Source organism: Platichthys flesus, chromosome 12 (genome assembly GCF_949316205.1).
Source record: "Platichthys flesus chromosome 12, fPlaFle2.1, whole genome shotgun sequence".
NCBI lineage: Eukaryota > Metazoa > Chordata > Actinopteri > Pleuronectiformes > Pleuronectidae > Platichthys > Platichthys flesus.
The window spans coordinates 17,578,540-17,722,718 of NC_084956.1; the positions used below are offsets into that span (position 1 = coordinate 17,578,540).

The window sequence follows — 144,179 nt, forward strand, 5'->3', positions numbered from 1 at the left end:
TCTTCAATCTTTACAAAAAGACAAACTGTCTCCAGAGGACAGCTACTCCACTGTAATTGGTGTACACTGTGTTCAAAAGCTGAGGTGAGAGCTACAATGCGATTCCCGTGAAAGGAAACTCCAAAGCACATTAAAAGTGAATTACTTCTTGTTATAAGTGTGCTCGGGGTCATTCTGGTCACGACGCGCGCACCTCTCCAAAAGCGCACACGTCTCCAAAGGCGCACTCCATACTTTCTAAAAGCCAGTCACATTGTTGAGGGGTTTCACAAGAGGTGTACATATGGCATCCGGGTTGCAATTAAATGTTTTAAGATGTTTTTCCTTTCTTGAAGAAGTTTCCTTTTTCTTTTTTCTCTCCTCCCCCGGCAGCTCTTTGCCAGAAGGAACAAGAGGAGGGGGGTGCATTGAAAGGCTGCGCTGCGAGTTGGGGATGACAACAATCTGGTCAGCGAGTTGTTGGACTTTGATTGCCCCCTCAAAACGTCCTTCAAACAAAAAGCTGAAGGCGAAAATAAAGCCCCACCTGGTACTTGTGTTTGCTAAAATAATAATAAATAGATTTCGTTTAATAAATAAGCAAAGGGGACTGTAAAGTGAAGTGGTAGAGGAAGCATTAATCAGGAGAGGCGGGCAGGTATCACCTGCTCTCTGGAGCTTACTCAGTTTATTGTTAAATATTGTTAAATCACTTTTCGTAGCAAGTCTGCTCCGATATCTGTGATTTCCACAGCAACTGGGAGGCGTGTGTTTGCCTACACTTTGCATAACAAGCAGGACACTACAGCACACTGATAAAAAATCAAGGAGAGACACTGGCAACTTCAAACCCACACCTGTCCCCGATATCCCAGTATGGATTTGGCATCAATGGTTATTTGTGAAGTGGTCATATTTAGTTTACTTTAGAATGTTCCTGCCTTTTATAACAGCAAGGCACGGTCTCCTATCTCACGAGTTTATTTGTCCAGTTTATTGAAAGCATATGGTTATCAGATTGTTCCCAAAACACATATTTAGACAGAAAGTTAAGGAGAGCTTTTTGTGATCCTTTGTTGGCAAATGTAAACCATGCACGAGCTCTGTGTCACTCCCCCACCTTCCCCTCACCACAGCTCACACGTGTCTCCATGTTGCGGAAACATTTTATTCTTCTTTAACCTCCTAACTAAAGTTATATGATTAAATTGTTGTGCGCAATTCAGTTGTGCCAATTATGGACATGTTTTTGGACATGTCGTGACGCACAGATGTAGGCTCACTTTTCGAGAGAAATCGAGCTTTAATTGTCGTCACACACAACGAGACCCTTTGTACTATCAGTCCACACAACCTGTTTCACGCTGTCAAGTCCCCTTTGTTGTGTGGCTCCATGCGTAATAGTCTTGTTCCAAATAGCGCAGCTTTGCGCCCTAACGCATTGAGCAAACCTTTGTCCAAACACACGTTGCATTAAAACGAACTTTTTCTTTGATATAAATTGGATTTCATTCCCTAAAACAGAGACGATATGTCCTTTCTGCAACCCTCAAATATGAAACTTTTACAAAAGTTGAAATTGATATAATGCCAAACTCTCCAGCACGCATTATACGCACAATAAAAATACGCCACAGGAAGCTTAAACTTAAAATATTTGATTATAATCGTAGAAATACAGTTTTCTACGCATTTCCTCCGAGTTTGTTTTGAACTTGAACGTGATTTAAGGACTCAGTCCTCCAAATTGTCGTAAACCCTGTGTGCCATGCACGTCATGTGCCAATATTCTGAGTGCGTAAAATGTGCCAATTACCCATCAGGGAGTGAGATTTGATAACATCTGGAAAGCAGTAAAAGCCCCTTTTACTTCCAAATGTTTTGATATGATCAAAAATGTATATTTTGCATTAAAATGATACAGACTCAGGCTATTCAGCTTCCAGTAGAACTGGAGACGCATCATCTGCAATCTGTCTGGTTTGGATGGATCATTTCTATATTTAAAAATAACTTTTTTTTGTGTTCGTCTACATGATTAACGTCCTTTAAGCATTTGCTCGTGAACTTTTCAGAAAGTGAGTGGGATAAGTCATGATTACAATACATTACATTACATTTCATTTAGCTGACGATTTTATCCAAAGCGACTTACAATAAGTGCATTCAATCCCGAGGGTACAGACCCAGAACGACAAGAATCAAGTAAGTACGATTTCTTCAAAATAAAACAAAACTACAATGATAATAACTGAATTATATTCTCATCCTGCCTAAAAATATTGGATCAAGTATCTTACAACACATTAAGATTTCTCCAGATTTGGGTTTGATATTAAATTCCTGCAGGAAAAACAAATCAAAAATATAAATATAAGATATAATCCTATTAATCATCTTTTTAGCTAAATGTATTTAAATGAAAATGAAGGAATACACAAAGACATACAGTAGTGTGAGGAGAGCGGAGGAGAGGAGGTGGAGAGGAGGAGGAGAGGGTGCAGGACGCGCACCCTGGAAGCTGATTGGCCACTTGACAGGCGCTGTTGATTCAGGACTCCGCCGCAGAGAGATAAGATAAAGGCCATATAAAGTGACAGGGATGCGCATCCATCCCTCACCGTCAGCTGCCTCCAGCAACAGGAGAGGATTAACAAGGACGACTGGCTGCCCCTGTATCCAGGCTTCACCTGTCTGAGCACACAAGTAAGTACAAACACTAGATCCAGCTCAAGTTGGATGTTTTTAGTCTATTTGAACCGTTCCAGTATAGGATTTTCTAGCTTACAGTGCAGTTACAGGTTTAATCTGCCCTCCCTCCGTCTCTCATCACTTACAGAGATTGGAACTCGACCTGGAAACAAGTGCAATCATCTCTGCACACGTGGCTGATTTGTTATTACGTTGGAAGTTTGAGGAGAAAATGCGGCGATGTTGTTTTTCACAGTGTGAAGTTTAAAAATCAAAAAGACACAGAACATTTAACATTAGAATATTTGTCGTTTATTTTTTTTGAATTTAGAATTGTCAAATTAAAATTTGGAATGCACTGCAGTTATAATGTAGCCGGGTTTGATATAACATTTAATAATTATGCCGCTCATCTTGACAAGGACAGATATTCTAGCTCACTTGGACCTTCATAAATATATAAATTAAATTAATTATGTTGGTTTGTTTTGTACAGGATGTCTCCTACAGTCCACTGCGTCCCCGGTGATTTATGCACACCCAGAGACTCGGCCGCGCGCAGCAGGTTGTCTCCGACGCTCCGCAGCCCCGCAGATGAAGCTGCTGACGCTGCTGAAAACTCTGTGTTCCACAAACTGCCCTCAGTCTTCGGAGGAGCAGCGACCTCCAAACCCCCGCAGCACAGAACCAGACAGCGGGGCAGGCGCAGGGTGAAGGCCAACGACAGGGAGCGTCACCGCATGCACAACCTGAACTCGGCCCTGGAGGCGCTGCGGAGCATCTTACCGGCGCTGCCCGAAGACGCCAAGCTGACCAAGATCGAGACTCTGCGGTTTGCGCACAACTACATCTGGGCCCTGACTGAGACCCTGCGCATGGCGGACCAGCACGGGCACACGGCGGGCTACCTGCCGGTGGTGTCGGACCTCCGGAGCCCGTCCAGCGTCCTGTCCGCAGACTCTGGCTACACGGGTTTGGATGAGCTTGACACAAGAGGCTCTTACACATCAGTCAATGAGAGGAACTGTAGAATCTTTGCAAGAGGAGAAAACTTTTATTTCACTTCTGTATGTGGTGAAAGTTATTTGAGAAACACTTTGCACTTGCATTGATACTTTATCAGGTCCATTTTCCTGTATGGAACAGTAACTGGATAAAACACACAAGTGACATACATCCCCATTTACAGGTGTAGGTTTTTCTTTATAAGGCAGAATCAACTTCACAATCAGTTACTAAACAAAGTCTGTTCAGTTATTGTTAAAACGTATTTTCCACACTGAGCTCTAACTGTCCCCTGAGCCAGCTCCTGTGTTGGGAAGTGTTCTAATTACCCGGTTGCTCTCTTCATTCTTAAAATTATTATCACCCAACGAACATGAAGCACAATCAGTGATGGAGGAAGACAAGAGAAGTGGTTTAAGCTAAAAATATTTATTTGGCAATGATAATCTTAATGTATGTTTGAGATATTTTTCTGCATAAAAGTGGGTTTATTTATTTAATAAAAGTGTAGAAAAAGTCTCTTGTGTGAAAAATAATTTGATTTTTCATTGTTTCTACGTTTTAAAAGAACATGAAGAACGTATACAAAGACAAACATGTCCACAAGACAGTAACTGTCATTACAGATGGAGTTTTTCTGGGAGAAAAAAAAAGGAGATAATTTCATAGTATTCATTAATGTTTTTTTGTAGACGTCAAAGTTAATGTGCAAATCAACATGTTCAAACATGTACTTTCTGACTGTCCTGCCCACAAGTGACTGTTCTGAAGCAGAATGCGAGAGAAGACACTTTTAGGTCTCAGTGGAGTAGCATGAGCTAAATACTGGAATGTCTTGGATTATTTTATGTGTCCTACAGTGGTGTGCAGTCAGAGGCCGAGCTCAGCGAGCGCTCTACTTGGGGAAGACAGTGACCACGTCGTAGCCCTCTGGTGGAGTCACCCGCTCCCGTGCGTGCATCTCACAATAAATCTGCTCCTCCACAAAGAAATGTCCCTTCTGTTTTAGGTTGATGTTGCAGTCTGTGCAGGTGTAGCACTCGGGGTGACGGAACTTGTCTCTCAGCTTCACCACAAGCCCCCTGAAACGTAGATGTAGACATCATGTTAAGCTTAGTAAACAAACAATTTCCTGTTGCTCATAGGTGCAGTGTTAAAAGGTTTGGAGCTATACTCCATGGCTAAATCTACTGGACACCTCAGCATTACACCGATGAGGCATTGTTGAACATGTCTCTCTAAAAGCTTGGACATGAACCTGTTGCAACAACAGTGTCCACTCCTCTCAAAAGATTTCTGAACCTGACTGCAGAATTTGTTCTTGTTCAACCACAACTTCTTTACAAGACAAAATTTGTCAGCTCAATATCTTCTTCACTCCTCTAAGCTTCTTAAAAATGTTCTAAAGAAGTTCTAAGAAAACCCTACGTCAGATTCATGAAGCGTTCTTAGACTTTGTCCTTTGAGTTTCAGAAAATATTTCTGGTGAAAATGAACTAATTCAGAAAAACGGCTCTGGATTGAAGTTCATCTAGTGGTTGTTACAATATTCCGCCACAGGGAGGAGACAAACTCCACAAACAACACTACTCTTGGACCCTTTGTGTTGCATCGCTGCCTTTTAGTGACAATGTCTTCCAAATGTCAAAAACACAAAGCGACAACCTCCTCATGAAGGAGGAGGTAAACACAGAGCTGAGCCAATGAAATGGAAGATCTGGCTCCTGATGGAGCTATAAATGATTCATCTCGTTCCTTCGTATACTGCAATTAAAACACACCCCCAGTAACAACAGTACTGAGGAATCATAAAATACTTACACAATCCCGGATCCACATTTGTCACAGGAGGGCAACTTCTCTGCATTCCCCAGGGACGAGCCGATCTTTGTCCTCGGTGCTTTCACACTCCTGAACCCTGATGGTTTATCAGGGTCACCTACAAACATCGCAGGTTGAAATTGGTTTTGTGTGTCCGATAATGTTTTTCTTTTCACTCGTACTTTGTAATTTTAAGCAAGAAATCTATTCTTTGATTTAAAGTTACAGTTTATGGAATATTAAGCAGGTTAGGTACCTGTCTCGAGAATCTCCTGAAGCACCATGAAGGAAGCCGACTGGCGAGGAGGTTCATCAGACTCTTGGTTCTCCTGGAGCATCTTGTAGACCTCTGACTCGGCGTCCACAGGCGGCCTAATGCTGGTCTTTGACGCTTCTGAAGAAGCTCTGCAAAACAAGTCGGCTCATATCAGTATGAAGGTAGGAGTCCCAGGACTCGCATGTCAAACATTCTGAAGAGGCAAAGACTTAACATCTGCCCCCCTTACCATGATGATGAAAACATCGGAGCAAAGCTGTGACAAAACACTGTTTAGAACATCTTCTTACAGGCTGCTTTCATTTAATTTGACTACAGTTGAGTGACCTCTTCATCCTCGACCATCATATCCACTTTACTGATGATTTGTAAGGCCATGTTATAAATCCCCTAGCCTTTCGGAAACCAGCTAAAATCTTATAAACTAAATTTTTGCTGAGTAATCTTAAAGATAAATCCACTACAATTAACTTATTCCAGCAGTTAGGAGCAAAACCTTTTTCAAAAATGAAATTTGTTGGTGTGCCTTCACGGGAAACCCCACTCTTAATATTTTGGCCAATAAGGTTATGTTCGTTTGCCTTTCTGAAGTCAGCAGGTATAAGCAAAAAAGACTGGATATGAGTCAGGGAAGAATATCCCCCCTACTCGAACAATAAAGTAGTAAACTGATATAAATAACTAGGCACCAATACATTTGATTAAAAATAGCTTTATATAAAAATATAAATCATGGAAATACAAACTGGAGATCGACAGGAATAATTCAGACATGTTGTACCACTGTGAATTTAAATATACCAGGAGATTCCCTGAGACAATGCAAAGACATACAACCTAGACTTAGTCAAGATGACCCTTGACCCAATCAAAGACCTTTACAACAAATATTTGCTTTGGGGTCTTAATCTCCACCATGTCTTCACTTGGACTGGACTTGTGTGATGTCATTTCAGGTTTTTCTTACTTGTTGTCGGGCTCGTTGGCCTCAGTGGCTGTAGCCATGGCCTTCACTTCATCCACGGCGGAGTTGAAGTTCTCGATGTTCTCTGAAGAGTAAAGACCAGAGGGGCTGTTGTACTGGTTGGTCACAACCTTTGGGCCAAAACCAGCGAACGGCAGCGCACTCCGGTTGTGGGTGGAGCCTATGAGCTTCACCTCCTGTCAAAATGAAAATAAAAAAAATGTTCTGTCGATCATTTTTGTGAGTAGCAACGTAAAAGTAGTGTTGAGTATCAGTGCGGTATTTGATATTCATTAAAACATCTGAAACATGCAACACACACTGGGTGCAAACTTGAAGTGAGGGTTGTTTTAACCCCTTCAGATGAACTCTGGATGTTACACATGTACCAACGTGCAGTCTATGAAAATTGCTTCACATTTGTGAACACACAACCATCAGTTGTTTCAGCAGAACACTCAACAATGTTTAAACTTTGGAAATAGTCAACAGAAGATGTCGAACCGGTTTTATTTTCTTCTCAAACTGCTGCTTCCAACTTAACACAAAGTCCTGCATCATTAATCTGGATAATAAACGACAACAGGCTTTAATTGTAGCTAACCAGTTAATGTTCTTTTAAAGACAAACACGTCATGACACTGGTATGCTACCAAAGTGGGCACATAAATACCAACAAAAGTAGCTCATGCTTCACAGTGGAAACACGGAAAATCTCCCAATATAGCTCATGCTTCAAGTGTCTGACATCTAAATTACAGAATGCCCCAGAGTCTCTTCAAGCAAGTGAATGCAGACCAAGAAACAATGCAGTGGTTTAAAAATGTAAAAAAAAAAGTGGCATCAAAGTGACAGAATCCATACAAGCTCTTAAGACACATGTGTTATTGCCTGTGTGTGAGAAAATATGCAACATCTGTGACTTGTGAAACACAAATACACACACACACACACTGAGAGAAGTCACACCGTTTCCTACATGAATTCATGCTTTGACCTCAACTTTCCACTCAGCGGGCAGGAACTGAGGCTTGCGTCAGACCTTGGCTGATAAACTATCATCTCCTAGGAAACCGCCTGTTGGGAAGTAAACAATGACTTCATCATTGGCATCGTAAAAAAATGAAAAAAAAGCCCCACAAGGCATTGTGGGCGTGGTGGGAAAGGAATGTGCAGGCTTCCAGAAACTATATGACTACCTGTAGCTGGGAATGATCCCAGTTTGAATCTAAATGACAGAGTTGGGGGAGACATTTTAAAAGCTCTACATCCAGGTTTAATGTTGACACACACCCGCGGCTCTGATGCAAGATTCATCTTGTATGGATGTGCCTTCCCCTCCTCCGATGAAAGTGGCGACCACAGTTTAGTTTCTGACCTGAGGAGCACAGGAAGAAGAACAAGACTTGAAATATCCTATAATCACATCATAATTCTAAATTAGAGGGTTTGTACGTAACTTGCCTGAATTATTTTTGATTTAACTGTGATTTCCTTTGTACATGAATATGATGCATTTGTGTCTTTGAATGCAACACCTCTTGTACTTTTGCTAAGCAGGTAACACCACCTTACACCCAAAAGATTCCTTCTTAATGTCAACACCTTTTTCAACCTGCCGGTCAAATCCGCTTTTAACTTCTCTGTTGCTTGATCTTCCGTCACAAAGATATGATGTAATGCGCTGACCTGACACAGCATTTCAGCAGAGCTTACCGCACACAGGATTCTCAAACTAACCATTTGAGTAAAACAAAAGGCCGACTCGCCTGTTCAAGAGCATGAATAAACATCACGTCACTCTCTCTGAACACGATTGTGGCTGAGTGTCTCGTATTACTCAGGTTTTTTAGGCCCGCGGCTATGCTCATCAGACTGGGGCATGTTGCTACATCTTACCTGTCTACGGAGAGCACCATTTCCTCTATGCACCCCTTGATCTTGTTCTGAGCCTCCAAGTGAGTCATGTTCTCCGTGTGCTCGCCATCGATAGCCAAGATGATGTCTCCGATCGACAGGTTGGCCTGCGCTGCTTTACTCCCAGGGGTGACCTAAAAGACAGGAGTTGACAATAAATCAACACATTTAGGTGTTGTGTGTGACCTTTGTCTTCTTAGATTAAACTTCTGAGACACATTATGTTCTCATCAGCGTTTCTATGTTATCAGGGTTAAGCAAGAATGACCAAAGTAATTTCCATTACATTTTGTGTGGGGTGGAGCATGAACGGAGGAAGCCCATTCAAATAAGCCATTACATGTTTTTGAGCAGATCTGGATAAATTAGCAGATCCAGGAATTTTCTTTCCCACTTTCTTTAACATTGCGAGGTTGGAGCTATATTTTCACACATTTCCCATAGAATAATTCATTGATCATGAAGATCAGGCATATAGGTGTATTTGAATTTGCTGCAGAAGAGGAATGCACTCTACTGAGAGCCATTCTAGTTATGTGTTTTCATGCTCTATTTGAAATAGAATAGAATTAAAATAGAGCTTTATTGTCTCCCTTAAGTGGAAACTTCTTTTCGGGTCACAAATAAACAAGCAACTACATGAGAACAAAAAAACAAACAAACAAACAAGAAAGAATGACAAACAGAGCCATAAAAACAAGTGATCGTATAAAAAAACATTAAATCAACGACACACAATTAGTAAAACAGACATGTATACACAGGGTTGTATTGCACATAAAAGAGGTTTTGTCACAGCCGTTCTGTGGACTGGGGGTCACTTTGTGGAGTTAGGAATACTTATGGCACTTGGAATAAAGGACCTTTGGAACACACTCTTAGTTGCCAGAGGGACTTGAGGCTGAAATTGACTGAAGAGAGGATGGGAGCTATCTGCCAGGATACACATGGCTTTCTAATTATTTAATTCATCGACCAACGAAAACACTTTAAATGCAAACACCAAATCCTGAATGAAAAGGAGCAGCAAGAAGAAGAATATTAACAGAGCAAGTAATAAACTGTCTTCCTTGTCCTTACAGCAAAGAGTTGGCTCAAAGGCTTTTAGGGTTGGCTTACCATTTAGTCCTTACAAATAAACATCATGTGAGCATAACATAACTCACAAAGTTACGTTTTTGAAGATAAGAGACACAATTTTGATTTTAAGTCATATTTCCAGCCCACTTCCACAGATTCTTTCTTTCTACCACAACCTGACTCCACTGCGTTTACAGTCAACACGGTGGCAGAGAGGTGTGTTCAGTCAGCGTCTCATAGGGCGGCCTCTCTGTCCTAGACAAGCAGAGATAAGACCCTGGAAAAGTCCAAGAATTCCTCACGGCTTCGGGAGGAGTGGACCAGCCACTGCAACAGCAGCTGCCTCCACTGCGGTGTGAAGTGGCTCAGCACAGGAGTGTCACTGTGTACAGCCTGGGAACATGTAGTGATGTAGCTGTAAAGTGGCCGACCACGGGAGACGGACGAGTTCACGGACACTGAGGGGTGTCAAAATAAAGGACGTGCTTTTAATTTGAAGTTATGACTCAGAGTGTAAATTAAAGTGCAGCCATGGTATATTTCGGCTATTGTTTAACCTGTAACGTTACGTTAAAAGCTTATAAAACCCAATTCGCCATCAAAAACGTACGTAGTTCATTACCTTGTCTCGTGTAATGCAATGTAAAGCAGGTCCACACGTCACGTTACACTGGGCAGGTCATTAACACCAGTAATTAGATGCTGACGGTACAGCAGCTAACGTTAGCTAAATCAAAATGACACCAGGTTAGCTTCACTGCGAAGTAACGGTAGCTCTTTTAACCTGAGTTACATCAACCAGGCCAACTTCTGTTCTCAACCAGGCCAACTTCTGTTCTCAGTGAAACCGACAGAGGAGAAAGTTGGCCCGGGACAAGGAGCCTCAGGTGTGGTCCCACTTCAACAAAGCAGCGGCAGCAGCTAACGAGCCGCGGCAGCAACTTACCCGGGAAATAGCCAGCGGCTGCTCGAAGTCCTTTCCCCCGACCAGCCGGAACCCCCAGGGCCCGGGACCCTTCATCACAACCCGGACAGGCATCACTCTCCTTCTGGCGTGTATCTGTGGTTAAAGCGGAGCTGACTGCGGTTAGTCGGAGGTTCTACGAGCTGTCTGACTCCAGTGGTCCTCTCCGAGCAGTGAACGACATGTGCAGCGGTGTGTGAGGAGGGAGGACCCACAGGTTCGAGTCCGACACACTTTAAAACTTCCTCACTGATAACATACAGAGGGCACAGATCGTGTTCTGTGAGGATGCATCACTTCGCAGTGTTTATGTTCGCGAGGAAGCGAGAGCACAGGTGAGAAGTTTCACGTGACCACATGGTTGGTCTCAGAAGAAACCTAGATCCATGTTATTTTTTATTGTTAAAAAATCCTATGAAATGACAAAGAGCCACACTGAGCTCGAACAGATCTTACTTTCCAATGAACCTTATTCATCTACACCAAACAACTCAAAAACATTTTTAAATAGTTCATGTCTTATTTTTGTACTCTTTTCTCATCTGTACCATTTGTAAACATGTATTTGTCATATTCACAAAACATCTTTACCCTATATGTTATCACCCACTAGTTTCATATTAGGACACATGCGTGTCATTACTTATTTAAAAATACAACTCCAATCTAATTATAGTAAAAATTTTGACATTTTGTCGATGATGATATTCATAAGGGCCCTGGTTAGAATCTGGTTAAAATCAAGGTACAGAAAGTCATGTGGCACAAGTTGAATGAGAACGAAAACATATGTGCATAGTTTGTTTTAGTGTAAATCACAAATTGATTTACTTTGACAGATTATGTCATGTGAAATAGATGTAACACCCCTTTTAAAAAGTAACTTTTACCTTGTATGAGGTTAAACGTTGAACACAGTTTTACTTTTAATAGTTAAAATTCTACTGGCACTTGGGGGGTTGGTACAGCTGACTTGAGTCAATCTTCCCATGTGAATCGTCTGAAAGCCGAGCAGAGTGATCCCTCTCCGTTTTTCTGCTGCTCTCAGATGAGCTCCACTGTTTGTTTTAGGGATGTCGGCCTGGCTACGTCACCGTGTTACATGCGAGCTTACCATTTATGGTCGAGCTAAATCCCAGGATGTGGAATGTGCCGCTCCCAGACCTTGAATTCCTGCCAGAGGATCTCTGCTCAAAGTACAGAGAGAGAGAGAGAGAGAGAGCTCCTGGCAGCCAGACTCAATGAGACACGTCCTTTCTTGTGTGGGTTTACATGCAACAGGCCCTCAGACACAGTGAAGGAGTCCTTGGAGTAGTTTGTTTAACACTGAGGCCCTTACGATGTGTTTCAAAGTATCTGCTCCAGACAGTGAAAACATTTCTGTCAGCATCAGCTCCCTAATGGGATTCTACCTTTATCCATCTGACACGTATGTGAAGCTCAGAGCAGCCAGAATACAGGAACCCATGCTATCAAATGTACACACACACAAACATCCTCTGGTTTAAATGGTTTATTAAATATTGCATAATACCGAAGTCACAGCAGTGTAATAGGATCTTAATTTTAATATTGTCAATGTAACAGCACTGCAAATTGAAGCAAACAAACCAAACCTGTTGCAGGTTGTGCGTCTCATTAAACTATAATCCATCCTTATGATTATTAACCATTACGTTGAAGCATGGTGTCACACCTCTCGCTACTTGCACAGTAACCGACGAGTTCTTAGTACATGTGCTCCTGTCGCAGAGAGCAGGACTAATGGGAAACGCCAGGGTTACATTAAATATGTCATGGATACATTTCAGTGATTCTCCCAAGAAAAACAAAAACAAACCTTAAATGAAAATGAGGCACAATTTTGCATCTAGACATATAAGGCATTATGATGCTCACAAATGGCAGCGCAATGTTTGTATGAGTCAAAGCTCCTGTGCTCAGTGATGCTCCACTCTGTGCTTTGCCAGAAACCCTTCAGGTAAGTAAACCACCGCGAGTGACCCGAGAGATCGCTCCCGTCGCTCGCAGTCTATTTTCTTTATCTTACATATTTACAGTCCTACTTGTGCCGTGCTGCTCAACAGTCTGTTGTGTTCATTCAAGATGAGAAGTCCGTCATTTTTGAATTTTTTACAGATGAACGCCACATTCACATAATTATACATTCATACATCCTGCGATGTTTTTTGTGTATCACAGAGACAACCTATAGTGAGTTGTGTTGTGGTTGGACGAGTGGAAACAAAAAAAACGTTTAGCCAGCAGATGCTTTTGTGGTGTAACAAAATACCTGAACATTATATCAGTGCTGTACAAGCAAACCCACAATGCAGTGTGTCACACTATGTGTGTTATCTTGTTGAGACAATATCCCCTCTGCTATTGTTGGCAGAGTTGTCAGTGGTGATCTGCACAGGAAGACACGCCCGGTTTTGTCTCAACAGGGTGGACGAAACATCTATCGCTACTGAATTTAGTTAAATTAATCTACTTTGTCAGTTATTAGAGCTTCACTTAACACGTACGCCTCAGCCACATACAGCTACAGACCATGTTTCAGTCAGGTCACACAGGCAGGTGTGCACACAGGCAGTCACACAGAGCTTTACTGAAGCTGATCGTCTGGCACCATTCAATTAGAAATGTGTGGACTAAGAAAAGGATCCGATTGCAGCTACTTGTCTCTACTGGCATCCACTAATCTGACTTTAAAATGCTTTTATTTGGAGCAGTTGCTCTACAAGCTGCACCCATCTGCAGCTCAGAGCAGGCCCCGACAAGCACAGAGAACTACTGGGGAGAGCTGTTCTGAGCAGGATTGATGAGCAAGTCGCAGCAGCTGATGTCGAGGAATTCAGTAAAAACACGAGCCGAGAGAAACATTACCCATGCATGCAGAGGGCGTATCATTCTCACTGTGTGTGTTAGGGGATGTGATGGTGTGGCAGCTCTGTTCTCTGCAGGAGGATGTCTCTGATGCTCTGTTAGCAGAATTCAAACCAGTCTCTTCCTTCAGGGAGCTACTGAAGCTCAAAGACTCCTCACCCTGTCTGTTTTCTTTAAGCTGAATGCAAATACAGAGGCGTTAGCTGATAAGGTTTCATGCTCCGACTTGATTTGTCAGTCTCTTATTGATTTTACAGTGCATGCTGTCCTAATGCTGACCTTATTATTTGAATCATTCCTTTAACTGTAATACCCAACCTGTAGTCACGACATATGAAAATATCTAGCCACATTAGGAAGGCCTCTTAAACTTCTCTGTACACATTTACATGGCTAAAACATACAAACTTGTCAGTGAGGGCAAGGTTAGGATCTCGAAACGCATTCAAAAATCAATACGATTATTTTCTAAGACACCTCGCTGGCTTGATCAGCGGTTTTTGTTGTCCATTATCTTGTTATAGTGTGGCTTTGCCTAAACATCCAAACAGGAAGTTAAGTGCTACCACGCCTGTGCTGTGGTCGAGCTGGAGCCAGGTGTCACCCAGCAGCTACCTTACAGGTGTCAGGCATCAGCTTATACTTCAAGAGGTTTACTTTAAAATAAAACAACAAATAAATAGTTTATAGGAAGCGCATAGAGGCAGCTTCTCTTCACCGCTACGTGACATGCAGCACAACACCGGGACTCTGTGTTTGTGTTTGATGTGGGAACAGAGAAAAAGAGAAGCACGCTCGGTTGTCGTCATTCACATGAAGCCAATACTGAACCGGTATCGAACATTTTTCAGGTTGAACTGAGTTGTGAATGCTGCATTGTTCTTGAAAGAGAACCAACACTGACTTTATGGTGACTCGGAACACGTGAAAGAAAGCAGAACAGATATGTCAGACCAGTTTCTAAAAGGATTTGAGTATTTAAACTCAAGAGGATACGACACTTGCTTTCTTACAGGAATGAGTCCAAGAGTGAAGCATCACATTAAAACTCCACACACACGTGTACGATAAGATGATCCAAACACTGACGCTTTTCTTCTTGAAGTTAAATCAATTTTTTTCTTAACTAATCACACCTGTCCTGAAAGGTAGCTCATGAAAATCAGCTCTGACCCCACAACAAAACACAAAAATACATTTCGACTCCTCCAAAGTCCAGTTCAGGTAATACGATCCTCTCCTTGATCCATAAACTCTGCTCGGCTGCCTGCCTCCACGCTGAAGTGCTACGTAAACATGTATACTGTTGGGTTACAAGGACAAAATGGAAGCAGTTATCTGTCCAATGAAAGCTAGTTTGCAGGGGGGGTTTTCTTCCACATGTGGCGATGGACGTATTCTGTTTGGAGGTGTGTGAAGTGGAGGGCAGGGTGTACAACGAGCTGAGGTCTGGGCAGAGAGCCGTCTCCGTCCTCGCCTCGTGCAGTTTTGACATACCTCAGGCCGAACCGATCACTTCCTCGCAGGCAAACCGGATTTGGCTGACTAAATGACTATTCTATCCAACAGCCATGCGTGATAGTAATGACTTCCCAAGCTCGACAGGCAACCGTGTGTTACAGCCTGATTAGATATCTTTACACTTTCGCCTCCTTCACGTAATTCCCAGGGAAAGTCCCAAACTGTTTGGTCCTCTTTGAGGTACCTGTGGAGGAAGAGGAGGAGAAACACTGATCAGGAAAATACATTTAAAGGACTCTCGTAATAGCTATATTTGAAATGTATTGCAAGCCCTGAGCATGTCCCTTGCACTCAATCACCCACTGTCATGCTTTAGAAACTCTATATGGAACTATGTGACTCAGTGAAGATGACTCTACGTCTCCAGGAGACGTAGAGTCATCTTGCACATTGCATGCATGCATGTAGCCCTTTAGCTGTCATGCTGTAGAAAGCTTATTGGGATTAATGTGAGAAGGTGAGTGTGACTGCATGTCTGAGGAATCTATCCTGCTGCACATACCAACAAACCAGCCGTCGTCGCACTTTTCCATGACGCTGACGAGATCTCCTTCTCGCAGCTCCAGCTCGTCTTCGTTCTGCGGCAGGTAAGTGTACAAAGCCTGGAAACTGGATCGGGACACAAAGAGGAAATGGTCAACTTGCAATGCAGAGTAGACACATTCAAATTTTGCAGTAAAACAAAAGAAGAGATCCCACTCACACTCCACAATTAAGACGACCGGGCTCCGGACTGCTGCTGTGTGACTGGGGTTGCTGGGAAATGATGAGAAATTGTTTACTGGGGTGGGGGTACAGTCTATTGACAGAGTCATGAGGGCGGTGGGCTAGGTTGCTGCAGTACCTCACCGAGGTCTCAGCAATATTTAAGATCTCATTACACACTGCATCCTAGTAGGAGTGGGTGAAGTCGTCAGTGAAAGACAGACAGCGGGCCCCACCGAGAGTCCCGGAGGAGGCCGAGGGTGAAGTTGAGGAGGGAGATGAGGAGTTAGAGAGGGAGCAGGGGGCGAAGGGCGCGACAGGAAGTGAGGTCCAGTAAGTAGTAAGGGAGAAAAGGAAGTGATCCATTAAAAGCCGGGAGAGAAAGCGGAGGAGATGTTGGTGGAGCCCGGTAGGAGAGCCATGAAAAGGCGAGACACCAGAGTGAGAGCATGTAGACAGGAAACATGAAATATTAGTCCACTTCTTACAAGATATTTTTCAGAACATGCAGTGTTAAAGGAAGCTGACAGATTCAGCTTAAAGGAATACTTTGACATTGGGGGTCAAAACTCTTCTATTTCCTGTTGAGTGTCTCACAAGAAAAGGAATTCCTCTCTTATCACACAGGAGATTACGTTTTCACCACAGTCCGTTTGTTTGTTTCTTTTGTCAGCAGGATTACACAAAAAAACTACTGAACAGTATTCTAGGAAACATAAAGGAAGGATACAACTCAATCCCTTTAGGCCCATATCTGGACAAAGTGGTGGAGTCAGGGATAATTAGTTTCACTTTCTTTAACATTGCAAGGTTTTTTTATTCCAAGCAAGTGTGAAAATGGTGGGACAGAATGAGGGAGCATAGGGCTGGGTCGGAATCAAATCCACGACCACTGGAAGGGGACTTAAGCCTCTGAATCCAGGACACCCCCGTGTTTTGACATTTTCACAAATTTCCCAGTGAACAATTCATGGATCTTGATGAAAAAATCGTATCCATTGAACTGATATGTTTAAATGCGTTTATATCTAGTTTACGCTCGACTGCGGCCCATTGTAGTTTAACATGGAGGTGAAACCAGCAGCTGGTTGGCTCAGCTTAGCATGAATACCAGGGAAAACAATGTTAAAGCCACGATGACCAGTTGAAACAACTTCGTGACATATCGCTATACTTGGTGATTTTTAAGATAGAGTCTCCACTTAACCTAACTCCAATTTGCATGTCTTTGGACTGTGGAGGGAAGCCACAGAACCTGGAGAAAACATGCAAACTCCACACAGAGAGACCGGGATTCTAGCTGGGGATCTTCCTGCTGTGAGGCAACAGGGCTCAGCACCACCCCCAGCCTGACCACCTATTTTAAACCTTGTATATATATAAACGGTTAATCTATGATGACACACATATGCAAATTAGCACCTGACATAATTATATTTCCCCAAAATGTCAAAGTATTCCTTTAATGAAAAGATTGTCCTAATATTTCACATGAGGCACAAATGCAGAAGACATAATGAGGGTTAAAGATGATGTGAGTCACATGGACCTTTGAAGGAGAGGATGTTATGAAGTTAAACATAAAATGAGGCCACTAAACAACCTTCACATTTTTTTCAGTCAAGCTCCAAAGGAAACTCTCGACCGTCTTACCGCGAATGAGTTCACGTTGTTGTTGTCCTGGACGTCGAACAGCATCACAGGGCTTCTGGAGCTCCGCCCGTGATGGTCGGCCTCGTTCTTCATGAACTGCAACACAACAATGTCACGTCAGCGCAGATCCTTCAAAATAAAAGCCCCAGGCAATCGCACCTCGTATCCACCTGCTGTAAATGATTGTCATACTTCAGAGGCAGTCAGGTTTCACTTCCTTATAGGAATTTAGGAAATTTCAACCTTGCAGCCGGTTTTGAAACAGAGGCCAACACGTGAAAGCTATATATAATCACTAGTAAATACTGCATGTCACTGTAACAAATACACCTCCAACCTCCAGTGGCATCCAGGTTATGACACCTCTGAATAGAACAACAACATGCAACCATATGCTGAACTTTGTGCGGACAAGGTAACTCTCAAATCCATCCTCATATCGTTCTTAACAGTTAGGAAATCTGAAACTGAACTCCATTCCCACACACTGTGAGCGGTTTGCGTGTTAGTAGAGCACAACAACATGCAGACTTGCAGCTGTAGGTATAATGAGGTCAGTGTGATGAGGTTTAACTTACTCTGCCTTAACTAAACCAACAGATTAACCTATTAAAAGGCTAAAATCAACCTCAGGTCAAATCAACAAGTTAGTCACGTCTCCAGTGCTTCATCACACTTTGTTTTAGGGAATCAAACGGAGGCCAAAAGCCTGTTTTCAGGAGTGAGCCTGAGATGCAACACCGCACACCATGCTGAAGATACCTCTGCAGGGCTATTTTGCCTGCTGCCCGGGGCTGCGAGGCCCCTGTCCCCCTCTGTGCCTTCCCCCTCTGTCAAATCCTTATCCCCCCTCAGCCAGCCCTCCAGCACTGGCCCGCCGCCGCAGGGACTCATGCTTCGTGACAGATTTGGGGAAGGAGGGAAGAGCAGGAAGTCCTCCCCGGTAGGTGGGGTGAACATGAGGAAGGGCGTAGTGGAGTTGGGTCTGGGCGGGTACGGTGGGGGCAGGGGTGAGGCAGATGGGGAGGCTGTGGGGGAGACGTAGTATGGACTGCCGGTTATGAGGGGCACGGGGCTGACGGAGAAGGGTGGGGGCAGGTACTCGCCACAGCGGTAGGACACAGAGGGCAGTGGCGGCAGGGGAGGGGTAGGGGCGGCGGGAGGGCTCCCTCCTCCCACAGTCAGGGAGATCCACTCGGAGGAGATAGCGTGGACCTCGGGGGACACGGAGCGGCAGGGGGGGCGAGGGAGGGGCAGGGGGGAGGTGGTCAGGCGGTTACGATACAGCTTTTTTTTTTTTGTTTACAATAGGATGAAGAAGAGGGGATGAGAGAAAGAAAAGGAAATGAGAAATAAAACAATATCATGTGACAAATAAATTAAAAGTGGGTATTTTTTTTCTGGATTCAGAGACAAAGCATTGATGGAAAACAAATCTGGGTCGGCGCCATGGATGAATCCCAGGATGGACCCAGAGGTTTGGCTCAGAGTCCTCACCTGAGGAGAAGCGTTGGTGCTGCGCTGTGGCGACTGGCTGATGGGAGGGTCTTGATACTCCAACCCATTTTTGACACGGGGTCTTCTGTGCACTTCCACGTAGGTGACGGGGAAGATGCCTTGGCGGTTGGTCCCTGCGATTTTGCCTTCGTACCAGTTCTCGTCAACTCTGCGAATAAGTGTGATCCTCTCTGCCTGCACCCGAACAGAACACAATAATACATATTGTTAAAAGTGTCTTCTTTTGGAAAAACAATTGAAGGGAAGTATCACTATTTAGAAATACAAGTGGTACAAAATGTTCTTCACACCTTCCTGAAGGACATCTCCACCACTGTGTCCCCGTTGAAGTTGAAGCGGGCGACTGCCTCTCCGTATTCCAGCACCTGTACTGGGGCACTTTTCTTTGGCTGGGCTTTCTCTGTGGGGGGAAGGAGCTGCACAACAAAGGCAAATAACAAAACTGAGTGATGAAAGACAACAAGAATGGGACTCAAATTGAATGTACTGTTAAAATATAACAATATACTGAAAATAGCCTAAACTGTTTCTGCTGCAAGAATATTTATTTGGGGTAAAGAAAGGCAGAGAGCACCCATGTACCTCGACGTAACTTCGGGGAAAAATGCCAACTCTTCCGTGGTGCTCTCCTTCGAACCAGTTTTGATCCACCTGTCGAATGATGTACACGATGTCTCCCTTTTGAAACGGCAGTTCCCTGGAAAAGTTTCAAACAGACAGATGCTCACAATAAATGGAGGAAAAAACTGTTTTACAATATGACATTTAAGCAGACCATGGTCCAGTGGCACAGTTTTATCTGCTTCATGTGGTCACACTCTGGTAGCAGTTAAGTTGTAAATGTTTTACGGTTATTCAACTGCACTGTTTCAACATCAACCCCACCTATCAGATACTCATAGGTCAGAGTTGGTCAAATCAATGTCTACCCTGCTTAAGTAAAAAAAACGCAGGGTCGTAGCAGTTACACATTAACACTGTTGTATTGAATTGATTAAAATTGTCAGGTCAAAGTTAATATATAGCCATATTATATGTAATATGTGACAAAAGTGCTAAAAAACAAATGAAAATACATAAAATAGCATGAAATACTTTTGCTAAGACTGGGGGATAAAGAGTTTTTCTTCTTCAAACATCTGGACATACAGATTCTGGTCCTTAACTTACTTTAGAGTTTCTGCTCTGAAGTCAAAGCGAGCCATGGCTGGAGTCCTCTGTAGAGATAAACAAAGAAACTTGGGTGACTCATATCTATATAAATATAATTCTTCATATTATTGATAATGAAAGTTTTCATAAAGACTAAAAATACTCCTATGCATGTCATTGTTTGGCTACGGCCATTCTCTCTGTCTGCTTTGTCATTCATGTATATAAAGAAAGGACCTCTGTGATTTCTGTGAACTGTAAATCTGCCTGAGTTGTCTTCCTCTGCACGTAAATAATCTAGCAATGACATGAATGATGTGCTTGGGACTGACTGGGTTACTTGTCCTCTGGAGCATGCTCAGTTAGAAACCTCTGTGTGTTGTTTGCAGTCACACGGGCCTGCCAGAGGAGCAGGGACAACTAATAGCCGTGTCATTACAGCTAGATATACATTACAGTGTGTGTTGTGGGAGTGAATGCTTAATGGAAATATTCAGTCATAAACTCCACGACTCATTCTCTCCACTCTACTGCTGCTCTCCCCCTCTCTCCTTCGGGGGAGACAGCCATCTGTGTGTACAGAAATCCTGCTGACAGGCCCCTCACCTCCCCGACAGCCTGAGTCAAACACAAACTGACGAAGCATCTGTCGTCTTTTTTCCTGCTTACACAAGGATAAGACGCAGCCCTGCATTGTACCTCTACGCCCGATTTCCTCTTCTCTGTGTTATCTGTGACGTTGAGCAGGTCCCCGAAGCGCTCGTTGGTGATGAACTGGTGGCGCGTCGGGACAATGCCCGTGTGTCGCCTCGACGCCGTGTCAGCCTCTTCCTGTTCCCGCTTCAGCCGCCGCTGCTCCTCCAAGATTTTCTGCCAGGAAACCAGATGGATATGTTTGTCCCCTCCAGATATGGGTCTCTTCTACTCCTTTATTCATGCGACACATTGTTTTTGTTGCAATGCATAATATATGGTTTCCTCATTCATAACACAGCTCTCTTTACTTAAGCACTATCACGACTCACGGAGATGTGAAATATGAAAGTTTGGTGTAACTGAGGAGTAAATTCACCTCCTTGTCCCCGTGGCGCCTTCGCAACACTTCATCCTGGTTCTCCCCGTGAGCTGGGGATGAGTCTGGAACAGAGACAGAGGGAGCGTTACGCCATGAAGCAATTTTATTGCCAACCTCAAGCCACATCATTTTATAGAAACTAAACTTTTAAATAATAAGATGATGACATTACAGTGAACTCCTCCTCCTCCTTCAAGTAAACAGAATCATCAAAATATACAATAACTACTGTACAAACATGCAATGCTTTGTATCTCTCCAGCACTAAAGACACACAAACAATCATCAAAAAAAGCCAAATGTAATCCTGCATGCACAGAGGAATGAACACAGAATGACCGTATGTGTTTTCATGAAGAATCAAATAAACACAGGAGGGAAAATATGAAACCTGCTGGATCTTTGCCAAAGGAAAATAAACATGAAGTCATGGTTTTAACTAATCAACCAACCAGCATCCATTAGTTTAGTAAAGTTTCTTATTAACTATTACTTTATGTACTTCTCACAGTACCATAGAGGTTAAATTGTTTTCCAGTGAGGGACACGGGAAACAACTATCTAGTTTGAGTACCGGGTTATGTCAAAGAAATCAAAAGAGTTAACTTCCTGTCTGGATTAAACAAACCTTCACGATGGGGGAATGAAAGACGGCTGATGTGTGATGTGAACACTTCCCAAAAAGCAGAAACAAATAAATAGATATATAAAATAAAATAAAACAGATATACAGACATGGTGAGGCATCAATTTGAGAGAGTGTATGCAATGTTATACCACAATATCCAGCATAAACATTACAGATGAATGCTGGGATTGTAGTTTCAGTGAAGTCATCGCCAATGCAAGAGTTTATATCTCATTATGAATATAACAAAAGTTAAAGTTATCTTTCCGAATTTATTCTGGGCTGTATTTAAGACAGAGCACAATCTGATTCAATGTTATGCTTATGCAGACTCCAGCACTATTGCATACACATCAAATATGATGTCACAGGGAGTTATATACATTACCAAAAGCAGCTTGAACCTCCTACAGTGAAGTGTTTTGGATGCATTTGTGGGACGATACATATTCACAGGGAAAATGGAGGAGCACCAAACAGCACACTCAGAATGAAATGGAAGGCGTCCCTGTCACTTTGTAAACACAGCACACAGACTAGAGATGGAGGGTGGCGGCGTCGCTTTGTGGTGAGAGAGGGACACGGGGTGAAGAAAGAGTCGAGATAAATGAGTGACCACAGAGGGAGGGGAGAGGAGGAGGTGACAGTGGTGAGGGGGATGGAGATAGCCACCTCTGAGGTGAGCTGCCAGCGGCTGCAGTAGGTTCCCGTTGGCGTCCAGGCCCTGCCCGTTACTCAGGTGGTCATTGTCGCCCCCGTCTCCGTTACTCAGCCTCTCCAAGACCTCCAGGGAGGAGAGGCGCTGAGGGATCAGAGGTCTGGGCTCAGGGGACAGGCTGCAGGGCCTCTGGGTAACCTTGGTGGCTAACAGGGTTCTCCGAGTCTGGTTGGACGGCAGGTTCCTCCGGGGTCTGAAGGGAGCAGGGCCCATGAGGAAGAGATTCCCAGGCAGCGTGGTCTTCTTCTCCGCAGGTGGCGGCCTCTCCTGTTGGGTTGTGGCCTGCTGCCTCTCATGTCGGAGGATTGTGGTGAAGCGTGTGTAGGATGCTGGGCAGGAGCCTTTGCATTTGCTGGGCTTGAGGTGGAGCTGGTGGTTCAGGTGGTGCAGGAGGTGGTGGTGGTGGTGCAGATGGTTGTGTTGAGGAGGGGATGCTGTAAGCAGCTGTAAGGGACTCTTTGAGGCATTGGCCGTTTGGTGGTTCAGATCTGTTGAACTCTTACTGAAGATCTGCTCTACCTCCGCCTCAGTGCTACAAGGGGACTCAGTCCTGTTGTTGTGTCCATTATCTGAGAAGGAGTCAGCCTCCTCTACCGTCACACCGTTGGGCGGCAAGGCCTCCTGCTCAGAACTCTTGCCCTCTGGCTCCACAGGGGAGCAGGCGTCCGTCTGGGTGGTGTCAGCCACCAAAAGGGACTCCGCTGACACCGCAGACGTCATGTAGAGGTGGGAGGGGATGTGGTCGGGGCTTTGGCTATGGCTAGAGTGCAGGGTGGGCATGGAGGAGCAGCGGCTGGGCGCTGGAGTGGACCGCTGGATGATCATTTCAAACTCGCTGACCCGTGACGACACCGCATCCCGAGGAATGTTACCCCCGTCATCTGCTTCTGACCTTTCACCCCCGTCGGCCCTAGCCTTCTCAAAGAGGGAGGCCAGGCTCCGGACGCTGCCATTGGGGCTGCAGCCGGCTGAGCTGGGCCGCTGGATGTGATGCATGGTCCTGTACAGGCTGGAAAACTCATTTGCGCTCCTCCTAATTGCAGGGGAACCATTTCCGAGGCCATCCGTGCACTCGCTGCCACAGCTGTACTTAGAGTCCGAATATTGCCCAGTCTTTCTTTCCCCTGCTCCAGCAAAGTCTGTGTCACATGGCCCCGTGTACAGATCCTCACAGCTGTGGGCCTTTGGGTGCCTGAAAGTTTTAGTCCTGCTCTCCTGACTGTCACCACTGGGCGGCAGCAGCTTGGGCTTGAACTTAGAAGGCAGGATTTGAGGTATGCAGGCTTTGGCAGCAGAAAGAGGCATCTTACTCTTACACTGGTTCCCTATTGCATTACTGGCAAGAACCGATCGACTATTTACAGAGGAGCAGGGTGAAATTATATAGCCATTCCCACCTTTATAATCCACTGGTAAGCATGCAGGACAACAGAATAAACAACATATTAGATTACAATGATTCACAGGTTCACACACATACACACTAAAACAGAGTCAGGCACATTTCTACAGTAAAGAGTCCAAATTCCATCAAAAGGAGATGAATTTGTAAAATGGAAAAAGGGGGAATTTACTGTCTAACAGATGCCTGCATTAGTATCACTGTAAACAGCAACATAACAAGTGAAACATAAAGTATTAACACAGTAATATGCCATGAAATGTTATGTGATGTTTGACATATTATTGGAATTCTGAGCACTGACTGAAGTAGATATTCAAATTTAGAGGAGAGGAAAAATATAAATGTATTTTTTCTGTGTCTCCCACATAACTGCAGCACAGCTTGAACCTCCGCCTCTACTTTTAGCAGTTTGACAGGCAGCTGCAGTGATGAATGGCCCTTAGCACTGCTGTTAATCCACACACTGCTCCCCTACAGAGTTGTAAATATACAAATGCATCCTGACCCAACCTGACCAGTAAAACCTCTTAGAGATACTCGTGGTCCTTTCCTGGCCGTGTAGTGTGTTTGTGATAGCACTACAGATGGGAGGGCGGGAAATGACTTTCACATGCTGCGAAACACTGTAGCATCTGTCACTTTCGTGTCTGCCAGAAAAACAGACACTGAAGAAATCAACTCGATATTTTAGCCAAGTTGCGAGTAAGGAGTTATCAATCTGGCCACTGAACAGCCCCCACGGAGGCTTGATTCTTTTTAAAGGCACAAAGATTAATACAATTATTGTTTCATTTCATGAGCACAAGACAGAAACACATGATGAAGTGTTTGGTTTCCGCACTTGGTTGTTTCTCTGCGCTTTTCCACACTTCATCTTGTGTGTGGTGAACAGTGAGCGACTCTAATGATCACGATGGTGCCTCTGGCAGGAAGCTAATGAAAGAGCGTGCTAGTCAGTTGACTGGAGACTGGAGAGTAACATCCATTTGATGCATCCATCCACACTGCGACTGGGTCAAATTCTACACATTTGTCTTGATATACTGTCTTTTCAGGTGTAATGTAAGAGGTCACACTGTCCCTTCCTTTCTCTTTCTTACATCCCTTCCTCTCCTCCTCCAGTGTTCCTCTCCAGGGCCATGTGCTCAGACATTCCATCCCCTGACCTCACACTGACAGCTGACTTCCTCATGCCAGCCCACCCTCTGTGTCCCCTCTTGTTTATCTCACCCTTGTGTGGCCGCGTTGTGAAGAGCCGAGCACACTTTATCTCGCTCGTCCCCTCTCATCCCTCCCCGTTCTGGCCCTCTCCGCTCCCTGGCGCTGGAGCGCTCTGGAGACCTGCCCTAAGCCTGCCTAGTGACTGGTGGCTCACAACTGGAGCAAGAGGGGGAAAATCCCCAAGGTTAGCTTCCATAGACTTAGCAAGACAACCTCACTCCCTCCATGAGTTTTCCAAAGCAGATGGCCAGTACACGTTCGGTGAATAACACCAATGGCATCAATAATAAATCAAAAGCTGTTGAAGGAATGAATGCTGCGAGGTGATTGGCCAATACTGTGAAGTCTGGGATAAAATAAAATGTGTGGATTCCAACAGAAATGTAAACGGAAACACATGTAGCCCTGTCTGACACCTTGAGCGGTCCAATACCAGTGTCTGTAACGTATTGGTTCTGTCTCAGCAGGAGAGACCTTTAATGGCCTCCTGTCTATCCCCACATACACAAGCATACACACACCTTCCTTTTTACAGGGCCATATACGTACAGTGGCTGCTACCTACCTTTAGAGGAGGAAGTGCTGCCCTGGCGCTTGTTTAGGGCCCGTAGACCCTGTAAGGGAATATCGCCGCCCTCCAGGACACTCTTGTAAACATGGCGGTCGCATTCTGGAGCCCCAGGCTCGCTTGTGGATGATCCACCGTCCGTCTCCACCTCGCTGTGTCCAGACTTGCTCGAGCAGCTAGACAAGGGGTGAGAGGAACGCAGACAGTTAATTAAACACAGTTGGATTCAGTTAGTGGAGTTGCGTTACAAGTTTTTTTTATGATAAACAGAGGCTCCCAAAATTGGGTAATGAGCTGTCATATGGTTCTTATTTAGCATATCTCGAGGTAATTCCTGTCTTCTCAGACTTGTGGGATACAAAATAATGAGAGACAGAAAAAAGCCAAACAGCAGAATTTGGGGGATGATGTTGGGAGAAGGCTCGGACTTCCACACATATCTTCACCTCAGAGAGAGGACAACAGGACTTATCTCTATAAATATTCTCTGAACAATTCCACATGGTGCATCAGCCCCTGCCATGCACCTGTACAACTTTCAGGTTCACTCTCTGTCACCCTGCTCATGTGCTACTCACGCTGCTCCTTCTGTTTCCACAGGCAAACTTGGTCATTAAACTGACAGAGGCTCCTATATCATATAAGGGGAAATGTAACCCCACACAAACCTGTTTCACTATGATAGGAGTAAAAGAAATGTATTTTCCAAAATGTGTTCTACATCTGCAGCGTGTTTTACAAGCTGGCACAAATCTATGTATACATTAGTCGTCTTGTTACCCTTCCTCAACAAGAAGCTCTTTCATTGCTGTAACAAAAACAACATGTGCACTCCTGATTACAGCGAACCATTAAAATCATGTTGATTCAGGGTTTCTTAGGAGAATTCACATTAAATTTTCCAGGAAATTCACAGTACAGGAGCGATTCAAGATTTAAGACAGTCCCTTGTGGAAGTTTTGGCTGAAATTAGGGGTCAGGATGCTGCATGATAGAGAGTCAGTGACAGTAACGTGCTTATAGCAGGTTAACTATAAGGCTGATTATCAGGGACGATGATCCGTTCTTTAAACAGCTTCTATTGAGAGGCTAAATATCCATTTTCCTCCATATACTTTAGCTTTTCTGGTATTTTTCTATGAGAATCACTTTCATGCACAAGCAGTGGGTGTATACCCCACATGTACTTCATTCATTCATCTACTGACACGACACAAGCACATATGGTTTTGCATTTTAAAAATATTGTCCGTCCTTCAAAATGTCTCCAATTTCCAACAGACCCCAGAGAAAAACAACATCCTGCCCTCAACATATGGGCTTCTGAAGGAAGTCAGGGAAAGACAGACTGAGGGAGTGAACTTCCACCAGGAACCTTTCTCCTTTCAAAATTAACAGCAAATCAAGTGTGTGTGTGTGTGTGTGGGGGGGGGGGGGGACTGGATTAGAAGCCGCTTTTCAAATCCTTGGCCATGGTGACATAACGATTGCAGCAGATGGAAAAGTCGGAGCAGAAGTGGAGGGAGAACTTTATTTTCTCTGGATCGTGGCGCGAAACAGTTTTGGCTCGGTCCTAAATTCCTTAAATTTTACTGCGCAAACAAAAATAGAAGATGTGAATCTCAGCAGACAAACACAAACGTGATCAAGAGCTTGGTACGCTTTGTCTTTGTCTTAAGCATGATCCGTCATAATCCAGCTGCTGGTCATAGTTCTTTACACACCCATTCAGAAGGAGATAACGGTTTTTGAGTTATGCAGCAGCTGGGCGAGTTCCCTCTATCCCGGTGACATCCAGGTTGCTGTCTTTAAATAAATCCCCACATAGCAGCCATGTGTCCACACTACAACCACCCGAGCCCCTAAAAAGCACCATCAACCAACCAGACACAGAGGACACACAGCTCCGGTAGCTTTTCGCCTTATTAACAGGATCTCCTCAGGAAGAAGGAGTCCCCATGCTGTAGGCGGGCAAGCTCCACGGGGTGGTGACATCTCTCACTGACATGTCTCCTCATAACCAGCATTAAATAATCATCCACATTGTAGAAGAAGGAGGCAAAGGTTTAAAGCACAATTATCAAAATAAGAGGAAGGAAAGACTTACTATTGCTGCAGGTCGGAGGCTGTTTCCAGGGGGCTGAAAGAGGGGGCACTCTGCAACAAACCAAACAAAGAAGTCATTGATAGATCCACAGGGAGGTCTCCTCCAGCTAGAACAGAGGCATTAGCTATGGCCAGATTCTCTCCTCTCTTCCTCTCTATCTTTCACCCGCTGCTCTGGGTTTCTGTCTCGAGCACCCGGGGTTCTTAGAGTCTCTGGACTGGGCTTGGCATGGAGGAGTAAAGCGTGTGTTTTGGCCTGCATGCAAGTTGGAGAAAACAAGCGGCAGTGAGGAGAGTGGCGGGGGTGGGTGGGGGAGTGGGCGTGCATCGGTCAGGGGGCGCCCATGCGGGGAGGGGGCTGTCACGGAGGCAGCCAATGGGCTGCGGTCTCCCACTGAAGCCGTCTCTTTTGTCTGGTATTGAGTCACTCTCATTACCACTGGACCAGACCGGGGGACAATTAACCAGCTGGTGGTGCAGGCAGGCCAAATTACACACACATGTACACACACTTACACACACACATGTACACACGCACACACACACACACACACACACACACACACACACACACACACACACACACACACATACTCTCTCTCTCTCTCTCTCTATCTCACACACTTAAGAGAGTCAAAAAGAGACACAAATGGTAAAAGTAAAGAGAAACATTTAAAACAATGTTATAAAGAAACAGATAGAAATAAATGAACTGTGAGCACCAAGTGAGTGAACAGACATTTAAAGGTATAGGAGTAAAAGTAGTTATTCAGTTATTAAGGTGCAGATATTATCTTCAAAACACAGGGGTGGTCCGTCCCACTAGCATTTTGAATGGTTTCGAGCCGACTAAATTTAGCACACTGTTTCTGTTGCTTCCCTGTGTTCGGACGTCACAGCAGGTAAAAATAACAGACGTGACACCGGCACTATGAATAAGAGAGCAAGTGTTGTTTGCAAATACGATTGCACAATCCTCGCCCAGCCAGGCCGGCCCTGCAGTTAATACCACATCCACTCCCCCCCCCCCCCCCCCCCCCCCCCAAAGCCTCCGCTTCCCACACCAGTGACCAGACAAGGAGCATTCTCAACAGTTCATCGGCCACAACATGCTTTTCCACTTAGTTGCTGGGGCAGGACTATCATTAATAACCTTTCAGAATAAATGCCAATCTTTATAAGAGCAGTACATCAGGCTCGCAAGTCTGAGCTATTTATAAAGGTGAATGTTCCATGTCAACTCAGAGAACACGCCAGTGTCAGTGAATAATCTGCAGCTCTTCCTTGGGCTCTATAGGTCCTGTATCCTGATGTCAGGGGGTAGAGGATATTGTCCTCTGGCAACCCTGGGGAACTGGGCTTACACACAGACACAAACAGAGCAGGGTGCAAAGTAAACAGGAAACAGCCATGGGAGGCTTATCTGAAGAAAAGAAAAGGAATTCAAATCTGGTTATTTACAAGATGCCTAATTAGTGTCAGTTTATGTGACAGAGTCTTTATGTAAAAGGGTCAGGCTTGTGACTTTCACACGCTGACATCACTTAACATCACAGTGCTCTGAGATGGTCGCATAACTTTCTTTTATCCATTTAATGAATTTGAAGGGTCAAACTGAAGATAGAGGCAGGGAGATGCTGTAACAGATTTGACTGATAAGGACACACTTGGAGCATGAATCTGCTTCCTCGAGGCAGTGACAGTGGGAATGGCTGAATATGGCCCTGAGCGGAGGCCTCGGTGAGTCAGTGGAACACCGATGACAACGTTTCTGCAGAATTTCATGTGCGTGTTTCCTAACAGGTGTCCCCGGGCCAGTCAGAGCTCCGGCTCCTGTGCGCCGCTTTCATATTCAAAATAGCGATCATGAGTAGGTCATGGTAACACGATTCCCATTCTTTCCAGCACCTTATTTGTGTTGATATGTTCTCATGAAAACAAACAGCTAGCCTGGTGTGAAGGGCCGGTTATAGCCGCGGGCGCCCCTCATCTCAGCCCTGCTAAATGCTTAAAGGTAAAGGTTAAGTGTATAACAGAGGTTAAATATGAAAGCACAATGAGCTGCTGGGCTTACAGAGTTTCCTCCTTTAGAATATGTCAGGTGGTAGGGGGCCGGCTCTATGTAACTCAGCGCTGAGACAGTGTGGCAGCAGCCCTCTTGTCAGCATATGCTCAACAGATGGAGTCACTCTGTCGGTCGCAGGGGGCCAAAGCGCTCTTCCTGACCATAGCTATGTGAGGAATTCCGGCTCCAGCTCGCCGTGTATATCGATGAGCCGGCGTTCTGACCGTAACTGTCACTGGATGTGTTTTCAGACTCCCCCTGAAGGGAGAACTTGTTAATATTAATCGAGAGGAGCATTATTGTGATTGCACAGAGGTGTCACTCCTACTCAGGGGCTATTAGGTGACTATCCGGGGATGAGTCATGATGATTTGACAGGACACCGTAAAGAAGAAGAAGGAGAAAAACTGCCGTGCAGGATTAACAAATGGATTATTTAAAGTAAGCCTGCTCTTTAGAGGTATTTGCTTGACAACTGGCTAATTTGCAGTGGGAACCACAAGATGACTGTGGTTCAAATACACTTTCTATACTGTCAAGACGTTCCCTCTCATTACAACACTAGTTCATTAGAAGAAGTGGATCTCCTCAGCACCGCTCCGGTTATAAATAAGAACCAGAGCGAACTGGACGAGAGCCAGAGAGGCCAAGCTCCTCACTTAACTCCTAAACACTGTCATTTTTGTAGACGTCCAGCCATATCTCATCTTCCGGTAACACAGAGTGAGTAGCTGATATGTCAATCAAACCCCAATGAGCCAGTGTGTCTGGCCGAGCCTTGAGGTCAAATACTGCACATACCAGGTGCAGCTTTAGAAGTGACTTTGACATTAAACAGGAGCCAGTCATCGGTTCCAGCTCATCTGGCAAACATCCAGGCTTCCGTGAGACAGAGTCGGGCCGCCTTCGCAGCTAAACCTCCTCCACATATACACTACCCTGCATCGGGAGACTCGGCCCCTGTGTCTGGCCGCTGCTGCTAAGACATGATCTCATGTTGTAGTCAGCGTTGCCACCTCGAATGATCCTGGGTGTGGCTCTGACCTGACAGGGTGCGCGCTGGGGGAAACCAACATCTGTTTGCGGGCAGCCAGTGCCACAGTTTGTCTGGTGCCACCTAAGACCCGAGGCACGGATTTGTCATGACACCGTATACTGCTTCGACATGCCAGCACCACTTTGGATATTTCGGTAAATCTATTAGATAGCAGACGGGCAGCAATCATTATTTCAAGGGCCTGGGATTATCCTGGAGCCCAGGACTCGCCCATGACTGCAGGCTCTCCAAGTGAGGAGTGACTTCTGGATGAATCACCCGGTCTAGGCCTCCAGCTTATGGTATGAATTCTCGTCGGCAGGGTGCATATCAAAAAGAACAAAACAAAGTGTTGCTCTTGGGTGTTGAGTTGACCGCATGGAAGAACAGGGTTGATGCCAGGGCTGGTAAGGGTTTCTGTTTCCCAAGCTGATTGTGCTCAGGCTCACAGATACAAATACATGCTTGATACTTTTAAAAGATGAATATTTGAGTAACTACCCAGGGACAAAACCGTTTCAAATGTATAAAGCAGTGATGCGGAGTGACATCAGCCTTATCAAGTGCTTTGAAAAACGTTTTCTGTAGATGCGATCTGATAAACATCCAGAAAAATGATACAAATTATAAAAGATGATGAAAAAATAGGGAATGTAAAGATTGATCAGCAGGTGGCCTCATCAAGCCAAGTGGAATGAGACACATGGTAGTAAATTAAGTTCAAGAAGAAATAAAGTTTCTTCTTACACATGCTGTCACATACATTTTATGTTCAGAATCAATTAAAAGAAAATTATTCAGGGTAATATTGCAAGTGATAGTGTAGGAAACTGGAGTAGACCTTATAGACAGGCACGGTTTGTTTAGGGCATTATTTGAACATGGATGTTATCACATGCAATGAAATACAATATACTGTCACTTTAAAGACAGTGACCACTTACCGCTTTGTCAAACTCCATCTCTGAAAAGAATTTATACCAAGGTTCATTCTCTAAATCTACATCTTCTGGACTTACATCCTGAGTCTATGGGGGCATGGCAACGAGAAGAGGAGGAGAAAGACAAAGAGAAGACAGTTCAGACAGCACAGAAAATACACAGCCCAGCAAATGAGCCAAGCAGACATTGTTGAATGAGCCAATGTGTCTGTCCAACTCCACAAACTAACTGTGAGAACACAGTGGGCGTCTTTGTAAAAGACGATACCTGCTGATTTCTTTAAAACGAGTAAATTAAAGGGTAGGTCTCACTACCTCTGCCAAGGAGGTTATGTTTCACCCCTGTTTCTTTGTTTGATTGAAATCAAGATCAAACCAAAACTACAGGACAGAGCACAGCCAAAGTGGATGGAAGGATGTGGTATGGGTCAGGGAAGAACCCATCAAATTGTGGTGCAGATCTGAATTTTCCTCAAACATGGTGAGACCGGGCGTTTTTACGATATTATAGAGAATAATTAATGAATCATCTTCAAGGGGTTGATATTTATGAGTGTGAACAAGTCAGTGCAGAAGCAAATAAAAATCGGGATGTAGTGAAATTAAAGAAAGGGACGGATGGGCCTTGGCAGAGGTATGCACTCAATTCTAGTGCCATTCTAGTTTTTAAAGGTGTGGTTTGACTTGTTTTCTTGCAGAGAGTAAGATGAGAAGTTTGGTTCTACTGTTGTATCAATAATCAATATGGAGCTACAGACAGCAGCTAGTTAGCTAGTTAACTGGGAAAAAGGGGAAACAGTTAGCCTGGCTCTGTCAAACCAAATCCACCAACAAGCACATCAAAAGCTAACATGCATCATCTTGTAGGTTTAATCTATAGGAAAACCTCAAGAGCTCGTCCCTGCACCTACATAATAGCCTATGTGCACATAACTCAAACTGCTCTTTTTACACTTCCGTTTATGTTTGAAACAAAATGAAACGTGTCAGTTATTGAGTTTTAGAGGCTCTGGCACTCGGATGTTGTTTCCCCCTGTTCCCAATCAAGTGCCAAGCTATGCCAAGTGGCTGCTGGCTCTAGCTCCTGTGTATGAGGGTGGTTTCAATCCCCTCATCCAACTTTCCACAAGAAAACAAACATTCTCCCCTAAATGCTATTCTTTTTATACTTTACTACTTTTAGGCAATACTCACAGACATGAATGTACATACAAAACCTATAAAGCGCTGTAATTGTTTCTCCTACTCATACCGTTAATATCCCAGCAATGTGCGACGAAATACAAACTTGGGTTTTTAAAGCTATGAAGATTTTTACTTTGAAAGATACACAATTGATTTGACCGCTAAAGCTTTAAAATTAACTTCAGCCTAACAGTTAAAAACAAATTTGTCTCTATGGTCAGCATGAAGAGGAAGAGCAATTACAGCCACCGGAAACTCCTTTAGTGTACACATGGGCATGAGCAATGCAAAATACACTTGAGAATCCTTTAACCAACTCCTTTAAATAGGAAAACATTTAAGTTATATATTATATTATATTTTATTCTGTCTAATCAACAGACAAATTATGACAATGACCGAAAATATATGCCAATTCATTTTGTAGGACAGATATTTTTGATGATCTAAAGTAGGTGACGGACGACACAACTTCATTCACCAAGAGAGAAAACATAAAGGACCTGAAATGACCAGCGACCGCCACAAGGGGACTGACCTATAATAACTGAGCTTGTAATTGAAAAACAACAGTTCATTATATGACAGTGGTCCCAGGATGAACTGGGACCAACTGTAATGAGTGCGTTTGCTGCCGCTGGGATCAACGTCTACGAGCTGAATGGAACTGAGTATCTGAGAAACATTGATTACACCATGAACAAACTACTAAATCACAATACTGATTATCCCCATGTCCTCCAATTTGTAAGAGACAATAAAAAACAACAACTATGAAATCTCAATGCAAAGTATATGTGCTCCGGTTTTTTAGGTAAATGTTAAGCTGTACATCTAGGCAGCAGCTTCCAGTTCTCCAGTATATCCTCAATAGACAGCCCTCAAGGACATTGAATAATGCTGCAGCATGTGATTCACAAAGTGTGAAGGCCGGAGACAAAAGTAAGAATACACACATGATCCCTGTTTTGTGTCTGCGGCGGGATCCCCTCACACCCAGCCGATTCAGCCCAATAACCTTAAATTGAAAATGGGAAGACAATGGCTATCCTTGCAAGCGATACTCCCCCACTGCCAAACAGGATCATCTGTCGCCGCAACAGGACACCCTTCAGGAATGTGTTGCACATGGCGAAGCAGGATACACATACATACATACGTCGCCTCTGTTGGTGAAACTGCCACCCGGGAGCTTGGATACAGAGGTGGGTGGGTGAGAGGGTGGGAGGGTGTGTGGAGTCAGGGGGGACAGCTCACACGACATGCACGCAGAAAGAGGGGGGGAGAGAGAGAGAGAGAGAGAGAGAGAAGGGAACAGGCGGGTAGCATACCGTTCTCTCCAGCTTCAGCACCGACGATTTCCCCGGCTCGTACTCAAAGATGCTCTTCGGCTCTGCGCGGTACTTCCTGGTGTCTACCTTTTTATCCGGGGGCTCCCACTCGTTCCTGTGGCGAGGCGGGTGACGGGGAGGGGTGGGGTGTGGGATGGGAGAGAGCCAATCCTTATCACGTAGTCTCCATGGCAACCAGTATAGGCTAAGATGTGTTTTTTTTATTTTTTTATTATTTAAACATGACGTCTGTCCTCATTATTAGACGCCGGTGCGTCTCCTCCTCTAATGATGATATGACAGAAAATCCAATTCGCCGCTGAGCCAAATCAGTAATTAGATCAGGTAAACTAGATTGAAGCCAGTGACAAAAGACAGAGCACGTCATCATTTCCTGAGAGGATTTCTCGGCGTGCACAGACAGCACTAAAATCACTGTTCCTGAAAGGAGGGAAATTAGACTCTTGGATAAGAAGTCTATAACCTTTCACTTATTCCCACTATATAAATAAAACCTTTTAATAAACAAAATTCTTTGTGGCTGTGGAGAACATTCAGCAGCATCACACCATGACACACATAACCACTGAGGAAAGAGAAAGGTCAGTCATTGTACTGTCATTTACCGCTCTAATGGGAAACAGCTTATCCTCCATCACCTGTCCTCCTTCATCACGCTATCACTCAGAGCAGAGCTTACTGTCTCAGTGCTGAGATACTGTATGTCTGTGTGTGTGTGTGTATGTGTGTATGTCTGTGTCTGTGTTCGTGTAGGACAGTAGCCACTGGGGATACAATAAGCTCAGATCGGCAGAGTCAGGAATAAGGAATATGTTTTTATGCTTTCCTGGGAGTGACGTTGAAGTCGTACTGAGGGAACACATTATGAACACTGATCTACCATTACAGCAACGATATCATGGGAACTCTGCTTGTAAAATAAACAGGATAAAAAATGTATTTCGATCCTGCCGTTAGATGTATTCTGAATTGTAAACAGCTCCTCATCCGAGTGAGCATCATAGGTAGGGTTGAAGCAGATGGACGTCACTGACCTTTTGGCTGAGGGTTTGAGCGAAGAGGAGCGTGTTGGCACCGGCATCGACCGGCCTCTGGAATCGAACTCGGCGTCGCTTTTTGAGCGTGGGACCCCTCTCACTGAAAACAGGCAGATAAATATTGACAGGATGAATCCTCGGATGCATTAATGAACCCGCAGACATGTTACCTGTGTTGAAGTGTGAGAAAAGGCTGCTTAGGGGTGAACGTTATCTTAGTAATACTGACAATGGATTTTCTGGCTTTAAAATCCATTTCCACAACTCACCATCTTCCAAGTAACCCAGTGGACTGGGGCCATCTTCTGAAGGAGGGGCCGGAAACAATAAAAAGTTATTTATTATCATTTTCACTATGCCTACTTCTGTTGCTTGAAAAGAAATGAATATAGCACAATAATAAATTATTCAAAACCCTCTTTCCCTGCCTCACACCTTCCATTATGCCACAAAAATCAAAGTGTGTCAAATCAAAGCATTCTACAGGAAGCATTACTGAGCTAAAAAGGGACGTGAGCATCGACCAGCATCAAGGCTCTGAATAAGTAATGCACTGTGAAGCAAGAACACTGTTGTCACCACATGCACAGTGATCTCAGTATACTTTATGTGTTATAAACTGTGATAATAATAACAGAGTTGTTTACAGACATGTGGACGTTGTGTAGAGCTAGGACTGAGAAATAAGATTTATAAAAGCTGCGTCTGATATTAAAATACAAATCACGCCTCCTCTCGCTGAAATTAGAAGATCCCAAACCATAAACCAAACCACATCCCAACCAAAACCATACCCAAACCCATCCAGAAATTCAAACACTAATTGGTGAAACTGATTATGAACAACAAACCCAGGGAAGGTTATGTTCAGTCTGCACAGGCCAAAGCCTCAATGCAGGACTGCAGCAGCACCTAGTGGCGTTAATCCTACACTACATCCCAGGTTCACAAGGCTGCGTCATGAAATTGACTCAACACAGTCTGAAATATTTGAGAGTAACTAAACTGACAGACTAATAATAGATGGTTAACAGGAGAAATGGAAAGGTCATTAATAAGCTGTTATAATTGAGTACAATTAGAACTACAAGGCTTTGTGCATCTTCTTTGTAAACACAATAACATTCAAATACTTTCAATCTGTGTGTCCTGTGAGGACAATAGTTATAAAATACAGAATATACATAACATATTTCCATACAGACGAAGAGTTGTATTTGAATAAAAACTAATCTGTGCGCATATTTAGGTTTGGTCTTGATCATTATATCACAAGTCTGTAACTCCACTTAAAGGTAGAGTTGGTCATTTGTTTCTTAAACACTTAGAATTGTTGAATTCCTCTTCATGCCCTGATAGCCATCAATAAAAAAAATTGTCTGGGAAAAAAAAAAAAAAAAAAAAAAAAAAAAAAGTCGCTGTCTGTGGCTCTTGCAGGACTGTGATAAAAACGACCAATCATCTCGTTCGGATAGAGAATGACCCGTCTGGCAGTAACTGACCTGCCAGCCTGCGCACACCCTGCTCATGTTCTCACTGCTTATGACCAGAGTCTTCAAACATAAACCGCTGAAGCAGAGACCATGGCCAGAAGCTAGTGAGTAACAGCGAAGTTGACTTAGCAGTTGTTAGTGCACGTTCATGTGTTTTAGGAAGTAGTTTAAACGAGAGAGCCGATGGGAGGGGGCAGGGCTGATTGGTTGCATTTTTTCAGCCTGCTCTTGCTAGCTCTTCCTAAATTACCAACCCTAGTTTCAAGAGGGACTGCTGTGTAATGCTATGTCTAAATAGAAAACGACACTATAACTACCTTAAACTGTATTTGTGAAATCCATACAACAGCTGCATCTTTAAAAATGTGCCGGACATGTTAAAGACCAACTAGGTTAGATTCAAAGTTTTAGGTCACAACAGGATGAGCACACAACTTGTAATGTACTTGAAACTGATGGGAGTGGTTGCTCCCTGCGAGGAGTGAAAAGGAAAAAAGATTAGTTAATACTTTCAAATACTTTGGACATCCTCCAGGTGTGTGTTTTTTTACTTTACGTGTAAGCTTTGTGAAAGATTAGACACAGCTGAAGTATTTGAAAGGGCCCAGGATGGCAGTAGATTAGTAAATCTGACAAGAGCGGAGTTACTGCCGTCGGATACCTTTTGATCTCATGTGAATATCAAAGTTCTCAGGGAAAATATAGGTGGGGCGGTAAGGGTTTTCCTCGATAGGCTCTGAGCACGGTGGTGGAGAGACAGAACACAGTGTGACCTCACACACAAAACAAGCTGTGCACAGCAACAAAGAAACATGACAGAACTGATCAAACACACAAGGAGTGGAGAGGATGGTGATGACAAACTCTCTTACCTGGTATTCTGTGTATCTGTTTGAACATTGTCTTATACCAGTCTTTGGATTTTTCAGTGTTCTGAAAGAATGATGTAAAAATCAGAAAAAATATTTCGATTTCAAGCAGCAGTAAAGCCACACAAATGTTCAGGTTCATGATTTGATCAAAACATTTTGAATTATCATAATGTGCAAGTATTTACTTTAACATTGGCTGCAGTCCATTAAGAATAAGTCCTAATTAATGTTATCAGTTACACACATGGTTTTCATATTATGATTTATAAAATACAATTACAAAAATTACTCTCAAATCTACTAGTCATAATATTAATATAAATTTTTTTCTTTATTAACAGCAAGGAGAGCCTGTGCTGGTTGGAGTTCCATTTCTTCTGGAACCAACATTTTGAACAATTGCGAAATTATGAAACTTCCTTCAATATTAAATATTAACTAACTAGTCGATCAATATCAAACATTTCCTCCACCACAAAAGAGACAATTCTTCAGCATGGCATGAATGCATAAATGAACGTCATAATACAATAATGATGCTAATATTATATGTACTAGCTTGTTTACTGTGACATCAGAGACCTTTGTATAGCATGAACACCCATTAAACTTGTACAGTCACATGGTGAAGTCTTTATCTGACAGTAGACTGTGTCTCTCACCCGTACAGGCAGAGTGGGATTGTTGAGAGGACTGAAGAGCGGGGAGTTCAGTGACAGTCGCAGCCTCTTCCCGTCCATATCAGGGAGCGGACTGACTGACTCTCTGCCAGGGTCGGGACTTTTGTCCCTCTCTGGGGTTGGGTCTGTAAAAAAACAGTAAGTTAATGTGTGAGCCAGACAAAACATTCACACATTTTTGTCAAATCTTTTTCTCTTGGGTACTGTCGACAATACTGCTCATGGTGGAAATAGATAATAATAATATTAACAATAATAATACAGTTTTTTGTATAAATATAGCACTTTTAACAATGCTCAAATACACTTTACATAAATTCAATAAAAGAAAATTGAAATATAAAATACACATTGTAATAACACAACTCACTACTCTTTGGTGCTTCTTTAAGACAACTGACTTGACCCTTTTTTAGCTACTTTCCATTAAAAGTAGTTCAAAATTACAATACTTACACTCAGGTTTTTACCACATCTTTGTTTCAGTTTTTGTTAAAAAGGAAGCTTGTTTACTTTGGTGGTGGGTTTCAGATAGTTTAGAAAGTGTTGTTTAAAAAAAGGGAGAGGAAAAGTAGAGTAGGAGGATGAGTCATCTACTACTAATAAACTGACACAAACAAAAACTCCTCTAGGGTTAGAACACTAATTAGAAATATCTGTTAGTCGTCACCGTGACCCCAGTGCAGAGTGCATACCTTCCAAATGAGAAAGATGCTTTTGCTGCTCTGTTGTGAGAGAAACAAAGACAAGGACAGGACAGTGCAATGTGACTAAGCAGTGAAGCAAACTTGTGACAGCACTGACTACGTGATACAAAGAGCAAGACCAGGCTAATGGATCACAGACAAGACACAGTAACAGTAGGACGTACAGTACACTCAAGCATATGACACACGCAGTATAACATTTTGTTCATGACACACTTGCAAGCTTTAGAAAAACTCTTGTTTACAACCTACAGACTGTTGTGCTCACCTCTGTTGTGTTGCAGCAGGACGATGGTGGGGTTAACTATGCTAGTGCAGGGATAAACAGAGCTGGAAGACGGCGTGATACAGTTGTGAATGTCAGTGGAGGATGGAGTCGGATTTTCAATTATGCGTTCTGTTGAATTGGCCTGAATGTGAAAAAAAAAAAAAAACAGTGTAAAGAAAAGTTCAAATTTACCCCGGAATGTTCCTAAAATCAAAATACAGAGATGGCATAGTTCTCATAATTGCAAGAAGCACAAAGTACCAAACAAAGATCGTGTGTTAAATGGGGTGGAAGTGAACGTACCTGGCACCGAGTGTTGTTTACAGGAGGTAAATCAGCTGTGATGTTGCTGCCTCCCTCGGCCAGTCCCGCTTTAGAGCTGTCTCCATTAATCTGGTTTGTCCAGCCACCTAAAAACAGTCCAGAACTCTTTCAGTTAAGCAGTGAAGGCAGCCAGAATGAAAACACTGAATGCATTCAAGAAGTACAGTATTTCAATAACGGTAAACCAGAAAACCATGAGAGATAATTGCTGATCAAATAAATCTCCATTACAAATTCTGCAGCGTGTGAACGTTTTCTGTGGTTTTCAAGCACAGAGTTGTTAATATCCCCCAGGAAAGGAAAAAAAAAAATAGATTCTCCCACAATCTTTGAACTTTGTCATCAGAACAAAGCGTCTATTCAGTCGACTGCAGAGGCCGTTTGTTCCACTGGCCTTTATATCCAGGCTCTACAACAATTAAAGCATCTCCCAACAAGCCTTGGCCAGCCTCCAGTCTGTTTCCAATGTGCTCTATACGCAACAAACAAGCCCACAGTCCAGGCCCCCTGTTCCAAAGTGCGGTGTGGGCAGGACGCAACAAAAGACCTCTTTGACGCCACAGTGAAAATCGGCGCAATCGCCCTTTAATCACGACGGGGACGTGTGTGCGCCCTGTGACTGAGCAGAGATTTCAAAACGTGATGAGTTACATAATCCTCACTTGAAAAACAGATCTGTGAAAGGCATGTGAGGAATTTCTCATAACAAAAAAAGAGATGATGAAATGTTCTTTTAAAGTCCTGCAACATTCACATGCACTGTATACATTCTCCAGTGATGAGTCCTTTTTTCACACGGCTACGCAGCTATTGCCGTCCTCTACGCATGTTTTCATCAGCTGTGGCATTCGCTCGGACTTACTTGGCGCCGTGATGACATTGGGCTCCTCACTGATGCAGCCTTCATCATCGATGTGGACGAGGGTGGCCCTGAGAGTCACGACCCCTTTCCCTTTGCACACTCTGCTCGGGTCCAGGTCTGAAAACGTTCAAATAATTAAGAGTCTCACTTCCACAGCTCCTCATTGTTCAAGACATAGGAGTCTTATGCGGTGTTATAACACTCGTGTGCACTCCTGCTTCTGGGGAGCAGCTGGGAATCCAAGTCATCACCACCTCGTGGCCCAAATTACTAAAATAGAACAGTAACATAAAAATCAGGACATCAAATTAATATCCGGTAGGGCCGTGAAACTAATTATCTGTGATCACACTGTCGGGGCTGGAAGTAGAGCAGCTGAAGCTCGTCCTGTATATCATTTTTCATCAACCTGCAAGTTGTTAACCTGACACCACATTGTGGACAAATGAGCTTTAAAAGCCTCCTTCTAAGTTTTCTTAGAGAGTATGAGGTGTCCCACGGCTGTAGGTGCTGAAAGATTCATGAGGCGGAGGGACACGTCACCTGCGGCAGGAATCAGGTCAGGAGAGCCTTTCATGGTTGTCAGAGGCGTGATCCTAACAGCGCAGACTGTACGAGGACCTGACGGGGCTAAACGCACACACACACACACGCACACACAAACACACACACACATACACACGCACAAATTTCATAATTAGAATTTAATATTGTATGCATATATCTGTTTTCTTCTTCTTTTCAAATGGTGTACATGTATAGGGTGCAGTAAGGTTATAAGCAAATGAGGAATTACCTATTTTAGTCTAGTTTTTAATTTATTCTTTTTTATGTTTACATTGTATTTGTATTTTTTTTACTTGGGCACTGCTCATCTCTTACTCCTGCTTACTGTCTTGACATTTATACTTTACACTTTTATAATATTTCTTTGTCCATGTAAGTTTGGAGCGAAGATCTGGCACAAGAGTTTCCTTTGGGATTAATGAAGTTCTGTCTTGTGTTATCTAAGCGTACTTACTGGGAGATGCTCTCGGTCTTACACTGCCCTCTGCTGGACAGCTCTGGGGAAGAAACACAAGGAAGACATGACAATTTAAAACATTGAAGGAGGAAAGGAATAAACTGGATATCTGCAAGATGAATGTAGATTGGTGTGAGTCATCATTAAAATCAGCCTGCAGACATACAAAAATGCTGATATGCACTGCAGTGAAATGCAGCAAAGAGAATCCCAAATTAAAATAATTTTGTATTTTTTCTTACACTTCAGGGATTAACCGAATGGAAAAAAAAAGATGGGAATGAACTATTTAAACCTGAAATTTAATAAAAAAGCTATAACCTCTATAGTGTTTCATATAACAAAATCTGATATCTATTATGATGTTTTCTTGGTTCAGTGTTACAAAATAAATATAGTTTGACTGATATTAAAAGTCGCAGCAGTGGTTGGATCAGATGCCTGGTTCAGAATGATTAGCTGTCCTGAAAATCCAATATCACTGTTATTCATGTGGAATATGAAAGGTGGGAATATGAAGCCAACAGCTGCAACATGTCAAATGACTCAAAACACATAAAGAGGGTGATACTAGTTAGTTAAAGTTAAGCTAGCACTCAGTTAACCCTGCAGGTTAAGTGGTAATCCCACTCATTAAGATATTACTCTGATGATGTCACTTTGGTCTTAGCAGGAAGTTTGGTCTTCACTGGACCATCCAAATGAATTGAACCTGTTTTCTGTGTTCTCCCTTAAGGACGAGAGGGGAGAACCAACGTGTTAATCTGGGCTGCATCAGCGGAGCATGCAGAGGCGACACCAGGACCACCAGAAGAGTAGCTGTAAAACACTTCCCACTGCTCCGCTGGGCCTCCCATTGTGCCCGGCCTGCACGACTAATTTAGGAGACATCCCCATTTAAAATGCCAAGAGAGGGGCTGATTGAGTCAGGACACAAACACACACACACACACATACACACAAACACACACACACACACACACACACACACACACACACACACACACACACACACACACACACACAAAAGCTCTCCAACAGTCACTCATGCCTGCACACAAACACATTTCGTAGTTTCCTTTGTAGGCTTTGGGGGATTGTAATAGAAATCCATTTATAATTTACGTTACGAAGTCAATCTAAAGCCATAGCAGAGTTTGTGTGGAACTTTGTCGGCACTGTGTTTACGCATAGCAGTAAATAAGCCAACTTACGGACACGCAAGGGAATGATGTTCCAGCTGGAAACCTCCACAAACAGGCCTAAATGGATGAGGGAAAATGGGAGCTATTCCAAACAGGTCCCGTGGGGACACGCAGCAAAAAAACTTTTAAAACCTCTACTGGGCTCGGCGCTGAGCTGTCCCACAGCTCCAGAAACTGGGTATTTATTTGCCTTCTCTCATCAGCAACATCCGCTCGCCTCCTGACCCCCAACACGATGAATCCATGATCTAATTTCCAAAACCATTAAAGGACATGCCTGTGAGGAGTTCACTTGCCTCTGTATCCTCAGATGAACCCCAACATGGTGAATATACGGTAGAAAGGGTGACGTGGGAGTATTTGAGCCTCTCACATATAATGGATAATGTGAAGATGACAACTTGCAGTGTTCAGTTCGCTGTATAAACACAGGAGAGCTGAGATCACCCACTGGCCTTTTTAGGAAGAGATGCCACGGAGCAGAGCCGGGCAAAGAACACCATCCATCCAGTGTGTGACAAAGCAGTGAGGGGCTCTGTGGCAGCCCGCAGTTTTCATGCCAAGAAAATAGGGGACATTAGAAGAAACATTATCAGCCAAACTCCTGTAACACTGCAATTTACCTAAATGCACCATTAGTCCTTATTATCTGGGGACATGTCAGATGTCTATGTCTTTCATTTAGCTGACACTTTTATCCAAAGCGATTACAATAAATGCATTATACCATGAGGGTAAAACAAGAATAAAGTAAGTACAATTTTCTTCAAGGAAGCCAAACTACAAAGTGCTATATGTAAGTGCCATATAAGTGCTACTTAATATACACAGTTTTTTTTTTTTTTTATCCAAGGTATAGTCTGAAGAGATGTGTCTTGAGTTTGCCACGGAAGAGGTTTTGACTTTCTGTTGTCCTGATGTCACTGGGGAGCTTGTTCCACCATTTAGGAACCAGGACAACAAGAGTCGTGATTTTGTTAGTTGAGTGGTTAGCTCGCAGTGAGGGAGCAGCAAGCCGATTGGCAGAGACAGAGCGGGGTGGACGGGCCGTGGTGTAACGTTTGACCATGTCCTGGATGTAGACTGGACGCGATCCATTTTTAGCACGGTAAACAAGTACTACTGTTTTAAAAAAGGAGCAGCCACTGGTAACCAGTGAAGGGAGCGGAGGAGCGGAGTGGTGTGAGAGCACTTAGGTAGGTTAAAGACCAGTCGAGCTGCTGCAGAGGTTGGATGGCACTAGCAGGTAGACTAGCCAGGAGGGAGTTACATTAGTCCTGAGATGACCAGAGCCTGGACCAGAACCTGCGATACGATCTACAGGAGCGGCTTGTTGCAGTAATGAGAGTTGACTGCCGAGTGTCTCTTATATATAAACTCATCCGCAGAAAGCAAATGAACATGAAGCTGAAGTGGGGGGGGGGTTAAAAAGTTCAGGTGGTAGTGAGATGAAGTCAGAGGCTTTCAGCTCACATTCTCCACCAGCGTCCCTCAACAGAGATCCAACTGTGCTAGTTTCGAGCAGCAGTTTCTTATCATCAAGAATATTTGGATGTTTCTTTAAAAGTGAAGAAGAGCAGTCCTGACTGTCCTCCTGAGCGCGGACGTCTTCTGATCATCTGTAGAGGCAGCGAATCCTCAGAGCTGACAGGCCTTGAAACAGCGCAGGTGTTATTTATGCATTAAAATCATCAGTCAAGGCAACGGCCATAAAACAGGCTGTCAGCTCAGACCTGTGCGATGAGCTAAAAGCAGGAACACGCAGCAAAGGCCAGACGATTCATCTCATTTTTATAACACACATAAATCTTCAAATAAATTATCTTGGGGGGGTTGTAGCAAAAATATATCTTTCCAAAACAATCAACTCCCAAAAAGACTCTGATCGTCTGCGAGCATCACAGTGGATCTAGAGAGATGCATAACCTACTCGATGATGTGTGCATCGTCGGTCCTAAAGTCCTGGTCCCTCTGAAGCCCCCTGAGACGTCTGGCTGAGCTTTCAGGGTCTCATCTGGGAGGGACGGTCCTAGCTCTGACCCTGATCCTCGCTATGTAGGGGGTCTGTTTGTTTCTGACAACAGGCGTGCCCCGATGGACCTGTCACCACATGCCACCTGGGAATGTGGCACCCACTCAACAACTGTACAGGCTACCATATAAAATCCTCCCCCCCCTTCCAAATGCCCCCGGCGGAGCCAGGAGACGAGGACCAGACGGACCAGTGGAGGACGGCTGGAATTCGCTACTGGATGACTTAGCGGCCCAAAAGGTTTTAATACCTCAGTCCACACGATGGCTGCATGCTAATGTGTGATAACATATATGGGGCTGTCACTTAAGGTTCCATACATGATTAATCAATTTTTCCCTTTGTGGAAAAATAAAACTTTAAACTAGCTTTTTGCAGAACAATCAGTTTATAAGCCAGATGATACAATGATTACAATGACATATCACATTATAAGATTCATTTTTGGAGTTAAGTTAAGTTAAGTTAAGTTTTGTAAAATATGTTTATTGGATTTTGTGGAGGATCAGTTTTGTTTCCAAACTTATTGCAAATATATCTCGCACTGTTGTCATGTCATAAACATTTTATGGATCCGCCCTGTTATCTGGATCCACACCAAAAATGCCATTGATTCTTCCCTGACCTATACCGCATCCTTACATAAGCTTTCTTGGAATTCTGTTCAGTTGCTTTTGTGTGATCTTGCTTGAAAACAAACAAACCAACAAAAAAACAGGTGAAAATCTCCATATTAACACATGCAGGGACAATTAACTGGATGGTCTCCGAAAAAACTCCTCTAACTGTTCTAGATAGAGTATTTTTGTGGGAATAGAATTTTCCCTGACTTGATTTATAAGTTCAATATCTTACCCGGTGAACCACAGTATTCTCTGCTGGCAGCAACGGTCACTTTATCTGAATCAGGCCCCAGATTCTCTCTGTCTGTCCCATCTGAACTCTAAACAAAGCCGGGGAGGGGGGCACCAAGTTGAACTATGATGTGCTCCACGCAGGGGGGTCTCTGCCATGTTAACACAAAAGCGCTCTCACCACACGCTCAGCTGTACTGTGGCTGCAGAGAAAGGGCCGTTACATAACAGCGTTTGACTTCTGCTTTGTCAACAAATGGCAGAGAGAGGAGAAGCCTGTCCAGCGCCGCGCGTGAATCCCACCAAACAGCTCCAAACATGGCTCGAAAGGGCCGCTCCGGAGCAGCGGCTTATCCCCCTAATTGAGAAGAGACCCCCACCTACCCCTGCACCCTCCCGACTCTCTTCCATAAACAGCTTCCACACCGGACTGCGGCCTGGAATTCTACACATTCCTCGGCCCAGCTATTTGAAGTTCATTTCAAAAACAACTGCAGCATAAAAGGAAATGTATGTAACTTACACACCGCGGCCATTATGGGCCTTGGAGCAGGATTAGGCATTCATGTTGATAATGGATGGAGCTTAAGCCGAAACTATACACTGCTTCTATGCCTTTGAATTCTTAAAGCCTGGCCTAATGAAAAGACTGAGACCTGACGAGTTTGTAGTTATCTTACAGTGATGCTGTCACTGTGAGGGATTGTTTCTACCGTAGGAATAGAACTCGAATAAGGAATAAAACGATTTTAAGGGTGAAACAAAAAGCCGGATTAACACCAAGCCACCGAAAGATGTGTCCCTGCTTGGAGAGGCCTTCAGCCTGCCAGCGTGTCCTTGAGAAGCCCTGACAGTTGCTGGACGTGAGCATGGCCAGATCCCTGCGCCGCGACACTTGGCCGGCACATGTGAAGGTCCTGAGGAAGGCAGCGGCGCCTGTTACCGACACTGGGTTGGAGAGCCAGGCTGCTCACAACGTGCCTGCTAGGCTTCTAGAGCCAGTGTAATAAGAATGTCAGTGAGCCGACAGTTTACCCAGGGTGCTACATCTTCACAGCGAGGGCTTCGGGCTTCACTCCAGGAGTGAGTGCGCTTGGCTCACAGGGCCCGGGTAAGGATAAACATTAAACTGAATATTGAAGCAGCTCTGCGGCATCTCTCCGGGGTGACTCTCACTGAGTCACCCCGTGTATTTTAGTGTATTTTAGTAAGCTGTGAGAAAAGTTAAAAGTGAGAAAAGCTTATGGGCAAACAAGGACATAATAACAACTAACAGCAATAACAGAAATATCCCCAACAACCACATTGTTGAGATGATATAGTGCCATTTAATTTGGGAATATGAATATGACACACACATGACCTGCATTTAATGTCACTAGATAATGAGCTCAGCTGTGCTCCCGAGATTCCTCCTGGCTTAGATGACAGGGTGCTCCACACAAGAGGTGAGCTGCAGGGATGATTCAGATCATTGTCTGAGAGGGTGCTGAAAGTGATTCCACATCTCTACTGGATATGTTGACCCCCAACGTGGATTGGAGGCTCTGAGTGTGTTCCCTAATATAACTCAGCGAGCGCCTGGATGACACGACTACTTGATAATTGAGTCATAGGATATGGCGGCTAAACGTGAATATAAACGGCGATGTGATAATCCAGCAATTTTAAGTGCTATGAAGGTATCCTCGTGTGAAATGAGCGTGCAGCGGGTCTCCAGCGACTCACCCCATCATGTGTCTACTTCAGAAATGCCGTGCCCAGTCTGACTCGCCCCGTCACACCCAGACACAAACACAACAGGCATCGATAACCGCCTGACTGCACAGGCGACAAAAACGCATTTCATATTTTCGTGGCTGTTTCTTACATATTGCAGTAATTATATAAACATGCAAAGCGCGAGTGTCACTTGGTAAATCCTGTTTTGGTTTGATGTATACGAACATGCTGATTCTTATTTAATCATCTGCCTACGACGGCCATTATGCTGTTGTTTTCCATCATCTGTCTCTGACATGCAACGGAGGGGAGAGAGGTGGAGCTGTGCTGCTGGTGGTGGAGGGTCGGGGGGGGGAGTGCTGCTTAAATCCATCGCCAAAGCATAAATTGTCTTTTCACTGCCTTGTTTACATGCGTCCATGATCAGGGGACTTCTTTGTGTCACGGACCCTGACAAGCCAAAGCATAACACTTCACTTCACCAGCCACTTCAGCCAATGGCGGCAGATGGAGAAAGTCGACCGAGGGGAGAGTGGAGGGGGTTGCTAAGCAACCTGTTGTAACATTAACATGGAGTGAAAACAGAAACCTGGTGTCTGGCGGAAGCATCCGGCCCGATCCGAAGCTATGTGTTATTCAGTAAAGACAAGGCTGCGTGTCACTACAAAGGTTTTTGTCATTGCTAATATCCAACTTCACGACCCACTTCAGACCAATGAATGAAGTAGATTTGAAAAATAAGGTGTATATCTCAGGAAAGAGAGGAATTAATTTATATTACATGCGGCTGATGTCAAGGCTAATTCTGTATTAAATCTAATGAGACTGATAATGCAGTATTTTTATTTCCCCAGAAAAAAACACATATCTCAAGCAGTCCATTGTTTTGGATTTATGAGTCATATTTCCAACCTTCTTTTTCAGACTTGAAACTTCATTTTCTGTTTTCAAATTATCTCAAAATTAACTTTTACTGAGTAGCTTTTACTGAATGATTTTAGCTATTAATTGCTTCCGTTGTCATATTATTTGCCACTACTTTTAAAAGATGTATTATTTGAAATGTATTTATTGTCTTATATAATTTGCTGCCTTCGATTTGAAATGTTATTGTTTTGTTTCGCTTGTAGCCTCTGATGTCTTGTATTCTTGATTTCATTAATCCCTCTTTTTGAAAAGTGCAATATAAATAAAAGATATGAAACAAAACTGAGATCATCTTCTAAAAAATGACGACTAGGTGATCTGGAGAACATCTGTCTTTGGCAAATCTTTGAAATGTCGTTGTGAGATTTATGTTTCTGAGGGTCAGTCCTCTCAAATCTGGGGGACCTGTGTAACGTGACTCTGATCAGTCCTTATAAAATATTAACCATGCTGGGTCCGTACCAACAGGTCACGTTATCAGTCTTAAAATGCAACACTTTGACCATGATCTGTTCTGTCTATGAAAAATAAAGCTGTCAATGTTACAGGGCCTATAAAAGCTAGAGACATGTAGTGTTGTTGTCGTTGTTATGGAAAAGTGTTATAGTTCAGAAAGAAAACCGCCCTTGAAAACGTCATATTCTTTCCAGATGATTTCATCTGAAATAAAGAAGTTCTCCAAAAAAATCAACTGTGCTACTGGAACCTTACATTAATGTTACATATAATTACTTCTTACTTAAGTTCATATGCAGTTCTTTATTTGACTTTAATCAACAATATGAGGGAAAAGGTCACAAGAGTTTGACTGCTCTGTGAGTGACTGAGTGAGGAAATGGCTCACGGCTGAGCTGCCGGGTTGACCGATGGATCCGTTCCATTTACACATCATGCACACCTATCACTATCTCTGTGTAAACACCTACAACTCCTCTGCTCACAAGCGGTAAACCAGGAGGCCGCTGCACGTAATGCTCCACTACAGCTGAGTCAATACCCCTGTGAGCCTGAAAAACTTGTCTTCCACAGGGAGATGGAAATATCTCGGTGACAAAACTCTTCAAAGAAACACACAACAGAAACTCTCTGAGGCTTGTTCAAACACACACAAAGTCCTTTGACATGTAGTGAGCCAATGGATGTCCTCTGTTCTTTCTGAGCAAACACCAGATACAGTATCTCGAAACAACTGCGTCCAGAACGAAAACATGATTAGAGTACGATACTCTGTGTCGTCCCTGTGACAAAACACTTAGAAACAAGTAGTTCTGAGAAAATCAGTCCGACTGCCTTGACTCTGTCCTCGAAGCTGTTTGATAAATTATTTGTGTTGGGGTTAATATTTTATCGAGCTGGATTAGCGTCATGTTACACAGATCCTTTGGAGTAGGAAAAAAAAGAAATGATCATTGAAGTGAAATTGGGAAGGAAAACCCAGGCAGAGATGAATGCATCTGCAGACCAATTAAAGGAGAATGACACAGCAGAGTAAGGAGAGTGTTGATTTAAATGGACAATATGTAACTTTGGGTGCTGGGGGTCTCTCAGTCCAAACAGCAAAAGACCTAAGGTGTGTCTCAATTCACGGGCTGCATCCTTCGGGGTTGCATTGGAACACAGATTGCGTCACAGCTGCAAAAACAAGGTTGTCCCATTTCGAACGTGCTGGCTCCAACAAGTGGATCCATCGCGGCCCAACCGGTCCCAGGATTCACTGATTAAAAGAGGTAATGACGCCAGGAAGTGACCAGAGGTCCGACGCTTGAGTATCACACTTCAGCTCAATCGAACAGCAAATGTTATGGGGCATTAAAACTTTCTACTCGGGTAAACTTCAGTTCGGCAACAGCCATCAGTACGGGACAAGCTGGCCATGCCAATCAAAAAACGTTTCAGTAGACCAGACTCATTTTGCTTTGGCCTTCGTGGTCTATGCTGCCCACTCACGAGCTGTGTGGACCACGTCCTCCGGCTTGATGACATCTTGACGTACCATGAAATTCATGGATGAGGTAATGCAAGTGTTATTCATGTAACACACCAAACGGCAATGAATAACTGTGATCCACTACCAGTGACCAATATAAAATATGGATGGAAAAAACTGTCTAACAGGTTAGCACAGTCTTTTTCCATCATGTTGTTTGCCCCAAGCAGACATGATGCAATTAAATGGGAATCAAATTGGCGTTTTCTCTGGTTTTGAACATTGTTGGAAACCTTTTGGATCATGTAAATACACAATATATAACATAGGTCTAGTAATTTTTTAAACCTTCAAATGAAGAACTGTTACATATTATATCTTTTGAATTCCCTTTTTCTTTTACTGGGAATTAATAGCGATAATAAACGGACAGAGTTAAAGTTAAAGGAGAGATTCTGACAAAGGGATATGTTAGGATATGAAAACATGGAACTTCAGAGAACAGCTCTCACTTCGAGTGTTTTATCTTGGTGGCAATTTATCTTGTTTGGTTTTAGTATTTATCTGTTACTCATATCTCATATAACTGTGTAAAATACGTCACTTGTTACATATAACTTTGAACATTGTTAAACAATCTATACTGACCTCTTAGAAGAACCCAAATATATGAACTAGAGGCAAGTATGTATATTTTGTGTGTGTCTGTTTGACTCCACACTCGTGCTGTGAGCCAGTTGTTCATGTCACATGCTGTTCATTATTTGGACTCAGCCAGTCCTGTTTGTCAGACTCGAACAAAAAGTTTAACATTCACGTCCACGACTTCTACTGCAGTTACACAACACAGCTGCTCCCTCAGTCACGCACACACACAATACGCCACTGGGATGAATAGGAAATCAGATATATCCCTCAGAATAAAACATCACAACTTGTTTTATTACTTCATAACAATGAATCCCTGTTTGTTTTTTTCTTGAACTGCAGCTTTAATTACTTCTACATTAACTGCATTTTCACTGTCTGGATGCATCTGTCAAATAAATGCTACACTGTAACGTGACAACACAGTGATACAATGACAGTGAAACACTATTCAATCAACTCTTCCCAGCACCTCCATGCCGCATAACATGCATTCCATTAAGAGCGTGGTGTTGATGTCACAGGCTTATTGTATGCATGTGGAGTAGCTCTGCTCTCTGTGACTCACAACGACGACCGCTCACAGTGACACAGCCGACGGCGCCTGACAAGTTAAAACAGACAACCCCACCAGGAATGATCCTTTTTTTGAAATGATAGCAGGCAGTGGGTAAAGTGAGGCAGCTTTTAATTCCCTGACTTGAGTGTGTGGGGGGTTTTCTCCTGGGTATTCAGGACCTCGGAGTGCGGCGCCCATGGCGGGTCGCATTCCCACTGTATCTATGGATCTGTGTTTGCTGCAGTAAGTGTCCCAAAGCCAGAGCCAGGGAGCCGGAGCCCAACTGCTCAGATGCCAAATCACAAAAATACAAAAAATCGACCGATTCATAAAGAGGCACTTTATATTGGATGGTAGCTGCTGACTTGATACAACAGGACTGGATGATTGATGAGAAATGTATTAAGTGCTGCTGCTGCTAAAATAATAACAAAGTCAGCTGGAAAGGGGAAATAAAGAAATAGGGATGGGATAACATGACTAATGATGATACAATAAGAAACTCCTTGAAAAGGCAGGGCAGGAGCCGCATGCTGCAGTGATGGGGCGCATGCTTACCTCGGTGTGATGGTAATCCAGTGTCGCTGCTGCAGAGCTGCACACCTCACTGAGCCGTGTGCGCGCTCAGCTCCTCTCCAGCGGCAGCAGCAGCGTCCTGTCACAGCTCCACACGCACCAGCCTCCACGGCCCCGGCTGCGTCAACCCCGCCGAGCACTTTCACAATAAAATCACAAGAAAATGGAACCCGTTGACTCCAGCGGCAGTTGTCGTGGCTACATTTACATATTCTGACTTAAAGCAAGAGACTGTTAATATATAACCGGGCACTTGGGGCAACTAGGCAGGTCGTAAACACAACTCAGGCATATCATTACCTTGTGAAGGTAATGGCTAATGTTTTAGTTCACTTTGGACAAACAGGGGTCAGAGGTATCGTAAACATTTAGACTCTAAGAAGTCATGGTCCGGTCAACTTGGTGCAGTAAAAGGGATAGTTCACCCAGAAATGAAAATCCCCTTATTATCTACTCACCACTTGCAGATGGTGGGGGTGGGTGAAGTGTTTGAGTCCAGAAGTGTTTTGTGGACTGAAACATTTCACCCATTCCCTCCATCGGCATTGTGGTAAATAGATAGAATAAAATATAGAGTACATTTTCATTTTTGGGTGAACTATCCCTTTAAATCCAATGTTCACTCTCCTTTTAGCTCCAGTTCAGTCTCCACCAACTGCTGTGAATAGCCTGAAATCTGGCTTTTAAGCAGATATATGTTCTGTGTTCACTTGTTTGTTAATAACGTTGAGTTTAGTTTGGACCTAAGGAGGGGGCGTGGCCAACAGTGGGTTTTAATCTATGTTTATTTTTGTTTAAATCTGACAGGAATAGTGATAATGACCAAAGTCAGTAAAGTTGTGTCCTTATAATTAATATAATGAGCTGAAACATGTCCAAATGCTCCATAAGTGAAACTGTATTGAAATGTCTACCATGACAATTCTGACATTTTGGAGGATCCATAACTAAAACATTGCAATTTAGTCTAACTAATAAATCTAAATGTAATTTAATTCAGTGCATGTCTTACATATTTTTTCTCTCATGATTATAATATTTAAGATTTATACAGTAAATTACACACCCTCACGGACTCACAGACAACAATAAACACAAGAATAAAAGTATTCAAATATTTATATTCTTTAATAACTTTGACGTTTAGGGCCTGACAGTATTGATTTTACTTTGAAGGTTTTTAACCAGAAGTTGTAGCTGGCAACACTCTGTCACACTCTGTACACGACTTTCTTCAGAGGACTTATAGACAGTGGACAGTTTTACACTCATTCATTTTTATCAATAAAATAAAAAGTAATTTGCTATTTAATAAAAAAACTGCTGCAAACCTAATGAGATAAAAACACTGGGAAGCGTTTTCACATACATGGAAGAATATGTCAGTCCACCTATACAGGACAGACAATGGCGAGCACCACCAAGTGGCCAAACTTCATATTGCACGACAAAGAAATCAATACTGGTAAGAAAGGAGCCACTTAAAATAGTGATGAATTCAAGACTACATGAGGAATATACAATATCATATTTCATTGTTAAATTCAGTACTTACAAGAAGACACAACTAAACAGACCTCCTACAAGAACTTCTTAAAAGTTGTCATGTTGAATGTAAGTGCTACCATACAAAATATACATTTTTTTTTTTCAAAACGAACTACATCAACATCCCTGGCCATGATTAAATACAAATAATACTTCAAATACAACTAGTGATTTGTATTTCATTAAAATCCACATCCCCAAAACGTCCATCAGTTTTATTATATCACACCGATGAAGACAAAAACAAAACACAAGATTTACATGATAAGTATCACTCACATCTCCATAGTAATTATGGGATTTGAATACTTTTATTAGGTAAACTGATACATCAAATGAATAAAAGAAAAAGCAATCAAACAACTGGGTCTGTTTGGATTCTTCTCATTGAATTGTGGTTATAAACAGAAGAAATATCTGTTCAACACATATTTCCTTCTTGCGAGAAAACAACCTGCAGCAATAAAGACAAAAACCAGGACAAATCAGTATTAGTCGACCAATCACCGCAGGCGACGAGGTACAGGAGGTGCTATCATTTCTCTAGGAGGCGGTCTTTGAGGAAGTGCTCGAGTAGGGCAGCTTATGTAGCGCTCATGCAACATGTTCTCTGGAACTCTGCGACAAAGAAAACACTGTGAGGCCGCTTCAATGATGACATTTAAAACCCCAGACTCTGAAAGTTGGGTTTAAAATGATACACCTAATAGCCTACGATCTATTTCTCATAGATGTTCAAACTTACCAGTTGGGTAGCCTACACTTAATACTAGATAACAATAATAATAGTAATATAAAGAATTATATTTGTGGAAGACCCTTTTATAGTGAGATTGCTTTTCTTACAGAGAACAGCAGGGAGAAGTTACTACAGAAGAGGTGATGTTAAGATCAGACGTTTTGGGGCAGGAAAGCAAACTGTGCAGCGGATAAAAGCTTGTGATGTTTTTTCATACTTTTCTCAGCTGATGATCTTATGCACAGAAATCACTTTTTCCGAAACACGGAACCTTCAAACACATATAGCCCTTTGGGTGTGGACATTCATGGTATGAAAGAAAGAACAAACAGTTTCTATAAAAACGAAATGTGGTCTCTCTGCTCTCCTTCAGATAAGAATGCTGTTTCAGCTTTCTTATCCCACACAATTGTTTATATAACATTTGTACTGACATAAATGTAACAAATTAAATTACATTTGAATATCCGATTAGGTAGGAAAAGGTAATTTAACTACAACAATATAAACACTTTGCATTAGAGTCAAAAGCTATAGTTATAGATATAGTGGTCCCTGCTGCTCTGCTCAACCAGTTAGATATAGATTCATATATTAAACCTAAAGTTCTGATGTTCACTGCAAGCTGCTTTTCTGAAACATATTTGTTGTTGCTGTTATATCTTAATTATAATTTAACATGGTTTACTTTTAAAACATGAAGAAATAATTATATCTGTAGTTCTGACAGCTTGAAACACTATCATTAACGATGATCAGATTGCCGAGCTTCTCAAAGTTACAGGAATTGGTCAAGACCATTTCCAGAGTCACTTTAATTTGGACTTTTATTGTAAAGTATATTTAATATGTACATTGTCAGATCTGTGTAAGGGAGGTGTTTATTGTTTACACACTGCATAAACATTAATGCCTTCACGACTTCGGCTTCCTTCCTATAGCACAGCTGTGAACCACTGGTGTGTGAACATTTCCTCTTTCTCATCTGGTCACACTCATGACAACCTGCAGAATCTCTATTGGTCTCACCATCTTATGATCGCGATTATAATTGATATAGGATATACACTAAATTGTCAGTTAAGCTGGTACATCTCACTAAATCTAAGGAAACCTAATACAAAAGCCCTGCAGTAAATCCCCCCCCCCCCCCCCCCCCCCCTCATGAAGATCATCATTATTGGTCTTCACTGAAACCCTGTACGCTGTGTTGATTCAACTGTATCATAGTTCTTTGGAAGATATCTTGTATGGTGCTGTTGAACTGCATTTCATTATGTTCTTTCATATGTTTTCCATCTGAATCCATAACGTTATTATCAGTTTGTGATGGGATCTCTCCTGCGTGACGCCTGTCAACAGGGTTCTGACCATTACGACCGTTCGTTTGGATCTCAAGTGCACACCTAAACAAGTTCTGTGACTGTTTCTTGAACAGTTGCGATTCTATTGCAGTGACAGACACCTGCCGAAGCAGTAGTAGAACCTCCTACTGTAGTTGTTCTGATTGGTGGCCAGTGGCCGGTGGCCTCAGACTGACCTTTCTGGGATCCGCGGAGGAATCCTGGGTGGAGGCATGATGGGTGCAGCGTCAGATGGCCTCAGAGGTCGTGTTAAAGGAGGAGGGAGATTTTCGATTGTGTCCTTTAACAAAAAAGATTAAACATCTACTGTGACTGCTTGTAAAACTGGCAAATAAAACATTATGACAAATCCAACAATAATCTGCTGTAACTTTACAGATCAAATTGATTAGGGGATCAAAACAAATTAAACTACAACATTATGATGATTAATTAACGGTTTAAGGCAATTTTAAAACAGAAAATACACAATCTCTTCACTCCCTCATCCTCTTGTTTTGAAAATGTAGGACAGTACATTGGAAAGTCTTTGGGTATGACACTGCTGTAAATCCAAAACAAGTAATCTCAAGACATTACCTTAATCAATTAAAAAAGGCAGATTTATCAATATGGAAAGTAATTGGTTAAAGATCCATCTGCCTTTGCTTTTTATAGATATACAGTAACACCCTTTTAATAGTCACTTCGGATTATAGTCTGACAAGTAAATTCTGCGAAAGTATTGAGCAGTGTATGCCAAGATTCAAATACTTCGCAAGAGCAAATTGTGAGTCTTGTCGCAGGATATATGTTCTTCTGTACTATCAGTATTTTAAGTGTTTCAGGATCTGAAGAACTGAAGAATCCAGTGACATCTTCTCAGCTGCACATGTAGTTACGTGCAGAACAAAAGGCCAGATGTGGCCCCACCAGAAAAGTGAAAGTGCAGTTTGGTTTGGCTGTAGCACTTTCTATTTTAAAAGGATGTAAGTTTGAACTGACGACTCAAAGACTTCTTATGTTTATTGTGGACTCACCTCAACCTCAGGCTCTGTGCTACCACTGCTGCAACTTTGAATGCTGAGTCTGTTGCTTTCATTGCCTGAGGTAAAGAGAAAACAGGTTAATGTGGCGAGAAAACACGTGATTTCAAGAGGGTGAGTTTAGAGCATGTGGTGAGATCAGTTGTGAGACGTTATGGTTGTCTACACGTCTGCAGGAGGGATTAGACAGAGATAAACCAAAAAAACAATGCTCCTTGTATTCTAAGCCAGCTAGCTTAAAAACAACATAAATATAAAATATGTAGAGCAATGAACCCTGACAAAACAAATAATATAACTTAAACAAACAGCGTTGAAGTCTCTGACAAAACCCTTTTAGTTATTATCAAAAGTCTTGAACAAAGAACCTGTAATTTGTGGGAAATTCAGGTTCTGCTGGAAATTAGATCATTTTTCTTTTAGCTTAACTGTAATGAAAGTAATTCACACACATTTTAATATCTCAGACCAGTTTTCTAAGGGCAAAGAACTGAATCAGTTTTACTTACTGAAGAGCTCTAAAGAAATCTGTTGTGTCATTGAATAACTTGTCCAGAATCAACAGAACAAGTATGAATCTCCTCAAAACCCCAAAGATCCCTGCTCGTTCTTTAAATTCATAGGGAGGGCTAAAGTAGTGTTCAAATCAGAAGGGGAAGTCTGTTTTCGACAATGACTTGTGTGGGTTAAGTTGTGTGCTAACAGGAAATTCAAAACATTACGGTTGATCAAAATGATCAACACTGGGAGAAATCACAAGCAAATCAGGTTGGTTGTCATAAGGCATTTTCAAGCAATTTATGGAAGAAATGACAGAGTTCCGTTGCCTTCTGTAAAATTTAAGTTTGTTTCTATCTACCTGATGTATTCAGCATCTTACAGTAATTGAACAGAATGAAGAAGCTATGGTAACCGGAGGGGCTAACAGTTATATTTGAATAAAACAGAAGAAATGTTTCTATTAAGGCAGATTGAAGAAGAAGCTGGAAGTTGAATATGCACCCCTCCTCTCACATTGGCAAATACTGGTGCTTCTTATGTCACCACTGCCTCCAAGTGCCACTATAACATGTGAGTATCTGCCCCCTGTTCCAGATCTGCACCTTAATGTAATGGTCTTTTCCCTGACCCATGCCACACTCTTTCAAGTTCTGTGGAAATCCATCCAGTAGTTTTCATGCAATCTTGGTTACAAAGAAACAAACAGGGGTGAAAACTGAACCTTCTCTGTGGAGGTAACAACTGGAACTGTTGTTACCTCCACTGAATCATGAAGAAGGAGAAGGATTAAGACTTACTTGATGTGCTGGACGTGCTACCTGTCTTCCAGCTTCCTCTCTGGATAGTATTAGGAGCAGGAGGGGGCGGGGCCTCCATTCTGGGCACAGGCTCATACACTGCACACTCTAATGCCGCACTGGAGCCCCAGAATAGGTTCCTCTGCAGTGGAGCGCTTATTTCGTAATCTAAGGGAAGAGAGACCTCGTCAAACATGAGCTTCTCTTAAAAATGAAATAACAGTTACACCCCATTGTTAAGATATATGTATCCCAAATAATAACATTTAGATCCAAAATATAAATTACCAAGGTCTTTTCCTGTCTTCTCTCTCTCTTTGTGACGCCTGGTGATGCTGTCGCGCAATTTCTTCAGATTTTCCTTTGAAAAATAAAACACCACACACACACAACACACATTAGATCTTTTTCGTTGACGACACCAAACAGACCATAAAGTTGTATAGTCAACACACCTGCTGGTAGCGTATGGAATTCGCCCTCCGCTCATGGTCAACCTGCCAGGACTTGAACTCCTGGACGGCCTCATCCACAGTAATTTGTCCCACTTTCACCCTCTCCTGCAGAGATATGAGCTGCCTCTGTCCAGGGGTCTTCATCCCAGCGTAGGGGTCATACACTGGTAATGGGGCCTCCGTCACAGGCCGAACTGCACAGATGGAGAAATCAAACTTACATTTTACAACTGTTATTTTCCAGAATGCATTATTTCCTGCCCAAAGAGAACATAGGATGGCAATGCATTGGTTTTTCTAGTGTGTTGGTAAGGAGGCTGTCTCTCGTTTAGATTTTTGTGCAGAGAGGGGCAAGTTATCTTTGTATTTAGTAGTAGTTACAGGAACAGCTGATCCGCCTATAGGGACTTTTCATCCAACTCCTTGAAAAGACTAAATGAAAATGTACAACTGCTTTGTACTCAGAAACTGAAACAACAGAAGGCTGCCACAGGTTCTCTTTCATGTCTCGAAGGGAGGGGTGAGGTGAGGGGTATTCAACTGTAACATGCAAATTCACCACTAGATGTCACTAAATTCTACACACTGAAACTTTAAAGCCCGTGTCTCTGTCATCACTGAGGTTGTTTATCTGATTGGTCTTATAAACTGTAAAATACATACGATGCAATACGATGCAATACGTTTTCAACTGTGTTATACCTGCAGAATATCCCATGTCCAGTGTTTTACTCTGGGATGTCCCTTTATCTGAAAACACTGTCAAAAAATATCAATGTCATCATTTTTGCCAGGTGAGCAGTTTTAAGAATTCTGATGTGTAAAAAGAACATTGTGGGTGACATGAAAATAAAAAAATACCTCTAGTGATGTAGTTCATGGTTTCTTCAGGCTCAGGCTCGGCCTCTGATCTAGGGACGGGTGCTGGTGGACGGTTCTGGATTAATGGGATAAGGGTGCTATTTGAATCCACAATATCGTAGATGTCCTCTGGGAAAAGGTTGTAGGGATCCTCCTCTTCTTCTTCAGTTAGTTCTAAGTCATACGGATTGTCTTTTGGCTCATCTTCAGATTGAGGCTGCTCTTTGTCGTCCTGGCTTACAATGTCTTGAGGTTTTGCTGGAGGATAAAGTGTCATCACATGAGTCAAACTATATTCTATATTCACAATATTTCTATTTAATATCATTACTTTGAAAGTTGTTTAAACGTCTACCTTGGAAAAACTTCCTAAGCATAGCTTCTTCAGGGCTCTCATTGGCTACAGACATGTCCTCATCTGATGAAAACAGCAAAGTGATCATCAGTAGCATTTTAACCCACAACATTTACATTTCAATAAAAAAAAATCACTAAAATCATGTTCATCTTACATAGGTCATCTGCACATTCAGGGTCGATCCCCAGCATTGACTCATAAATGTCTTCTGAACAACCTGAAAACTTCATCATGATTTCCCGAGATGTAGTTGTCATGGGTTCATACACATCTGCAGCCTCCTCCTGGTCCTCAAAGTGCGACTTGACCATATCGGCTGTCACCTATGTTTGTTTGAACAGAAGAAACAGGCAGACAATCACTAAATAGATATGAAAACCTGAGGATGAATCCTAATTTCTCTGCAGTCACAGACTTAAGGGGAGGCAAATATTGTATTTTTATGAACATTTTATACCTTTATTTGACAGGGACATTGGAGACAGACAGGAAATGGCGGGTGTGAGAAAAGAGGATTCAAATGCAGCAAACAGTCCTGCTTGACTCGCTGCTCAAATTATATATTATTAGAATAAAAATACATTGAACTGAGTTAAAGTGTCACAAATGTCAGTTCATGGCCACAAAAGAGAATTAGGCCATATATTCCCGTATCACAGAGCATTTCTTGCCTTGGCCGTGCAGCATCCTTGCACTTTGCAAGTCAGTAAGATGCACATTTGGATTCATTGTGACCGTCGGAGGAAAATATCCGAAACATTGTTCGATACTACATAGAAAAGACGAAAAGGCTTCCATCGTCTGACTTACAACAAATTCGTCCATGAACTGTCTGAGATCCAGGAAGCCACTCTTCTCTGCCAGTTTGTTCGGGTAGTCTCCGTGCTTGTTCATCACGCTGTAAGCCTGCAGCGCCCCGGGACACTGAAGGAGAAGGGTGGTCAGCTTCTTCAGGCCGTACTTGGCAGCAAAGTGGAGCAGCGTGGGAAGCTCCTCATTACGCTGATCTGTGGAAAAAGCAACAAAAAGCAATCGGATATAAGGTAGGACTTTTTGTTGGATCCTAAAAGATGCTTTTACTTTCTGTGTCTTCATTTTAAAGATCAAACTGCAGCAATGCAACATCTTATAGTTGTCGTGCAACAACAGCAGATCTGTTGCTAACTAACAGGACCAATTTAGAGTGCTGTGCTCACATGCCGCCATATTGTCTACTTCAATCTGTCGGATTCCAAAGAGCTGAAAACCCGTTGCAGGCATTCTGGATTTGAATGAGTCAGTCAGCATGTCATCCAGTGACTGTGTTGCATTCGACGTCAAGTTGAAGGCCTGAAAGTGATACAAAAAAAAAGAAAAGGTGACACAACTACATGAGATACTAAACTAACAAAATTATCCTGTCAAATACGGTGCTCCATGTCTCACCTGGCAGATGAAGCTAACAGGATCAACAGCCTTTTCAAGAAACCGACTGACCTCTCCCATACTGGTGTAATAAGTAACAGGCTTCAAGCTGACGCGAGCACCGTCGATGTACATGGCGAGTGAGACCACTCCAGCAGCCATAGCTGGTGAAAAGAAGACAACAAAGAGATTCACATTTTGCTTTTCGTAAACATGAATTGAATGTGTGATCACAGTTTACGGTCACATGACTTCCTGTAAATACTTGCCAGGTGCAGCAACACTTATGGTGTATTCATTCTCCACTAAACCCTTGAGGCTATTTGCAGCTTCACTTTCAGATGAGAACTCAACCACTGGTGTCAACTGGGGATCTAGTTTCTGCGAGAAAATGATGAACAGCATCTCCTGTTGCTTAAACGAGAAGGGAAATCAGAATGAACAAAGCTCCCATGTCATTATTTTACAAAAGGACTTTATAAGTTCTCATCTAGAAAACAAGTATTAGTATAGGTACTGTCTTTGTCACAGTATTAAATTAAGAAAAAGTTGAAATTAATGTATGTTACAAAAGGTATCACCTGCTTTTAATAGTCTTACCCCACAGAGAACTCTGCTTGGTTGAACGGTGACACAGGTGAGCTGCGACGGTGCACTAACTTCCTCACTGGGTGAATTCCCGGTGCTTGCAGGTTCTTCTTCATCAGGATCAGCATCATTCAGGACAGTTTCTTTTCGCTCCTCTGACACCACTTCCTCCTTTTCGATGGGAATTTCAGACGACGGAGCTGCTGCGACGTGCAACTCTGGTGCAGCTGCAGTTTCGCTCTCATGCGCAGCCTCCACATGTCTGCCTAAGAATAAGAAGATTGTTATAAAACATCTATAGGTATAGGTATTTAAATATTCAAAATAAAATAAAACTGTTTTTATTTAGCCTTTAATTATCCAGCAAGGGCTTAAGGCCACATTGTCACACATCCCTGAAGATAGTTTTGGTTTCACCAAGTAGGTTATGTTTTCACCCCTGTGCATTTGTTTTGTTGGTTGGTTGGTTGGTTTGTTAGTTAGCAGGATTAAATCTACTGGAGAGATTACCATGAAACTTGGTGGAATGATGTCTAAGTGGCAGGGAAGATCCCATTCAATTTGACAAGTTTATGTCTTTTTCAATTTGGCTGAAATTCCCCTTTAAGAGATTAATCTATATATATATATTAATACCATTAATATTAAATGGTTTAAATCAGCTAAGATCTGCTTCAGATATATAATTATACTGATAAAATAAAAAAAGAATGAAGCGTTATTATATGTTGCGTACTGTCAGCGACGGCCTCCAAAATGGTGGAGACGTAGACATCAGAGTCATCTTCAGAACTGATTTTTCTCCAGCTGTGCCAGCCGTCAAATCTCTCTGTCTCTATGTGTTCCTCTTCGATGCCGCACAGCAGCACGACCACTCTGTGTGGTGGGTGAAGGAGTCGGTGAAGGGCAACCTGCAGGTCGGCTTCACAGAGCATGGCCAGGAACTCCATCGTGAGGAGCAGCACGATGGACTTGCAACTGCCGAAGTGTTCAAAGTCATATCCGTGGAGCTGATCTGTCGGGCCGACCGCGTGCAGCAAAATAGACCTTTTGCTGAGTTTTCCAGAAGATTTCAAGATCTGCCGCAAATACGCCGCCCATTCCTGAGCTTCAGCTGTGTGCAGGATCACCACCTCGTATGCTGAGGGGGAATTGGAATTTGCTGAAAAAGCAAACAAACCAAGAAAAATCAGTTTGTGTCCAGTAAATACATTCAAACAGCCTCATTTCCAAAACATTAATTTGAAAAATATTGGGCATTAACTACTCTAAATGACTCACTGATCACCAACATGAAGCATGAATCACAATCCTGTAATCAGTTCCAACATTACACTAATGACTGGTGAAATTATGTGTTGGTTTCCACGTCGCAGCAGGTAAGTGGTTGCCGTGGAAAGGCTCCACAACACGGCAGCTGTCCGGCTGTGGAATGTCAAGGTGACTGTGGTTGGAGAATGAATGTCCGATTTGTTTGATATTCCAGCGCAGAGTCAACAAGTTGCTGTGCAAATATGGCGCTTTGTCAACACCGGTCAGAGTAATTTAGTTTGACTCATTACAGTGTTTAATCAGGTCAAGTTCACCTCTGTACTGGCTAACTGGGGGAGAAACCCAACGCCAGTATTCACCTTCATCACAGTTCCCACTGACAGCGTGGCACAGGGACTTGCCATCTGTTTATTAATGGTTCAATAGCATGACTGACTTAAATTCAGACATAGAGGAAAACACAAAATAACTTATGAATGTAACAGAACAGCAAAGCTAAGCTGCTAGCTTCCTCTTTTTTTTTAAGCTCGAGGAATAATGTTTAATTCAAGTTTTGGTTAAAAATGTTTTTCAAAAGAGATTATATAAATGACTAAATAAAAGCAATAACTTTAAAGTGCTGCCTTTATGTTGTTACAGCTTGTATGTTTGTTATATACACCAACTGATTATAAAAGGATAAGGCATATTTACCTAATTCAATACATGAGACGGTTTCTTCCATGGCCGTGAAGGAGTCGTTAAGTGCCCAGAGTCACCGAACCAGAAGCATCATTCGCCCAAATATGTCCTTTCAGCTTGTCAAGTTTACTGGAACTCCTTTCCTCTTCAACCGAGACTACAACAGCTTTCACCAGCAGTACGCTTTTTTTCTCAGCTGTATTAATAGCAACAACTCAGTTTCCTGATTTTGGTGACACTGGCCCACTTCCTGAAACAGATGAAGAAGTGAGAAAAATGCACCACTGTCGTGTCAGAATGTGCAACATCTCTGCGTTTACACTGGCGGCAGTTGTTGATTAGTGAGGGCTACAAGAGCGTTCAGTTCAGAGAGACATGCGTGTATGGACAAATAATTCATAATGATAACAATTGAGTATAAGTATTTATGTATTTTTTTTATATAAAAAATACATTTGATGCCCTTTTGCTATGTTCTCAAAATAACTGCAACAAACACACACACACAGGCATCATCAATTCACCTGTTGCTTGAGTGACTTGCCTCTTCTTGTTTTCACTTCCGTAACAAAGTGTTTCCCAGTAAGGATACTGATACTGTGAGACTAACTATACCTCAAATCAATAAAATACAAACGTTAATGTCGAAACAGTCCAACAATGATAACTTTAAACCAAATGTAACACTATAGTACGTGCTGATGTCAGAGTTAATTCTAAACTAGACTATCTGGTGCACTATTCATGAAAATACAAGACTGATCATGGGCCAGGATCTTCCCCACAACACTTGTTTTATATGTTCTTACGGATCCATCCTGGATTTCAAAAGCACCATTATGTTGGGTTGGAAGATTATTGTTAGAGAGTGGAAATCTGTTGATTTACCTTCAAGACATTCTGGGTTCTCTCAGCTGGGAGCCGTCACAGCCTATGAGAAACTGTCTTTTAGAATTAGTTATCATGTGGATAGATATAGTTTGAAATGGAACAAGTACCTAAGTCACCATAAAAAGCCTTTGAAACGTGTCACAATCTGGTAACAGACCTTATGTAAGTAAATAACCTGTAATTGTAATGTATCAAATATGCTCCATACTGCTGTGACTCTGAACCCCTTTGCTGACATTGTAATTTAGATTAATTATAATGCTTTTATTATTTTTAACCATGATGTATTTTAATTGGCGAGTATACATGAATGTTTGTGTGTATATATATATATATATATATATATATATATATATATATATATATATGTATACACATTGTGGGTGTTATTGTTTGAAAACCGAATAAAGCGTTCACAATATGCATCAGCATAAAAGAATGAAACTTGTAATGTGATGTAATAATGTCAGTTCATTATTATGATTATATTTTTAATCAAGTGTAGTTACTTGCGTGCTCAAATACTGACGGAAGATTACACATATGTACACAACGTACGCCCACATGGACACACAAGCGATTTCTGACGAACTGCATGAATGAGCATGTGAGCTGAATGAATCATCTGAGTGTGGAAACTGTTTCTCAGTTTGTGAACTTCCAGAATCCATACAACTCAAAACAGCTGATTGCAACAACGCTAGGCACCACACTCTAATGTCCACTAGAGGGCAGCAGACAATCACTTACATTGACGAACACAGAGTCCCCATCACTGGGGACAGAGCAGACAACAAACAGAAGAAGTTGGCGGTCAGTACAGCAGAGGGACTCACTAACCGTTATACAGTTGTGGTAAGACATTTAAACATAACTTTTCCACGTTACATTGGGTTTTATTGAACTTTTTTGGGCCACAGCGGCTGAAGAACACACCGCAGTTTATATAACCACAGGGAGCTGGCTTGTTTGTCTGTACGTGGAAGTAACACAACTGGAAAAAAAAGCTATTTCTAACACCACCTCTCTCTCATTAGTGTAAGATAATATTAGTGTGGAAGACTCAACCAAAGAAAACAGGACCATGCCACATCACAGGAGGGGAACTGTTTGTGCTACGGCAGGCCGGCAGGATGACTGCACCCTTCTAGAAGGACACACACATGTGTTATGTGGTAATGTGGACGCACTGTGCCTTACTTTGAAAAGATTGACTTACATTGACGTGGAAAGATGACAACTTCACGACATTTATGGAGTTTTGACCTTTGGATTCAGGAGGGGTTTGGATTTTTGTGCTTGAAATGTGTAATGCACTGTACCATATTTACCAACTGACAATTTATTTAATTCAATCATGCTGCATTTCGAAAAGTATTGAAGGCAAAACTTGAGCTGCATTTCCCGGACACAGCTCAAAATAATAACAATTAATAAATGTCCGATTATTTAAGTTTAATGACAGATGTTTGCTGCTTAGCGAAGGTTGAGGTTTTTAAAAAATGTTTGGGCAGCACAAACTTATACAAATCTGAGATTAATCAATTAAGTGTTAATCCTCCTCACTGTGCTTACACGTTGCATAAGCATTAAATTGAAATTTATTAGAATTTTGTTATATTGCTATTGATGAAAATTATATGGCTGTAAGTATTGATTTAGTTTTATTCCACAGCCCTAGCTGAGACCCATTGAGCCAATTATAGGTAGTGTGATAAATACAAATAAACACTCAAGCAATCATGAGGGATCATTTTATCATCATCATCATCATCATCATCATTATTGTATGAGAACTGATGAACCTGATCTCAGCATCTGCAACCGATTTTTCACACTGCCGTCAACAGAGCACCAGAGCATCACATGTCTTACATTCCAAACTCTAGTTGAATCAGTCGAGAAGCTGTTCTTGGTGGTTTCGTTTTTGTTGGGTTTTGTTTTGTTTTGGCAACAACAGTGTGTAGGTTTGTCCTGCCCTCAGTCCTCAGGCTCTGTAAACACAGTTAGAAAATCACCAAGCGTATAGTTGCTTGTCCAACCACTAATTTCAGCCCCAAAATCAATTTGTACAGCTTTGCTTTTCTCCAATAATACAATTTGTTTTGTTTCTGCTCTGACCTCTTTCAACAATGTGGACCTTTTTAATGGCAGCAGCAAAAGTTCACCCTCTGACTTCTGAAGCTGCCTGTGAAGAGCAGGGTGATCCATGACCCGTCTTTAAGTACAATTTCCTGTAGAAAGAGAATCCCCTAATTTCTCCTAACTCTGCCATTAGCTACCATAAGCATGACCGGCCCGTTACCTTTTGTTTGGGATCCCTTGAAACCACTATCTTTTAGGTGGCTCAGATCAAATCCCTGCAGCCTGAGTTTAATAAGAGAATATTTTTGCCCCTATATTTTAACCTTGTTATCCAATATCCTGTCTTTTTAGTCCGCAGTGTGTTTCAGCACACAGAGCATCGGTGCCAGAGAGTGTGCGTCAGTTCACAACAGAGGCCTTACATCCTGTCTGCTGGAGCACAAGAGTTCACGTGTGGACTAACAGATTTGGGAGAATCTGCTCTACTGGCATTGGATTAGTCAAATTAAAAGTTTACGGTCAACTGAGCCTTTATTTTTAGTTTGACTCTACCTGAGCCATGGATAGATTTTTGTTGCTTTGGTCGATGGATAGACTCAATATGAGATTATTCAATTATTGTCTGATTGATTTTACGAGGAAATGCACTTTTAATGCTTTAAGATAAACAATTAAACCTGAGTAGAAAGGATTGTGCGACTTCTCTGAACTAACTCATTGTTACTCAGAGTCCTGAAATCTCTTTTGTAGCTGTCAGACACATGATTGCTGTAACACGGGGACTGCATTTGTCCACATAATGTGCCTCCCAGGTGAAAACTCTGTGTTTCCACAAAGGTCATTTCAGAGGAACAGAAGAAACACGGGCATGTTTGAAATGGATGGCAGCGGATTTTTGCACATTGAAACACTTTCATGAGCTCATGAAATTCTCTGAGTTCACAATGAAGCGTGTAATTCCACAATGACAGAGGAAGATTGAAAATATCAAAAGTGAAGTTGCTAAGCACCGAGCACTCCAAGGCAGGAGGCTGCGACAGAGGGGGGGAGGGGGGGGGGGGCAGAGTTCTGTACATCTAATATTGCAGACATAATGGTCATGTTACCGTCTCATTTACTGTACTTCCCCATGCTGGAGAAAGCTCTACCTTATATCTGCACTGCCTCTGAGGCTGTTTTTGGAGACTTAAAGTGGAGGAAACCAGAAACAAAGCCGCAATCCGAGGACATGGAGTGCAATCTTGAAATGGAAAACTGAAATGGGGAAACGGTCTCTCGCTGAAATGTTATTTGGACGGCAGCCTGCATAAGAAAGGAACTGTGTTTGGTTTCTCATTGAGAGTCACCAGCAGGGCTCATTGTGATAAGAAAATAAGTCTAATGTTACCTGATCTGGTATAATGTGGACCAATTACCACTCCATTGCACTTCATTACAGGACTGTAATAGGGCCGGGGGTCAGTGCTCGAGATGGAGTAGCAGAGTGAGTCGTCATTGATAATATGATAAAAACTGACAGTGAGAGGCCCCTCCGACAAATTATTGAAATTTACAGTTGATAGGGAAACACTATAACCTCATTTGGTAAGCAGCCGGCAAGCAGTTGCACAAAGCAGGTCTTCCAACACAATGAGAGGCTTATGGAGAGAGGGAAATCCAAAACCATCACAGAATAGTTTTAGACTCCCGCTCATTGGCTTCTGGCACTCAGTGTATGTATTCGCTTTTTAGAAATATCTAAAGTCACACAGATCACTCCAGTGGACGGTTTGTTTCCCTCCTGCAGGTGGATTGTGGAGTCATTCTGTGGAACGGCAAAACCCATCATTATACGACGCAACAAAAATACGCTGACATTTTTTTTATATGCTGGAACAGACAAATCAAATCCGAGTACCGTTATTTTATTCCTAGTGTGTCTCCAGAGTGCGACAGAAAGAGGCGAATAAAATATAAACTAACCACTGCGCTGCTGGAAAATGGTATAGCAACCATTTGTTTGCCTCGGTTAAAGTGCCTCCATTTGAGGCGCCTTGAATGAATACATCAAATAAACTGCCATCAGACATACATTTTCAATCCATCAAGGTAATCAGATTCTGTTTACCTGAATGGGAACTATTGTAAAATGTTATTAAAAAACTTAAATGGAGTTTAGGTGTAGAATAGCCAGGCAGAGGAAATGAAGAGCAAACAGCGGGATAAGATTCCAATTATTATTAAACAAGCATTGCATTGACTAGTAAAGAGGAAAATAGCTTTGACATTTTCCACAGCTGGAACTCCCACCTGACGGGCTTTGTCGTACGAGAGCAGGGCAAATTCAATTCAGAGGCTTTTAGACATAAGGTTGTCAAAGCATTTGTCTGAAATACACTGCTGTATTTTCAATTATTCAACTTGCGGTAAACATCTCTATGGGTGGTTCAAAAATATGTTATTGTGTAATTCTATTTATAAACAATGAATCTTACATAGTTTGATTAAATAACTGGAATAAATATATTAATCAAATATGTTATCATGTATGAAAAACTGAATCCAATAGAAAAGACATAAGGCACTACATGTTCAAAATGTGTCTCTTCCTTGTCTTACCACTGTAACTGAAGCACATCCCAGTATTAAGAATTCAACAAGGCCATGAAGTCATTACCTTGTACTGAGGGAAATATAATTTATGAATCATTTGGAAGCCCAGTTAAGTTTATCTCATATATCTAAATAGGCAATATATTGAATGCATGCTTCATTGATCAAAACTGTTGTGGAACAACTTATCAAGCAGCCATCTTTAACTACTATTTAAAGATCATTTTTTTCCTTTCATCTACCGTCTTCACTCGGCTGGAATCACTTCGACATGATAAGACAGTCAATTTGGATGTCAGCTCTGGCTACAGTAATCACACTGGCCACTAGATAAGTGCAACTTTATTTATTTATATTGAGCCCCGTGCGTGTCTAGTTGAAGATAATAGTTTCATTTTCCAGAGAAAGTTTGCCAGCTGCCCTCATTGTGGAGTAAATGTGACAGATTCCTGCTTCATTAGGATTCATTGGGCTGACAGAGATGGATTCACGCGATGAATGAACAATAGGAAACGCAATACGCAGGATTCCATAAATCTCCCTATTTACGTAGCACTGGCTTGAATACGTGCTTTACTTCGTCTAGATTTACAGATCGCATGTGACAGCAAGAGGCTGAAGATGAAGGTTCACACTCTAAAAAGTATTTGTTGAAGAGAAGCACCGCCAACGTATCAAATGGGCCAACGACTTCAAATTCAGGAAATGTTCTTTGATTTTCTTTCTGTAATTTTAGGATAATGGAAAAGTCTTGTAGTTAAACTTCCTAGTTTGAATAAAACACTGCATTTAAAATGTCTAAAGAAAAAGTGTCTGTGGAATTCTTTGGTTTCAATTTGATAGTATTAATTACTAGTATGATAATAATATTCATAACATCGCAAGCTTCTTTAATGTCAACAAAAATGGGCTTTTATGTCCATTTACAAATGTTTGAGTAAATTATTTGAAGGTCCAGTGTGAAGGATTTAAAGGCATGTAGTGGTGAGGTTGCGGATTGCAACGCACTTCACATCCCTCCCCACAGCCCTCTCTTTCCAAATGTGTAGGAGGAACTTTGGCGGCCTTCAGAAAGTAAAAAAGCAGAAGGCCCTCTCTAGAGGCGAAACATGCCGGGTTCTATGAAAGAGGGGCTGGCTACTCCCTCAATATAGATTCATTCAAAGGTGAAAGTTTAAAGTGACGACAAACTTACAAAAATGTAGTTAAGAATACTATGGGCCTATTCCACTTCTGCTAATCTAAACCCCTGAATCCTACACACGAGTCCTTTGACATTACATAGCAATGATTGCTAAAGACTCACACTCATTAGACTGTGTTGCTGCTATTATATAGAATTAACTTCAAGTCTTATATTATATTTATGTATTTTTTTGATTCCTTATGGATACTTTGTATTAAATGGAAAGACTTTGCAAACTTTAGCAAGCTATGTTTTTTGCAGAAACACATAAAGGACCCACAGTGCTGTGGCTGTTTGTAGCGAAACATTGACAGTAAAGTATCAATAACACTGGTCAGCTGATTGTGGTCAATGTCATGTAAAGTATACCAGCTTCATTTTCCACATGAGCTTGAAATTAAATAAAGCTCCATTAAACAGATTTCTTGAGTTTCATCAGTTATCAACAGATGCTAGGGTCAGCTGACAGTCTCCTTGTGGTCTGAGGGTAACACCCCTGTGCATTAGGGCCTCAGCTTATCTTCTACTACATTTGTAATCTTGAAGCATGCCGGAGTGGATTTTCGATGAAGTGGTTTGTTTCCAAAAGTTATCTATATGGCCTCTGAGAGACTATCAGTAACAGACTCCCATTGTTTTGCAAGTCGGCACGATGCCAGGAGGTATTGCTTGTCGGAGTCAGCAACACTGAGGAGTGGAACTTAGCAAATGGTCACTTATCCTGCTGCTTCACTACTTATGACGTGAGTTTAAGCAGTGATGCTGAAGGATTATGAAATAGATAATGGCATTTCTGTTTTAACTGTCAGAAATGACAAGAAAAAGACAGGGAGGTTTAACAGCAAAGAGCCAGGGGGAAAAATAGGCAACATTAGACATACAGTAATCAAAAGCAGCTCTGATGATGTCATTGACTCATTGACGGAATTTGTTCTATTACAATAGAAGTCTGGATCAACCAGCTCTTGTGTCTCCTTTCAGAAACCATTAAGGGTTCCTTCACATTTCCAGTTTGTAGAATCAATAAATGGATCCTTGTAGAACATTTCTTGATCTGGAAAATCGCCCTAGGGGTTTATTAAGTATTACATAAGGTGGATCAATAAAAGAGGCCTGTAAGAAGGTTTACTATTTCAAATGAAAGGGCATACTTACACTGATAGATATTACAGAGCTTATTACCACCACCAGTGTAGCAGGAGGATTTTGCACTTCCACAATAAGGCACAAGAGGTCAGAGCTTCACTACAAATAGTCTGAACACCCTTGGTGTCTGGTCCTGTGTGTGTGCGCCAGGCATGCCATATTCATCATTATCATTAAGGGCAATGCCTGAAAGATGTCTATTGAAATAAGTTTGCTTAAAACATCATTACAAATCCAATTAATAGTGTCATTAGCACTGTTATGTTACATTTACTGTTGAAAAAAATTAGCATTAGTTTATCAAGCTGGGTTCTGTTGCCAAAATTTGTTTGTACAATTTATCAATTCTATTAACTATAAATATTGCATTTTAGAAGTAAGCTGATTTTATTGAAGGCTGTTTGATACACTTTCCCCACAATCCATGTCATGCACTGTATGTATATATATATTAGTAACCTATTCTATTTCTAGTCTCTTTCTACTAACAATCCATTTCTTGCACATACAGATAACAAACCATCATTCTTACCATGAGAGGATGAACTGTGCCAAACTAACTGGCTAAATGGAATTTACCAGCTGATCAGTAAAATGTTGTTTGTAAAAGGCTCCTGTTAATGTTTCTTTCAGTATAGTTCAAGTTAATGATGAAACTGGATTAAAGGTAAAGACCGTATCTAATACACAGGTTTAGAAACTAATTGTAGCAAGTAGTGACAATTGTTTTTTTTATATGTAGCATTTTGCTGTATTTACTTGTAATTATTTAGTTTATATATTTCATGTAAAATATCTCAAAATTTCCATGAAATGTCATATTCTGTTTAGTGTGTAACATAATACTTATTTGTTGCAACCTTTTTAATTTATGTTTCCTTTGACATGATATGAACAATTTACCACAACGTGTTAAGGTTAAATAAAACAGACCTAGAGACTATTGTGTGAAAGTACTTCTGCATATGTTGGGGGGGGGGGGGGGGGGGGGGGGGGGGGGGCTAGCTACGTAGGAAGACAAAGCAGATGTGAAATCCTGTCTGAGACAAAGTCGTGTAAATTCATAAAATGTAGTTTCCGTCTCGTGAAACGTTTAAAACCCAAGATAGAAAACCTCATGCACAGACAACGGAGCAAAATTATGATTTCTTGAATTAGCAAAGAGAGCTGCTTCACTCTGAAGCTTGTAAGCTAATTCTCTTTGTTAGCTAAAACACCTCAAAGGTCAGCTGAACAAATCCTGTTCATTCCATTGGAAAACAAATGAGGTTACATTGTCATGTTGTAACAATTTAACTGGTTTTACTGGAGGCGTGATGTGCATGACAGAATTCTGTGTACCAACACTTTAAAACAGCTTCTCCATCAGCTGATCCATCGACATTTTAAAAAGCGCTTGCAAGGAAATGATTCGGGTCTACTTGTAGATTGAATGCCACATGCTCAAACCCCAAAGGAGTGCATGAATATCCCATTAAAGCTAATCTGTTGTCTCGCTTTGCCGTCAGAAAACGTCCTCCACCCGGCACACCGATCCCATTTTCTCCTCCACCGTTGACGACATTGACACTGAGAGGATTACAAGAAAAATCAATAAACATCGGCAACTTCATGAATGAGCACCAGTCTCTCAGAGCTGATACCCTCACACCAGGTTAGGTCTATTTACCTGCGATACCAATCCACAGTGGGATTCTCTGTAGTTAAGATGATAAGATGTCAGATCATGTCCCCATGCTTAACAATGAGAAGACACCTCACTGCTCTACAGCGCAAATCCACATGGTGTTGGTCCATCATGACGTTCACACCAGCCCAGTGCTGAAGCAGAGGGGAAATATGGAACTACCCAGACATCAATGTTAACGTTAAATAACACCAAGCTCTAGGTTATCCACTTCACCCTTTCTCTCTTTAATACGCTCAGTATCTTCACATGTATCTTAGTTAGGAGACACAAAGTTCTCATAGACTATAAATAAACGTCTTCAGCAAGATATTCTCCGCTTCCTGTAACTTTAGCAACTTCGTATTTCCATTTGCAGCTGGAAAGTAGATCTGTAACTTTCAGCAAATGGCATGGGAAAAGAAGAGGCAAGACTGCCGACCAGACAGACGAGCGTTCCACTCTCCAGCTCTTAACAAGCATAGTAATACATCAGTCAAAAGCAATAATTTTACCATTAATGAAATTCCAATTTGCCTTCAGTGCATTTCACGTTGACATTTTCCACATTGCAACAGTGCTTTGATAAAGTTTTTAAAATGCAAAAACGCATCTAAGAGGCTAAAGACCAGCCCGGGTGTCAGCGTGCCTGGCAGAGGACTATGGTACTTAATTTTTATCGCCGCGCGCCCGGGGCATTGGAAGCCTGAATGTTAACATTGGCTCCATTTTCATTATCATCGTATGATTATGGATTTTACTGCATTTAGCTGATAATACAACTAGGAGCTCACCTTAAAAGAAGTTGCTCGAAGGTTTCATTTCTGCCCAAATGAAATTTTCATTTGACAAACAAGTATAATTAGGCTGCACTTCTTGTTCAGTGTCAGTCTGTTTTCTGATTGAACTTAGACCAATTTACTGCCACTAAATGAGTTTGAATAATTTCCATTCTGAATGTCTTGGGGACATTAGCTTTAGGAGTGCTAAGTGGCAGCATGCTTTTTGAAGTTGCTGATTATTCGATGCCACCCCTGTCTACCTATACATTTTCCAGCTTACTTCAAAGTTAACAAGGCGGGGGGGGGGGGGGGGGGGGAACTGCACATCACCTACCTCGGAGAACAATGAGAATTTGAAAGTGTTTTTTTGGCCAGGTCTGGGAGGCAAAGTGAAAATTACTTTAATAAGTGTGTAATAAACTTCGTTAGCTTCAATGCTCTTTGCTTCCCCACTTTATTTCTTTCATGTGGCCACTTTTATTGTACTGAATGAGTGGATTTGTTTCTCTTGAAACTGTACACCTAATAACTAATATTGCAGTATCAGTTTCATTAAAACCGCTAATTACAAATTAATACATTATGGATTATGAGAACGGCTGTTATTAAAGTAATATAACACAGTCATGTTTAGTATCTATCAGGGAACAAGCAGAGAAGCTGGCCACTGACTTGTAGGCAGTTATAGCATAGCCTTTATCCACATGAAGTGTTTATTTTCCATAACACAATAACTTTAAATATATAAGCAAATAAAATTGTTGCAGATTACCTACTATTAATAGCACGGTAAGCCTCTGCAGCCACAAGCTGAGCCACAGCAGACCACTGTGAATGGCAGAGGAAAGTGGGGTTATTTGTATATTCTCCCCTAATGGATTTGGTAGATAACCTAAAATCGGAGTAACAGCTATTTCAGTAGGGGTAATCCAGTCATCCTTAAAAAAAAGAAAAAAAAAGGAAATAAATAAATAATAAATAAACACCAATGTGGAGCGAAACAGAACGGGAGAAATGGAGTGAATAAAATTGGTGAGGGCAGAAGAAAGAGAGGATCACAAATAAAGCTCAATGTGGGATTGATGAGAGGAAATGGGGATTTTGACAATGTGATTAAGTAATGGTCTGAAAATATGGAGGCAATGGCAAAAAAGAGAATAATTTACTCAAATGTAAGAGAACTGCATGTCAATGAAGGGCGGAATTACATTTCATTAACATAAATAAGGAAAACCAAACTGTGGCTTAGTTATGAGTTTAGAAGCTGGTGAGCAAAAGACTCAACCTCAGATCCTCTAACACAGCTCTGAATGTCTCCTCCAGATTTTTTTCCTTTCTTGGTAGATTTTGGTTATTAACACTAAACTGTTTAACAATAACAAACATTTAAAATCATTTTGGGCTTCTTGAATATGTAATCATATATCTAGATTGAACATGGTATTTTCAAAACAAAACAAAACGAATCTGAACCTGAATTTCCAATGCTCTGTGCACAAAAACCCAAGCCCTGTCCCGTTTCCCAAAGTGGCACGAAAGCTACACACAGAGCAACGGTGGTCTGCAGTGCAGAGGTCTATTGAGCTGACATGACAAAGGGCTCAGAGACCACTACAAAGTGGAGATAATGCTGTGGGATCGACTCAAAAGACAGAATTACTATGGATGCAAAAGGATTGCAGCACATCTGCAAACCGTTTGCATTGTGCTCATTTTTCCAAGAAATGAAACGACTCCAAACGAGCACAACAAGCTGACTCACAAATAGATGTCAGTCCTCAAATCAATTGTTAAGAAATTCATGAGGGTCAAAATATCTTAAATGAAATGTAAACAACAACTAATAGTTTATCTGGATTGGACTTTGAATAACATCAGAGTTTTTCTTATGTTGAGTTTAAACACAGTTTGAAAACTGAAAGACATTGGAAATCTACTTGCACAATTCGTTTTAGAGGGATTTTGTACTTTACTTTCTGTTTTAACAAGATTTAAATGAATCGTGTGAAACTGTATAAGATAAGTGCTTGTGGGTATTTGGTTTCTGTCAAACTTCTTCATTTGCATTTACATCTTAATAACATATTTATTGAGTCATTGATAATGTTAAAGCACTAAATATATGTTAGGTAAGAATGTGCCATAAATGTGCCATATTGCTAAAGGGACATTTCTTTGCTGTTAATGAAGCGACAAACTAGTATTCAGGTATATATTTTACAATATTGTTGCTCTGTTTTTTGTATGTCCATTCATTAGCTTAATTCCTACAAACTGAGACAGGATGGGATGATAATTATAAATTCTAAGTCAAAAGCTGTGGAAAACACCTGACAGCACAGATTATTAAGTGACATGTTGATATTGCATGCATGATTCTCTGTCTCATATAGTACTTTGTCAGAAAATGTTGACTTTTGCTGCTTTTACATCTGCCATAATAATTACCAAGAGCCTCAGTGCATTGTGGAGACAGGCAGATTGCTGCCGTGTGTTCACTACCTGGTCTTGAGATGATGATGTGTGCCATGAGAATAAATTTAAAAAAAGGGTAAAATATACTTGAATGCCATCTCTGACAAATCACTGAAGTGAAATTATACATTCAGTAAATATTAAAACTCTTTAAATAATGACAGGTGCCCCATTCGCCAAGTGGGCGATCATCATTATAAAGCTTCCACTACATTTTACTGTGTAAATAGTGTGTGCTTTGGAAGAAAAGCATGTGAACATTAGAAATGTTGCTTGTTACTTAACTAACATCAAACAGATGCTCTGGTTTTACTCTTACGGGGTCATGTTATTTAAAGGGCACCTATCACGCTCATTTACAGCTCTATGCTTTTATTTTGGGACTCCACTGGAGAAGCTTTGCAGTTAAAAAAAAGAAGGAATTATTTACCTCAAACTGCCTGCTATGCATCCACTCAGTAGAGTCTCCTAGAAACCGGCCTCCTCAAAAGCCCCTTCAGAAGAAAGACTGCAACATCTAGCAGTCAGTCAGGGGCATCACAACAAGTGTGGTTCACAAAGCAAATGCTAAAAAGCATCTTTTCAAATCCAGCCTGATTTTAATTTGGGGGTATGAGAGTGAACGGCACGACCATACGCAGAAACGAAGTTCACAGAAGGACGTCTCATTTGGTAAATATTAGATCCATTAGCAGCATGTGTGACATAAAGGTGGATTTAGTCTTTCGTTCTCAATCCACATATAAACATGTTTCTGTTAATAGTTACATACGTGTAGAATACACATTGGAAATAGGCTCAACATACAAAAGCTAACACTACTAGTGAAATGTTATTCTGCTTTTGCCAAACAACTGTATGCTAAACGTGCACCATCAGTAATTTGTGTGCTTGCAAAAAAGCCACTACATAATGCCACTCATGTAGACTGTTTGGGATAAATTAAATGTGCTTGGCATGGATGATGACCAAATAAATAAATCTGAGAAGAGCAGACTCCACCTTTAGAGCAGTTTGACATGATATCTCATCTCATAAGGGATTACTTTTACAATTTGGCCACCTTTAATATGGATATCCAACAATATAACATATATATATATATGTGATAGGATCAGCAGAAAAATGTATTTGTGAATATGTATCACATATTTCACATTTGCGACATTCATATACCGACATACAGATGACTTGACAGGGACTGTTGGGCATGTGTCTGGCAATTAAACTGTCCATGGCACGCCCAGGTATAAGGACTACATTACACATCATCTCACCTCAGTTTGCTGATTGCGCATCCAAAAAGTTTTAGAATTAATTAGAACAAGTCTAAAATGGTTTGTCATCTCCCCTGGTAAGGATTTCCGAAGACTAAATCTCTCTTAACCCGGTCCACAAACAGCGATAAAGCCTAAATCTGATTTCAGTATCTTCGGCCCACAGTTTGCATCCCCATCCATAAGAAAGCTGCTTAGCCTTGGCAGCTAGCACATATGTGAATTGATCCAGTGGTAACAGAGAGTGCAAGGAATCTCTGAACCGAGCCGTTAAGAGCCCAACGATTAAATGGAAACAAACAATGCAAATAATTGACTGAGCGCCTCAGGTTCCAATAGTTTAAGTGGCCTTCTTATCATTAAACACAGAGTCGAGGACGTTGATCACATGCTGCTGCTGGTGGGAGTTTACCCAGCTTCAATAACCACCAGCACTCTCCCTCTATTCAGATCTATGGCTAAATCCCAGGTGAGTGGCAGGTGCCAGCTACAGGGCTGTTAGGAGAGAGCGTTTGTTGATATAACCATGTTTTCCTCTCTTTGAGCGACTGATCTGCAAAGGTACACATAAAGGCCCTCCTTCAACAATGTACACAGAGAGCACTTCGAAAGGAGTACATAAAAATGCATCTCCCCTCTCCCAGCGACATTAAACAGCATGTGAGGGTTGGGGGTGGCGGCTGGGGGGGATGCGGGGGGAGGCATTTGTTGGGGTGCAGGGACTGGGGTGGGGGGATTGGCTGAGGGACTCAAACAAACGCCGGAGAGTGGCAAGTTTGCATTTGCCCATACCAACAAGCTCCTATCTCATTAACAAACCGCTGAAATAAAAGAGTGCTTTTTTGGCTCACAGCTATAAAAAAAATTATCATAGTGATGATGTTCCTCAGCCGTCAACAGAGCTGTGATAACGTTGTTTGATGATGACTTTCCCATGAATGTTAAGCAGCCGCCGCGGCAGAGGAAAGGAGCTTATCAGCGCCTAATGCCCATCTCTAATTCCTGCCCTTCTTGAACTAGCCATTTTCTAACAGCGTTAACTGTCAAATTTACATCCCGTCTTAATGCCACTAAAGAGTACGGGGGATGAAGAGTAAATGACAGCAGTGTAATGAGGAAGGCAAGGCATTCCTTCTCCCACTTTCTCTCCCCCTCTCTTTCTCTCAGGAGAAGGAGATTTCCGTTATATGGGGGCTTTTTTTCCTCCTCCGGTGCCATGATGCCGTGATGGAGAGCTTACCTTTGAACCTACTGTGCTGAAGGTGCACATGAGCTTAATTAGCACCAGATTCTATTGTGAAGTAGGTAAAATAGATTTTTTTTTTCTTGAACCACTGCAAATAAATACAAAGTATAAAAAAAAAAAATCCCCACAATGAGGCACACAGGGAGACATTTAAGAAAGGAGCATTGTGATCTATCTACAGGTAACAAGCGTTTGCTGCAGAAAATGATGGCAAAGGGATCAACCTGAGTTGCTGACATAGCCATCATTTTATAATAATAAATAGACGTCAGGGTGGTGCATTTAAAGTACAGCATGGCGAGCAATCTCTAGACATGTTTATGCTTCTGCATGTTTTTGTTTAACTAAGTAAAAATTGATGGCTTTCCATTATTTTTAGCATATTCCTTTTTAATCATGAAAAGATAAAACTGTATAAAACACTGTAATCTGTTCACATGTCATCTAGCATGCCTCTTTCATGTGTATTCATATTCACTGTACGCTGGTGCTCATTATAAAAGCAATGATTCGGTACAACTAAACGTTTGTCATTTGGGAACTAACCATTTAAATCTACTGCTTTTAATTTGGCATTTTGTGCATTAAAACAATTAAAATGAACAACTGAACTACTGCAGGAGACAATCACAAAGTAAAAATAACCAGAGGTTCACAGGTTTACCGTGAAAACAAATTCAGTTGATAGGATATTGATATTGTTTTATATATATACAAACAATATCAATAATTATTTAATAATCTCTAGCAATATACCAAAGATTCAAAATATTGAATCATACAGTGGAGGCATAATATAAACATGTTTTTACTCGCATATGTAAAATGTTTTGATGTTTATCAAGTGTTTGCCTGTCTTTGCTCATAATGAAGAATTGAAATTCCCAACCAGGACTGAGGAGCAAAAATGTGTCTTAACACTTAATTAAAAAAACATTTTACAAAAATACTTTGCACATAAGGCCTTTGTATTCATGCAGACTTCTGCTCCTTTTATGCAAATGAAACAAGTTGAAAGTTTTGCATGTAATTTAAGATGGCATTTAAGCCGACTACCCTAGATACTATCATCATAATTAATTCATCAGGTAATATTTCTCATTATTCTAAGGCATATTATGCCATGCTAGGTAATGAATAGCTACGAGGGCACAAGCGCTAGTTAGCCACAAAATACACCACAGTCTTCAGTATTAATTATATTTTGTAGTAATAAAAGTAGACTGCGTAAAATTATAGAAAAGGGAATATTTCGAATTAAGCAATCACCTGATGGTTAAAATATGGAATAAGTTGTTTAAAAGCATATTTGATTTCCTAATAGTTTCACTTGCCCTTCTGAAAAATGAGCACCAAATCATTTGTGGATATCTAGGTTTTGACTCAATCATTGGTGGGGGTTCATTTTCAATGTTCATTTTCTTACAGAGAAATTAGAATGAAGATAAACAGAAGAAAGGTTTTACCTTCCATCTATGCTGGCATAATCAAGCATGCAACTGAACCTATGAATATGTAGTCCATTTCATCTTAGGGGTCGGACTCTGGTAGGGCAGGCCAGCCAAGATTATATCTCAGCTCATCTGATTGGACTATATAAAGATTCAAACAGAGCTAATTTCATGGTGATCTGGTTGCCTCCAGTGAAACTATCCAAAAGGCAAGAGACTGTAATGATTTGGAAAGGAAGGAGACAACAGATAAATGGAGAAATGAAGTTGAAGGGCCTTCTTACCTTTGAGAAGAAATATTTCAATTTAAATGTATTACTTTATCAGGATAAGGTCCTCGAGCTCGGGAGCTCTAAGATTACACCAATTAAACATCAAATATCATGAACTAACTGCAAATGAACAAATGCCATGTGTGCCCCTATTTGAAGGCTGGTATTCCACTATTGTTCAGAGATACCAAGTTACAACTCCACTCAGTTAAACACCAGCAATAAACACATATATAGCCCCTGAAATAATTAGTTTAGTGAATGGATAAACCAGCGAGGATAAAATTATTTGATTCGCTCTCTGTGAAGTAACATTTTCAATAATAACAATTGTCACCGTCAAATCCAAGAATAAAGTATATATATTTATATTCATGAAAAGCCATTTCTTTATTGTATGCAGACTTACATGTAAAACATTAACTTCAAAGTTCACTGTAACAACATTGTAACAACACTGTAACAGCCGCACATGGACAGTTTTTTATCCAGCTCTTACCAATACTATGTGTATAAAATCCATACCTTTGTTTATATCTTTCTTTTATATATTTTTTGCTGTATGACTCTTTGTTATCTGTGCCCTGTCCGCTGTCTTTCCTTTGTGTGTTGTGTGTTTTGTATCCATGTCTTTGTATAGTATGTCCAGGTACACAGGGTCAGGAGGAGAACGGGTAAGAATGTGAGGGCTGCTATGCCTACTGTGGTTTGTGATAACATAAGGTCACAGCTGTGACCCAACTCTCCTGTACCTTAATAGAAAAACAATAAATCAATTGTTCATGAAAAGGAAATTGATAACTAATTTAGCAATTCTTCATATTATTAACACATTATATAGTCCGTAATAATGAAAATGTTATTAAGGCCAGTTTGACATGCTCTTCCAAAGGAAAAAGGGTAAATCGACATAAACCTACAATGTTCAGCTACAAGATTACCTGACTCCATCTGCGTAAACCAGGAAACATCCAGAAGACATGGTGTGTCTCCAACCCTTCCCTCGCTCTGCACTTCGCGGCTGCTGAGCTCTGCCTGTGGGCACAACAGATTTGACACAAGAGTGCTGATGAATCTCATCAGTTTAATGTGTTTATGCTTGCTAAGCCCTAAAAGCTTATTGCTGTTCAATGGAGTGCTACAAAGTTACCTAATTTCCCCCCTGGTCGTCTCACTACACGCAGCCTCTCTCCCCGGGTCTACACTGGCAACGCAGAATCCCAACAACACGATGTACTGGGCAACCTGTGGAAGACAGAATCCACGCTGTGTCTCAATGATTTGTGTTATCAAACGGAAGAAAAGACCTTGACAGAAATACAGTGAGAAAAGATATTACTGTTTTTTTCCACCTTAAATGAAAGCCATGACTGTCTCTCTCCCCCCGCATTGATCCCTTTTACCGCCTTTTCACACAGCAAGTGCTTTAGTCTTATCTCCGCTACCCCCACCTCGCCTGTCTCATATTCCAACCAATGAGGCAGGCTGCCTATATGACAGCTAACACCCAGTATTAATTAAAATGTCATGCCTCCAAATCAATATTGTAAAACAGTTCAAACACAACCCCATCGCCACTGCTGTGATAAGTGCTTTTGGGTGACAGGTGAGTCCAGGGAAAGTGATGCAGGAGAATGGTATGACGGAATTATCCGGTGAGAACATGCAACATTAAAATTTATGACCCCCCTATGTGTTACTTCATTGCTCACAATTGCAAATTATCCACACTGTCACGAAGTGTGCTGCACTAAACTGACAGATCCATAAGTCAGCAGCAACAGGCCAGGAGGCGAGAACTCTTTAGCTTTAAACGTCTGACTGCAATGCGTTAAAAGTGACTAATGTGGGAACGAGGCTCTGAGAGGGGGATTTATCAGTGCGACTAAAATAGCTGCAATCCATCTGATCGCGTTTATGTTGACTCCGACAAGAAATAATGTAGATTAGTACTCAACTACTTTAAATGGACTACTGTTACACAAGGTATAAGTAAAGTTTCCATGAATAAAGTCAATAAAACCGAGAACTCCTGACAGTTTTTCACAATATTCCAACTATTGTGAGTGACAAATGGGTTTGATTCAAAACTTTGGCTGAGACCGTGCGCGTTCACACACACTCAGGGAAAGATACCGTTCAAAAGGGATACGGATAGAATGTGACAAATTCTGTCAGAGTAAATATAGTTTAATAAATGAATTAGCTTCATAAATAATGGCTGTAATGACATTTTAGGGGACAATAAGCCTAAGCGTTGTCAGGAAATAGTTGATGTATGAGTTTCATGCCTCAGCGGTTCCTCAAAATGAATAGGCTTGGGAAGATAGCAGGGGCCTGCAACCAGCCTATTTCCTCGAATTATCTACTTGTTGTCAATTTGCACAGTGGAATTACACATGCAAATTGAACTGCCTGCACAAACACCACTTGGAGATGATAAAAACAAATTAACAAAGGCTATAGAAGGAGGATTTATTTCACTGGCTAACCCAGGTCAAGCAATACATGTATTTTACGATTGTGTGTACCCAATTTTGGTGTAATTATATCTGCAAATTATTCTTTGTAATCTTATTATTTTTTTCCTCAACCTTCTCCTTACACACATAATTAACTTCGTTCACGTCCTCACACACAGGGAAGAACCCAGCTTGCCTCTGTATCAGAGTAGCACAGTTCAATCTGATGTGGGCGTTCGCTCTTGTCACCTTCCTGCAGCTTAAATCCCAAGGAAGGTGAGAGGTCGACAGTTTAGTGACACAGTTTAATGTAAGTGTTCGGTAACGCGGTAGACAAATCTACGTAGCCAAAGTCACAATGTTAAAATATATATAATCACCTCTTAACATCATCCCTCATATTGGGAAGGAAATTAAGTGTCCCCGGACCTCCACGTTTGCTATTAGATATCTCATTTACTTTGTACACACAGTGCTAATCTGCACTAATGAATTCTGCCACACCAAGCCAGATCGAGATGACTTAAAATTATTACCACTTGCAAGATATGCCTTTCCTCATTTGAGGCTCAATTTGGCTGGCTCGCAAAAACAGTCTGTCACAGTAAGATACTAATAATTAGGGTTTTAAGATGATTAGTTTATCGCTGTGCTCCTACAGTCCTGCCTCTTATCCACCATGGCCAAAACTTAATAAGAGGCTCTAAGTTTTAAACAGCCAACTCCAAATTACCAAGAAATGACAGAAATAATGAACTGGAGCGCATTCCAGGGAGAGAGACAGAGAGAGAGAGAGAGAGAGAGAGAGAGAGAGAGAGAGAGAGAGAGAAAGAGAGAGAGGGACAGAGAGAGAAAGAGATGGATGGTGGGAAAGCTGAGAGACATTAATTCAAGTGTGAAATAGAACACAAAGTCTGGTAATCAATAAGGAAATGATTCAGACCTGTAATGCCAAAATTGTTTAGTATTAACAGGACTTTGTGACTCTCATTTACCTTCAGACGCCGCCGTGCTCAACTTGTCACACATGTAATTAAAGTCGCGATTATGCTGAGTGAGTGATACCAGTTAATGGTTGCATATTTTTGAGGATGAGATCGTGATTTTACATGTTCCAGATGACATTCAATATAGCATAAGCCTTATCAGCCCAGTTTAATATGCAGAGCATTTTGCAAAGCTGGACAGAGTAAATCCCTCATCCTAGGGTACAGGAAGTTCAAGGGGAGTGCAAGGTCTCCAGGTTTCATTTGTTTTACATTTGTGTCACGAGACAGGACAGGCTATGGAATCTCAATACTTTGTTATAAAGCTGGCACCACTTGTCTGATGGACTTGTCTGATGCTGGCTCCATTCTGGGCGGCTATTTGTTAAACCTATTTATATACAGTATCTCTAAGAAATATATACAAGCAGTACCAGAAATAGCAATATATGGGTAAGGACCTAGGGAAGCTTTACTCTCTCTTGCTCAAGCTGATGCAATTGCCTTTTCCTCACTAACAGCAAGCAGGCTTATATTGTTTAATCTAATAAAACTCCAACACGTTCCAATGGGGTAGAGAGTGTTATGGCATAACTTAAGCAGGAAAAATAGAAACAGGCTACAAGAGGAAGGAAGTATGACTCTCTGAGTACGCCCCTCTAGTTTTTATATATATATATATATATATATATATATATATGCATTTGTTTTAACATTTTCTTTGTTATTATTATAATGAATGTCATTCTTCCTATGTTATCATCTACATATTTGTATGAGGTGTTGTATATATTATGTTGTGTGCATTGTCTGTGTGTTCAGAATGTCTTTTGGTATGCCACCACCATGTCTGTAGTTTTGAGCTTTCAGACAAAGATTTTAATAATAAAAAGAGTATATGGAATATCGATTAACATACTTCATTAAAATATCTATATTGGCTCAAGCAACAGTCGGAAACTCAAAATAAATTGGATTTAAAATGAATTACGGTTAAAAAAATAATTTACGTGAAAAGCAGAGGAGTAAAGGTTCAAACTGAAGAATATGTTATTCATTAAATGGAATCCTTAAGTGATTACTCAATTATCAAAATTGGTTCAATAATTATGAGTGATTATCAATCCATGGATCAATTAATCTGACAGTCATTCCAGGATTGTCCAATTAATTTAGCCTAGTTTAGACTGTAGTTTTATTAAGGGACACTTAAATAAGTAAGATACCAAAAATATAAAGGAACTGGATTGTTCTGTGATTATCAAGGACTTGCAGACAGCTGCCAGCCCTGTACAGCACAACACCGCTGGTTTACCTAAAACACTGTCCCTCTCTCACACAGTGTTCAGCCAATCTAAACCTATCGACCTTTAATATGTACATTGGTGTTACAGGTCTCAGTCGACATTCACATGGCAGACAAAATACAGGCCATAATTTATGTAGATTGTTGGGCTTTGCAATAAGATGCAACCGAATGAAAGCCTGATGTGAATGAGTGTGAAAGAGCAATTTAAGGGTAGATGTTCCTGTGCCAGTGCCAGCGGCTATACAAGATTTGCATGCTAATCATTCTGATAATAATGTAATGCCCACAGCACTTTGAGCAAATTGCGAATCATTGGTCATAGAGGGAAGCTTATCTCGCCTCAAATTCAGGCTAACATTTGAATGAATCCTGGTCATTCTGGGACCTGTCAGTTGCCTGGCTCACCTCAATTAGAAATGCTCTTCACTGGACCTCACTGCGGAGACGAAACACCACTGCTGCGGCTCTTTAAATGGTTGATATTCTCAGGTGTGACTCTAAACATGAACGGAGTGTTGACACGGGAGAGGCGCAGTGTTAGCTTAAGAAAAGTCAAACTACACTTACCCGTTAGAAGTTCCTCTTACTATTAAACAGCCAATCAGAGCTTTTGTCTCGTACCGTACTTGGAACCCCAGTTCCGATTGGATGGTGTGTTCAACGTGCTCGTGCTCAGCCTATCGGTGCCTTCGTTGTGAGAAGCGTCACTGTGTTTACCCGGAAATGAGAGCGACCAACAAAAGCTGACAAATAACCGATTTCTATCCGCCTTTTTAGTTCATTAAAATTATAAATTAACCTTTAATTTGACTGAAAACTGCTGAGTCAGAATGTACAGCGGACTTCTGCCAAAAGGTTTGACGGAGGACGACCTCAGTGACGACGAGCAGGAGGAAGCTGTTGAAGAGGAGAGGACGATGGAGAAGTGTGAGAGCTCAGTGATTCGGGACGCACCACTGACTCACACTGTCAGTGGGTCCCCGACAAGCAGTTTGCCCGGTGTGTCCCAGGAAATGTGGCAAGTATGTCGTCGTGTTGTGTAGCGAGCTACTGGGAGCTAGGCATCCAGAGATACAAGCTAGCTGTGATGTTGTGGCAAATGAGGGCTAACACATTATTCACTTTAGTATAGTTATTGTATATCTAGTTGTGTTGAATCCCCAGCCCTGCATACCAAAATGTTAAATATGTTTATGAGTGTGTGTGTGTGTGTGTGTGTGTGTGTGTGTGTGTGTATCATGACAATACTTATCCCTCAGAAGTAGATAATCTGGGGTTGTGGTGCATTGTGAATTCAGGTTGTACGTCACTGTTAAAGAAATTTCAGGACCTGCGGAAGAAGAGTGATGAAATGAAGACAATGAAGGTTCAGAGAAAACGAAAAAGACGACGACACAAGAAAGGTGTCAGTCACCATACAATTCATTTTCTGTGTCAATGGCTGCCACTGTTATTATGTATTCTGTTCCTGTGTATGACAAGAGATTCAGCCTAACCCATATTAGAGATTTCTGCCACCATTACAGCATATAATATAAAGACCTTTTAGCTGATGTTGATTTATATGAAACTATCCTAACAACCTTGAACTGTGTTTCTTGGATCATTCAGCGGGAACAGAGAGTGCAGAGCCGACAGAGACAAGGTACAAAAATGATACAGTGTCAACTCTGGGAAGTGAATACAACAAAATAACTGGCTATAAATAAGCAAGAAATGTTTAAGTCAAAAGATTGAAAACACTAAACACTGTTTGGCAAGTGTTGGACCTTCACAACTCATTGAGAACACAACAAGCATCACATTCTACAAATGTGTTGACATAATCTACTACACTATTTCACATCATTAAAAGATTAGGTCTGCAAGTCTTTGTGTCCAGTGGCTGCCCAATCCAGTCTAGTCTCGCCTAGTGTAGCATAGTATTGCATAGTACTAGACTAAACTAGTCTGGTCTATAACATAGTATAGTAAAGTACTGATATGCTTTTTTAAATGGTTGTTTATAATGTGTTTCATCGTAAAGATGCAAAAGCTATTTATCTTTAGTGATTATTTGTGAAATCATCATCATCATCAGTATCAACTTGGGTAAAATCTAATTGTATACACACTGAAGACATGGCTTAAGCAAACCAAACATGCGACCATGTGTAGTTATTCCACTTAATCCACTGTGGCTTTGTATTGTATTTGCATTGTATTGTTTGAGTTTTATAATGCATTTTAATCATGGGTTTTTCGCTTGTTTTTATTGGTTGTATTGTATAAGCACATCCAGATCTCATTTCAGCGTAGAAGATAGATAGTATAGTATATAAATAGATAGAAGTAGTGATGGTCTTATCTCAATACTGGTTAACATGTAATGAACCTAAACGCACGTTCTCCCTGTCAGCAGAGTGTGTCAGGAGGAACGGCAGCAGCACTGGGATGGGCTTAAGCAGTATTTTGGTGTAAATGATCGATTTGATCCCCCTGCATGTTCCAACCCCCATCCGAAGGTAATAAAGACTCCTGCCTTCCAACTTATCTGCAAAAGGTTTTAATACTGCGTCTGTCATAGCTGTTCGCATCAACTTCACATCTTTTATGTTTCTGTGCCACAGTACGCTCTCATTGTTTTACTTGACATGACATATGGATTAGAAGAATCCTTATGGTAACTCAGCCTGACACTGAGACGAATAATAAGGATTATGTTTGGCTACATTTAGTGATAAGATTAGGATAAATCTCCTTTCTTGTAGAGTTGTGATTAACATGAGATGTAGGTTATTCTCTGCAAGAAAAAAATGAAACTCTAAAATAGCGTTCTGGCACCTGACACAGCTTCTGTGACTGCAGCTGGAGCATTTAAATTAATGGTTGGATGATAGATGGTCAGGGGCTAGAAGTTCTTTAGCATTCATAATTAAAAATAAAATGAAGCATAAGGATTCTTCCCTCCACATGCATTTCTGCATTTGAAGATGATTGAACATTCAATTCAAAGGCATCTAAATTGCTAACGAGACAAAATATTAGCAAGCTTGATAAACATTATAGCTGACCCAGTGAATGGGAACTGTTCCCATTTCAATTTGAAATCCTTTAAATGATTATTTTGGAGTATTTTGTGCTTAATTTATCAGAGCAGCATAAAATTGAGTTTTTGCTGATTTGTGAGCCTCATTCTGAATAGGGCAACTGAAAGGATAAAAAGAAACGATGAACAAGCTGAATGAAACAGAACTTGTCACATCAACATAATGACGGATCCCTTCATCCCTCAAATGCAGTTCCTTGTAATTAATATGTCTTTCTTTATTATTTCTGCCAAGTCTTTCACAAAGTCATATTAGGAGAAAAAAAAGCTGTTAAAGCAGTCAGATGTTATTAATTCATCTGCTTAGAGTGCTTCTTCAGTGACCTTAAAACACTTAATGATACACTGAATGACGGTCTGTCAATTAGAGTTTTGTTTATGATTTACAGTGAGTGATGATTAGGATCACTAAAGGCATCAGTGTCAATATGAATGAAAATACTATATTAAGCTAAATGAAGTTTAAACAACCAATTTTTGTTTGACTAATTCAGATTTTTTAGGCCTGATGGTACCCTCCTTGTACTTTTACTGTGGAGTTAAGGTCCTCAAACAATACATGAGAGCAGACACATTAATAATTATACCCTCTTACCAGGGTATTTTTTAGCATGATGAAGTTTTGGGGGGCTGTAGAAATCTGGTGCCCGGCTCCCTCAGATAGGCTCAGAACTGCCTTGCCATCAGTAACCGGGGGCTTCTCTGCACACCCCCTCCTCAGCAGCGGCCTGTAATGGAAATGTGTAATTAAAGAGTCACATTTATGTTTGGTAATCTCCTGTAGCATTTCTAAGATTTCCCCACTAATATCCAATCAAAAAGGTTTTCATTTGTGAAGGGAAATCTACATATTTGTAGTAATGGCAATCATATTAAAAATAAGGCCCTGGGGACTTCTAAAGTTACTCTTTGATTTTTTTTTTCTCTCTCTGCCTCTCTCTACCCTTATTTCAAAAAAAGAGCCTGATTTTTTTTTCTCTCCCCCCTCTTCTGCAGTCCGGCCTAGAAACGAGCATAGAAAAGGCCATAGCTGAAGGGGACATTGCAAAAGCAGAGGAGATGAGCGACAGACTCGCCACTCGAGAGGTACGTTGTGCTGATAAGAGATCTTTGGGGTGCTCCCGCTGTGACAAATCAGACTAATGGATCCATGGCCATTTCTGCGGCAAAGACATAGAGGAACAAAAACACACGCAGACACCCACCATTCAGTCCTGCAGCCTTTTTCCATTGAGTTAATGGAAAGCCCTCCCCTTAGTTTTGAAGTGCTGCAGCGTCTAAAAGACTTTTGGCTCTGCTTTTTAATGAAGGGTACATTGCTTTCAAGCCAACTGTTAAATCATTCTCCAGGTAAGAGTTTCATACCTTTGAAGTGTACATGTCCCTAAATGCGGTGCCTGAAGTTTTGTAACTAACCGCCTTGGCAGTGGTCGGAAACTAATTTAGCATAAAATGTAGCCCACACACACATAATTGTGGTTAAAAAGACATACAACTTCAGTGTTACTTCTCCACTGGGGGTTTTGCCATACTTTGAGCATCAAAGTTTAACTTCTTTGTTTCATGATGCATGTTGCTTACAGCATTCAGTAAGCTGTTTCATTTAATGATAGTCATAACACAAACATGGAACATACTGTGGGCTCAGATTTCTTTGTTGGTTGGTTGTGGATTGCAACAGAGTTGCAAAGAAGACTCAAGAAATATTATTCCTTATATGAATTGGAATTTCAATATTTTTAATGATATTCTCTGTGTTCCACAATATAGAAACATCGTAGTCTTCAATAAATGTATCATGTTTGTTAATGATTTACAAATTTGTCAAACTACTGCCTATAGCCAGTTAGCTTAGCTTTGCACAAAGACTGCAAATATGGGATTCAGCTACCATAGAACTGAAGGAACGTAACACAATCTGCATACCAGTTTCTCTACAAGTAACATCTTTTATTTATTTAGCTGTACAGAAAGTGTGCATAGGTGTAAAAGCAAAATGGTGTTTTACATAGGGTTATTTGGTAGACAATATTTTGGTGGGGACCAGTAACGTTAATACTAATAATATGAATTTCAGATTACATTCATTAACTAAAAAGATGGTCCACCCATTATGCATCCATTTTCATCAAACATCTTTCTTGAGGACCTTACCTGCTTGAATAAATAAATCGGCTCTAAAAACCTGGTTCTGTGTTTATCACTGAAAGAAATCAGTTGTAATGTTCATTGAATTGGCATTACATGTGTGGCTCCAGTGTGTAATAGGCGTGACTGTGCAGCATCCCTTCGTATTCCTGTCGTACCTGCGAGCAGAGTGGTCAAATTTGGGAGAAGTAAATGAAAGCTCTTGTGAGTGGCACCTGCACCGTACTCCGAGAAAGCCTCTTAGAGCGGTGGTGGATTGGTTTTAGCCTGAGCCGAGGTTCCCCCCTCTGTGGCACCCGCCTCTCGTCTTGCCAGAGCCTTGATGGGACGTGACAGCAGTCTGGCAGCCACAAGTCATTGTTTAGCTGTGATAACTTCATTTCACAAAGAGTAGTGAATTGACCATTTTGAAATCCCTGAAACCTAGGTGACGTTAAGTTGTACACCGTTAACTTTCAGATACAAAGAGTAGCAGCTTTGAACATTTGTAGGATATAAAGTGGCGGATAAAAGCCAAAAAGTTTGAAGGATTCTGATTCCGAGAGGATTATGGTATGGTCTTTTTTGATGCCGCCTGTAATACAGATAGCAGGAGGCATTTAGCATTAAGACCAACGTGTTTGTTTACAACACTCCTGTTCACTTTTGACAGGAGCTCTGTGACAAACATTTAGAGGATCAATAATCCCCGCTGTGGCCAGAATCAATTTCAAGGTTATAATTGAGTGGCTCATTTGGTACGGAATGGCTTAGATGTTTAATTTGTTTACGGTCATAACACCAAGACATGATTGTGGCAGGCTTTTCACTGGAAGAATGGGAACAGGTTTTCTTTGCAGAAAAATGCAAAAGCATTCCGACAGCTGTGAAGAACTAAAGAGGCCTGTTTGTCCCTCTAGGCATTGTTTTGTAAAGAAAACGCTCGTATATGTTGGATGACAATGTTTTCATCCACAATCTAGCGGTTTCCCACTTATCTCCTCAAAGCAAAGAGAAATGGAAGGAAGATGGAGTGCTTGCTGTCAGAATTCTCCTTCTATAAAACCAAACTGTTTGTTTCTGCTGTTTGGAGCTCCCTCAAATCAATTAATGATTTCCATTTGCTCTACTTTCTTCTTTTTAATCACAACATTAAAGCAATTTGGTAAAAACCTGTCTTGAAGGCTTCTTATACAGAGATAAATGCTCTTTCATCTGTCAAACTTCTGAGACGTGCTGCTTGGATATTGCAGGTTGAGGTTTTTTATTCTCATTACAGTTTTTAAACACTTCCCAGGGCTATAAGTCTTTTGTTGTAGATGAATTCATGAAGACAGCCACTGTTGTTTTTGAGTGAAAGTACTGAACCAGATAGAAAGAAGAAATCACATCCCCTTTTAGGAAACAAAATATTATTAATGTCTACATGCTTAGACAAAGCTCCCTAATGTGTTCTTCTAAAATATGCCGATAGGGTTTCTTTTCTCACAAAGATGTCTGTTGGTCTTCCAGAGCATGTGTAGATTTCTTAGTCTAAGAAGACTCAAAATCATGTAAAAAGCTTCTTGCATCATCGTCGGCCTATAGTTTAGTAGAGAAACTGTGCTCCAGTTAAGAAGACTGGGTCTCCATACTTTGATTAGTGCGCCTTATTTTGAAAGTCCTGCAAGTTACACAACATTAAGTTGAGTGACACACACTGTTTAAAGGTTTCTATCACCTGTAAATATTCTGGCGTTGGCTATTGACACATTTAGAGTGCACATTGATACTATACACATACCTGTAAATTGTAATGTACAAAAATTGAATGTATAACCTAAATGGATTATTTCATTGGAATCAAACATTATTAGTAGACTTTCTTTTATCACAGCCACACAACTTCTTGCAACTAACATTGAAAAACCTTTTATATTTATTTTTTAACAGGCATAAGACTCTTTTTCAACCATATAATTATCAGAAAATGTGGATCAAGGAAACCACCTAAGACTATGATTAAGATGTGTCCTATCATTCCTTCATTGGAGCAGGAAAAAACAAATTTGGTTCATCAAGTTTGTTATTTGAGGCTTATACAGTAGTTAAAGTTCCACCCAGGTAGTAAAATCTGCTTTGAACTGACAAAGATACATTTTCATCCCATATACTTATATTAGGAAAAGCAAGGGCCCTAAGATTGAGCCCAGTGGAACTCCAACTCTTACACTTCTGAATCTGATATGGAACTATTAATAGCTATACACTGAATTCAGTCACTTAGGTATCTTTTAAACCAGCCACTAGATTATCATACCCATTTGCCCCAAATTCAATGCATCAGATAAAATATATAAATTCATTTGAAGGTCGATTACAAACACAGGAATCCATGAAATAGATTGGTATTGCTACACAAATCTTCCTACCCATATAATGATCACTTGCAAGACCTTTTGATATAGAAGTTTTATTTGATTTAATTCTTCATTCAGTATTGGAGCATAACGCAGAATGATCAAAATCAACTCAGCAAGGCAAAAGCTGTTTTGTGTACTCTACTATATAGTGCTTTCTTTGTCACACTAATCCACCATCCACATAAATAAATACTCTTGTGCTCTTTTTTCTCTTTATAAAACTGAGCCACTGAGGTCTTTTGACAATAGGCAGGAGCTGTACTTCATATAGTGTAAGTGGCTATATTTCACCACAAAAGACCGTCACACCATGTTAGAGCTTACAGTTTCCCCATAGCACTCATCACAGCTATTAGAGCGGCATTACCACTTCAAAACAGAAACTCTTTATAGTCTGTCACAATAGTGTGTGTCAAGTCCATCTCACGACTTCCAGGAGCTTAGGAATTTGAAACATTAGAAGTAGTTGTACGACTGCTGGCCTCACCTGAACCACATGGTAATGGCACCACGCACAGAGGAGCATAGGCTGTATGATGTAGAAAGCAATTTTTGACAGGGCAAAAGAGCTAGGTACTGTAGAGGATGAGTGTATTTAAGATATACCTTAGGTTGAGCTATCACTGTAATATCTAGTAAGGCAATGTTTGCCAGACTGTCATCACTTCAAAGTGCCAACCATGCTAAAGCAGACTGAAGTCAGCTGACACCAGTTATTCACTATTACTATTTGATAAAATGTTTAATGATGAAGTGGCTACATTTACATCTTTAAAAGGAGTAGATATTATCCAGTCAATACATTTTTATTATTATTATCATTATTAATAATTGATTACGCTGGAACAGTTTTTTCCAGCTTGTCATTGCCATTCAATAATGCAGTGCCGATGAGAGTTTGAATAAACAGCAAAAACAAATATAGTAATATTTCTGCATGAATATAAGCTTATGCTGACCCAGTTAATATGTTTACATGCAATAAGGTTATTTTAGTAATTGACTTAATGACACTATTGTTTGTGTGTATATAAAGTGATGCAGTTAAGGGCAATAAAATGAACATTCTGTGGCTATTATAATTCAATTCTTGGACCTAAAACCTTGTGAAAATGCAAATTTTCAGCAAACACATGCTCTTGTGTAACATATTTTGTACAAATATCATTAGCATCTACTTATAATTATGTTTCACTGAATACAATCATGGATATGTTAATAGAATAGTATGTTACAGTATTTATATATATTTCTATTTTCATGTCCTGCATACTACTATTTGATACCCTTTGACCCATCAAAGTTGATGTTACCCTGATCTTGTGTCGTGGCTTCCTGTTCTCTGGATGGCCTTTGGGTGGTACACCTCTCTTTAGACTCCGTCATGGACATGATTAACCTCATCATTATAAATAGTTTAAATTGTGGGGCCTTCTAATAGTTAGATCACTTAATATGCAATAATTAACCATATGAATATGTATTAACTGGAGCCATTTATGGTTCAGCGTTTGAACATACGGACGGTTATAATTTTCCTCATTATATTCCGGCTCGTATTTCAATAGAGGCAGCAGCTGAAAGGAAAAGCCCCACTGTCCTTGAAATCTACCCTTTGGAAAGCCTCGCTAAAACGCTGTGAAACAAAGGTGGCGCAGCATTTTGTCAGAGGAGACATGGTGGCTTAGTTAAAACAAAGAGCTGAACTAAGAGTGTTTCATGATATTTATGTTATTTAACACCTTTTTTCTTCTCATCACCTTCTCCCCGCCGTGCCCCGTGTTTGTAATCAGCAATTTCATGAGGCGCGCCTTTGTGAAACGTGGGCGTTATCAGATTTTTACTTTCTCCCGCCCCACATCAGAGGAGGCTCACTCTCTCTCTTCCAGCAAGCCCCACCCCCCCAGGCCACCTCGCAGAGTTTAGGGAAACTCTCCTCTTTGTTCATTTTTCCTTCAGCGTAAGCAATTTATCACTGAATGAACTTTTATTGTATCTCCGGATGACTCACATTAAATTTTCGCCCATTAATTTTGAAATGGATTTTGAAATGGGTACTAAGCTTTTATCAAATGCCTGGGAATCTCATTTGGATTATTGTATTTCATTAATTACTTGATAGACAAAGCATACTTTTCAATGTAGATTTGTGTGCTGTTTAATTAATTAGCATGTTTTCTCTTTTAATTAAAGTCATTTTTTTAAATTAAAGCCCACAGCAAAACACATATATAATTTGTTTGTAATTAGGCCTTAATTGGTGGTAGTGGAAGCTTAGCACCATCAGTTTCTTTTTTTCGTGATTGCCATTTTATTGCAGTCAGTCATTAATTAAACTGTTTTTTCTAATTAGCTTATAAAACTGTTGATGGCATATTATTGTAAGTGTGAGTTCAAAGCTTGCTAATAAGCCTACCCTACTCAGAAGAGGCCAGATAATGGAATGTGCACAAAGCAGGCCAACTTTTAGAGATTTTTTTTTGTCCTCTCCCTGAAGATGACATGTCATGTGTATCTAGCATCAGATTACTGGAAGAGAAAATTGTGACATGGCTGTTCAGCTGTGGCTTCCCCAGAGTGACTTTCTTTTTAGCGTGCCATGTAATTCTGTTTGTCAAAGTGCAGGCAAGATTACAAAAAGCTCTTATGAGGCTGCCCCATGAAGGACTGATAAACTTTGGTTTGGAACAGTGTGAGAATATACCACTGTACTAACCCATACAATAAGAATCTATTAGGTATTGGGTCTGCTTGTTCCTTTAGAATACAAATAGAACAGTGATTTTCATGTTTAATAGTGAAGCAGTCATCATTGAACTAATTCAGAGAGATATATTAAATATTTATGTCCTAAACATAAACAACTAATCTAGTTTAAAGCTTTTTTTTAAAAGCTCAAGTACTGTGCATAAGTAAAACTTTCAGGCACTTTCCTTAACTTTAACTATATTCATTAGCAACTTATACATCATCAATTACAATATATATATATATTTTTTACTTTTTATTTATTCCACACAGACAAAATACATATTGAGATGTATATGTATATATCTCAATAGTAGGAGAGCCTGTCCGGATCATAATACATTACTCACACATAAGATTTATCATAACCAATCCCATTACAGATTCTATAACAGATTATTAACATTACTGTATTTCTAAAGTAAAATGTATCTAAATTAAAGATAGGATGAGTTAATAAAATGTGATACATTGGTACAACACTATTAAATCAACCGCCACTATGAAATACAAATAATTATATGATCACTCAAAACAAACAGAAACTAACATGAAGATTGATAACCAATTTACTGTTTATTGGAAAATTGCTAAACAGTTTATGGTTCCATCTTAAATGTTGTAATTTCCTGCTTTTTATAGTCTCAGATTTCCGTAGAGCGAATAATGTGTGGGTGCAGGGACGATAGATTGCACAAAACAAGCTTTTAAAAGACTCAACTTCAAGAAAACAAATCCTCAAATCTATTTACAAGTCCCTGCTTCTCAATAGTTGGTCTGCTTTTCTTTTGTCTCCTTTGATACTAACTTAAATATTTGAACTGTTGTACTCTTTGTCTCTACTCTATTACTTTTACTTCAGAGATTTCAAAATAGACCAACTGAATGAGACTTTGTATTTCTTCCTTTTTAATGCGATCCGGGTGGTATTGATTGACCTCTTGATCTTTTGGCCCTCCCTGTGTTGCTGAAACTCATTTTCCTTCCCCCCCTCTGCCTCAGTTCTAAGAAATTATGCTGAAATAACACACGAGCTGCCTAATCTGATATTCATTCCTTTCTTATATAGCCCTGCTTTCCAAAGTTGACTAAGGCCACATTATTTAGGCATTAAGGTAGTGTGATAAGAGAATTAGGCTGGTCATTAATCGTTTACACGTCAAATGCAGCAGAGCAGCTTGGGGAGGTGATTCAGTGAGGCAAAGCCATATAGCCCTTGTTAATCCACCTCTCACACGTTTTAATTGGAAGAGGCTTCCTGGATTGGAAATTTATGAATGGGTTTAAGGCCATTTCTTCCTTGAAGCCATCATTTATTTCATATTGTTAATAAGAGCTTTAACACTTTATCCACATGGAAAGGCATTTTTCTCATTTTTTATTCAGCTATTGTCTTTTTCCACTTGCTGTTTAATTGCTACAGTCTTTTTTTTTTCGAACCCTTGGCTGCTCAGAGTTCTTAATACTGGCTTCAGTATTCTTCCATTCATCAAACACCTCCAAAATGATGCAAGAGAGCAGACACAGGCATGAAACTGTTATTAAGATAGACTAGGTTTATCTTGTATATGTCTTACACAGCAGCAATGCTCTTATTATGTATTTTTGTATTGAGGCCCCGTGTTTGGGTCCCCATTTGAATCTCCATGACGACCCAAACATGAATGAACAGCAAACGGTACTATTGACTTAACCCTCCTAGTGGCCTTAAGCTGCTGCTGCTGCTGCTGCTGCTGCAGTGCCAACATTGTGCAAGATGAATGTATTTTGCCTTCAAATCTTCCAAAGGTCAGAGTATTAATCCTCTGAATAAACTCAGTTTTTAACAGAGCTGTGCACAGGCCACACAAGAGAGAGGCATGGAAACATGCCCGTGATGGACACTTAATTGTACATTAGTATGTGGTGGAGTGGGAAGAATTGCCTTTTAGCATCCAGATAAACAAAGAACGCAGGAGGTTCCCTGTCTCCTGCCTTTATTTCAGCTTTGTAGTCTCATTCTTTTTTTTCGCCAGCCTCTGATGTGAAAGGATTTGGCACTATGATGCACGCAAGGGGAGGGGGGAAAAAACCCTGAAAAGTGGATCAAAAAAGTAAATGAAAAATAATGTCATATTACTGCAAATATGAGAGGCTAATTTGTGCAGACTTTTTGCTAATTTTGTTCTCGCCACAGAAAGAGGAGCCGTCACCTGCTCAGCGCCATAGCGCTGACAGTGCCAGTGATCCATGAAATAAGCTGCCGCTGGCTTTGTTCAGATAAGAATGAACAAATCTGCACAATGTACTGCTCTCGGAATCTCATTTTCATACTTGCATGCAGGCTAAAAGAAATAAGCTGTTTGCAGGCTTGATTAATCAGACATTTGAGGGTTTTTTTTGTCTCTTTGATCTGTTCTGTCTCCTAGGTAACTTGGTTGACATTAATGTTGAGCCCCACCAGAGACCATCAGGGATTGAAGACTACACTGATTTTAAAAAAAAAGGAAAAAAATTAAAGACCATTAATGTTTTTAAATATAGTAAATACTATAGAAAGAATAATAGATCTCTGTGTGTAAATCTCTAAATGAAACCACTAAGGATCCGACAGTTTCATGTGATTTCCTCCCAAAATAAGCTAATGTGGGTTTTTTTCCACAAACACAGAAAGCAGGAGCTGTTCTCGGATTCATCAACAATTGAATGAACGCCTGGTTTATAATCTCAGCGAGCATCGGAGCCACTCTAAAGCATTTAGCACCTACACCCCTCCAACACGGAGCAGGGAACACCCTGGTGTGGTTTTATCTGCTCGCAAATCTCCTGCAAATGTAAGAGCAGTCGTCTGCTATAACTCTCTTCAAGAGGAGAAAATGTGATTTGAGGAATTTAAAACCTATAAAATGGCAAAGAACTGGAGAACTGTCATAGAGTGAACGCTCCAGGTTATGCAGACGCTTTCACACATCTTCCAGTGACTGTATAGATGAATGCCTTGAGGGCCCTGCCGGAGCCCAGTACTTGCAGCCAGCCGGAGCCCTTATCTTAAATCCAAGCAAAGTACCATTAATCTTTTTGAAAGACCTTTATGGCTTTTAATGTATCCCAAATTAGAACATTTTACACCCTTGGTTCCTGAAATATGGTGATAAAAAGCCTTTAGAGTTTAATTTTTCCTGCCTGCTCGCTCTGACCTGCTTAATCCCAGCATGCATTAGGAGATATTTTAGTTTCAGTCTTTCTAATAAAGTTTATCCCACTTAATTATAATTGAAACATTTTTTTCCAGCAGGTCTTCTTTTTTTTTTTTTTTTTTCAAGTGGCGCAGTGGTGGCACATTTCTTCATTACCTTAAGACTCCCTCTCGCCCCTGATTGTGCTCTGAATATTACAGAGAATTACCCAAAGGTTCGGTGAAATTGTTCCAAGTTGTTTATCAAAGTTTGCCTTTGCTTGAATAATAAACCTATCTCAGGAGTGACAGAGGAGGCAGGATTTTTCCCTTTGTTTCCCGTGCTTCTGTGTGACTGGGGTTATTGGGATTATTCTGCTTCACAATGTCTTCCCTGGGATTTGAATGTTTGCCTCCTGCAGTCACGGTCATTCTCTTCACTTCTGATTTCAGGGACTGCCTGCTGTACTCCCTCGAACACTTTCACACTGGCGATGGGTGAAAAACGCCTTTGCTACGTTTTTCTGAGATGGAGGAAGTGGGAGGGGAAAAATAAGCGACAAAATGCTGAACATTGTTTCTCCCCGTTTATTCATCCGGCTATTTCATTTGCACATTAAACAACAAAAAAAGAAGCAATCAAAGAGAAACAATGTGCAGGAGACACCATGAGCCAGGAGCTGAAAAATATGAGTTCCTCTGAAAGACCTCAAACAAAAGGCAAAAAAGATTACAGCGATATTAACAAAACAACGCCACTGTAATTTATAGAGCTATGGGGAAATTCACCCCACATCAAACACACATATATTCACAACTTACATTATTGAGCACTGCTGTGTATGTAGCTACTGTAATGTGTTTATAATTATTGGCTATAATACTATAAAGATATTTCCTATATTTTTGCTGTAGCATATTTTAGGGTTGGATTTAAAAAAAATAAAACACAAAGCAGCGGAGCAAGATCTTCTTCACCAATAAATCTGCAAAGGACGTCATTGTTTGATCGCTAAATGTTAGAAAGCAGTGAAAATACCCAACATGTTATTTTCCAGAGCCCAAATAAGAACAATTCAAAACCCAACGACAAAAACATTAAATAATTGAATTATTTTTCCACTTTACCCTGGTCAGGGTCTAATTGGACGAATCGGTTAATTGACGAATTGTTCAGGTTTAATGTCTGTTTCAGAAAAACCAAACTTAATATTGACAATAGATTATTTTAATGTTTTTATCACCTGTATATTATAAGAAATATACTAATCATAAAAGTAAACCCTTAATGCATTGAAGGTATAAGCTCACATGTTCCTTACACATGTACAGATGCCCCCTTTCAAAGCCTTGTTCTTTGATTTTTGCGTAACTTGTTACTTTTGGTTGATATGATGCATATTTCTCTGCTGTGGGAGAGTTCATCTCTGCAGCACACTGTGTGTCACCGGATCCCCACTCCTTATGCCTGATTTAAAACAGTATTCGAATAGTAGGGCAACATTTCTGTGTGGTTCAGCTCAGTAACAGCTGCACTGTGGTTTGGAGGAGGCAGCACCGGCTGCAGAGACGCTGCCGAGAAGCCCCCCCGATACATCAGTTTGAACGCTTGAGCTTTGCCACAGACTGATTTCCATTCCCTAATGGGTCTCTCCTCTGTCTGCCTCCATCTAGCTGGCTGTGAAAATCGCTCAAGCCGCTGATTGCCGTGACTTTGTGGAACACAAACAGGAAGAGGAAGCTTTGAAAGCAGCGCAGAAGAGAAAGAAGGATATAGTCTGGGGGTACGACGTTTCTCTGTGTGCTGATGTTCACGTTTGCCATCATATCCGCCTCTCTTGGTTTCAAGTACTGCCTGCATTAGCGGCTCGTTGATTTTGTCATGCACAGATTGAAACTGACATTTGAAACGTATTCATTCAGTAATTTCCATGTTTCTATTTTTCTGTGTTGCAGGTTTGAGGCGAAACAACGATGGGAAAGCAAAAGCAACATGGGCTTCATGTGACAAACAGCAGAAACACTCTTCAGTCTTTTTCTTTTAGATCATTTGATAAAAGTGGTGTTTTTTAATGAGAGGTCGATCATGTTTCTTTGTATATTTCGAGGACTTGACAGTAGCACTGTGTGAGGGGGCAGAAGTCACACATTGGCTGAGAAAAAAACCAATCCACATAGAACGAGAGAGAGAGAGAGAGAAATTTACAGAGCATTCAAATTAATTCCTAAGGCGCCCATTGGTGTCTGCATTGTGTTATTTTTCATTACATTTCAGTGATTTGAGCGTTCTGGCCTTCTTTTTTTTTTCTCCCCCTTCAAATTAAATCTGGTGTACATTACTGGATGATGCGTTTATTTATTGCTGTAAAGTGGGTTAATCATGAAGGCGCTCCTTTCTTCTTCTGAGGAAGAGAAAAGGAAGATTAAGGCCCTAATGCAATGTACAGGATAATGTGCGATAGGATTTGGGAGTAGAAAATGAAATTTGGCTGCTGTAAACTGCTGTGAGCGGTCGTAAACTAGAAGTTGAGCTAACAATCAAGGGAGGAGGAGGGGGGAGGCTTTTCTCTTGGCCCTCACCCATGCTGGGAGACGCTGCTATTGTTTCTCTGCCCGAAACAAGAGGCGGGTGCTGTTTTCTCGAAGCCGACACTGCGCGTTGAGCTCTCCAGCATCTGTAAACTCCTCTAAACCCGTCGCGCGTCTCGCTCTCACTTTGATCTTCTTCTGATCTGCGTGCGTTTGCCTCCGCAGCTACTCCAGACTTCAGAAAAATGCTCGTTCAGATTCCTGCGAGTGTTAATTGCAAACAGCGCGCAAAAGAAAGCACAAAAAAAAAACGATAATTACTTTTATTCATAATGCTTGCTTATATTTTTTTCAATCATAGAAAATGATTGCTTCGCTTCAAGGTAATGAGAATTAAAATTAATCCACCTTGTTTGCATTGCACATATTTGGTTCACTTTGCCCCCCTGGTGAGGTGCAGTGTTTTCACGGCTCTGCTGTGTCGGCCGAATCGGCGCGAAAGTGACAAAAATTCGCAAAACATCAGCAATAAAAGTTTGTCTGCAATTATGACACAAAACACCTAAGCTAAAGAAACCGAGAAATGACGCGAGCATGGAGACAGAATTTAGAAAAACACCGCTTTTTGTATCATTTGACATTAAAGTGAGTCTGAGACACTGTCACATGGGGAGAATAGCTGCTAATTAAACTATTAATTATCTCTGTAATGAGATGCGAGTTAAAACTGTGTTAAGCACATCAAAGTCCGACATGGGATTTCTTCACTTTGATGACTGCTATGAAAACTATATCTTGACGGAGGAGTGAGGAAACCTCACAGATGATTTTCATTAATGGGACAACAGAAGGCAGAATTTTGGGGTCTTTGAAAGTTTTGGATAAGAGCAACGTTAATAGTTTCATAGTCTCTTTTATTTACAGAGAAAAGCCGGATGCAGGTTTAATGATCGCGACTTCACAGAGACGAAGTTTTTTTAATGTTTTTCAATAAAGTTGTATTATGTTTGAGCTGTTCTCGGATCCCATTCATCATCAGTGGAGCAGCCCGCAAGAATCGAAAGCCAAAAGGCGCGTGTGAGTATGTGTTTCCACATGTACAAGCCATGTAGTCCTTTTTTCAAAGCTAGTAGTTGTCGGTGAACATGACCAGCGCTGATCCGAGAGCGGCGCGGTGCTGTATCAATTGCATCTCACATAATTAATCTCTTTGAACGCAGGGTAATGCCTTGAGCAGAGATGATTCTGCTTTTAAACTGGAAAATCCACTTTCTCCCCCTCGTCATGTCGAGGAGCTGTTTTCAATAGTCTATCACTGCAGGCCAATCTTAGCCCCTGACCTAGGCTGGTTTGTTGTGAGAGGCGGAGGCAAATTCCTTGGGCACATGTCGAACCACTTCTAGGAAAAGTGTTTGTTGTGTTGAGCGGGGGGGGGGGGGGGGGGGGGCGAGAAGAAAAAAAAAACAACAACAATCCCATTAAATGGTTGGAAAGCTGCTGCTATTGTATGAAAGGGAACATGTGTTGCTGGTAACAAGACATCAGTGCTATCAGCTGCGAGAAGAGGATTAACTCAGAGCGAAGATCTCCGAGATGCAGCTGATAAACGCGAGCGATGTTCAAAACACCTCGCACACACCGGAGAAACACGGCTTCATGTAGTGCTCATTTTTTATTTTTGCTTCACTGTTGTTTTGTTGTCTAAAAATAAATTCAAAAAAATATACATTTCTATAAAATCCTTCTTAAAAGAGCTTTGTGTCATGACGTCTCCCCTGTATAAGTTTCCATTATCTACAAAACAGAAAGGGTGTAGTATATTTTAAAGGTGATACCTTGTTGCACATGAGAAATTTCACTTCTTACATTGGGATAACTGGTGTACGTACGGTGGCCCTGAGGGGCAGAGTTGAAATCATTTTAGGAAAACAGTTTAGAAAAGCTTTCAGAAAAAAAAAAGACAAAATAATTGAATGTTTCATGTCGGTCGATCATTAACATTTCATAACTAATATGATCACGTTATACTTCTTTTACACCAATATTAGCGGGTTTGAGCAGGTTTTCTCGTTCTTTCTGTTTTATTTCCCCCCATGAGTCATGTTCAATGTAACGAAATCTGAGTTTGAGATGTTTGATGAACTGTGATCACACTCAACGTCAGACGAAAACATGAAAAAAAAAAAAAAAATCTGGTATCTAAACAAATCTATTGTCATGCACATACAAGTCGCCGACAAAGATCTCAAGGGAGGTTTTGGTGACCGGAGCTGACGACTGTCGATTTGCTGTAAATAAAATGAAGTGATCTCTGCAGCAGAATTAATACGTTACTTCTCGCCTGCTGCACCTGCGTTGAGCATATGGGAAAGAATACTGTGAATAGAGTCTGGAACCAATTCTTCTGACTTTATCCGTAGGTCGTGTCTGAAAACGGATTTTTCTGTGCAGAAAAGGTGCAGCTTCAGCAGCTGGACTTCCAAAATAAAGAAGAAGAAATTAGTGCTTTCACCAGGGTGTCATGTTTTCATCAATGCGGATCGGAGCCGATAACAATCTGTGTCAACTGCAGATGTCCAGTGTCATTTGAAATGGAAGTGAATGCCAGTTCTATCAATTCCCATTGCAGACAAGAGTCAGATGTTAGTGGGGTTTTTTGCCAGTGGGGGATGATATTGAGAGATATTGTCATGTTTTCAATTTGGTTTGTGTTTTGCACTTCCAGGCCACTGTATGAAAAAACATGTACGTTATCTAAATGATGAGCACATGCACACTGCACACATGAGCTATAGTTGTTCCCTTCTCCTCGAAGTAACAGGAGCGACAGTCACTGTGGATGTTGACATATTCCTCAACTGATTTAATGACCTGTTTAATTCTGGCACGTCGGCGGCCCTCTCAGATGGTTTGCAGTTTTAATTAGTATAATCACCGCTCTTGAAAAAAGGCCACAGGGTTATTTAATGGGTCATGTTTGTCAAGATGCACAGAATTATAACACAAAAGAGCGGCCATTTATTCAGCGCAACAGTCGTCGGGCGATTATGGGCATCGCAATTGATAATTAGAGGAGGAATTGATTCATCTGAAAGCCAAGATGAACCTCTGTGGTGTGAGGAAATTAGTTTGACAGTGTTTGGATGAGCGGTGTTTACACTGCTGTGTGGCGGTGTGGGAACACTTTACCACTCCAGTGTTAACTGAAGCAACGTGCGCACACTTACTGCTGTTGCTGGATGGAGGCGTCAGGGGACTTTTGATGTGACATCTGGAGCAGCAACTGGATATTTTCCGTGATGACAAAACTTCGTATGAAATTATGAATACACTGCTTCACTCTGCGGGCTTCTGCCACACGATAAGTGGAGGTTATGGTTCTAATTTTCAGACAGCACAGTACAAAGTGCTGTACGCAGTTTCCTCAAACTGTGGGAATTAGGTCAAGCTAACATTTACAATTTGATAAAGTCTGTTAAAATGCATTTCTTCCATAATTAAAAACCCACAGTGAATGTGAGCTACATATACACCCTGCTAATTGTTTCACAGTTAGAAACTGCTTGGAAAGCATCTATTTTATCATTGAGCATAACTTATAGAACAAAAAAAATGAAAATGAACTTTCAATTAATTTTCTTCTTTTGCTATCGTGAAATAAAAACCTTCCTACATGCACAAATATGCTGAGCGTGCGTTCATTATGCATTCATCTTCACTCTGCAAACCACACACTGCATTTTATCTGAATGAATTATTAACCAAGTTAATGAATATTTCATTTTTCTTTATGGAACCATTTAACAGTCCCAACAGAGGTAATGACATCTTGAGCAGCACCAAGTACCTGGAAAAAAAGAGGATCATTCCCAACCAGGTTAGTGTGTGCGACACGTAAGGATGTATAGAGATGTTCCAGCCTTTATTGTTGTCGGTTAATTTAAAGCTCCTCTTTCATCGTGGTGTATAAACAGTCCTTACACTGACCACGTTTTCTTTCCATACGCACTCACACTGACCTGAAATCCCTTTGTATCTGAGGAAAGGACACAGCATGATCTGGAGCAGCCGGGGGGGATTTACACAGAGCAAATGAATTTAAAGGTGTAATTAACATTACCTTGATTTGCACCAGGAAAAGACCGCAGTGTAAGTCCAGCCTGTGTGGTAATTTATGGCTGAGTTCCTATATGAAGAACACTCACCGACTGTAGAGCAGGTAATTACAAACACTGGCTTGATTAGAGGTGGTGGTGGGGGGGGGGGGGGGGGGACTGCTGTAGACTTGTCATTGATCAATTAATACTGGTAATACCGTAGTTATACTGCAACAAGACGGTGACAGGGAAAATAACATTAGCCCTCAGATGTGTCAGGTGATTTAAACCAATGTTAATGTAAACCTATAAGTTTCTATAAGTGGGTAAATGTGGCCTATGTTATAAGTATTTGTAATGTCTGGGTTTAACCCAAAGATCATATTTAAAGATGGACGACATGACTGCTTCCAAAAAGTGAAGCCAAAGCATCTCTATCACCTCCTGGTGGCTGGCTGCAGAATTCCTTTATGTTATTGGATGGGAGATGGAACAAACTAAAACTTAAATATCTTTTTTCAAAGGTGGTCCCTTTCATTTTAGTTCCAGTGGGTTTGGTTTTAATTGGTATTCGATGACTTAAAATGTCATAATTGATAGCTAAGCTAATGGTGGAGCCTCCATCCCTCAAGTGCTCCTGCACTGACTCCGGCGCCTAAAGATGCCATCAGCCCAAGATGGCAGTTTACTATCTATGGTTCAACCCCATCACAGATCCAACAGCATCCAGCTAAGAGAATGGTTTAACACATTGATATATAGTGTAGACCTCACTGTACACAACTGTAAAATAACAAATTTGACAATACAATTGTCAAAAAACTCCAATACCCTATAATTAGCTGGTAACAACTATGCTACAGTAACATTAGTTATATGTTAATAGAAGAGATATAGATGATACTCCTTAATATAAATGTGATCAATATGTTAGACAGCCAAACATTGTTTCAAATATAAAAATTGTCTTCCTCTGTAAAATAATGTAGCTGAGTAGTGATGAAGGACAGGTGAGGAGTAGTTCACAGTAAATACTGTTTGTAACAGACAGAAATGACTGATATGGGTGAAAAGTCAATATCTAAATGAAATTCATCAGGTCATTTTTGAGTGAATGATTATTTTCTGAAAATATACAACAGGCAAATAAAAGAAAATCACTTGAGTAGATACACATCAATTCTGAGTATTTATATTGGTATTGTGAATTACAGTTTCATCCAAACATCACTTCCCATCATCCTCTAGGTTACACACTGTCACACACATGTTGACTCTCCGTCCTGCTGTCAGAGCAGTGCTGTCCTTTGTAAGCAGCTTGTTGCCTTGTCGCAGGCTTGTCTCCCAGTCAGACCAGGCCCAATGAGCAGAGAACCAATTTGCGTCCAAACCCCAAGGAACTCCGAACTCTCCCAAGTAATTCCCTCCATCCCAGCTCCTCAGAAACCTGGTCTCCACACAAACAATAGCAACGCTTTGTAAAAGTGACTCTAAAACCTCTGCCAAGCATAATTTGTCATTTGAATGACAATGGACCACTTAGCACTGCTTAAATTATTTCTGTGCTCTATCTGCTACTTGACTGTCTTTGTGTTGTAACAGCGGGCGATCATTAACGCCACGGGGTGATGTGGCGCTCTCTTATCTCGGGCCGAGTCCTCAGAGTTTACTTTAGATGGAAACCGTTGGGCCACGACAGCGACAACTTGTTTCTTTGACTCCGAGGCCGGGCTGCGTCTGGACTTATTGGATTTCAGTGTGAGTGAACAATGGAGGAAGTAAAGTTATGGACTAATGGAGGATTTGTCATGGGAGAGGCTTCACATGATTCATTTATCTCAAACACTTTTAAATGGGCAGGCAGTAAAGACCAGTGTTAATCATAACAGTGGTCAAGAAAATGACTTACAGAGGTTAAACATTAGTTGGAGAAGAAAATGTCTTTAACACTATTGATATACGTTTAAATCTGAGAGGGTTCAGTGTTGTGGCCAATGAGCTGCTGTACAGGAACAACTGGAGTTTACATAATGGTTCAAATGTTGCTCAGTTAATGACAATGTGCTGGTTTGACTATAATCTTCAAGACTTACGTGGAAGCAGGAAGTGAGCTATTCCTTTAGCCGCCCAACAGGAAGCAGATCAAGAGTCATGTGACAAGTGTCTGTGAAATCACATATTTCTGATTGTAATTAGAAGCTTCTGATGGAGGTTCATTAAGAAAATGTGAAAACAAGATGAATACAATACCGTATTTTGCGATATGTGGAAGGAATTCAGCAATCAAACATATTACTTTGTAAATTGTTAAATCTGGAAAAATAAAAAAAAATCGAATTTGTATACATTTTTCTAATATCTTATATTTTACATAATGACATTTAAGATTATGGGTGTAAGCATCAGGAGCCAGAGTCAGTAGAAGCTGTTTGGAGTTCCTCCACAGCTCCTCTTCAACTGCTTGTCCTTTAAATGTCAGCCCTTAGTATTTCTATGACAATATCTCCTCTACAGTAAACTGTGTAATGTATGTGTGTCTGTGATGTTCAGACAAGTTACAAAACAAGAAGTCTTTGTATTGATTAGTTCATTTAAAGAAAATCCATCTGCAGTATAACTGATTAATTTAGTTTCTCAGTCAGACAAAGCACGACACTTGGAAACTGTTAAAAACTGTTAATCGATGCTGAAAATCGATGTAGGCTGTAGACTTAATTTAAACCAAGATGTGATTTGGCAGTCTTTGGGAATTTTTACTTCAGATATTTTGGGAAATCTGTTTCTTTCCTTTCTTCCTGAGGGTTAGATGAGAAGATCAATACCTCTCTAGCATCTGTACATTAAATATGAGGCTGGAGTCTTTTCCCTTAGCTCATCACAAAGACTGGAAACAGGGGGAAGAGCTAGCCTGGCTCTGTGAGATGCTAACAAAATCCTTGAGCTCTTTAACTAGCTTCTTACATCGTGTCCATAAAGCAAAGTGTAAAAATGTTACTATTTTAAGAGAGCTGGGAAGGTGAGAACACTATCAATCTGCTCATCTAGCATATTTAAAAATGTCCAACTTTCACCTTAAGAGGACAATTTCACCTCAAGAGATAATATTGCAAGTATTAAGCTGTAAAACTACAAGAATAAAGTCCTAATATCACAGGAATAAAGTCGTAATTTTATGCTACATGTATTTTAGAGGAGAAATATCTGACCATCAGCCTGTCGACTATGTTTAAATGAGGAATGTGGAATATACTGTAAAGTTGTGTCACAACTTATGAAATACTGAAATTGAGATTTAATGATTTTCAAGGAAAGGGCCCAATCACTTTACCCCTCACTCAATAACATGTTTTTTTCCCTACTATAGAGAAAAGTGAGACTTTAAAGATAGAATGGATTTTTACTTTAACACTAAATTATTTTGGGGCGATCATCTGAAGGAAATGTCACCACATTCTCATCCCGTTGTGACCTGACAGTAAGTATCATGTTCCCGAGCAGACAGGTACCAAATTCCTGCACCGTGCGGCTTTGTGGCCCATCGCTCCCGTCTTGTTCTCCATACACTGATAACTGCCATAATGAGATTTGCCATTAAGAAAGAAAAGAATGAAAAGGACCCCGGCCATCTGTATAGCTCGCCATGGTTGAGGGCTGAATGCTATCAAGCCATGAATTCAATCGCTGAATTAAACCCTCTTTGTGTGCGTGGGGCTAGTGAGCACCTCGCGCTATATTCATTTCAAAAAGGCCTCAATTTAATTAGTTCTCATATGTTGAAAAATTCATGAATTTGTCCTCAATTCCCGCTGCCATTGTTGGGGGTGACTTAAGCGGTGGTGTTAAGGCTTTCAGGCGGTTTGGAGGAGAAAGTAGCCCCCCACAAAAAAGAAACAACTGTTTATGTAAATAGACACTGCGTGTTTACTTGGTGGAAGAAAGCGAGGGCCCTGAACAGAGTGCTAAGCTTAGCGTGGCTCTGCCAAAGGGGACCTCTCACCATCAACTTCAGTCTTATTAAACTGATTACCAACTCCAGCTAATTAATCAGAGACAGTGCCCTTTCTTGTCATGCAGGGAGGGAGCTCTGTGTGTCTCGCAGAGTTCCTCGCTCGCCGCCTCCCCCTCCCATCTGCTCGCCTCTGTTCCCCCCGTTCTCCCTTTTCTTTTTCCCGCTTTGATTGAAGTAGGGGCATGGTAATTTTCATGCATCATCTGGGCCGGCAGGATGGGAGGACAAGTAGTAATTACCTTAAACAAACAAGGCCGAGATTGCTTGAGAAGCTACCTCTTTATTCAAGCTCGCTAAAATAAGAAAACAGACTGAGAGCATGAAGGGTCCAAAACACATTCTACGGGCATTTTGTTCACTGTGTTTTCATTGTAGATAAGGAGACGACCAAAAAAATGTTAAGGAACGACGTGGAAGGTGTTTAGCAGGAGTTCAGGTGTTGCTCCGTTTAAGGTTCAGCTCTTTTTAAATGTGAAATATTTCACTGTCCATGGTAGAGATGCATGTGGACGTGCAGAGAAGCGGCCACTGTTCACACACACAATCCAGCTGCTACTTTTTTGGGAGACATAATATATAAAAGGGACATATAAATAAGTAAATAACACATGTATGTTATAATTACCAGGTCAAGATAGGATTCTATAGGTCTAGATGCTGGTTGAGAAGGAAATTACATGAATTTAAAAACAGATAGTCCTGTCTGTTTGTGTGTGTGTGTGTGTGTGTGTGTGTGGGTGTGTGTGTGTGTGTGTGTGTGTGTGTGTGTGTGTGTGCGCATGTCTGTCTGTGTGTTTTGTTTTGACACTGTTCTTCTAAATATGCCATGGTTACCAATATGAAAACATCATTAAATAGCTTTAGTTTAAGGGACAATGACATGATTTGGGTATTTTCTGTCCCTGTTGTCTTTGCTAACAACTGTTGTGCAGTTAAACTCAGTATTTTAACATCATACAACTGCTGACATGCATGTGAGACGGGCTATGTAGCACGAGCCTGCCCAGTGTATGTGAGTGGTCAGCAGATACATGTTTTCAGGCGTGTGTTAGTGAATGAGGATTAAATCTGATGCAGAGCCCAAATGCTCATGTGGACAGAGATGTTTTTCTCAAATGCAAACATAGTTTTATGAGCATTAAACAAAGGCCTTGTGAAGGTGAACAGCAATGTGACGTATAACATCAGTGTGGATTGTGAAAAGATGTCAAAATAAAACTGAAGTATAATTCACACCAGGGTGCAGTGAGCATGAATATCCATTCTGGTTTGTCGGTGAAAACATGTGCATTGTGGGTAGGGGGCTTGAGGAGCTCAGATCTCCCCCTCTCCAAACTCACACTTCCTGCTGTTCTGTCTGCTTGTGTTGTCTTTTGTCTGAGCCTGATGCGCCCGCCTCCTCCTCTGGAGAGACTAATGCAGGCCCCCCTTTTTTATTTTCCTCTCCTGCAATCTCACCAAATGCCAAGTGTAACTGGTGCCCCTACTGCTCCTAATTAATGTGTGATTAAAGAGTGAAATAAGGGATTCTACCAGTGATTTGTTTTTTTTCCAAGGAGTAAAAATTAATCCCCTTTGGATCTCGCAGAATCATTTAAGGATTCTCCTTGTTCTGTTTATCAAATAAACCAAGTAATTAGAGACTTTAGATAAGTAGGCTAAATTGATGCCCGCCCTATGTCTTCCCGAGCTAGTGTTCGCTGATAGAAACAGCTGTGTTGCTCTGGTAATGTGTGGCATTATACTTGTCCAATAACAATGCCCTTTGTGTTTGGTAGTCGGTAATTACGCCGGGGAGTCTCTTTGACCTTGGTAAGCACATCTATCTCACTTGTGGATCAGTGTATTTCATTTCTGAAACCACGAAGATACATCACAGGGGAGTTTACTGACATCGCCATGAATGTAATTCAGAGTGCGGACTACGTTACTGGGAATGTGCGATTGTACAATATGCAATAGTGCAGTTATATCCAGGCTGATGATACACGCGCAGCCTCGAGCTATTTAACAGCGTAATCCTCTGCTAACTTACTGTAGCTCTACTGTATCTGCCATGAGTTTTTATTACAGGGGCTGCAGCTTATCTCCCCACTTGGTTTTATGCAGCTCGGTTTCGAAAGAGGTCTTCAAATGTTGGAAATTTGAATTTAGGCTGCGCGTCTCACCAGGGAGACACATGAGGTGAGTCCACAGTGCCCTTCATCCCTGTAATGGAAGGTGTGGACCATTTCTGCTGTTGCATCAGTGTTTCCAATACGGCACCTGCAGCAAGTGTCCAGCCCCAGACCTCAGACACTTTGAAGCCGAGCAGCAGGGTCGGGCTGTTTAAATGACATCATCTTGACCGGATGAAAGAGAAAATGTGGAGTTTCTTCATCACAAACACATATTGAGGACAGGTCGGCCATTTCCTTTCCTGTGCCGCAGCTTGGCTCTTATTGTGAGTTACTGCTGTTTGAGTAATAGTCTGCAGAGCCCTGCTGGTGGTAGGTTTAACGTAGTTGGAGCCGAGACAGAAATGATAAATTAGTACTTTTGAATTTCTCTTCTATGGGCATGATTAGGAATTCATGCTTTAAATGTCATGTTAATATTAAAGTAGTTACTGGGGTTACAGATTGTTGCAGTCGCAGCAGGCTAGCACTTTGGCCATGTTGACTTGCATACAAATACTAAGTTAATGAAGTTCCATCATATTAATATTACTAGGCTGTTATTGCATTTGTTACATTTTTCCTTGTTCCCTCAACACTACTGATACTGAATACACCTGGATTTTGTTTTAGGAACAAAGTTCAGGTTTTGTGTATTCAGTTGTTCAAACTTCAAAGTATTTTGAAATGCAAACACTCTTGTTTTACATTGTTTTGTAAGTTTGAATAAACTATTGATTTACGAACACCAGTTAAATGTGCCCTTCAATTTTCTGCATAACTTAAGGTTTGCATTTTGTGTCACTCTTTTCTTCTCTGTGTGAATGTTTCGGAAAAAAAAACTGGGAGCTTCTTTTGAAGACATGGATGCATCCAGTGTTTTAAATGCATAAATATCGAATAAAGTAAATGATATATTCCTGACTACACACCTTTCTAAACATTCAAAGAAAAATGTTAAAGTCTTGTAAATCCAGAGGATAGATGGATGATGTGTCTCCACTTCCTCCCACCATCCAGAAAAGATTCAAACCCTCCACAGCCAGTCTGTGCAGTAGTGATCAGGGGATGGAGCCGTGGTAGTGATGTCCTGCTGATACATACACACAACCAATCGTCTCACCTGTTAATGTTTCTCTCCATTTTGATAGCATGGGCAGAGTGTTTAGCACCACTATAAATGACAGAAACCATCTATGACACAAATTGATTTGATGCTTACCTTTAGCCTGGTCCATGCCCCAGTCACTAACATGGAGGAGGCAGGATTTATGACCTATACTTCAGCCAGCCACCAAGTGGCAGTCAAGACATTGTGGCTTCACTTTGGGGAGCGGTCATGTCGTCCATCTTTATATACAGTCTGTGTAGTGGCCTTTACTGAAATATTTTGCTGATTATTTTGGACATTCTTAAGTCGATTACTTGAATTGGACAAATTGTTTGATGCAAATTAGTTAACTCTATTAGCTCTTATAAATGTATAAACTGAATTTATTTATATATCTGTTATATATGATATATGGTATTTACGTAAATTAGCTCCATATCCAGTCACCTGGTTGGCTTATGAGCTTTAATTGGCTTTGAAATGACTGTATTGAAACATATATAAAATGTAATAAATGTTTGTTTATATGTGTTTCAATACAGTTATTGTTTTATAAGTAGATAAATGTGTCCATGATGCCCTATATGAGCCGTGTTTACCTTTTCATTTCACTTAACTGAGATCTTGTTTTTCCTCCCTCCTCCTCCTCTCTATCCCTCCTCTTGCCTTCCTTTCTTTTTCTATTTCACTGACTTCTTATTCCCGCCATCCGTTCTCTGGGCACATACTCCGCCCGCCTGTTATTCTTTTATGGCAGGCCCGGCGCTGAGCCTACCTCTAATTAGATCAGGAATTATGGTATGGATTAAGTGATGGAGGGGCATGCCAGCTCCTCTGACCATGGTAGCTATTTCAAGTCACCGTTTTAAAGTCATGTGCTTAATGCCCCCCCCCACACACACACCCCTCCCCCCCTAGCTGGCTTTGCATTATAACACAGCTGCAGGAAGAGTGACAAACACCGTTAATCTCTTGTTTACTGGCAGTCCATTACAAAGGGGTAAAGCAGGATTTTTTTCTCCAGCGCTGTAAACACTCAAAATTCAGCATTGTCCATTACCTCTTAAACACAGCCGATAACAAGCATCATTAATTAAACTGCAGGAGTAAGTGGAGTTACATAAATTGAAATTAATAATCGGACGTAAACAGAAATAGAACGCACGTCTCCGAATTGTTTCTCTGGAAACTTCCAAATGTAGCCACGTAGATTAAAGGAGGTTGGGCTCCAGCTTGGCCCGTGATGTTTGCACCAATCCCAGGGATAGGTTTAGTCATGGAGTGCTCTTTTAATTTGTTTGCCACATTCTCACATTTTCCCCCAGTAAATGATCAAGTAGGCATTTAATTACTTTAAGAAAATAAATCACTTCCCACAGCCATTGTGCCGCTGCCAAGTCTATTGCACATAAGCTGCAAAGAACATGAAATATTTTGCCACTTGTGCTTGAAATACGCACCAGTGAGTCAATTTGGGGCAACACAAAGACAGGAAACGTTTGTGGTTAGTGAGACTGTGGACACACCGCTGCCTGTAATGGCAAACCGAAGCTGGTTTCATAGGCTGTTTTCAGACATGAGCTCCGGAGAATGTCCTTAGGATCGAGTCCGGACTCTCGACATCTTCATTGGTGTCTTCTACATGTATGGCACCACTTTTTCAATAGTATCTTTATTGTTTTATTCTGTTTTGCATATGTCTTTGCCAATTGCATGCGGTGAATCCTGTGGAGGATCTCGTGCTATTTTCTCACATCAGCTAATTCACAGTTTTCCCAGGGCTGGCCAGAGAAACTGTCAAGAAAGTCGTGAGCCTCTCAGTCGCACATTTGCCTTCTCACAACCATCCCGATGGAGAATGTCCGGAGATTACCCAGAGCTCAGTGCATTTCTGAGAGCATGCTTCATACTCACTGGAACAAGCCTCACAGGAAGCTCACACACCATCTGTACACCTAAGGCCCTCATTGTCGGCCATTATGTCATATCCAATTGCGTCATAACAGCTGGATTCCTGCATGTGTGCAATCACCAGGCATCAGTGAGAGGTGTAAATATCTGAGCCGTGATACAAATCAGGACGAGCATGTTGTGTTTCGAGTGTTGACATTACATGAAACACCAGAGAGCCCTCCGAGGACCTGGGCTCGTCTGCCTGGAGACACAGCGGCCTGTAGCTGTGTTGTTAGGGAGAATCAAGTCAAGACATGCCCATCGACATGTGACAGCAGGCAGACAGGAACTGTGCCCCCCCCCCCAACATCTTTTTATAATTCAATTACCTTTAGACATTTGAGGAGAGAATTTCATCACCGGAAAACAATATAACTCACAGTGTTCATTCCGTTTGATTTTTACAGGTGAACACTGAGTGAGGACCCATGAGGGACGGCTGGCACTGCGGGCGGCTGAGATCACTTTCAGGTATTAATAACAGCCGCACTGGGCCATAATTCCACCGTTGGGAAAACACCTATCAACCTGATGAAGACTGATAATCAAAATCTGACGGAAATCTCAAAAAAAAAAAAAAAACTCCCAAAAGGTGACACCGGAGTCCCCTGTGAGCCAAATTGAGCGATGGGTTGGACAAACATCTGCCACAGTTGAAATCCATATGGCTGCGAGCTAATTGGCATGCACAGGCCCGGGCTTGACGTGAGCATGGATACATAACAGCCTGTGTGGGTGGGCAGGGGTGGCTGGGGGTTTGGGGTCGAGCCTCGGTCCCCCTCGCTGCTTGACACGGCGCCCCCGAGCTTATCTGAGAGAGAGAGAGAGAGAGAAAGAGAGAGAGAGAGAGGGGAAATCTTGCGGCACTTCCTGCGAATGGTATGTTAAATGTCTCATTAACGGCGGTGACCTCAGCTTAATCTATCGCTCATTTCCTCACGGGGAGAAGTTTTGAGGCCATTAGACAGTGACTAATCAGAATGACATGAGGTGATTTGGGAGATTTAAAGGTCTCTCCATGTTGGTTTTTGATGTGTAATTTTGTGATTTCAGTGCATGATCTGAAGCAACAGGAGTGACGCGGGATCTCTGGTGAAGGTGTTGTGAAGCTGCTGTAATAAATATTCAGGCTTGATTCATTAGGACAGCAGGTCTCTGGAGGGAAATCTCAAAGGCTTTCAAACCACACAAGTGACGGGGATAATGCACGAAAACACTCAGGGAGATGGAGCTCCAACCCTCCCTGTACTTCGCCGGGGCACAACACTACGCTGACATCACTTTTTTTTTAAAACATCTTTTCTCATTCATTCATGGCAAAACAAATGAGGTCTCCTCGTCAACAAATTGCCCTGAGCGCTCCACCCCCGCCAGCCGCGGGAATTCCCATTAAAGGGCGGTTTGAGTCAGAAATCGGGCGCGCAAATAAACGATGTGCTCCTGGGAAATCACAGCAACAAGCAGATACATGTTAAAACTCGGGAGAGGCGTCTCATTTGGGGCTGGAGAGGGCTTCCCAAAATCCAGATGTGGTGAAGCCGCAGACGGGGCTCAGGCCGCCGCGCCAGTAATGAAGCAATTAGACAGACAATTATGAACACCTGTGCCGCTGATTGGCACCATGCGGCTCCGGCTCTTTCCGCGGCGCTAAAGACGCCTGAATGTTGCTCAAGCTAACCTCTAACGAGGCCTGTAATGACGACCAGGGCCAAAACACACCACGTCGATGCACACACACTCACACACACACACACTCACTCGTACACACGCGCTCACACATACACTCACAGGCGGTTCGCATTAGGAAGACAGGCTCATCCCACCCGACCGCTTGCGTCATGTATTATTGAGAGCAGCCCTTGTATAAACACAACTCCAATAAATTGGGGTCTCAATTTTTCTGATTCATTAAGGGTAATGCAGTTTTAATTAGTGCTTGATTTGAAGCCTATTAGACGCAATTTACCCAAGTCCTTTTCGGGGACCTGCGAAATGACGCTGCGTGGGATTAATGAGATAAAAGGGACAAGTTGGAACTGTGGTCCCTCCTGGGTTCGTCCGCAGACTCAGGGACTCCTCTCGTTTCACTGTAACTGCTTGTTTATTTGCTCAACTGCTTTCAGGCACATTAAAACAATCTAATGAATAGAGAGCTTTGGCTTCAGGGATTGCATCACCCATTGGATGAACAAATGAAATGGTGGTTATGGCATGATTAAAAGGATGCTCAGGAAATAGGTTTAAACAGCTGAGGGCTCTATAATTATAAACCATATAATAGGGTTGGCGACAGTTTTTTACCTACCAGAGCAACTTTACTGCTCACTCCTGATGGTGCTCCTGTTGGTTTGTTTCAGATCTCGGATATATGACCAAATATACATATGCTTGCTTGTGTGTGTGTGTGTGTGTGTGTGTATGTGTGTGTTTATGTGTGTGTGTGTGTGTTTGTGTGTGTGTGTGTATGTGTGTCAAAACATTGTAGTGCACCACCCAGAAAGTTGCAATTTGGGCCAAACTCACTCATCCAGTGGCTGTAATAGGCCAAACCATTTACCGGCTATTTTGAGTCCAAAGAAAATATTAATACTGCTGAAGGATTGCTGTTTTATAAATGAAACATTCTGACCCTTTCTTTACCCAAATCATTTCCATAAAGTCCCTTAGTATTGAAAAGAAGATTAAAAGTACATAATAGATTAGTTATAACAAGGTGTGATTTAATGACAACAATGACAGTGTGTATTTGTTATGATAACTTCTTTAACAATTACAATTCCTATGAGGCTTCCATAGCTGGTATGCTAAGTTAATGAACCCTAACCCTTATGACAGTTTTATAATATTTGTATATAACACAAAGTATCACAACTTTATATTTAAATGTTCATTATGTCTATGGAGTTTCCAAAATGTCACCAATATTCAATATTTTTTTCTCATCATAATACTCACCATACTGATAGTATTTATTATTAAAGATTTGAAATCTGTATGTAGTAAAATCATGTTGGTATCATCAGCAAACCAAATGCAGATGATATGGTGATGTTTTAAATAATGAAAAATCATACATTGGTGGATAAAAATACTAATGGTCCTAAAATAGATCGTTGTGGTACACCGTAGGCAACATGAACATTGTACAAATTTTTTTTTATCACATTTGTTTTGACATTATATTTTAATCTTTGTCAATCATTATCTATTTAACACAGGTTACAGATGCTTCACATGAGTTATAGTGAGTTATTTGTTGACAAATAGATATATACATTTGATCAAAAACTACATTATAGAGTGTTATCAGCCATTTACACTTAAAAACTAAATACAGCTTAAAATAAATGGATCATATATTTTTAATCATCTTTGTTTACATCGACACTGCCATTCCATTACTGCTTTTCTATTTGGAGTTTGGAGTTTTAACATTTCTATCATCTTTACTCACTTAACTAATATCAAGAAGACTCCATTTTTGTCAATGAGGGGCGACAACATGCATGATACAGAAAAGACGCTCAGTGGTGTGATTCCTTAAATGAAACCTGGGGTATCCACTGTCACCTGCTTTAATTCTTTATATTACCTGGTTATCTCTCCAAATACCGAGAATGGAAGCTTAAACATACAAAGACATTCAGGCACGGCACAAAGCAGCGTGATCATGCTTTCAACAGGAACATCTTTCATTCAGCTGGGCCACACGGGTGTTTTGAAAGCATCTCTCTTTGCTCTTGTGCAATGTAAAACATTAAAACCACAGCAAACAGTTAATAGTCCCCACAGCTTCAGCATGAGTGATAGTGAGCAGGCTTTTGAAGCGGTATCAGTACTGTGGAGATGGCTGGAAATTACAGGAAGAGCGTGTAGAGCTGAACTGCTGACAGCAGGAGTCACAATGCATTAGCAGATCCTCCAACTGGCTGCTCTTTCTGCATGGCATTCCTGCCGTACGGAGTGGAATTGTTAACACACATTGTTTGACATTGTAACAGCGAGGTTTTCCTCCCCCCTCTGTGGGCAGGAAAATTTTGCTCCGGCGAGGTTATGAGACAGGTGGAACAACTGCATTTGGCGCGCAGGTTGTGGTGGAGGGCTCTCAGTTTTGCATGTTTGTAAATTGCCACCAGAAGTGAAATAAAATGGTCCCATCTGTAAACTGCAGCTCCACGGGCCCACTTCAGAGGCTCGAGATCAATTTTGGTGCGTTTATTCTCTGGGAGAGGCACACAATGGGAGTTTGCTGAAGATCAGTTTTCAATTGGATAATAGGGCTGTGAAAAGAGGGGATCTAGAGGGCATTGCTTTCGCACATTCTTATTGCTCCATATCTGTGTAACATGAACCGTGTACGCTCTGGCCTCAACACTGCCACATGTCTTTTTCCCCCTAAATCAAATTCAATTCACACCTACACGACTGTTACAGCTCACACTGTAGTATATTGTCGGAACATATTGAAGTGCTTCGTAATGAGACATTCAATCATTTCATCAAATTATAACTGTTTTCTTTTAATTTTACAGTCATTTACTTTGAGTCAATATTCGTTTTTTATCAAAGCAACATGTATCTATCACTCTCTGGCTTTTTCTATCTATCTATCTATCTATCTATCTATCTATCTATCTATCTATCTATCTATCTATCTATCTATCTATCTATCTATCTATCTATCTATCTATCTATCTATCTGTTATTTGACGGTACTAACAGCAGTGTAGATGGCAGCTATTCGAGGTGTCTGAGGTGCAGCTGACACCATCCACCTCCCGCTCCTCCTCCCGCTCCTCCTCCTCCTCCTCCTCCAATGTCCTTTAACCCACTGCAGCCACTAGATGGGGTATGATAACCACAGAGAGGCTCTCCCAGTGGGACGCCTCCAGCCTCGGTGGGTGCTGCTGCTGCTGCTCCAGAGAGTGAGGTGAGGAGAGGAAATTGTCTGCCAAGTTCACCGCAGATCCCTATCAGCCTCTCATTTGCTTTCCATTGTGTTTTTTTCCCATTCAAAAAATTCTCAAACTAATTTAATGGTTAACCCACGCGATTATAAAGTGTTTACCGGATGTGGGCGCTCCACTGGTATTGCTGCTGATGCAGTTTCATTGCTTGTTAACAGTTTTTAGTATAGCTGCATTTTTTGTTATAACTATACGAATGCTCTTTGATTTAATTAATACTATATTGCAACTAACAGCTCCAATTTCTTCTATTTTAATTTGTTATTAAATATACTTCACTTCCGGCCACAACAAGTGATTTAACAAATGTATGGACTTTTCTGTGGATTAATGAGAAGTAGTGTATTAAAACGATCAAATCTAAAAAAAAAAAAAAAAATAACTTAAGTTGGATTCAACAGTTTATTTTACATGAACAGATAAACATTAGTTTGGTATTTTTCTATTTCAATTTTATAGCTTAAAGGATAGAAAGATTTTAGTTTTGTTCTTGCTGCGAATGAAAAAGAAACAGAAAGAAGTTGTCTGATTGAATTTACAGCTTGTATGTACCAATTCAAATTAACTTAGATCCTTTGCTGGTATTCAGTCAGTTATGAAACATTGATTAAAAACGAGCAGATGGTCTTAAAACCAGTGCTGTTTGTCTGTGACATGACCCTCTCCTCTCTCAGCCTGGATCATGACCCGGCTCGTGTGTTGTGAACTGTGGAGCAGGGAAACAAACACTTTTGTTTTTCTCTTTGAAAATGTCACCTCAGAGTATCTGGAGTATCTAATGTGCGGAATAATGTCTTTGAAAGATTCGAAAAACTGATTTAAACCAAATTTGGGGGAAATTTGAACCTTTAAAATTGTTTTGTAAAACAAAGATTTGACAGTTACAAGTAAAAACTAAAATTTGAAAAAACGTTGTGCTTTGACTCGATGACGAGGCATGAAACGTCCGTACTGAGATCATACTAGTCCCTGCTGTTTTAGTGGTGCCCTCACTGCGGCCCAGGGGCCCCGGGGGTCTCAGAGGGGCCATATGCTGACTAATAAAACAATAACACATCGGTACAAAAAAAGCTACAGATCGAGAGTGAAATGTTCATTGAATTCATGTATAAATCACAGCTGGATTACTTGTCATGATGAACTGAATCCATGTTTTTATAATGCGCGTCTCTCTCTCTCTCTCTCTCTCTCCCTCTTAGCTTTTGCATGAGTTCATATGATTGGTCAAAATCAGTCGAAATTCACAACACGCATTGTACTTGTGCCTGCAGTCCTAGAAATGGTTAAACAAATGATTTAGGGTAAAAAGTGACCTCTTATAATTGCATTTAGCTGCTGCTTCTGAGGACTATTTTCAAAGGCTACTGTATTGTACCAGTGTGTGTGTGTGTGTGTGTGACAGACAGAGAGAGAGCGAGGCAGATCTTTGGAAAACATAAACAGCAACATGATTTTCCTGAGCTCAGTAAATTATTTCAGACAAATTGAAAGTGTAATTTGTGTTGCCAGTCACTGAGTTTTTTTGGACGCACAACTTCGGTAATACTTCTCATATTCTGCAAGAATGTCTCTGAATCACCTTTTATATCCTCTCGGAGACACAGCTTTGAACTGTGTGGGTATTCGTGGGCAGATAATTGTTTTGCATTCCCTCAGTTTTATTGAGATGTTATTGAAATTGAAACGTATTCGCAGCGGAGCCTACAGTAATAACTGTGAGGTAGTCATATTCTAATGATCGGGGTACAGGGAACGTATTCTCCTTTATCTGCATTAATGGTTCACAGAGAGTTCATGCACATCAATAGCCAAAATAGATTTATTTTACTTGGGGCACCTATGTCAACAGTAGTTACAGGAATTACTCTGCATGCGTTTCCCATTATAGGATGTCAAATATTTTGATGCCATTGGTAAATGGCAGAACGGCGCGGAGGACAACAACTGGACGGCAATTCTGCAATTTCTGGATCAGAATAAAAAATATACAGCCTGTCTGCTCACCTCTGCAATCTCAGGGCTCACCCCAGCCGGCAATGTAATACTGAACAATGAATTTTAAATAAAGTCAAACATTTGCTTCATGCTCCTCCACAGTTTAAACAAGACATTTCTGATGGAGACGTGTGGATTTATTGTAAGTAAGAGATATAAGAGATAACTTAATCCCCAATTGGATTGTAAACCCCACCTCCACTTCAGATGGCTCCACCCTGTCACACCACGTTCTTGACCTTTTGTCTCATTTCTCGGCGGGTAATGAATGCTTTCGGACAATTTCAGACGAAAAGATCTTGCACATAGTCTGCAGCATTGGAATGTCATATCAGAAAATCACCCAATCAGCATGCTGGTGTTGAGAGCAAACAGAGAGCGAGGCCGCAGCACGCACAGAACAGTGGTGGACTGGGTCGTCTGGATGTCAATATAATAGACTGGCTTATGATGTGTAAATAACACACCACTTAATGGTCCTCTCCCACTCTGTCAAAGCATTTTGAATCACATGGAGGGCAGCGTCTTCCTCTTCACAGGCTCTCGTCATCCACTATTCATCCAGCTCGGCTCTTTCATCCAGAGAATATTAGATCCACAGCTAACACACACGCACACGCACACACACACGCACACACACACACACACACACACACACACACACACACACACATATATAAATATATAGTTATACATATAAAGAGACCGTGAATTTATAGTAATATTGTAAAATCTTATGATAATATGATGAAGTATATATTTATTTATTATGGTAGTGGGATAGAAGAGTATTAATATTAAAACAATATACAAAAATTATGATTTCCTTCATGCAGTTTTACCTTCTACAACTTATTGTCTTTTCTTTTTTTTTATAATTTTTTTTATCCTAACATATCTTTCTCCATATATGTGTGTGTGTGTGTGTGTGTGCGTGTATGTGTGTGTATAAATATACTATTTTGAAGCAGTATATATATTAGAACTAACAAAAACACATAGTTAAACACAGCATATCGGAGAAATTGAGCATAACATTTTTTTTTGAACATTAGGTGGAGTTATTAGTATGTTGCATGTAACAAGATGCAAGTTTTTTTTAACTTTCATGCATCTCTGCATCTTTCAAATGATTTGTTTGTGAATTATTTTACTAAATAAACTGAAATACTCATTGATGTTAATTGTGTCACTTGATGTCACAAACAATTTTTGAAACATTTGTGTCAGTGTATAACATGTGCTTACACTTTTGCTCTTGTCTATATTTTACATTATTCATTTTAAATATAAATATGCAAAACATGGGTTTGAATAAAGCTGAATAAAGTACTTTTACGCTTCTAAAGCATTTCGTATCACCTCTTGTTTGCCTCTTTACTTTTCTATTTGTTGTTTACCATGAAAAATATACCTAAAATATTTCCAACTCCCTGAATGTAAACATTAAAATCCAGCATTTACTAAACATAATAATTCATTCTGTCAGATGAATGAAAGCATGCAGGGCGGTGACACATTAAAAAAAATATTTACAAAACAAATATACCCCAGAGTCATGACACATGGTAATATACTTTTTGGGAATTAATAATTACAATGCTCACTTTTTTAAGTGTTTGATGTTGGGTGAACTTACAATGGTGGAAAAAACCGTGACATTTATTACAATAGCCTTGAAATTACAAGACTAAGTCAATGACACACTCTCACTGTGTATTTGCTTTATTTGTTTACAAATTTGAACAATTTTGACATTAATACAATGCAATGCCTCCTGTTCTAATTTCACACTCTGTGGAATGCAAATGAGCCGAAGCTCTGTGTAGTTAAAAGTTAGTGAAGAGCATCGTCTTCCTCTGTCCTATTTACTAATACCAAAATAAAAGAAGACAGTTTGAATCACCCACACACACAAACACACACGGTGATGTGAAGGGGCTGCAGAATCAATACACACAGGTCGAAGTCGGTTGTTTGAGCTGTAGTCACTTGGATGACAACGTCCACGATGACAAGTCATTCACATCTGCTGATGACATGCATCAAGCGTCATTACTGTCCCCTCCATTATAGACCTACTGTATATGTGATACTCTCCCTCGCGCAGTAATAAATAGATGTGAACTCACTGGACGTGTCACTCAAGAGCGCTCTTTGATTCGGTCACTATATCCGTCAGACCCAGGAGACGGCAGCGGTTCCCACATCCACTGACCTTGGAGCCTCCTTAGAGTCCCTTTCCAAACCCGCTGTTCAAGGTTGCGTCCAATCTGCTTGTTGGTTTTCTACATTAACAAACCTCAACCCTGCTTCACCCCTGAAGAAAACTAACACCTGAGTGTGAGGGGTGTAGCGGTGAGAGGTGGCGTGGGAGTGCAGGTAGAGGTGGGTCAGATAAGGTGATCAAAAACAAAGCAGAAGGATAGAAAATATAATTTTACCTCCCCCATAATCCCGGGCTTCCAAGAATGACCTTTGATCTTGCAGCATGTGTGGTATGCTGAGCCGCCTGCTCGTGGTGCATGCCGCTCTGATCCTGGGAAGCAATCACCGAGCGCGCCGCTATCAGAAAGGCTGCTTGGGGAAACACTCTAAGCCCGAGTCTGGAGGTGAGCGCCGAGCAAAAAAGCAAATGTGCAGGGATGGAAAAAATAACCAAGTGCAGCCAACCACACAGAAAGCCTGATGGGCCAGAGCGCTGCATGATAAAGGTAAAGAGGATACTGTATCTACAACACAGCCTGAAGCCGGCAGTGATTCTACACCACACAAAAATGGAACAATCTTAACTGGTGAAATATTGGCTAAAAGAAGAGAATTATTTCAATTACAACTATATTACTTCACTAGTTTGTTCGACTTTAAAAATGTACTTATTTAACTTTTTGACGCGAGGAAAATTCCTTCATGAGAAGTTTGTCGTGGTTGAAATAAATTCAAATACGCTTTTTAAAACTGTATCTTTCATAAATAATTGACACAGATGATATCCTTTAATGTTTTATATGTTTTTAAAGGTGTCAACTCCAAGCCGCGACTCTGTAATCACCGCCTCAGCATCTCAGTGCCTTGGGCATAGCAAATTCCCCCGCATGTGCGTTTATTTGATTGTTTAAGAGCGATTTCCGGAAACCAAGTTTTGGACGGGCAGGAGCTGCCTTGTAACAATTATGGGGTTAAATGGCAGTTGGCCACACAGGAGGGCATTTGCCTGCTGGCAGCGCTTTCCTGCTCGGAGGGGTCAGAGGTCACAGACTTTTCAGGAAAAGTCCATTTCTCAGGCACTCTGAAACAGGTGGAGTCCAGGACGAAGCTGTTTACTCAAACAGCACAGGAGAAACAGGAGAGATAAAAGTAACCTTTACACTCGGTGAGAACAACTGTATCAGCAACTTTTTGGGGGCTTTTTTGCTCACGTAAATATAGCTTCCTATTTGATACTGATACAGATTCTCTTTAGGATTCCTTACACATCTCCTCTTCACAATCTAAAAATCTTCAGGTCTATCTTAAACTCCTTAAAAGATGCAGTTTCATCTGATTCATACTTAAATAAGTGGGATACGTTTTTGAAAATAAAGATGCAACTGTGAAGATATCCTAACATTAGCCTCCGTTAGCAGAGTATAGGGAGTGTGACGTGGTGAATTAAAACTAAATGAAATCTATGTTTTTACAACTGTGTGTATACATCTTCAATCAATAGGAAAGGGTTCATACGCTAAATTAAAAGAAAAAAAGGGGCAAAAGGCAACTCCGTCGAATTCGACCCCTCAGTGCTCTCACTATTTGGATTGGTTAAATCGCTGGGACCTGGAGCTGAACCCATCAGGAAGGGCTTAAGCGTTTAGGATTAGGGATCTAAAAGGCATTTGGAGGCCCTGAATCAAACCCGCAGGACCGGGGTGGAGGCGAGCCCTGGTGTTTGGCCTGCGCTGTAATCAAACAGGGGGAGCTAGGACCTCAGCACACCTGCAGGAAGGGCCCACAGCAAAGAAAAAGGTCCCGGCGAGTGGGTTAGGCGAGGCGGCGTGGGCTCTCACTCTCCCCGGCTGCAGAGTGACAACAGCTGGGGCGGTGTACACGGTGGTGTGGCCCAAGGGCAAGGTCAGCGCCGCGGACCGGGGGGAACAGCAGCCGGATTGTTTTCACTCCACAAGTGAAAACAGCAACCGTGGAGATGCTGAATGTGCCAGCTGTGGTTGTGGATTTCTAGTCCACAGCCTGACCCCATATTAACACTATGAAGGGAAGCTGGAACGCTAATGACCAGTGGCCTCTGGCCTCACCGGGGCTCCTCCTATACGGCAACTAAACCTGCGGACATACTGTGAGTTCATAAAGAGAAAAATCACACCATGTATTTACAGCATTGGATGCAGAAGCCTTGTATTTATGATTTAAATATAGGTCACTTTAAATGCAGAATTATTCTAATGTATATTACTTTGATGATAAGGTACAAAATGTTACTCATTTGAATACCGACACTGCTACTAATTCTACTGCTAAAAAATAACTTCATGTTTTAAAATCCCAGTGAAAATATGTGGTTTAATTTCGACCAAATTCTGGGGCTAGGTTGGTGTGGGGCTGTATCACACACACAGAGTCAACCTGAATCCATCCATGACTGCGTCAGGATTCACACATGTCCTCGGGCCTAATTGGTCTGGACAGTTAACATCAAAGAAGCCGGGCTTTATATGCAATCTGTTCGCTCCTCTGCCACATTCTCATGCCAGGGCCTTTTTTATATGTTCAAACGTTGTAATGAAGGTCATTCTCCATCAATTCACTTTGATCTAAAACGACAAAATTTTTGCATTTTAATAAAAAAATAAAGTCTCCATCGCTTTCACCACTGGGGTTTGCCGTCTACTTCCACACTTCCTCTCACCTTTTACTTTTTTTTCCATTCTCCTCTTTATTTTTCCTCTCTCACAGTGTGTGAAAACAACTCCCACAGCTTATATAGGGTAAATGAGACCATTTTGAAAAAAAAAAGATCACAATATAAATATGCTGCAAGTCACATAACGCAGCCCCTGACATGCCCTAACACCTGCACCAGATGTATAATTAAGGTGTGAGAAAGTGCCATGCTTCATGATGATTAACTGCTTTTATAAGTAGTACAGAGTCAATTATGTGTAAAGTATGAAACTCATGAAACTCCCCTCTGTGGAAATCCCCTCATGGCAAACTAAAGATTATCATTTAGCCTCTTTAATTTGGGGGAGGGCTGCTGACTTTGTTTATTGCCGTGCCAGTCTAAATCAGTGAAAAACGTCTGTTATAGTCTGTTTGGAATTCCCTCGTAAATAACACATTTGCCCCGAGATGAAAGTTGCACATCGTGGCATGCTCGGGCACCGGCTGCTGTGTGTTTCTATCAGTCTCTTATAATGAGAAATCAACTGTCTGCAGATCAGCTGCTGAAAACGCTGTAACGAGCCATGAGCGCTAATACTTGAGGATCAGTTGCACTGGATGAGGCGGCTTTATCCAGTTATTAGGGTAATGTAATGGAGTCTCCTAATCCAAACCCACCAAACCCTTCCACCGTAGGGGGCACAATAGCGAGGCAACACGTTATTCCCGGCACAAAGCCGCATCCCCGCTAATGTAGCAGGACACTGCGGTTCGCGGCCTGTTCAAACAAGTCCTTCACAGTATCTCCCATAAAATGATTTGCTCCCTTCTTTCTCTCTCCCCCTCTTTTTCTCCCCGCTAACAGTCTGCCTCCAACAAACGCTCTGCTGGCAAGGCACATTCTACGCTCCTTAATGCCAAATTAAACCCCAACTCTTTTATTTTAAATGAGAAAAGGCAAAAGAGAGTGCTGACAATCTTGATTAGGTCAAAGAGAAGGAGGGGAGAGAAGAGGAGCAAAAATTAAACGGTATTAAAAAATATGGAACATTACATTAATGCCGTCCGGCACAATTGGTGCTAATTGGCAGATAATCCAGGAGCTCTGGGCTGCCTAATGCCGGGGCTGAGCATAGGAACAAGCAGGGCCTCTTGTCCTCTCCCACCACAGAGTCCTACAAGCCACGGGATGGGGTCAGAGCGCGGTGGTGGGGGAGGGATTAGCGCTGGCATTGTTGGCTCTTTCCAATGGAACATGACCTTGAAAAGAGTTTGGTTCACCCCCCCCCCCCCCTTCTTCTTCCCAATATTCCAGCTACATGAACTTTAATAGGAGCATAATGGGGCAGCTTCAGCATGCCAAGAGAAACACACGAAACACAGAGACACCCCAAATAAAACCTGACATTCCAACACCTTTGAATCTGAACCCACTCGGGAAAGACCTCTTGAAACAGAGTCTCCGGTATATTTACACAACCCCTCGCTGCACAGAGCACTTCTCAAATTAGGATTATGTATGGATTTGAGCAGAGCAAAATATATAATTTATGCACGCACACAAGCCGATAAAAAATTTTTTTTTTTGTCAAAATTGAATGAAAACAGTTTATCCTGGACGCTGCCAGGATTAGAGCAACAATTTTAATAACGCTTTGTGCTCAGAAACAGCTGCTCCATCTGCAACAATAAGGTTAAAGTGTGCCAAAACGAGTAGGGATCCAAAGTGCTGTGGGAAAGCCGGTAAACGCTATGTGTTTGGAAAATGGTTCTGATCATTTTTATCCTAATCCCTTAATTGGGAGTCAATGTGGTCTCCAGTGAACACACAAAGCCGCCGGCTGGAAGGAACTCGGGACAGAAAGGAGTCCTTAGAGGGGACCGGCTACACCTGGGCGCTGAGCGGTGCTTTTCACTACTCTGAGGAGAATTTCAAGCAAGTCCTTGGCTGTGAAAGTTCCCGTGTTAAGAGCACTACCTATTAAGGTACATCCGAGAGAGATGTATTTCCACACAGTGTTTGAAGATTTCCCATTTGCATGAGAAAAAGGGCCTCTGCAAAACTGTAACTTGTGAACTGATCAAAAGCTGGGGGCCATTCTCAAGTTGAATGGCTTTCCCCCTTTGACACGAAAGAGGCTCTCTTGAGGCGCCTTCGCGGCGGTGGCCTTGGAGGTTAGGAAAATGTAGCCTCTCAGACCATACGGGTCTATTCTCTGGAGTCTGGACAACACTTGAGTCTGCAGCAATAGAAGAGAGCCGCTTCGCTGCGATGGATCAGGACTTCAATGGGGCTTGCTAACATTCCATAAGAGGGCTTTTACTATTCCTATGGACGGCCTTTCATGTCAAGAGGAGTGTGTGTGTGTGTGTGTGTGTGTGTGTGTGTGTTTGCATGTGTTTACATATGCGTATCTTTGCATGCTTACAGCTGCGCTGTTTTTAACATGGTAATATTATTTCAAAATTAGAATGAATGACGGACAATGCAGAGTATCAAATTCAATCAACATTAAACACATTGTTCCCAAATTAAAAGTAGAATTTTTGCATTGCTTGTGTTGGAGAAGTAGTTAAACCTCTTGTTAAGGGTTTTGAAACACAAGAAAGTAAAGCCATGCGAAGGAAAATAAATGTCTTAATCAGGGTCTAGCAGGTCACACACACAAACACACACACACACACACACACACACACATTGATATTGTATATCAGCGCAATCCTCTCTTGCAAACATCTTCAAAGTGGAAAATAGAGCGATAAGAAGTAGGGGCATTTGTTATTCTTTCCAGGTCTATTCAATGTGTTTTGACTGGACGCTTTGCTTGGGAGAGGAGCTGCAAAGCTGTGCAGCTCTGACACCCGGCTGAGAGATGGATTCACACCAGCAGCAGATGCGTCCACTGAGCGGCGGACGTGCCACTTGAGACTGACGGCTGAGTGAAGCTCAGCGACTGTCAGGCCAATCAAGCCCCAACGCGGACACCCTCTCCTCTCCGCTCCCCTCCATCCCTCTCCCGCTCTGTGACTCAGCTGGTTTCACTTAGAGAACAGGGGGAGAGGGGGGTCACGGGGTCATACCATGACCTCATCAAATTAGCCCCAACCGAGTGAGGTGTTTAGCACGAGTTAAAACAAGTAATCTGAAGGACATTAAATGCAAATGCGACGACCATATGCCCACTTCAAACACGGACAGCTCCCATCCAGCCGTGCTCCCCCTCTTGCCCTCTCACATACGCACAGCGGAACCATTCACATGTCTCACAGAGTGGGGGGCTGTTAAGATGACAATGGGTTTCTGTCATGACGACCAGGTGCAAAACATTTCAACCGGCGGCCGACTCCTAAGCTGTTTGATATCTGTTAGAAGAACATATGCAACAAAAAAAAGTCTGCAACAGGATTGCTCTTTGCCTTTGAGAATAGATATCTCTTACAAATATGAACCTAGATATCGGGTTTCATCCTGACCTTAAACTTGGAATATGGAAATAAAGGGGGAGATGCTCACAAAGGTTATCCAGCAGTTCAGGGAGGAGAGAAGAAGAAAAAAAAGAGAGAGAGAAAACGCCGGGGTAATGCCTCTGCTGTGCTTCATAAACGCTATGCCATGTGCCCCTGTTAGTGGGAGCCAGGGCCTGGTCAGGCTGTGAAGATTATGGGTGAAGGCTGATTTTGCCCCCTCAGGCAGTGGCTGTGCTGGGAACATGTGGCAGCACATATGTGCTAATAAGCACCTGTGGAGAAGGGGGGGTGGCGGGGAGAAAACCCCCGCCGGGCTCCACAGCCGTGCCACCTGCACAGACCTCCACTGTGCCTCTGACTCACAGAGGGCCAGGGAAACCTGACAAACACACAACGAGCGCTCAGACGCACAGCGCTGGAAAACTGGGAGAAGTTAGCAAATAATCTCCACTGACCATAATCAAAACATTAATCTGGGTTTTAGTTGTAAGATAACTTGTGCTTGTACTGTGGGATTTTGTGCCGGGGACAATTCGTCGAACAAATAGCGACACTTAAAAATGTCTACAGGTACAGGTTATTTTATTTAAGGGCACAGTCACATACGCGCTAAGGCATCGCAGGCCAAAGTTCACCAAAGTTGAACTACACACGAAGCCACGCAACCGATTTGCTGTTCCACAGGAAGCAACTGTTTTATTCTCCTCCTCGGTCACACATTCAGGTTTTGTGCGTTTGCTGTCACTGTCCGTGCTAACAAGTTTGTCGTTTGTGTAATGCATGCAAACATGCTGCAGTGGCAGGAAATGTAAAATGCATCACTTCCTGTGCCAGCTTCACCTCAGCTCACATGAATGTAAACGAACCTGCCACTGATTGATTTAAATATTTGCAGCAGTTTTGACTCAGAAAAATGTAAATAAAAAACCTAGAATGACAACTGCACTAATATGACTGCAGCGTGTACTGTACACAAGTCGAGTTTACGAAACTCTCAATGACACAAAACTAACGCTTCAGAAAGTTGTCATGAGTAGCACATTCAGGGCCCGCGGAGACTCGCATAAAAGTCCCACTTGTTCCGAGTCGATAGTGTGTGTGAGTGTGTGTGTGTGTGTGTGTGTCTGAGAGTGTGTGTGCAGTGCAGGTTTGTAGCCTTCGTCTCATTCAAAAACGGCGCACAGCTGCTGACGAGGAATGTGAGAGCAAAAAGAAGACATTGTGGGAGAGCGCTCTCCTGTCAATCACAAGAAGTCTTATTAAATTTGTTTAAGCTGTGAAAGCATTTTGGAGAAAAGAAACAATGTTCCTCACGACCACCACTTTTCCTCCGACAAGGTTTCCAATCAGACAATTTTTTTTTGTTCATGCTTAAGATGGAAGGAGTATTAGATTTATATTTTCCAGTTAGAAAAAGGAGAAAATAGTGTGTCACTGAGTGACCTCCTGAAATCCACATGAATAGATTCTTTCTCTTTCCAACCTAAAGTGATAAATAGATATCACCGTGCAGGGAAGCTTTGTACAGCGTCATCCACCCTGTCTGTAAAGCATCTCAGCAGCAAGTGTTTGTATGTGCGAGGAACAGGGAAACACCGAACACGTCGACTTCAAGATCAGCTCTCGGTGTCTTCAGGGGATGAATCTTGCTCGCTCGCTCTCCCTCGACCATAAACCACATTGAACCTGTCACTGTTTAGAAAATATGCAACTCTGTAATCTTCGGAAATCTGCTTTGAGAAAGGAGTGAAGTTCTTAAACATTTTTCAGTGACTAGAAGCAGAGAGAGCTCATCAGGCTCTGCTGATTTATGGGACTTCATATGTTTCACATCTGGATCCTATATATTAGAAAAACATATTTAAGACACCTCTTTGCTACGCTCTGCATACTTTATTGACAATTGGGCCACATCGCCACAAATTTCCTCCTCTTTACGATTCAGGGGTGAGTGAGTGAGCGAGGCTGCTCGCTCAGTCCATGTGGAGATTGCGTGTCCGGGCGCTACTGAGAGGCAACTATCACCAACATGAAGTAATAACTCCCCTCTAATTCAGCCCAGACACTTTGGAAACGGCTCTCAGGCTCTTCGGGGCAATTTCAGACGATCTATATAAGCAAATGAAAAATATTTATATTCAATATTAGAAAGACGCTTTTATCCAGAAGCTATATAACCCTCCCCGCTCCAAATGATACTTCAAATAAACTTCTGCTGATTTCTTGTTATTCCTAAAGTTAGTGAAGACATTATTAATCAAAAGAAAATTTCAATTTTAATTTTAATTGAGCAACAGCGCACTCGAGAGCCAGTTGATGTTAATTTTGTCTCCAGTTAAGGATGTTTGAGGAAATTAGCCTGTGTCAGCACAAGAGTTATCAACTGCAGCAACAGCAGGCTGTGAGATACTGCACATGTGGGTCCATGTTCCTCAGCTCCCAACTTCCACTGCTCAAGTTCGGAAACATCACAAACAGAAACACTTCATAACTGGATTGAATTCACAGCATCTGCAAATTACAGAGTGTAAATTAATAATTAGTTCCTCTGTGTGAATTCTCTTTTTAAAGAACCGTAAACTTGAAATTGTATCAAACAATTTGCAGTGTGTCACTCTGGCCTAGTTCTCCTGCTGACTTTGTCAAACTTGAATTATTCTCGCCGCTTGACGAGTTTCTGCATTTTGTACCTGACACATTCTGATGCAATAAACTGCAATGAACACATTTTTACCTTTTTATAGACAAAATAAGGAAAGATAATATTAATTTGGAATAAGTGAAAAACTGAAGACAGAGATTCACAAAGCGTTAGAAACTTTTTCCCACAAGATCTTTTTTTTTTAACTTAAACAAAAAAGAAATAACAAGAGCATGTATAATCAGTAAATATGAACACACATTATATAAATGCAAGAAATATTTTGTGTTGATAAGGTGGTGCTGTAGCTAAGAAATAAAAACAAAATCTTTGATATTTGCATCATTATATTCTGCTATTAAACTGTTTTTAACACATTTTCCTACAGTGTCAGACATTGATCTTGCTCTAATTGTCAGCAACCACTAATAAGAGCCCCTTGCTTCCAAAATAATCCCTCCTGAGCCACCATTTAATAACATTTCTCCAAGTCTTTCATTAACCAAACAAAGGACGGACTTCCGCAGTTTACATGATGATGCTGATATGTTTCTGTGAGAACCACTCACTTTACTACTGTGGACTGTATTTGCAGTTGGCTCTAAAAGGAGAATAAGCCCCACACATCCCAAATCCCCTCCGCCGGGTCTCGGTGGGCTTTTTGCTCCTTGAAGGAGCAGAAGTCTTTGATAGCGACTACATGGTTTAGACTGGTACCCCCCCCCCCCCCCCCCCCTGTCCTTCTCCTCCAGCTTCTAATAAATAGCTTCAAACGTAAAGGATGCTGATCAGCGCTTTGAGCAGAGGAAGCATTGCAAGAGCATGAGATCAACCCCTGGATTATTCTGCCCTGCGCTGAAAGGCAGCCCTCTCCAGCTCTTGGCCCTGGTATAATACCCATTGGTTGCCACAAGGAACACTATTCGGATTAAGTGGTGCTCCTTTCATATAAGCAACAAGTGACAAAGGAGGAGATTGGGCAACTAACCTGCTGTTTAGATAAATAAAGGTACTCTATCAGCTCTAATAATTGCTCGCCCCCTCTCCTCTCGCCCCTTTGTCCACTGACAAGTGCTTCTTGGCCTCCGTCTAATTGCTGACAGATTTGATTTTTCAGCGACAGCAGGAGCTCTGTTTGTGGCCTTTGCATGGAGTAATTACTCTCTCCCTCTCTCCCCCGCTGCCACCTATTTTGTCCTCTGCTTTCCCTAAATCCTCCTCTCGCTTCAACTCTCTTTGAAGCTTTAGTTTGCTGCTCTCTCAAAGACCTTTAATAGTTAAATTTACCTCAATAGCAATATAACAAAAGTCCAATATAATGCGTATGCATTGTGTAAGCACAGTGAAGAAGTTTTTTCACTCGATTGATCTATACCTCAGATTGGTAAAAGTGATTTGTCATTCTTTGCTCATAAATCTACAACCTTCACTAAGTAGCAAAAAACAAAGATTTTTTTAATGGCATAATAATGTAACATTAAATGTTATAAATTATAATACTAATAATGATAATACTACTACTACTACTAATAATAATAATAATAATAATAATAATAATCTATATTAATGTGGCGAAAAGTGAATTCAAATTTTATCTTGATAAAATGTTGGGCTATATCGTCCATTCCTAGTTTTTGGTTGTATTGACAGAAATTAATGGAAGAGTACTTCTGCTTAATGAGTAAAAGGTAAAACAATGAAGACGAGTTTCAATGAGGATTTAGTTTCTGTAGTGAGTGCTACGTCTTGCGAGTTTTTTTCTGCATTTTCTAAACGCCGTCATTTTTAAAATGAACATCCTCTCTTTCAAGGATTTTCCACATAAGTGACAGTTGTTGAACAGCAGCTTCTCAACTCATATATAAAATGTATCCCTTTCAAAAATGTATAAAAAATGTATAAGAAGTATAAAGTATAAGAAATGTAAAAAAAAAAGCTGCTGGAAAGTACTTGAATAGCAGTGTATAAAAGAGGAGGAACAACTTTGAATGGTACTGTGATGTATCTTCAGCCAAAACAACACCCTGGTCGGCAGCAGTAGGAGCTGTTATACAGCACATGCCGCTCTCTTTAACAAGCCTCTCCTCTGGACCGCGGGCTGCACGTAACAGGCGCTGCTACCCCATAGGAGAGCCTCCACATTAACCCTGGCAACATTAAAAAGCTAATTATCCCAGGAACAAAAGTGCACTTTATTTTCACTTAACACAATTAGTCATAAACTGCGTTTCCGAGTTGGAGATCTGCACGAGCCTCCCATTCTTCTGCCAATTATTCATAGTTTCATGTTCGTATCACATTCAGACTTTCAAAGCAAACATATTTTCAATGCTGGTGTCTGTTTTAATCATCCCGCCCACACATTTCATGGATTAGTCATTCACATTGCATGAAATATGAACTGGGGTGCTGCTCTGCCAACTATAAACATATGTATTATGCAGGATATTTCTATTTGGGAGTTTGAAAGGGTTAGGTAGACACTATATATACACTGAGAGACAGAGAAAATCAATGATTCCTAATCCACTCAACGAACGGCTGAGATAATTATGTATTCCGTAAATGATTAGCAAAATACAGGAATATTTAATCCCTCTTTGCATTGATGTTCTTTAAACAGCTAGGTTCACCAGGGCACATGATGAGCATCAAATTGGCCTTTCTGCCGGAAAATAGCATATTTGTGGCAACAGCCATGTTTGAATGTGACTCTCTTCTCTTTTGCAGGCATTAGAATGAGAGCTTTTTAACATATTCATAATTGGAAATGGATAACTATTTACAAACGGATGGAAAGGCTTAGAGAGCAGAGTTTTGTTTACGGAATCAATTCAAATGGAAGGGATTAGTTGTCAGGTGCGACACCACCATGTGTGGATTCTCATGTTATTGATGGTCCCACTGGAGGCAAGCTGCAACTTTTGATGACGACTCTGGCACTGTTCAACATATCGATTGTCTATCTTGACAGGTTTGTGTGTGTGAGAAGAGCAGCAGCGATTTGTCACGAGGGATGTAGAGGCGGATCTAGAATTTTTTCTAAATCGTGGGCCACAGAGGGGTCAGAATTTACACAGATGGGCCAATTATATGTCCAACATCTGTGCACAATTCCTAATTCAGTAAGATGCATTTTTATCCAATAATTTACTGTCAGCTCTATAGCTCTGAGAAAAGGCTAACATTGGTGAATATATTTGGAAAATTGTTCCTTCGAAATAATTGCTAATTGTCATATTCATTCTTCGTATTTGTAGTTAGTTTAGGTAAATTATTAGAACAGGGGCACTTCAGGGTCCAATCACATTTGAGCTGGTGCCGGTGCCCTTCTGGATACACCCCTGGATCTACCCCTGAGCTTTTATGAATCACACACCCTCAGCTGACTTGAATAGAACTGTTGTCCACACCTTAATGATCTAATGATTCAAGAAATATCTGTCTGTGTATGATTCTCATTTCTCAAGAACCAGTCACCTTACTGTCCACACACTTGGAGCCACAGGAAGTGCAGCGTGCAACATGCCATTTGTTCAATATTAATAATCTTTTAAATAAAAAGGAGATGAGCAGCAGTGGCTGACAATCATACACGTAAGTAAAGTGATGTCATGACAACGGTAACGACAACTGATTCTCCAGTTCAGGGCTGTGGATACTGGGTGGAGCTCCATCGAACTTTGACTAACCAGGTGAGGAGGTCCTTGTGCAGCAGCGGTGGTGCAGCTCCAGGGTTCTGTGGACCGTGGCCATCTTCACTCGAGTTTAACTGCAGTTTCAGAAAGAAAGCTTCAACCAGCATCACCACAGGCCAAAGACAGGTTTAGAACTAGTACTTAAAAAACTCATAATAAACACTATAACCAGTCATTGCAATATCAATGACTCAAAGTACAGTACGGGCTGTGAACACCACAAAAGGTCATGAGCCTCAAATTGCCAATCAGCAGTGTCAGCTCAGCTTAATGTCATCTGTGTAACCTTTTGTTACTAAAAGAAATTAGACAATACCTCAGCATTTCTCCATCATAGACCTTGACCTTTGTTGTCACAGCGACAACGTAAAAATAATTTCCTCTTTATCAATATGCCATCACCTCCAGAAGTATGAGGGCTAATATCAATTATAATACGCTTTGCTTCTGACTGTCAAAGAAAAACATATGAATTTAAGCCTAAAAACAAGCAGCAGATGAATTACGCAGGTGAATGCGCGGCCATCTGGAGGACACGTTGACCCGCGTGAGGATGTGTGAGTGGAGATTAGAAAGTGTCAGTGATGTGTCCTGGAGAAGAGGAAGAGGAGAAGAAGAGGGATGATGACAGAACAGCAGCGTGTCTGACCCGAGCAAGGAAGGACTCCGGGGAGCGATGACCAGATACTTTCAGCAGACAGAGTTACCGTTTACTGGTGTCGCGGTTGCGCGGCAAAAAAGAAAAAGGGTTAGGAGAAATCTTGAGTCTGTTCCTGTAGAGAGACTGAGCACTTACTCGAATGTGTTTTATTCTCTGCACCACCACTGCTTTGGGGGTTACTGACATCCATGATGGCAGATCAGCTGTGATCAGCTATTATCTGACCTGACAAGTCATCCATAGAGTAATCTGTCAGACGTTGTCATTCAGGGTTGTGGGAGCTCACACTTTCTTGGCCTTTAGCAGAGAGAATACGAAAGGTCATCTGTTTGGGCGTTTGTTACCCGAAGATGGAGCGACATTATCTTTTCACTCATGACCTTCCTGACATTATACTGCCAAGGAAAAAAAAATTAAGGGCAACGCTGCTGCTTCTTGGTGCTATTTGTTATTCTCCATCTCCATCTGACACGCAAATGCAAGGTTCAGCAAGACCGGCTCTGGTTAAAAAGATACACACCAAAATAATCTATTACATCCGCCAAAGGAGGTTCTGTTTTCATCTGCGTTTGTTTGTTAAACGGATCACGCAAAAAACTAATGACGTTACTAGACATGATTTATGATTGCATGGTGATGTCTTGCCAGAGGGTAACACATCGCTTCATTGGTGTTTGTTTACTGGCTGGATTTAATAAAAGCATCAAGACCTCATTTGCTGAAAATAGACTCTGCTAGGGTGCTGCTGTGTATGTTGCTGGTCAGGACACACAGAACGTTTACTAATGAGGTTTTACAAGTAAAGATATTTCTGTTGCCAGATTCAAAACCACTACAGGAGATGCTACTTAGTAGGAGGAATGTATTCAATGTACTATGAGACAGATGTGTCACAGAGAGTAAACATTTACATCTGTAGCTGTACAATCTCAGTCTGACACATTTTGTTAGTTTTGTATTGGATTTCATTTAAATTACACAAGTTTTATCCAGTTTCTATTTGCTGTTAAGTCTTAATATTCACCCGCTCTGTGTTGTTCACATCTTTAAAGGTGGCAGGTGGTTTTACATTGCAGCTTTTAATAAAAACATGTAACACACTTTCAGTCCTGTCACCTTCCAAAAAATGTTGTCCAACATTTAGAACATTAATTGTTACATAGAATTTTTGAATGAGCACCCTCATATATTTTTCACATGCTTTGGATTTGTCATATTATAATGTTGTCATTGTGCATGTGTAATAAAGAATTATTTTATTTTAGCTGTGGCAACACATTTTGCCGATTTACGATATAACCTACTGCATTTGTGAGTATAATATGGTGAGTTAGTAACCATGAGCCTTTGTCCTTATAATGTTTAATATAATTAAACACCTTATAACCTTGTAATTCCTAGAATTACAGCAAAAAGCAACACAATTCTTGACCGTTTTGAGGTGCAAACAGATTTTCCAGGATTAATATAAAATACTTTCTCTAAATACACTTATATATCAGTTTGTTTATATTTCTCCGCTATTGATTAAAAAGATAAATAATTTTCTCCTATCACTTCAACCCAATATCATTGATTCTGTTTTTTCTTTCAGCTGCTCTGGCCCAGTGTCTTTACAGGAATCACTGAAGTTTCATCTTATCTCCACGCAGGCCTGACTTTGCAGCGTTGTGTTGAACGCGTTCGAGTGTGCAGGAGAAAATGTTAATTTGATAGGTAATATAAGCAAATTGCTATAAAACTGTGCAGACTGAGTAGCTGTGTGGGAAGTTCATCCTTGTAGAAACTGGTAATAAGCTGATTCCTTTCTGCTGCTCGCTTTGAAGGCTGGTAAACATACTGATACAGCCCACTCATTTTCTCTGTGGGGCTAAGGTAATACTACTTTCGATTTTTGTGTTCCTAATGCGCGTTCTATCCAAATGCAATATTGGTTTTACATTTAAATGTTTAAATGTTTCACTGCATGTTACAGTTAAGACTTTTATTCATACTGTATATCCTATTGGCAATGCAAATGCCTGTGCAGTAGACATTCCACCTTCCCAGGAAAATGATAATCTGGAGAGACTCATTTAGACCGTGTTTTGCATTCATTACTTTAAAAATTCCAGTTGCATTTTTATTTTGGAATTCTGTGTCTTCAGCAGCAGGGTTTTTATGAAGTCGTCCATATGTACAATTTTCAGTTGATGGAATAGCAATTGACAGGGGTTTGAAATGGGCAACACACTTTCTGCAGTCTTATATCCAACGGGCTGCACTGTAGCAGAGGTGGAATGAGGAAATCCACACACAAGCCAAGAGAGCACAACATAATGCATGCACCATGTGCTACAAATCCACCAATTTCTTTTGGACATTTGCAAACCCTCTGCATGCGTTACACACACACACCAAAACACAAAAAAAACAGTATAAGGAGTTTGAAATGGCCTAACCTCTGTTCTGCCGTTCCCAATTCATTCAGGGCTGACAGTTTTCCCTTTTCTCTGCATACATGCTCTTGTCATTAGCATGCCTATGAACTTTGCCTCGCAATGTCTCTCCCGAACAGTTCAGATGAATTATTTCATCCTGTACAGGGCTGACTGCGGGGCATACACATGTGGGTGCTTCCTCTGGCCTGGGTAGAGTCTTTTCATACTGATACAGGACAAACACCTGTTCCCCTGCCCCTCCAAACATGACCTCGGAGTGTGCTGCTGACATTAAACTGTGCATGTAAGAATGCACTCATTTGAAGGCCTGCAGGGACACGGTGAGGCTGATAGCTGTGTTGCTTTCTTATTTTTTTGCATTTACAGAACATTCTCCACTAAACATTGATCTCTGAAGTCATCTAAACCCAGTCTAGATGAACAAAAATGTTTGTTACTGCACTTTATTACCACAAGTTTAACACGTGCAAATATAAAGGTAATACAATCTAATTTGTATAGTAACAAAGATAAAATCAAATAAATCAGGTGTGACAGGTTTATTCATAATTTAAAACCTGCATTTTAATCATAATCACCATCTTTTCTATCTAAAAATGATGGTGGAGAGATGGACATACTGTGTGCAAGCGACAAAAGTGACATTAAAAGCTACTGCGGTTGTAAAATTATGTAAATTGGTTTAAATGCGATGACATCAGCAACTCCACACATCACGTACCAAAATGTCCTTGAGTCGGTGGTCCTGTCAGTCTTTCTAGTTGAGAAAAAAAATTCTGATTTTTCCGACACCACATGAACGAACAATGTGAACAAAAATCAACTTAAACTTCTCAATGTCTTATTTAGAAGCTCACTATTAAAAAAGATACACCTTGATGGGATACTCTATTTCACTTGGGGTATACATTTTTGCGACTAGAAGCAAGTTTTCAGTTAATCCATAGTCTTAGACCATTGCCCCAATCTTTTCACGTTGCAGATGCTGAAATGTTGCTGTAAAAGAACCAAAAAATCAACATCACCACCAAAAGAAACAAAAATACAGCCTGGAGATCACCAAACTGGAGACTGTCTTCAGACACTCTCCAGCTCACTCTGGCCAAGAAAATCACACAAACACTGAACTGGGGACAAGGTGTCATCATTCCTGAAAATGCGAATTTGTTTTGATAATATACGGATTGGATGACTTGGAGCAGCGTCTGGCAGCCCAGGTTCTACAACACGTCCTGCTTTGAAAAGGGCCGAAAACGAATGTAGCGCGGTTTTACCTGAGTGGCTCAGTCCAATATATTAAACCAAGCAAAGGGGCATCTTGAGTGATTACTGGTTACAGAGTAGAGAGCTGTGCACATAACATGATTGACATGCAGGGAGAAACACCTCCTGGACAAACAAAGCTGTGCTAATTGGATGGTTGGACTCAGAATAATGATTTTTCAATGAGATTTACTTATGCTATTATTCTTCATGTTACCGAAATGCTGGTTGAAGCCAAACATTTAGATCTCTTTATTTTATAATTTTTACCTTTTTATAAAAAAAAATTACTTGAGTAAGTGGACAACAAGCAGCCGTATACCTCTTTATACTAAAATTAGAGGCCAAATGCAGGATTTAAAACATGGGTAAGCCCACAAAAACAAAAAAGGCCTTTCTGGGGGGTTTTCGAGATGTGTTTTTCAGCAAATGCAAAAAAATCTGAGGCATTCTCTCACCTCGCTGCTGATCGGAGCCGATAAAAACCCATATCAACTGCTGAGTCACTTGACCTGGGAGTGAATTCCGACGTATCCATTCACATTGCAGACAAAAAGACTGATGTTAGTGGGTGTTAGTGAGTTGTTTCACAGGTGGAAAAGGGGCTACACAGTGGAGCTCACGGTGAGTTGTGGATGTAGTTCTTCTTTTGTTACTTTCACTAACTCGTTTTGAGGTTACGAGGGAGAAATCAGCGCCTGTAGGGAGTCACCGGCCTGATATGTTGCCCCAGCTTAGCAGCCCCTCTTAGCTGCGCTCGTCACGCTGCAGTCGCACATCTGCACCTATATATCAGAGCCGTGCACGCAAAACATTCCTGAGAGCAAAGCAGTGGTGATTTGTGTTCCTTTCTCCGTCTTTTTTTATTAAAATTCATCTGTGATCTAACTGTTCGCTCGGCTAAAAGCTATACCTTTTAAATCAGTCATCTGTCCTGAGGTTCGACCTGCACCACATTAAGAGCAGCACTGACATCACAACGGTTTCCCCCTCTCCCCGCCGAGCCTCTTTCATATATTTTCTCTTGTCCCCAACAGATGGACATTCTTGAAGAGATTTTTTAAAGTGTTTAATAAATGTAATACAACCTTTATAGTGTTGAAGAAAGGGGACTAAACCAGAACCATGTGCACGGAGTGGATGGCGGCCGTTAGGGGCCACAGCTAATATGGTCCAACATGTGGACCAGGGCCATGCAGGCAGGTTCACTTACATGTTGGACAGTTTATGACCTTCAGCAAGGTTCCCTCAGAAAGCAGAGCGGCTGCTTACATTACTACTGCTCTAATTTATAATGTGATGCTTTGTTTTTAAATCCTTCTAAGTAATAAAAGGATACAGCTGATATTGGAATGCGGCGTCTTTCATGTTTTATCTCACAGAGGAGTAGTTCAGTGCTATTATGTTCCGAGAGGGGCAAATTATGAACGTGTTTGACTTATTGTCAAATTAAGGAAGAGTGTCGTGACCCTGGCGGAGAAAATGCATGCCTCTGGTCATTATTTCATTCAGCTCAACCTGCCACTGCTAACCACAACAGATAATAAAATACTACTGAAGAGGAATGCAAGCGGTGATGGGACCGGATAAATCACATAAAACACTTCAAAGTCAAGCAGGAGCTGTGTAGCGTGGATTCTTGTATATTATATACTAATATGCAGTTTGGGCATATTCCATTGCTTGGAAACCTTTATCACATCTTGTGATTAACTTGAATCAAAACCCACTGGACTTATTACAGTGTTTGCTTATCTTCAAACTTTGTCCCTGGTTATTGTACACTCAAGAGCACAAGATAATCAAATTATCAAGATGCCTGCTTTTAACTTTATTTTGAAACTTTAGGGCTGGGCAATAATGTGACACCAATAACTTTCACAATATAATTTACATTTGGTAAAATGTTTTGCTGTTTATGATTCTCTGCTCATAAAGACGTTAAAAACCACAACATTCATTCAGGAGCGAAATTTGTCTTTAAAGTTCACACATATACGAACTTGACATTGAACGTGATAATTATCGATATTGACCGATATGAAAATGTTTATCTTGGTAAAGTTTTCGTGATAAAATTATGTCTGTTTTGGTTAAACCAGGTGATTTTAATATTTTGTTTAAATCCCGTTCAATCACTTGATCACATTGAAGTCATAACATGGTCATAAAACTGCCCTGCTCACTGATTCACGAAACAGCACACGGCCAATTCATGGCCTACACCCAGAGGGAAAGGGAAAGATAACATTGTCTTTATGTTATTGATTGTATGGTTGACAAATTGGTATCACATACACATATGTACTCATGTTACAGAACTTTAAAATTCTAGTGAAGATCCCAACACTTCAAAAAATATATTTGGCAGAAATGTGGGTAAATGTGTGTACAATGAGGCAAAAGTCATATAGAATATTTACGGTTAGTTTTATGGATCAGCTGTAAAAACATAAAGTGTAGGATCTGACATAAATGCCAACTTTAAATTGCTAAAATTATGGATTTTATATAGAATCTTAAAATGTATTGATGCATGTTACTACATGAGCATTTTAGCCATTTCCAAACCCTTATTGTGAAATAAATAAGCTACACTTTGCCACATCTACATCCTTTTACAGTTTCGTGTGACATTACACCATGATATTCGCCCCGTGTTTACACTCTACTGTAAATACAAAACATGAGGGTGAGATCCAAAAATGCATTAAATGCTATCTGACTCGCATTTTTGTACAGCCTAATATTTCACTAAGCCTTAGCATTTCATTCAGAGATGTGTTCTAGATAAGTGCAATAATCTCAGTTTGATGGATGGCCCAGCCGGAGCCTCGGGCCACTGGTGTGTACATACTGCAATGGTTGCTGCAGAACGATAAAAACCAGCATGGGCAGGTGTGTTTGGTTAAGATGCACTTGTCAAGTGGGGTGACAAGCATGTCTGTGTTCATTCAAGTGAACCCCTTATCTGCACCTCCATGTCCCACTCATGAGACAAAAGCACTTCCCATGTTTGTATGATTTACCTCTCAAGTAAAGTGCACCCCCGAGCACACAAGCACACACACACACACACACACATGTGTAAAAAAACACACGCACACATATATGACCATCTCTCACAGAGGAGAATGTGTTGGCTAAAATCATTTATATCGCCTCTCATTACCGCTCAGTCCACAACTCGAACCTTTCTTTATATTGTTCTGAACCAACAG

General features: G+C 41.2%; 5 protein-coding genes and 1 long non-coding RNA gene across 8 annotated transcripts; 2 read left to right on the forward strand and 4 right to left on the reverse strand.

Moving 5' to 3' along the window:
* The first annotated feature begins 3,167 nt into the window (after positions 1-3,167).
* On the forward strand, positions 3,168-3,798 carry neurog3 (neurogenin 3). Its single transcript, XM_062401160.1, has one exon. It carries the CDS (start codon positions 3,168-3,170, stop codon positions 3,780-3,782), a length of 615 nt encoding a protein of 204 aa, XP_062257144.1. The 3' UTR covers positions 3,783-3,798.
* On the reverse strand, positions 3,702-10,954 carry pdlim1 (PDZ and LIM domain 1 (elfin)). Its single transcript, XM_062401159.1, has 7 exons — positions 10,681-10,954; positions 8,637-8,788; positions 8,031-8,115; positions 6,741-6,934; positions 5,753-5,901; positions 5,497-5,614; positions 3,702-4,757 (listed from the first exon to the last, which is right to left on the reverse strand). Exons 1-7 carry the CDS (start codon positions 10,771-10,773, stop codon positions 4,571-4,573), a joined length of 978 nt encoding a protein of 325 aa, XP_062257143.1. The 5' UTR covers positions 10,774-10,954; the 3' UTR covers positions 3,702-4,570.
* A 1,242-nt stretch (positions 10,955-12,196) lies between these two features.
* Positions 12,197-52,162, reverse strand: LOC133966690 (sorbin and SH3 domain-containing protein 1). The gene is made up of 28 exons (XM_062401714.1): positions 52,136-52,162; positions 41,701-41,743; positions 41,223-41,309; positions 40,680-40,796; positions 39,797-39,903; positions 39,494-39,635; positions 39,214-39,243; positions 38,501-38,643; positions 37,839-37,899; positions 37,628-37,702; positions 35,743-35,778; positions 35,471-35,573; positions 34,416-34,530; positions 31,903-31,986; positions 27,859-27,908; positions 25,749-25,927; positions 22,512-23,966; positions 21,209-21,273; positions 20,836-21,006; positions 20,155-20,201; positions 19,567-19,681; positions 19,275-19,400; positions 18,964-19,158; positions 18,229-18,753; positions 17,467-17,562; positions 15,812-15,864; positions 15,611-15,717; positions 12,197-15,292 (listed from the first exon to the last, which is right to left on the reverse strand). Exons 3-28 carry the CDS (start codon positions 41,254-41,256, stop codon positions 15,225-15,227), a joined length of 4,299 nt encoding a protein of 1,432 aa, XP_062257698.1. The 5' UTR covers positions 41,257-41,309; positions 41,701-41,743; positions 52,136-52,162; the 3' UTR covers positions 12,197-15,224.
* Positions 52,163-53,257: 1,095 nt separating this feature from the next.
* On the reverse strand, positions 53,258-63,949 carry pik3ap1 (phosphoinositide-3-kinase adaptor protein 1). Of its 2 annotated transcripts, none has more exons than XM_062401469.1 (17): positions 63,759-63,949; positions 62,530-62,955; positions 61,806-62,059; positions 61,478-61,613; positions 61,227-61,372; positions 60,998-61,130; positions 60,612-60,808; positions 59,956-60,124; positions 59,799-59,861; positions 59,444-59,701; positions 59,285-59,341; positions 58,583-58,776; positions 58,416-58,488; positions 58,128-58,295; positions 56,824-56,888; positions 55,981-56,084; positions 53,258-54,319 (listed from the first exon to the last, which is right to left on the reverse strand). In XM_062401469.1, exons 1-17 carry the CDS (start codon positions 63,787-63,789, stop codon positions 54,205-54,207), a joined length of 2,589 nt encoding a protein of 862 aa, XP_062257453.1. In that variant the 5' UTR covers positions 63,790-63,949; the 3' UTR covers positions 53,258-54,204. The 2 variants fall into 2 exon arrangements, with proteins under 2 accessions (XP_062257453.1, XP_062257452.1); XM_062401468.1 differs by having other exon boundaries at positions 61,478-61,619.
* A 17,276-nt stretch (positions 63,950-81,225) lies between these two features.
* On the reverse strand, positions 81,226-86,107 carry LOC133966675 (uncharacterized). The gene is made up of 3 exons (XR_009923970.1): positions 85,978-86,107; positions 81,966-82,060; positions 81,226-81,850 (listed from the first exon to the last, which is right to left on the reverse strand). It is a non-coding gene; the product is annotated as an uncharacterized LOC133966675 (long non-coding RNA).
* A 173-nt stretch (positions 86,108-86,280) lies between these two features.
* On the forward strand, positions 86,281-102,631 carry fam204a (family with sequence similarity 204 member A). Of its 2 annotated transcripts, none has more exons than XM_062401470.1 (7): positions 86,281-86,594; positions 86,891-86,975; positions 87,184-87,217; positions 87,971-88,076; positions 89,657-89,746; positions 100,766-100,875; positions 101,048-102,631. In XM_062401470.1, exons 1-7 carry the CDS (start codon positions 86,403-86,405, stop codon positions 101,097-101,099), a joined length of 669 nt encoding a protein of 222 aa, XP_062257454.1. In that variant the 5' UTR covers positions 86,281-86,402; the 3' UTR covers positions 101,100-102,631. The 2 variants fall into 2 exon arrangements, with proteins under 2 accessions (XP_062257454.1, XP_062257455.1); XM_062401471.1 differs by having other exon boundaries at positions 87,974-88,076.
* The last annotated feature ends 41,548 nt before the right edge of the window (positions 102,632-144,179 follow it).

Coding starts and splice junctions, on each gene's coding strand:
- neurog3 (XM_062401160.1), top strand. CDS start 3,168: ATGTCTCCTACAGTCCACTGCGTCCCCGGTGATTTATGCACACCCAGA.
- pdlim1 (XM_062401159.1), bottom strand. CDS start 10,773: ATGCCTGTCCGGGTTGTGATGAAGGGTCCCGGGCCCTGGGGGTTCCGG. Junction 5,902..6,740: donor GCCAACGAGCCCGACAACAA/GTAAGAAAAACC, acceptor CTTGTTTTGCAG/AGCTTCTTCAGAAGCGTCAA. Junction 4,758..5,496: donor AAATGTGGATCCGGGATTGT/GTAAGTATTTTA, acceptor TCTACGTTTCAG/GGGGCTTGTGGTGAAGCTGA.
- LOC133966690 (XM_062401714.1), bottom strand. CDS start 41,256: ATGAAAGGCTCTCCTGACCTGATTCCTGCCGCAG. Junction 35,574..35,742: donor ACTGGGTTACTTGGAAGATG/GTGAGTTGTGGA, acceptor GCCTGTTTTCAG/TGAGAGGGGTCCCACGCTCA. Junction 21,007..21,208: donor GGCGCCACGGGGACAAGGAG/GTGAATTTACTC, acceptor GTTTCCTGGCAG/AAAATCTTGGAGGAGCAGCG.
- pik3ap1 (XM_062401468.1), bottom strand. CDS start 63,789: ATGGAAGAAACCGTCTCATGTATTGAATTAG. Junction 62,956..63,758: donor CGTCTCATGTATTGAATTAG/GTAAATATGCCT, acceptor TTGCTTTTTCAG/CAAATTCCAATTCCCCCTCA. Junction 61,131..61,226: donor CTGTTAGCTTCATCTGCCAG/GTGAGACATGGA, acceptor TATCACTTTCAG/GCCTTCAACTTGACGTCGAA.
- fam204a (XM_062401470.1), top strand. CDS start 86,403: ATGTACAGCGGACTTCTGCCAAAAGGTTTGACGGAGGACGACCTCAGT. Junction 87,218..87,970: donor GCAGAGCCGACAGAGACAAG/GTACAAAAATGA, acceptor TCTCCCTGTCAG/CAGAGTGTGTCAGGAGGAAC. Junction 88,077..89,656: donor GTTCCAACCCCCATCCGAAG/GTAATAAAGACT, acceptor CCTCTTCTGCAG/TCCGGCCTAGAAACGAGCAT.